This window comes from Xiphophorus hellerii, chromosome 18 (genome assembly GCF_003331165.1).
Source record: "Xiphophorus hellerii strain 12219 chromosome 18, Xiphophorus_hellerii-4.1, whole genome shotgun sequence".
In the NCBI taxonomy this organism is placed as follows: domain Eukaryota; kingdom Metazoa; phylum Chordata; class Actinopteri; order Cyprinodontiformes; family Poeciliidae; genus Xiphophorus; species Xiphophorus hellerii.
The window spans coordinates 14,955,240-15,099,418 of NC_045689.1; the positions used below are offsets into that span (position 1 = coordinate 14,955,240).

Consider the following 144,179-nt stretch of genomic DNA (forward strand, 5'->3'; position numbering starts at 1 on the left):
GATTACAGTGTTATGTTTTTATCACGTGAAGCACTTTGACCTGCCTTGTTGCTGAAATGTGCTATACAAATAAGCATGACTTGACTTACCCCTGTGTATTTTAATGCTGTAATCTTGCTTTTTATATTTCTTTTAAGTTCTTCCTGTTTGAGCTTTTTTCAGCAAATGTCAATGAAGAAATAATTTCCCAATGGATAATGACACTCCTGCAGCCTCCTCAGCAGGTCTTTTGCTGTTGTTCTAGGGTTGATACACACATTAGAATACATACACACATTTTTGAGGTGACGTACATCCTGTACTGTCCAACTGAAATGTGTTCGAGATCTTGTTTGAGTGCCTCAGTTTTACTCAAATGTTGTGAATTAACCTCAGTAGGGTGTCACTGCATTACAAAGCTATGCAATTATCAGCTGCGCTTTTCCAGTTCCTTTTAAGTCACAGTAAGCTTAGTGCATTTAAACTTCTGAATTTCTTAAAAAAAGAAAAACATAATAAAAGATATCTCCTAATATTTGAGTACATCAATAATTTTGATAATCATAACTTCATGGCAGACATTGGAAGAAATGATTTTATTTCTCCATATCTATAGACATACTAGATTTTTAAAAGGGAGGGGGGGTCAGAAAGAGCCCATTAATTTATCTCCAAATACGAAGATTCAAATAACATTTGTGTCATCATTGACAGAGTGCTGCCCTGGGCACTGAGCGTTGCAACATAAGCTTATAATATAGACCAAAATGTATGCAAACTATACCAAATTCAAAAATAATTACAAATGCTGGAAGACTAAGAAAACTCTATATTTCTTGCCCTTGCTCTAAAAAACAATATATTATAATAGTGCCAGATCAGAGCTCTTTGGCTAAAACAATGGAAAAGCACATAATGTTAATTAGCACACTTAATTTCAACATTTTATAATAGTGGATTTAAGAGTGGGCATGTAAAAATACTTAAATGTTTGTACAGTGTGGAACATTCAAACAAACCAAGACCCTATGTGGTGGAGTTTACATCTTCCTGCTCATTTGACCCCGCTCACTTCACTAACTTCATTTCCTTCATACAAGTTGCTCCCCTCATCTTCGAACAAGAGATTCCCCTCCACCGCAACCCCCAAAGGATGTGGGGCAATTTACGGTGGGGAAAGCCGCCCAACCGTGATGTTTTATTGCCTCATCAAGGTCACTGTTTCATACAAAGCAAACCAAAGTGAAACATAGGCTTCTCCTGTGAATTTGCATTGGGTCAGCTGTAAGAAAAACATTATCTGAATGATTTATCTTGAAATTTGGACACATAGAAATTTTATATTTTTTTTAGTGACTATTTGTTCTGTAGTTATATAGGCCTTTTTGGTTCTCTAATAATTATACAACTTTCTATATCTTCCAAATGATGCAGCACAATATGTGTTATGACTACAGAAACATATTTATTTAGGCCTCAGAAGAAATAATATCGGCAACATCCAACTGAACAAAAGAAAATCTTTGAAAGTAAAACTGCACATATGTTTAACAGTGATAGGATCATCAGCTTGAAGATTTGCCTTTCATCAGCGGCTGGACCTTCTGTTTGTTGCACCATTTCCTAATGCAATGATTAGGAACAACAACACTGATAATGGTGTTCCCAGCGAGAAACAATGGACGGAAATCCCAACATCCGTTTTGCAGAAAAATGGCATTCATGTGCCTGCTGTGTTTGCCTTCCTCAGGATGCTGTGGAAGAAGTTTTCTAACACATTTGAGCTGTAACCACTAAACTTCTTGAAATGACAAAGGAATAAAAAAGGGCACAGTATCTGAGCTACAGTCAGTCTTACTCACACCACAAACTTTCTCATTGGCTGGATTGTGACAAAACCCACAATTTTGAACAAATCTACGGAGCAAAGGTTACGATTTTAAATAGGTTTTAAAAATTTCAAAGTTTTGAAAGAGGATGATATTTAGAATGACATTTGTTGTGTGAAGTCCAAAATTCAAAACCATCAATTTTAGAACACAATTTTATGGGGTGAAAAATTGAATCTTAAGAATTGACTAAATCACCAGTGGACACATTAGATTATAATACATGCTAGAACTATCCAGTTGTTGATACCTCTTGCAATAATTTTAAAATAAATCTAACTGAAGAGGGTTTTGTTTATAATTTAGAGTTTAGAATCGTAAACTGTTTAGTTTCTTGCAACACTTTTGTTTATCTAAGTAATAAATAGAATGCAAATGAGAGGGTAATTTATTCTAGTCACTAGCCTATAGACTGGATAAGAACCCTTAATTATCTTACCAACAAACAGGATTGTAGGAAGAGCAAGTCTCCATAGTAAACAGCTATCTATATTTCAACCAAATATTTGGGAAATTAGCCTGGACAAAGCCTTTTCTCCCCTGCCACCTCAGACTTGAAAAACTTGTTAAAGGTCACGTGGAACTTAATGGGAACTGTGCTTTGGTGAAGGAGACTATGACAAAACCTTTGGCAACAAACATTCCAGGTGGACCTGGAGTGAAACAAGGGATGAATATGTGTAATAGCAGCTCTGCCCTCTTTTAACCATGGTGGAGTGACTGTAATGCCGTGGGCCTATTTGTCCTTTTTTGAGACCCAAGGGAATCATATTGGGCTCTTCGAAACACCAAGACTTGATAAAGAAAAATCTTATTGATTCTACCAAACCTTCAACAGGGCAATGACCCACGTTTGACCAAATTAAGTCAAAACTGCATCAACACAAAATCAACCGTTGTCCATGACTACCTCATTTTTCCTGACCCAAATCCTACATAAAAATACAACATTTGTAGTATAAAAATTGGCCCATGAAAAAAAAATTCTAAGCATTTTCTGCCTCTTATGTGACAAATATCCTGTCTAGTTCAGCTGTCAAAGAAAACAATTCTGTTTGGGGAAAAAATGTGCTTTAACTTGGCTACAGACGTTTTCTCACCCACAAAAATGCTTTGTTCGATCATCTTTTGGGTAAAAAAAAACTATTCAGTCTTCTTTGGTAGAATCTCATCAGCATACTACATTTTTACTTGGTAATATTCATCTTTTCTGTGTTGGGAAGGTTTTACAAATATGTCAAAATGTGAGAAAAATTATTGCTAGCAACCCTTTTTGTTGTCTCCAAAGATTGCTAACAGACATCAGAAGTTTCTGGGTCAGACCTTCCTGCCTTTTGAAACTGTTCATGATTTTATTCTTCTCACAAAGGCCTTGTTCCCAAGGAAGAAAATCATTGCACCATGCACAGATTCAAGACACCCTTTGCCAGACACAACAAAAAAACCCCAGAACACAACTAAGCCTTCTCCATGTTTCACAGTAGGGACTGTGTTCTTTTCTTGATATGCTTCATTTCTACATCTGTGACCATTGAACTGATGTGCCTTGCCAAAATACAGCAGTTCTATCTCAGCTATCTAAAGACTATTCTCCCAGGAATTTTGGGAGAAGAGTCACAAAATTCTCCCAAACTTTGCATTGGTACAAATTCCAGTCTTGCTTTTTTATTCTTTGCTTTCCTTGTTAGTCATCTCCCATGAAGTGCACTTGGGCTCAAACAATGACCGATGGTGCAATCTGGCACTGATGTACCTGATAGACCTTTGAGTTGACCTTTAATTTCTTTGGCGACTATTCTGGACTGTTTGGTTGCCATTAATATTATCCCTCTGTTCCATTTCTCATCAGATTTCTTCATAAGGCCGAGAAGGTCGGCTAGCGTCCAGTGGGCTTTAAACATCTGCATAATGTGATTGTAGTCACAGGAGCATCAAGCTGCTTGGAGGTGGTCTGATGGCCTTTACCTTTAACATGCTTGTCTTTAGGTCCATCTCTGGTGCTGTACACACCATGCCATTAGCATAGTGATAACTTCTCACCCTATAAACAGGCAGATTGTCTGACTACAAGCTGGAACATACCTGTAATGCTAATTAGAAAACACAGCTTAGTTTAACATGTACCATCATTTTTGTCCTGGTCTGTTTCTTCAGTTTATTTTTAAGAATAATTCTGTTGAACCACATTTCAAAAGCAATGTCTAATTATCTTTGGTCTTTATACTTACTATTACTTTTGTTAATTTTAACTTATTCCAGTGACATTGGGGGGTTCAGTCATTATCAGAGGGATACACACATTCTCCAGGTGTGAAGATGGACATAGTTTCTTTTAGTCTCTTTTGACACTAACTGAGTTCTTGTTTGAAATATATCCCCTTTTCATTCTCTCTCTTTTGCTTGTCATGTTTTCTTAAGACAGTTGAAGAAGATCTTAAAGAGACTTTAAATCGTCTGTCTGTCTGTTTTATAAAATCCTGCACCATCTGGCAATGGCATTAGGAGAGGAATGTAGCTGTGAGATGATTGTGTCTCCTTCCAGTTTGACATTAGCGCTTCAGTATTGATGTATTCTGACTCTCCTTGTGTGCTTTTATAAAGAAGCTGAAATCCTGATTGGCACTGATGCAAAGTTCTCTGCCAGTTTGGAATCTTGCCCACAAACACCCAGCTGCAAGTTACTATTTGCTGGCATGCTAACATTTACAACATCTCCTCCTGGGATTCCATCGATTGCTCTTGTATTTGAGATGATGTGGGCAACCTGCAGGCTTGTGTGATTACATCGCCTGGAGTAAATGAAGCTCCTTGCTCTCAACTGTAATGAGTTATTTATTTAGTTGAGGGGCTACTGAGAGATGATCTGGAGATGGAGATTGGTCCTACTTCATTCCAGCCCTTTTTCTTTGCTCCACAGGGAGGGAGAAAATCACACTGTGGCACCAGGGAAGGCAGGGCACGAATATCAAATCTTTTCATGCATGCTCTCAAGCACTTATGACCCAGACAAGGAATGGCAAACAACCACAAGCTTCAAGTTTAACAGGCTGAAAGTGCTACTACTTTATATAAATTGTACAGAGTTTTTGTGATGAGGTATTGTGAACATTTTATCAGTAATGTATCCCTGACCTGAAAAAAAGTCACATTGCATGAGTTTGTGGAAAACAACAACAAAAAAATAATCCAAATATTAACTACTAACAGCAATTGAGTTTAACCACATTGTTTGAAAATCTGTTCAGTTTCACTAACTTCACATTGGCTGGATTTCTACCCGGCATGTAGAATCAAAGCATCATTTAAACTTTAACTGTCTCACAAGATAAAATTGGCAAAAATATTGAAAAATTATACATTATACCTCAATTTCAGGAAAATCAAGAACAAACAAGACTGATAGAGTCATTAACCTCTATTGGTATAGAAAGGTTGACAAGACCACTTCCAAGGCTTTGAGAATAAAGGGAACCACAGTGAGAGCCATTATTCACAAATTGGAAATTGACAGAACTGAACCTTCCCTTGAGTGTACAGTTGACAAAAATACCTCCAAAAGCAGATCAACAACTCTTCCAAGGAGGATAACAAAAAAGCCCAGTGCACATTCTAAAGACTCAATTATCTCAATGTCAGAGTTCATGATTGAGAAGGAAAAGATGAGAAAGGATCAAATTGAAAACCACTGCTGACAAAATCAAACAATGAAAAGAAACACAAAGACGCATCTTTTGGACAACATCTCGAAGGCCCCCAAAGTCTTTTGAAAAAACTAATCACAACAAACTTTTTTAGAAACTTTACATCCTGTTACATCTATAGTAAAATTAACAGCTTTTCAGAAAAAAGTACACCATAAAGATAGCAAGAGATGGTGGTCTATATGTGGACATTCCACAACTAATTCTGCTTGTGGTCTGATGGTTTCCTGTATTGATCAAGAGCTGGTCCATAGGTCTACTAAGACAACTTTACAGAAAGCAGAGGGCAGACATCTTCCTACTTGTGTGAAAGGTGGTCATTTGCAAAGAGGAAGTATTAAAGGAAAGCAAAGTGGCCTTTTTATGAGGCCAGCATTTATGAAGGTAAAAGCATACCTATAAATGAAAGGCGTCACCCCAAAACCTCCTGATGTCCCAGTCCTGTGGATGATTTCTGTTTGGTCTTGGTATTTTTGCCCTTGGGGGTAGAGAACAGATGAGAACTGGACGAGCCTGGAAGGACATGTGGTGGCGAGACAAGCAGCATTTTATTATTAACATCCTTTAGAATGCCTCAAATACAAGCCAAAGAGTATACTTGTGTAATTTGGTGTGTCTATGAAATTTCATTTCACAACACCACAATTCACCATGTATTCCTAACAGCGCATACATGGGTCTTCCAGACCACCTATTATAGGTAGATTCATTTGTAAGTGTGGGCACAGCCAGCCAGTCCAGACTCGACATGAGAACCCAGGGTGCTCAATTTACATTTTAAATCATCTCTCACTTGCGGAGTGGAGGTCATCCCTACACAAATAAAATGTGGCCTGGAAAAACCAATGAAAGTGGGTAAAAGGAATCAGGGAGAGGAAAAGTAGGAGGAAGGTAGGACCATTTAAAAAACCTAAATCATCCTCTGAACTATAAATCCACTGACCGCTCATCATTCACAGACATTTAAAAAAGCCCTTAAAGAAAAACACTGAGTGAAATGAATATGCTGTCACCTCTCATTTGAGTCTGGCCCACCAGCTAAATAAGAAGAGTGTTGTTCGTTGGCCTGGGCTGAGCTCTAAGGTTTAGGGTTTACCCTGTCCCACATTCTCAAGGCTTTCACTTTGAGGCCAGAGTCCCCTTCTAACCTCCCCCTAGACATGTCTGACAGCCTGAACTCGATGAGGGCTGCTCACCAGACTACGAAAATCATTCATCTGTGCCTTCAGACGGTCAAATCTGGATCTAATAAAGAGGGCCTGCCTATTGATCCCATTCACAAGAATAGGCAGTACCATCTCCTACCACTTGAGGGCTCTCTGGCTCCAGCTAGAGGTGGCCAGCTGAGGACTTTGTTCCGCTTGTTCTTGGTAACAAACAAGAAAATATATAGAAAACAAATAATAATGTTTCATTTGAACCATCTCAAGTGGAAACATGATTTAAATTAATAAATTGTGATAAACCAAAAGTTACTTCTAATTACAATTAATTAACACTTCTGGATTCCAATGTATAATATTTTACAAAACTTGTGGTATTGAGTCTGAAAATTATTCCACAAGTCAAAAATGAATGTCCTTCTTATACTGGTGCATGTATTTGTAGCATATTAGAAAAAAAATAAATATATATATATATTTTACTAGAAAACCAATAAAACAACCTCAGGGAAAAAAGAAAAAGTGGTCCCACAAAGCAGACTGGACTGCAGTGAAAGATTTTGGGAGTGAAACAGGAGAAAGAGTGAGAATCAGCCTGAGTCACTTTTTTAAGGGTTGTGTTTATGTGTGGGTGAGGGCACTACCCCAAACGCCTGGGCAGACCACAACATTCCACACAGACTCTTAAAGAGACAGACTGACGCTGTCATCATAGCTATCTGGGGAGTAAAGTGTTAACACATGCTGTGGGCTCTTTGACACAGCTGGTGAAATGTACAGAAGCTGCTAGGTGGCTGTGCCAGTCCCCCTCTCTGATGGCCTTAACTACTGCCACCTCACAGTGTGTGTCGGATAAGCTGACCTTAAAGTATGTTTTATGTTTTTCTGTGACCAAAATCACTACAAATAACTCATAAATTTTTTTTTACCTGACCTTTTTTTTTCCTTTTTTTTTTTTGTTAAAGTTATCCAGAATCTCTACAATTTTCAATTATGCTGCAATGTGTACTAAAAGGTAAAAAGTTGTCTTTGCATTTTGGCTGCCCACTGATAGAGGGCACAATTGAGCTTTGAAACAATCACACCATTCATACAGAAATGACGGGCTTCTGCAAAATAACTTTCACATCACAAACATGTAAGTTTATCTTTAGCAGTCACATAGCATATTGTTGTTCAATAAGTTTTCAGTTTTTGCTTAAGGAAAATGTTTCCAATCAAGTCACTTAATCTGGTATGATTTAGTTTAATTGAAAATGACACCACATAAATCAAGTTAAAATCTTTTGTCAAAATGTCATTCTGAAATCATCTCCCACGCACAGACAGGCTCCAAAGAGACCTGACATTCTGAAAGATGACAGATCCAGATTACAGACAGAAGAAGAAAAAAACATACTAAAAGTGAGATTAATGTAATAAGAAGTAAATACCTCAAGCTTCCTATCCCTCCTAATTAAAAAGAGATCAGTTTTAAAATAATAAATAATATCTATTCCTGCAACCAATTCATCAGCTCCAAATTCCGTTTTAACATTGACACGTCACCTGTGTAGGCTGGAAGAAGAATCAACTGAATATTTTATTCAGAACATTACTTTTCGTAAAATAATTCAAATTCAGTTAATAAATAATAGTGGTCTAAATCCATAACTTCTAATGTCCTTCTATCAAAGTTGGTACAATAAGAAAAGACACATTCACTGAAATCATAATTATCGTTTTTACTATTACAATTTTGTTTTTATAAATTAATTTCCAAAAACCTTCACCTCTTGAATTGCATTAAAAAACAAAATTAATTTATTACAATTATCTCTAAAAAATCTACTGAGAGAAAACTTTTTATTTCCCTTTCGGTTAAATTAGATAAACAATATTATATAAGATATTTAAGTCTCTTTTTTATCACTTTTATATGCATATTTCATAACTTTATTCAACAGCTAAGATCCAAATTAGAATACATCTGAAGCATAAATTTTCATCTTTAGACAAATATTTCAATGTGTAAAAAACTCCTTAGTTGTTATTTGTTTTGTTATTTATTATTTAAGTTTCAGAACATTGCCTTCCAGGTTTCTATTTTTTTTCTCTATTTTCTGCTGCAGTTGGTGGAGATGATAATGTATGCTTCATATTGAATGTAGTGTATGTTTCAATTGCAAATAGAAAGATGAGAAAGAAGAAAAACTCTGTGTTGGGAAGAGTGCAAATTAAGATAAAGAGCGAGAACATGAGAGCTGTGGAGGTGTGAGTGCGGTGGTGGTGATAGTGTTGCAATGGCTGTAATGTTGGTTAGAGAAAGAGTTGAGGCATGGTGAAAAAATGAAAGTGTGCTAGTATGAGGTGCTGTTTGGGCAAAATCTCTGAGAGGAAGCAAGGAAGGAAATGAATCGAAGTGAGGGGAGCAAAAAGAGAAACAGCCTGTTTCCTCCCTGAAAATCCAAGGCACAATGTGGACTTAGTATCTTTAAACCATCGACGGAGCTCTAAAAATAACCTCCTTTCTGCTCAGATGGAGCAAATAGTGGGAGTATGGGTTGAGTGAGGTGTATGTGGGTGAGTGGGAGCAGCAGGCTTTTCAGAATGGGACTCAGCAGGAAACTGAAAGTGAGAAGATGGAGAGAAACACAGAAATCCTAAATCAGTCAGACAGCAGTTAAGAGGGCAGGATCAGAAAAAAAAGGAGAGATCAATAAATAGACCACATGAAGGAGAGACCCATAAATAAAAGCATGCAAACACAACTATTGTGATTTTAACCTGCTTCAATCATGAAAAAGTCAATTGTTGGTTTTTTGCACCGTAAACCATAAAAGAAAAAACACAACTTAAGGTACAGCTGCAAAACAGGACAATGAATAAAATTTTCACTCACATATCTTTAACTCTGGACACATAATTTATTTTGGCTATTACACTGTAACTTCCTCCATTTCTAAATTGATGGCTTATCCACCTCTAGTCATTGGGGAAGAGGTGAAGTACACCCCAGATAAGTTGTCAGTACATTACATGGCATGAAGTGATTTTTTTCTGACTGGTTGGCATGAAGATATTTTTAGAAATTTTAAAAAAATCTAAATCTCAAGATAGTATAACATGCATTTGTACAGAAACTCTTTCTTACTCTGAAACCACAAAATAAAATCAAAGAAACAGCCAAGAGAACAAAACTGAAGCTGTGACTGAAGCTGAAGCTGTGACTGAAGGAGCTACATGTAGCTCTTTCAGTCACAGCTTATGTAGGACAAGCTCACGTAGAACAAGACAAGGTGTAGTGAACAACACAATAAATATCAAACTTTAAGCCACACATTTCATTTTCCAAGGAGGAAAAACCTTTGCATGTCCTATTTTAAGCTTAAAATGGGAAGAATGATTTTTAAGCTTAAAATAGGACATGCAAAGGTTTTTCCTCCTTGGAAAATGAAATGTGTGGCTTAAAATTAGCATTGGATATCAACCTATGCTTAGTGTCAAGACAAAAAACAGATTTCACTGAAAACCAGCCACTGACAGCAGTTCCCTCTTCCCTCTCGTCACCCAGAAAAGGTCTTTCTCTGTGGCTTGACCACACCTCCGCGTAGACTGACTGAAGAGAACGAAGCCGACAGGCTTGCTAATGGCAATGCTGTCGGTTATCAGTGTGAACACAAGAGGGATGCAGTAGAGCTAATGATCACTCTGTGTTTTTTGAAGGTCTGAGACCCTCAGGTGGACTTTCAGACTCAAATCCTTAATTACCAGCTACAGGAAAAGTGTGCACAGAAGGATTAACACTGTTAGAGGAGGATACACTTTAAGTTAATCTTTTACTCTTCAAGGACTTAACCATTCTTAAGAGGGAACATGAAAATTAAAGCCATTTCATGGGTTGTTTGTCTGTAATCTCAAGTAAGAGTGACAACTTCACAAAAAACAGTCCCAAACAGGACAAAAGGTTAAAAAGCAGGAAACTGAGTCATATTTGTCCTTGTAAGCCCTGAAATATATTGAATTTTTAATTAACTGTCTTTATTTTCATGCTTTGTGCACGTGTCACATCTACAATTCTTCCAGATTATGTCAACACAAATTTGCTGAGCATTTGCTAAAAATAAAAGCTATGCTCAGAAAATGAGCAATAACTGTTCTTTTTCTGTTACCATTGTTAAGCTTGTACTTATGTTTCAGCTAATTTCTTTCCAATCTAGTTGTTTATTTTCTAAGAATTTCATAATTTATGTGTCAAACATAACTGTACATTTATTTGACCTAAAAATGGTACAGTATACTTAGCAGGTAGAAACTAAAATTGTAACGATAACACCAATGTACAAACAAGAAGTCTCTTCGGGACAACTGTGTTGGCGGTGATACACAACAACTCTAACTCAGTCATTGAGTCCTTGGACAAGACACTTCACTCATCGTGTGTGATAGCCTCGTTTTTGTCAGACTGCCTCAGGGCAGCTGTGGCTACAATGTAGATTCTGAGTTAGCCTGATCGGTTCACAAATAAGGTCAGTTTTGTTTGTGTCTGGACTGGATGAGGTGGTTCAATAAAATGACTTTGTCATCTTCTTCCTTTCGTATCTTGTTTAATGCCTCCTGCTTAAGAGTTATTTGTACACTGTAGTTATTATCTTTGTCACTCTTGATTCTACAGCCCTACATCAACCACTTTCACTCTGAACCCAAAGCCACAATCCTTTGACTAGGTTTAGGTTAGTCCGGTGCATGTGGTCAAGTTTTAGAACTATTTGTTCAAAAGTGGTAGGCAGGTCTGAATCTGGACAGTGTCTCTAGACCTGACATGAGCCCTTCTCGACTCCCCAATTTTGTCCCGTCTACCTTGTTGGGAATAAATATGACTGGTTGGTTTATGTAATTATTAATAGTTATGATTAATAGTATAATAATCAATTTCAGTATCTCTGAAATCATTGGTCAAGCTTGTCAGTTTCTCATGAAGGAATGAATTGATAACCAGAAGAAACTCATCACACAACAAGGAATTATACACCGTTTTTAATTAAGTCTGCAGGTTTATTGACAAAATAGAAAAACTTTATTGCTGAACTAGACAGTAAATAACTGGTGAACAGGTATTGAATATTTAATAATTACTATAATAAATATTTTTTTCTCCAGTGACTGATATGCTTTTAATTATGTAAAAGACAGAAGAAATAAGTATATTTAACAATAAAATGGGAATTAAATCAGATGAATGAAAAAACTGACAAAATTAAATGGAATACTGCAAAATAACAAAATAATAACAAAACTAATTACTAATCAAACAGGATAAAAACAGAAAGAAAGAAAGAAAAAACAAAGATTAGCATAAACCACAAATGCAATGAAAGCATATTATCACAAACACCCACCGGGGTGAGGGGGTTGAGAGGAGTTGATGTCAGATCTGAGGAGACGGTCCAAAATTAGACCCACCCACCACTCTGGAACAAAGAGTCATAAAACTCTTTGTTTTATGACTCTTTGTTTTAAGGTCTAATCCTAAGTTAGACCAAGGATTGTGGCTTTGGGACTCAACACTCTTTGATAATGAAGTGAATGTCTGTAAAGCAAAAAGATAAAAAAACGGGGGAAAGAAAGAGAAAAGAGACAATGCAGAGATGAACACTTCTTTAGACTTTTCTCCTCTAGAAGTAAATCACTTCAACAGATCATAGCATATGATCAGAATCAACAGTGACAAAGACCATAATAATCTTCAGAATATGTCTTCAGTGAGAGGCATTAAACTGATTTGTAAAAGAAAGATGACAAAGTCATTTCATTAAGTACCTTGTGCAGTCCAGACATAATCCAAACTCTGACCTTATTTGTGAGTTGATCAGACTCACTCAGATTTGAAGATGATGCCTTAGCTGACTCCTGTCTCTGTGGTAAGAAGCAGGCCTCTTCGAAAGGCTTCCTCAGTGCACTGAACATGGTCTTCCAGGTCTCAGCTTCAGTTGATATGCAAACTTTAGAGTACCAGATACACATAGAGCTACTCTTTACAAATTCTCTAGGTTACACTTCAAAGATTTTAAAACTCCTTTTTCCATCCAAGAGAACAGGAGGGGAATTGTTTACATGTGTGTGTCTCTGCCTCAAGCTGGGCCTCAAGTTCTTGTCTGTCAAGCTCTGGTTGTATTTGGGGTCAGTTTCTTATCAGTGAAGTCTCTGGTGCAATGAATGGAGAGATGCTGTCTGATCAGTTGATCATACGACAAATATTGAAACAAATTTTGATTCCCAACACTCGGGTAGACGTGAAAAGTATGGCACAGCAAAACTACTCCTATCCTTTTTTAAACTACACAAGTAAATGCTGAGATGTTGAGAGCTCAGATTATGCTGAGATAAATTACACCCAGAAGGACCTATTTACCGATTAGGTGACTTTTGAAGGCAGTTGGTTGTACAAAAATTTGATTAGATATAGCCAACTAGAGGGGGGGGTAAATAATGAGTTCCAGATTTTTCGTTTCTGTCATTGCTCAATGACGCACTAGTTTAGTTGGGTAATCAACATTTGTGACTAAGAGTGACAAAGTTCAGATGGAATTACTTTTTTTGCAAGCAACTGTAAATATACAGAATAGAACCATCTTTCCAGACAAAATATTTATTGACCACACTCCTTGTCATTCTCGGGTCAAAAACCCCTTCAGCATGTCACATTTATTTATTTATTTATTGTTTTTTTTTGTAATACTTTTTTTCTTACATTATCTGTCTTTCTGTCCCTCCCTATTTGCCTCCCCCTCTTGTTCTCCTTTTGCTCTCCCAGGCCTGCTCCTCCACCTCTCCTCTGCAGCTCCAGACGCTGTCTCTCACTCCTCTAATGAGAGTGTGTGTTACACAGGCATTCAGAAGGACCTTCTCTGCTAATTATACTACAAGCATCTCATTCTGGGACACTAATGAAGAGGAATAGGGAGCTGGAGAGACGCCACTGGAGTAAGGGGTGGGGGTAGGGTTAAACTCACAACCGGCCAGGCTGTTTTACTGTATGTCTGTGTGAATGGAAGAGGGGAGAACTGTGGCACTAGGCCAACGCCTTATCAAGGAGGGCGAGTTGGACTCAGCATCTTTACTTCCTGTTCTTCCATGCAAAGTGGCACATTTAGAGTGCCTTGAGAAAGTATTTAGCCCTTGAAGTTTGTCACATTTTGTCACATTACAATCATAAACTGTATTTCAAATAAATATTATGTGATAGTCCAACATAAAGAAAAAGTATAGATGATTTTCTGACTTTAAAATGAATGTTTACAGATACTCAATATACCTAATATACTTACAGACATTCAATATAATTAAGAATGAGCTATTTTGGGAAGAATGATGTGCTAAGCTTTTTTTTTTCTCTAAGAGTGTAAAGCTGGCAGTGAGATAGTCCAACACACTTCAACGCTGCCACTGCAAGAAAAGATGACTCTACAAAGTGCTAACCTTGGTGGGCTAAATATATATTTATACCATATTTGGTTTTATACATATATATATATATATATATATATATATATATATATATATATATATATATATATATATATATATATATAAATATAAAACCAAACATGGTATGGTACGGTACATATTTATATATACACAAATATGTCTTCAGTGTAGCTTACTGACTGAGGTTTGTCTATCAAACACAATCTTACTAAACATAGAGCAATTTTTGATTTTGTAAAATGAAAAAAAAATTGTGAAAAGTTTGGATTCAGTTGGTCATGGGTGAGCTATCAGTTAAATGTGCAGTTTTTGCATAACCTACAAATAAACCCATTCACAGGGAAGCCGAAACACAGAGAGGGAGAAGCAGATCGAGCAACCTCGGCACTGATCCAACGACTCAGCATGTGATTTGGAAGAGCTTTTTCCGTCAAGAGGCAAACTTGAACAGAAGATCGCTGTCCCGTACCATCCCTCGTGAAACGCTTAAGAAACACAAACCATCTGGAGGCTATAGTGCACACTCTCAGCCCGTCAAATATCTAGGATGTTTGTCTGATTTACAGAGCCCATTTAGAACTGTTTGGACAACTTGGCTGAGGGATTGGTGCTTTAATTAAAAATAATATCAAGAGCAAATATTGCCCTCAGGAACTTTGCCTCACAGTCAACAGTGCAACAAAGTCACAGATCTGAGTTTTTTTTGTTTTTTTGTTGGTTTTTTTTTCAGGGAGGTTGGGAGCTTGAGCAACAAACAGCTGTGAATGAACATAGTCAGGCCTGTTACAAAGGCTTCTACAAGGTTGTTGTCCTAACTAACGCCCCAACAATGAGGACTGTGTCAGGCTCATCACTCAATGTACAGTGATACATTGTGAGCATCATAAAATATGACATTCTCACTTTATTCATTAGAGTTGGGCTTTAATCTAAAAATACCATGGGCATGGAATAAAACGGAGTTTTCAGCATCAGAAAGATTAGGCCTGCACCCCTCTTGCTGAGCACAACGGATCGGAAACACTGAGGCCCAAAATAGATGTTCTCCTCATAAAGGGTTTCTTTCTTTGTAGTCGGCATACAGAAACAACATCTGCAGGGCAGTTTCTATGGGGGGAACAGATTCGGGCAGGCTATCAAAGAGAGAGGCGATCTCCTGTGAGAAGTGGTGGGTGGAGGACTTCCATATTCTTTTTTTTCTTCTTTTCTTTTTTTTTTGGCCTCTCTCACTCCTTCTCTCTGTCTAGCGCTTCCAGAAAATCTGCAGCAATCAGGCCGATGCTAATAAAAGATCATTAATATCACCTGTCAGCGCTATCTTTGGAAGATCCAAAATGAGAAAATGAGACAAAAGAACTCACAGTCTGGATATGCTCAGTGGAGTAGGCATATGGGAGTATTGTTGGGTCAGTTTATTTTAATAAAGTAATGGGACAACAGAGAAACAAGCAAGATGGAATGGAAAAAATGATAGGTTTCATTATCAACAAAGATGGATTGTTACATCTATCCAGGCACAGAGTAAATCTGGCAAATTTCTTCATACAGTGTTAAACAAATGGCAATAACATTGGTGTTCTCTTTCTTGAAGGATAAAAGTTACATAGTATTTCCTTCGAATACACAAGTTCAAAGATGGTACACAGAGGACTATCACAAGAAGGGTCAGATTTGCATCATGGTCCCGCAGCCAGGAACTCTCCAAGAACTGTGTGATGCTAATATGTTAATATGGACCAAAATGTCTGAAGAATGTTTCTGACATCTTGTTGAATTGGTGGCATGAAGCATGCCACCAATGCCACCATTGGCAGGAATTATACTGCTGACCTAAAGCAGTATAACTCCTTTAGTCCAGTGTAACTGGAAAACCTCTGTACTAACAGGTTGTAACCGAAAGAGTGGCAGTTAACCGAATATCCTTATACTCTCATGAATATCTAAATAAAAACTCAATGTTATAATGTAGGTAGTGAAGACTACAAAGATTCATCACCCAAAACAACAGTTAAGAAAAAGAGCTTGTAAGCCAACATTATTAGTAAAGGAACTTGCCCTGGTATTCTTCTTCCATTTCCCAAATGTTAATCTCCTCTTTCATTCTTCATGTTTTCCGTACATGTGAAATGACTATAAATTGCTAATCAATGTATGTTTACAAGCCTGGACTAGAAGTCTCTGCTAACTGCTGCTGACCCCTGAGTGGTGGTAGTTTCTACCACTTGCAAAAACATTTGGGGTTTAACTCAAAGATGTTCCAGATCCAGGCAAGACAGTTTAAACTTTGGACCCCCCACTTTCACTTAGCTGTTTGTCAATTGCATGGGTCTGACACACCTAAATAAAATAGTTAAACTGTTGTATAAATAAATAAGTAAAAAATAACCAACACTGTGCATTGCAAAGTCAAGACTTTGTGCTAGAAATTGCACCTATTACCTAATGACAAGTCTTGGCATAAATAATGTTTATTCAAACACGACTTAAAAAGGATGGATTTTGGAAAGTGTGGAATGATGACGCCCACAAAGTCTGGCAGGTCCTTAAACTCTTTCTGCTAGCTTGCAATGGTAATGCTCTCACTATCTTTTTAATATTAAACATGAACGCAGTCAGCAGAAAGACAGAGGCACTGTGCAGAAAAATATGACATCGTAATGGGGAGGTGTAAGACGACAGCCAATGTGATGATAGTGGCTTCATGTGGAGCAGAAGTGTATCGGGGGCCTCGCCTTTGAACCGTTGAGCCAGCTAATTGAAACAGCATTGCTGGGGCATTGGCTTCAAGATCTGGATCACATTGAGCCTTTGCTTTTATTCAATTTGGTCTCATCACAGGGATGCAGCCTGTGCTTTTCTCTCCACATGGCAATAAGTCATGCCCCCGCCTTTTGCCCTCGACGTGTTGCCCAGCTGTGTCCCCTGGGGCCCCACAGTGCAGAGACCCATGGTGCACACAAGGATTCAGACGAGGTCTTGAGAAAATGCAGCCTGCCACTGAGCCCCTTATGGTACTTCTTTACGCCTCTCACCTTGGACTTGACCCTCCGTCTTCTCATGTCTCCTGAGCTCTTCTCTCAGGCACACACACTTCTTTACCCCCAGACTCAAGATTTAATGCTAAGAGCAGTGGTTGTCAGGAGGTTTGGACCGTGCACTTTCTAATTCAAACAAATGCTGCGCTGGGGTCAGAGAATTATCACAGAGCCACAAGGTGTTTCAGATCACCAGCAAGTGTCGAGTGTTAAGTTGATAGAGGGGAGAAAAAAAGGGAGAGGGAAAGACATAATGTTCTCTACTATTGGCTATTGCACTCTACTGGAAAGCCCTGGAAGCTTGGGGCATGGAAATAAAAAATCAAATAAAGCGATAAATAAGCAAACAGACTGATACACATGCTGATCTCTTATCACCAACAGTGATCCCAACAAGTTGAAGAAGATCTTGTGCTCCATTGGAGGAACTTCACTTCTCATTTCACAGAAGGGTGACCAACATTACTACTGTAGCTGCAATCAGCGTCGCAAAAACTCCAGTTGCTTGGTAATGGAGATAATCATTCATGTACAATAAATAAAAAATGCAGACACAGCGGATACATAGTGGTAGAATTTTGAGGTTGAGGTTTCTTGAAGTTTTTGGTTATATTGTCATGTGTAACCTTATGACCGTATGTCGAATAGTTTGCTGAGCCCCGTCAGCCTTCAAAACAAACATGACCCATCAAGACAAGGGATTTTGATTGCTGAAGGTGTGCTAGGATGTCTGGCTCCAAGATATTAGTAGAAGATGCTTTAAGTCCTGTAAAGAAGTTGGGCCTAAATGGATTGGTCTTATTCATCTTACAGATCTCTAATAATGTTCAATTGGATTGGGATATGGGGAATCTGCAGGCCAAGTCAATGCCTAAAACTTGTTGATATTCTCCTCAAACTCTTACTGAATCATTTTCGCTTAGGCTTGGGCTACTGAAAGAGGCTACAGCCATCAGGTAATCTATTTATTATGAAGGGGAATACATGGTAAGTATGTCTAATTTTACTCTGTCTGATGTGTAAAGGATCATGGGTTTGCTTATAAACACCTGGCAGCCTTTTTTTATGAGAATATCACAGGAAGATCAGGCATTGTCACAGTCACACCCTCTACGTGTGATGTTTTCCTGGCTCCTTCCTGCTATTTCCCCAGTTAGATTCCAACAGCAGAGTCATAGTCTAATGCACTTTAGCATAGAATAAAGACAATTGTCAAAGTAAATATTCAATGACTGCTAATTGTTCAATATTTGGATTAGCGGCAACAACTCCAACAAGGGGAATGGGTAGAAGTACATTTGAATGAATTCAGAATTTTAATTTATTTCAGCATGGAGTCTCATTAAATGAGACAATAGTTTAGGTATTTTGAATACACAAATGTTATTTTGTGACAATATTCATATATTACATATATTACCTGTGCAATCATGTGGAAGACTGCTACTATATAAACTGGCTACTGAGCATGGTGTATCCAAACAAAGCAATGGGAAGTTGAGTGGAAGGAAAAACTATGTTAGGAAAAAATTGCAGGGGGCAACTGTTTTGAAACTGTAGTCTTTAGGGGATGGAGGCTGCAGTCAGTAGCAGGTACCACCATGTATCCAGTAAGTGGGTTACAACTGTCATATTCCTCGTGTTAATCCATTCCTTAACCCAAAGCAATGTCAGCAGTGTCATGCCTTAGCTAAAGAAAAAGAAAAAAATCCTTAATCATCTATCTTATTTGTGTACTTAACAGAAATAACACTCACACTGATCAGGAGATATTTCTATAGCACTCAGTACACTTTTGCCTTCCACTTAACTTTACAATTATTATCTTTGTGTGCTTCTCCATTTGAACAGACAGCTTCTTTAGTTGTGACCTTTTGTGGATTATCTTCCTATTAGCCAAATTTCAGTGTTTGCAGCCTTGGGAGGATTGCGGTGCAAGCTCCAGTCCAGAGCTCAGTGGAGATTCATAAAGTGCAAACTAAGGTTGAGGTGCAATTATTACACACCTAGATTCAAGGCAATATCAAAAGCATGATGGGCTGACCGAAAAATAAAGTGTCGTCTTTGTTGCTTGTGTACCCTTTCTGTCCAGAGCTTTTCATAAGCTAAACTTCACTTCAGCTAGTTTTGTTCAAAATTACCTTTTGTGGTTTTCCTCGCTGTCAGACTGTGGGACAACTGTCATGTCAAGTGTCTTGTTTGTGATTGTGTAATCTATGATGATGCCACAACATAAATCTTCTGAAGAGAAATCCTTTCTTTGACCTCATACAATGTTAAAATTTGTATAATCTAGGCAGATTTCTTTTTAATCTGCCTAGATAAAAAAAAAAAACTGAAATGGAAAAGTATGTCTATCAAAAAAAAATAAACAGAAATAAATACTTGTAATGGATCAGACCTGTGTACTGAACATCTGTAATGAATAGGGGTTACTTTTAAAAGAACTGCACATATTGATGGGGGTTTTTTACACAACTTATTTAGATGCACCTGTAAATGTTTTGGAGCTGCAGGGCTGTAGAAATACAGAATAATCTGTAATCTCCCGTCGTCTATCCAAGGCGTTGTGAAAGATTCCACCTGTACTTTGGCTGCATGTAAAGTCCAGAGACTGCTCCACACAGAGGAAAACTAGGATTTGGAGAGAATCACCGTGCGATTGAGGGAGGGACTTGAAACGTGCATTATATTCCTTCCTCTGCGGGACTCGCTGCGAGCAGGTACAGCATCTCTGCAGTCCGCCGCTCAGCTGTCATTCTTAGCTGCCCAGCACTTCTGGCTTCGCAGGAAACTTTGCGCACTACAATCGGTAAGTGAGAAGTTTTGTACTCTTAAACTAAACGTGACTGACTGAATGAGGCTTTTGTCTGGGCGCGACGAAAAGTGCTGCCTGTAAAGTTTTAGTTTCTCCCGACAGGAATTCTGATGTATTGATGTGAAGCGGTTTTTTTTTTTTTTTTGCAACTAAGGTGGTTTACTTTCTGCTTGTTTCATATCTCCGTAGATGTGTTTGTTTTTTGTTTATATATGTGTGTGTGGTGGGAGGGGGTACGTGGGCGTGTGTGTGTGTGAAGAAATACTGTAGATATTGACTGAATTTTCTGTTCAACTTTTTTTTTTCTAATTTCCCATATATAACAACAAATCTACTGTAAACAACAAACCTTCTAACACATATATGTGATTTTTTTTTTTGGAAGACTGCATAGATTTTAAAAAAAGGGAAAAAAAACTTATAAAAAAACAAGGTGAATGGCATAACTGATTTGAGTTTTATTCACTCTGTGTATGGGCATCCCTCCTCCCACCCCTCTCCTCTGAAACAAGCGCATCTGACTCTTTTTGAGCTGCTGAACATCTGCAGACATTGAACACTGAGGAGTCTGTCAGCAGCTGCCACACAGACTAGAAATGCCAAATTGCTTAGCATATGAATGTGAGGAAGATGGGGACCTGTGTTGCAGAATGCTACTGCCCGTATACACCGCTTCCCCTCTAGTGTACTAATCCTGCAGCTTCACATCTAGTTAAGTGAGAAGTAGAATGTGTGGGAGCGGGTTGAGGAGGAGCAGGAGGAGAGGAAAAGGGGAAGAGAGGAGGAGGAGGAGGGGGAAGAGGAGGAGGAAGAAGATTTGAGTTTGATGAAAGGAGGTGAAAGCATAATAGGAAAGGAAAGCGACAGGGGGAAGTGATGGGATTGTCAGATTTGTAGAGGATGGAATCATTTACATCATTTACTGAAATAAAGATCCAGTTATATACATATATGCATGTGTATATGTGTATTTTTTTAAACTTTTGAAGCTTCAGCTAAACAAAGCTGCTCAGCTTTGTTTAGCTGAGGTTGGAGCTGGCTGAGACCTAGTTCAGACTTTTGCTATTCACCCTCCCTTCAAACCCCACTCACAGACACAGCAAATTCTACATAATTGTACACACCAAGTGTAAACAATGTGTGACAGATAGCTCATCCCACCCTGCCTGGGCTGTTTGAATGTTGATCCATTCAGCAGGCCCTGCTTCTTCTGTCCGCAGCGTCCGTGATGAGTTACTACATGGATCCAGTTTCTTCCTACCCACCTCTTCACCCCTGTGACCGTCTGGGCGCAACGGTAGGATCTCCGTCGTAAATTATCTCTGTGTTAGGGCTACCTACCACGCAGCTGGCTTGCAGAAAGTGGGGTTGAAGTCTGGGGGGGTGTGCGTGTGCGTAAGTATGTCAGGAGCTCACGTTGCAAGAATGTGTGCAGAAGTCGCTGTCTGTGTGCTTAGCAATTCTGGATTCCATCAGTACATAAGGTGCACACACTTTCTGAAGAGCTTAATCCATCAACATTGCAATAATACTGTTTCTGTTTGTGCAGATTGTTCCTCAGGATTTCACTTACAATTAGGAAACAGTTGTTGAACAAGACAGCTTTCCTCCCAGGTTGCACAACCACCCTGCAACATGCGCTCCTATTTAGCAAGTAATATTGTAAATCATGAGACCTGCAGGCCTCTGACATTGCCTCTAAACAATCAGACAATCCCTGTCGGCAGACACCTTTCCCCTGCAAAGCCAGCAATCTGTTTGGAAGAGCACTGAGGCTTCTTCCAACCTCCGAAATGAGAGCACTGAACACAGAGTCAGAGACAGTGGTAGGTGGGAACATTTGAATTCCTGTCAGGTGAGCATTTGAAGGGTGAAGGCCAAGGAGCGACAAAATAAATGCCTCCATTTGTATGCAGAGCACCAGCACATTAGGATAATAGACTGAGGTTACATGCAAATGGCAACCCCTCCCTGGTCTGATAGACAATACGGAAGGATGCAGCTACAGAGTTCCTAATTGGCTCAGGTGGTGAGGCTTGCCTTTGAAATTGAGAAGACTGTATACCACAGTTGCTTGGTCGAAAGGTGAAGCCATGTCATTTTGGTAGCTTTGTTCTCTTGAATTTACATAAATTTTAGCAAAAAAAAAAGCACCGGGCCATATGTGTGTTGTAGTTCATGTTTGCAATGAAGTGACTGTTGGATCCCAAAGACCTAGAGACAAACATAAGTTGTGAAAACTCATAGTTTATTTTACTTGTAAAATGCTTAGGCATTTCTTAGCAAAAGTTTATTGTAATAATTTATTGTGTGAATTTTAATTGAGAGAACACATGATCGTTGTGACGTGTGACATGTCAGACACCAATGGTTCTTCCAATATATCAATGACCTTAAGCATTGTACCAGATTTGTAGAAAATTGGTTAAAACACAACAAAATCAATATTGAAGTAGCCATCATACATTCTTCTGAGATATGCATATGCATTGGCACATCTGAAGAGGTGTGTGTAAGTAAGATACCTGACTCAAGTTAAAACAGTTCTGTCAAGAAGAATGGGTCAAAATTGTAATAAAGTATTTTGAGAAGTGTATTTTAAGGAAATGTATGTAAACTTCTAAATTTCAAAACATTTATAAAACATTCCATAATTTAACAGATAAAGATTTAAGTTGCAATGGGACAAATAAAAATTGTTTTGGCAATTCATTTGACCTGAAAGAGGAGAAACTAAGTCGGATTAATGGATTAGTTTGAAACCTTTGTTTAAGAAATTGCAGTCCTAATTGCTGCTCTAAGATAAATACAGTGTTCTTTATGGCAGAATATACTCAGTTTCCACCTGTCTTCTAAGAGAAAAGAGCTTTCAGGAATGTTATTTTGGTAACAAAAACATTTTTTTTAGGATTATTACAAACTATTATATTTTATTTGGCCATTCATGGCATGCTTCCATCCCAATAAAATGGGCCCAAATGCAATGTTTCAAATGGTACATGGCCTACAATTGTATAGCACTTTATCAAGTCCAGAGTACCCCAAAGCGTTTCACACTACATTCAGTCATTTACCCGTTCAGGTACACATTCACACCTTGATGGTGGGAAGTCACTGGATTGTTACAACAGCTGCCCTGGGGGAGTCTGACAGAGGTGAAGCTGCCCTGCACAACATTTATAAACTGTCTCTCACTCTTTCAATGTTTCATTTTTACTACCAAGGACCTAAAATGCTACCACATATAAGTGCTTTAAAGTATGTAAGATGTTTTAAGGTATTGTTAGTGTCTGAGTAGTGTCTTTATTACCCAACCCAGTAAATTTTAAGAATGGCTTCCATAAATATTTGAAATAAGATCCCCAAATACAGATCCAACTAAGTTAAAGCTTAGGCACACATCCACTCATCTAAAACTCATAATAATACCTCAGACTTGCATAAGGCAAATTTGCATAGTGGCACCAACTGGCTCATGAAGAATACTTTGTAACTTGGAATTGTTAACTTGTGTGTTCTTCTCACCTTGAATTTGCAGGGGCAGTAATAATAGCATTAGAGTACACGATGCTCAGTAAATGTGAGTAAATACAGGAAGGTGAGGAACAAATTACTGAGACCATAATAATATAATAAAAATATCAATGAGAACTTGTTGAATAATAAAATGAAACCAAAATGTTGACACCAAATTGCTACATTCAAGCCCCAGAAGTTCTAGGCATTTTCACTAAAGTTCAAGTCAGTCTGGCCTGCTGGAGATGCTACAATGTCAGTTGCATGAATTGGTGATGCTGAAAAGTTACTCTCTCAAAACTGTGTCTCCACAGAGATACACAAGTTTGATTCAAAAAATAGTTTGACAGGGGTAGAACAGTGGGTTGTGAATCACAAGACTTTACAGAAAGACACTGTCTTGAAGTGGACCTGGAACAAGCACAATGCAGTTAATAATTATGAACAAATGTGCTAAATATGTAAGAATTGCTTTGTTAGTGAAAAATCTAGCCAAAGATTTGGCTAGATTTAAAAGAAGAAAAACTTGTGGTACTTTATGGAAATAAAGCAGATAGGAGTAGCAAAACATTCACAAATGTTTTTGTGAATGTTACATACAGTTACATACAGAACTGTGGACTATTCTGTATGTAAATTAAGGTAAAAAAAAATGTTTTCAAACTGACATAAACTGCTGCTTGAAAGCTGATCTACACTCACACTGATCAAGAGATATTTCAGGTTTGATTTTATCATGGCTATCTTTGCATAATCTAGAAATCTCCCATGTAGCTCCTTCCGTGCCTATCTAACTTACCCCACTTGCTGACAATCTCGATAGAAGATAACAGCGCTCCATGCAAATCTCTCAGAGCTGCCCTCCCCGATCCTCTGACCACATTAGCCATCCGTGAACCTGGATGATAAATGCTGCTTGGCCTAAACAGAGGCTGCTTATCAGATCACTCTGTCTGCCAGGCTGTCAGACACATAAATGACAAACAACATTTGGAAGACTTGCATTGTGGTTAGTTTTCTTGCATTGCAAACGTGAAATAAATAAATGTCCCAGTAGTGAGACACGTTATGGAGAAGTTTAAAAATGAAACATGTTTGGTATTATGCCCATATACTAAAAATGGAAACACAGACTACATTAGTCTTCTGCTTATCATTCCAAAATGTAAAAATAATAATAATTAAATAAATAGCTAAAATGGCCTAATGGCTATTTCCCTCCCTGCACTCTCTGTATCCAAACAGAATCCAGTATCTCCTTAGGCTCCTGCGTCAAGTGCTGACTTTAGACTCCCCCTTCATCTGGTTCAGCTTCTTGCATGAATGTTTCCATGATAAGCTGCTGCATAAACAAAATAAAACACACACAGCAAAGATAAACCCGATGAGTCAAATTTAGATGCAAGGCTTATCTGTACATGAAAACAAAGAAAAAATGCTTCTTTCAAAATCTAAGCTTACTTTATAAGTAAAAGCCACCAGACAGATTTCTTTATGTTAAGGTTGACAACTCCAAGATGACACATGGATTGTAAAAAAAACAATGTCAAATATGTTGCCATAAGATACATTCAGAATCAAATTAATAACTATTGTACATTTTGACAGCTGTCAAAACAACAAAATATGCGTGTACACTAGAAAGAGAACATAATTTGTTCTTCAACAACTGTCCTGTGCAGATTAATTATACAGCACTAAACATATATGAATGCAAGTTAACTGTGGAACATGTGTTCTCTGTTTGTCTCCAGAGACAAAGTGGAGGAGTGGCAATGGGCCCTCAAAACCAGCTCCCAGGTGTGGTTCACCCCCAGCAGCAGTTTTACCCCTCACAGCCAATTCATCCACATGAAATAGCCCTTCAGGAGGTCCCAGAAGGGCACAACATGTGTCCCACAGGTAAGAAATAAGGAGACAGCTCCTTCAATCCTTTATGTTTACACTTTGCACATTCTGTCATGTTAGAATGATTAAATTCAATGTATTTTATTGGGATTTAATGTGGTAAACCAATACAAGACAGCAAATAATTGTTAAATGAAAATGATAATGTTTTTAAGACTTCTTTCTGTGCTGTACATTCATAGTCAATCCCCTTACCTAATACTCTTAAATAAAATCCTGTGCAGCCAATTACCTCCAAAGGTAGTCAAAGATGTAGATAGACTCCATCTGTGTAGAGTTTATTCTCAGTATAAATCCAGGTGTTCTGTGAAAGTGGCTTTGGTTTCTTAGAGAAGATAAGTGAACAAATAAAATCATGAAGACCTTAACAGTTTCCTGTAAACTCAGAACTCATCTTAAGCCTAAATTCCATCCTGAATCTAACGTGAAGATTCAGTCCGGCTGAGTTCTGAGGTAAACAGATTTCCTTCTCCACAAAACTAGCTATACAAGCAAACTTTCACTTGAACACACATGTGAAGTCTCAGCTTGGCCTGCTCTTCCTGATCTGCTGCACAAGGGATGATGGTTATGCCGACCCTGAGGGCAATGCCTTTACCAGACGCCCTCCCTCGCCCTTCAATTCCTCTGTTTGTCCTGTCTCCCTCCTGTTGCATTTCTGGGGACAGAGACATTCCCTGAATATTTACTGTCCCCTCTCCTCTCATTCTAGATTTTATTTAATTGTTTTTCAAATCAGTTTTATTTTAAGCTAGAACATTCTTTCCAGTGCATTTCCCTGTGTTTGACTCTGGCCTCTTGTAGTCCTCAAAAGTGATTGATGCTGGTGGACTGGGATGCACGCCATGGAAGGAGGGTGGGGTGCCTGGGGGACACAAGCTTTCTTCCGTCACCTCCCTGTGCTGGATGCAAGGGGGCAAGACAGGGGCCAAAGGGCGGCCATCTTTTTCCCAAGCCTCAAGTTTGGTCCCAGGAGAGGTGGTAGTGAAGGGAGGTTGAGTTCGAGGAAGGAGTTGGGGGGGCTAAGTAACCAAATGTGTGTGTATGCATATTTGTGACTGCATGAGAGGGAGTGAGGATTTGATGGGATTTGCTGATGTTTGTTGCCAGAGACACACTCCTTTGGAGCGTTTGCTTCATTCCTCCCAGCACTAAACTGTTGACGTAAACATTGCAGCTAAGTGGAAAAAAATGGCAGAACGTTGACCTTTTATTTGCTGTCGTCCGCCACTCAAATCAAAGCAGACCACGTTTTAAACATTTTTAGACACCTGGAGATACTCAAGTCATTTACATCTACGCAGGGGTGTCACACAGAGTTAGTGAGGTTTCTGCTACAGGCGCAGGCCGTTATGAGTTGCTGTTAACCTCAAAAGCAGCTAAAAACCTCTGACACAGTCTCCACATGCTGAGCCGTTGCTTTGACTCATTTCTCTCAAACTCTTAAAAAAGCTCTTTCTTTTTCCAAATACAGTGCCAGATAACAGTGTTCATACTGGTTTTAGTTTTTTTTTTTTTTCATGCAACTATAAACTCCAATGTGTGTTATCTTAACGCAAAGAACAGTTTTCAAAAGTAATAAATAAATAAATAAATAAATAGACTGAATGTTTCAATTTTAATTGTATATCAGTCTGGAGTTTGACTACATAATTCTGAAACATGTCTAAACCATTCCAGGCAAAGGAATTGAGTTATAGGGTTCTTGTCCTGCTGAAAGGGGAATCTCTCCCTCAATCTCAAGTCGGCTGCAGTGCCTAGTTTTTACTGAATGTTTATCCCATATGCTTGTTGCTCCATCTTATCACCAACTCTGACCAGCTTCCCTGCACCTGCTGAAGAAAAGTTTGTCTACAGTATGATGCTTCAACCTCTGTTTCACCATGAGGTGGAGTGTATAGGGTGACATTCAGCATTAGTCATCTGCACACGTTGGCCAAAAAGCTGAACTTTAGTCTTATCTGAGCAGAGCATCTTCTTCCACATGTCTTGTTTGTTCCCTATGATCTTTGGCAGGCTTCAAGTAGGACGTCTTACTGCATTCTTTCAGCAATGGCTTTTTTTTTTTTTTTTTTGCACGACTAATAGTTGTCTTATCGACACAAGCTCCAAGCCAAACTGTGGATCATTACTGCTCCTCCAAGTGTCTTGACTTCTCCTTCCCCACCCTGTCACATTACAAACTGTACAAATTGAACCAACAAATTGGTATAACATGTTCAGAGCTTGAGATATTATTTATATACCGGTATATAATGTAACCCTGTTTTAAACCATATCCCTGACCTTCTGTGTTCCTTGGTCTTCATAATGCTATTTGTTCGCATATGTTATTTAACATATATTTTAGGTAACAAAACACCTGCATTCTTAATGAGGTTTAAATTACACACAGGTAGACTAAGTTGCCTATCTAGGTTGACTTGGCAAGACCAATTGATTGCACTGGATATTATTTAATGAGTACCTGAGTAATATGGGGGCTGAATCAAAATGCAGTTTGAAAACTATTCTTTTTCCTTCTGCTTGAATAATTTGATACTGATATGATGCTGATCATTCACACTGAAACCAAATAAAATTTGTTGTAACAGATCAAAATGGGAAGAGGTTCAAAAGGTATGAATAGTTTTGCAAGAAATTAGAGGGGAGACCAAAAGATCTCCAAGCTCACTGTTAAATAAATGCAGCAACAGTGTATTAGAGTTTTGCTCATGTTTTTAGCAGTAATTATGTGCATTGTTGTATGTTTTGTGTAAGGAAACTAATGACTGAAAGGTTCCTCTAAATTTTAGAGGGTGGATGAATTTAGAGTCTAAATTCATCCACCCAATCAAAAATGAAACAGAAGTTAATTAAACTGAATAACTTTAATGTTGCCCTCTCTACCACAAATATTAAAATAAACAGTAAATTATTCTTACAAGTCCCACATGTCGTATTCAAACTAAGCTGAACTGTTTAAATGTAAACATTTAACAGCACTTTGTCTTGCCCAAAGAACATGTCTTCAAGGAGACAAAGTGTTTTTGCAGCTTTCAGCATACGTGCCTCAGAACTGAGACATGTATGCATGAATAGTTTTGATTCCACATAACATGTTGGTCTTTTACTTAAAAGGTTTAACATTTTGGATCTAATATTATTTTTCTCGTTGCAAATAGATTAAGTGTTTGTAAAATGAAATGTGACAGTGTGAGAAAGAAGCAGTTCATAACAGATGGGAAAAGGGGGGGGCGGAGTTGGAAGTTGAAAAAAGAAGAAAAAAGAAACTTTGTATGTTTGGCCCTGAGCCCAATGTCACACACACTCCTTCCTGACGACAGCCATGCCATAGTGTTGTTTATACAGCTCCACTCTTCAACCATCCAACACTTACACCAAGGGAACCTGCTGTAACTTCCCACTTTGGAAATTATTTATATGTGTCTGCAAGGGAAGACAAGAATGAAAGAAAAGAAGATGAAGTGTGTTTGTCTGTGCAGTCTCACTGAAATCCAGGCGCAGATATATCCTACATATATGCGTACATCCTGCTAACATCATCCAGTGATGCACACTCTATGTATTCATTCATTAAATTCACACCCTGCACTCTGGCAAGTATTGTATTACAGCATCCTTCCATTCAGTAAAGCAGAAACACACACACACGCCCGCACACCCCCACACACAGATAGTACATGCATCCACTCCCAGGCACTTGTGAGTTCAGTGTACATTTAAACATGCACTCACATTTAGTGCATGGAGCCACAGCTGTGATCTGCCTCTCAGGGACCATTGGCCTGCGTTTTATTTGATATGATTTGACAGCTGGACAGTCGGAATAGGAGGGGACTTGTGGGGGATCGAGCAAAAGGGAGAGGGAGGAATACAGTTTTAGGAGCGAGGATGGATAAGGAAATGGGATAAGACACAGGACTGTAACAGTGACAGTTGGAGGAGAATTGAAGAGGAGGAGGATCTGAGATGTGGAGCTCTGGCGGTGGTGATGGTGGGGAGAGGAGTGGAGGGAAAGAGGGAGGAAAGGGGGGCCCCGTCTCTGATGAGGGGCACGTCCTCACGGGCGCAGGCCCATTTTTTATTTCTAAAAGTAAACAGGCAGCCTGCTGGGGTCCGGGGGGTTATGGGAAAGGAGGAAACAGTGATGCTAATCAGACCAGTGCACACTTCCCCCTCTAACAATGTAACAAAACAAGAGTGGAAACGCGGAAAACCAACAGACAACTGTGGAGGAATGGGTTGGATAGCTCCTTGGTCCTATATTTGAACCACACAGTGTGATGTAAACACCCAGGCTAGTCAATTAACAGAGGAAAGAGACAATCTGTTTCTACCAGCTGGAACATTTGTAGATTTTAGCTTTAGGCTTTGCTGAGTGAGAAGTGGAATTTAGTAAAGCAGCATTACACTGGATCCTTATCCTCCTTGAAACAGGCTCAGAGAAGTAACACATCAAAGAAAGCCTTTGCTCATTTTCCTTTTACAACACATTTCCTGTGATTTTGTTAATAATAAGTCATGAGCTAATCATATTTTTCTGTTTGCTTTTGCTAATGATTAGCGACTGTGTTAGTCATGAACGCTGCCTGAAAGACTGACCTACCTCTTTAAGTCTGATTTGATTTTTTTCTTTAAAACTTGTGCAATGAAAAATAAGAATACAGCAATACAACCAGTTCCTGATTCAGATGAACAATATTTTGTAAAAAAGTACAAATATGAGATTTGTTTTTGTTTTGACAAAAACGTTTTAATGAATTTTTTTATGACACACCTTTTTCTCCGCCACTTACTGTGATCCCAATACTGTATAAACAACAATATGAAACAACTCAGCTTAAATTGTGAGCGCTTCACCTGCTGGGGTCTGAACTCCAAGCCTCACAACGTTCTCCTGATCCATATCTGAAGCAGAAATCTGTGATAAGGATTTGATTTTACTTTAAAAAATCCAACCCAATTCAGACCAAACACAGGCATTGTGTTCAAGCTCGATCCAACCCAACTGATTAATTCTAATTGGAGGCTCGAGGCTGAACTAAATCAGACACATTATTTTCATTACGATTTTACTGCTTTCATTAAAAGTTGCTAGCAGTTACTATCTAACATCTAGTTTGCAAAAAGTCACAGTAAAACACAAACTGTTTGCTATGGCTGACAGCAAGGATGGGATCAGCCTATATTGGCTTTAATTATGAGCAAACTACAACTAGTTTTAAGGTGATGTAATTGACTGCAGTTGAGAGAGAAAACCTCAACATAGGGAAGCAACACAGAAGAAGTCATTCAATAACAATATGAGTCTCCAAATGATTAAAACAGTCACAATATTTGTCAACAGTTGCTTCTTTGAAATTGTTTTCTTTACCTGAAGAAGCAAATGCAAGTGGGTGAGGCTTTGCTAGACTGACTTCAGTTTTACAAAATGTATAGTGGTGTGTTAAATATATACTCTTTCTGTAAAATCATCCAAACAGGCCATATTCTGTCTTCCCTTTTCCAGAGTACCGCAAGTTTTATTTCTAGGAAGTATTGTGTGGTAAGTTCCCTCTGCTAATGCAATGACTCATTGCAGAGCTTAGCTAGAGAACACACAGTTCCAAAAGCTACGCAATCATTGATGGGACATGATGCAACAGATGCCAGCTCATCAGGAAAGGTGGTACTTTAATAAGGCCTTAGAGAGATTCCCCCTTTGTTTGAATGAATCGTAAGGCATGATGATATTCTCTACTATGTGTAATGAGGGTGACTTAAAAATTGTTTCTGTGAATATGTGTGAATTCGTGTGAATACAAATTTGTTCCATAAAAGACTCCAGATTAGTCCCTGGTAGCTTGAGGTCATCTATCAAATGGAATAAGACAGTTTATCAAAAACAACATCAGCTGCCTCTATTCTGCTACTGTATGCCTGATTTATAGTACCATTTCTTTGAGAGTTACTGTTGACTGTAATGCACAATAAATTAAAAACAAATACTTCCCAAATAACCCTCTAGCTCTGAGGTAGAAGAGGCTCTTCTCAAAGTGTGCTTCTAAAAGTGAGGAGGGAGGGGAAGACAGAGAGAGGGAAGTCTGGGAGGCAAAGAGCCTCAGAGGGGGGTGGGGATAATTGAATTATCAGCACAATGGAGTGATGGGGGGCACGTGGTGCCACTAATGGAGGAAGAGATGTCCTTTTTAGCGAAGCTAATTGTTCAGAAAAGAGCTGAGCCTTTGTTCAGGGAGGCCCCCGCTACTTTCCCAGTGCACTTACATGCACATTATTCAGTAGCAGACGCGCTCACCCTCGCATGCTATCGGAAGATAGTTTGGAATGTGAGGTCTAGGGAAGAGATGTACACGAGCACAGCCACACGCTCACATGTGTAGGGTTCTTTTCTCAACTGAGTGTCTGATCTCAGCAGGAGTGCATCCAGCCTGTGGCACCTTCACACAGCGGCCCACTACAGATAGAGCTGTGACTGAGCTGCCAGACAGCGGCCACAAGGACCCCACTGTTTTACTGTTTGACTGTCTGCCCTCTTTCTCTTTGTCCCTATGAGTGTGTGTCGGGGTGTGTGTGTCCATCACCCGTCTGTGTGCATGCTTGAGTGGTTATAAATGAGTGGCTGATTGATGACATGCTAAATGGTGTCTATTCACATGCCATACCGAACACATCACGTCATACTCTATCTTTTGTCTGAGACATGTTTCAGTTTAATCCTATATATGGATCACCATTTAGCAGTCTTACAGACATGAAGGGGGGGGGGGGGGAGAACTCAAAAGACTTTTAGCAGAACTAACCCTTGCAACCTGCTAGGAGGGTGCCAACATCAAACACAAATATCACTTGACAGCTGTACGGATTGCTCTAAATCGAATAACCTTTCCGTTAACTCTGTGAAAAGCAGCAGGTGCAACGGTTACATCTAAGGATTACAGACAGGCAGGCAACGCAGATGTGCCAATGAGAGACAGCCAGTAGCGGCAGAAAGCAGCAAGGAGAGAGAGAGAACTGCTTTAGCCGGTGGCTGCTGCGCTGCAGCACAAATGAGTGAAGCCTGCTAACTGTCAAAACCATGGAAACAGCATTTGCCAGGTGAAGATAGGAAATGCTGAAACCAAACTTCTTTGATCGGAGACAGGTCTAGTAGACACACTGGATGTCTGTTTTCTAACTGGAAGACAATTAACAATCACATTGACTAGACAGGAAAAGACACAGTTTGTTTTAACAATAGTTGCTTAGAACAAAAACTTCCTAGACTAATATAAAATTGGCTGTTGTGTGTTTAACCAGTGTTGATTGTGCTCCTTATTTCCCCCCTCATAATAAAGAGCATATTTCCCTTTTGCTATTCATTGGGAATAACAAAAGATGAGGGGTTTATAGTGTCATTGGATCTGAGATTATTGCATGAAACAGGTTCTGTTTAAAGAATACAATCACTTAATATTTCACTTGCCCTAGATAACCAACTTGGTGTCTTCGTTCAATCTAAATCCAGATTGATTACTCCGCAGGATGACGCTTAGGGCTAGTCAAGAATAATTTATGAGATCTCAAAATCATCATTGCAGTTTATAATGCAATACTGTTGTATTAAACTTCAAATTGTCACTTACCCAAAAAGACGTTCATAGCTGGTGAGGCACTGACTTAATTACAATCAGATATGTAGACCACCTGCACGTTATTGTTTACATAAGGAAATTTCGCGCATGCGGACAAAAAGACTGTCATGCACAGCAGCGCTGCCGCCATAGAACAATTCCGTTAACTCAATCAAACTTGGACATGTAGATATTATTAATTCCGTGCTGTGCTCCACAGCAAAGGGTAAAAACCATTAAAGTACAACTCAAAACCACTTCTTTCTCCCTCTGTATCAGCGCAGGTGTGCGCAGACTCGTTGCCATAGCAACTAATAACGCCACAAAAAAAACAAAACACTGAAATATTTCCCACACAAATACGTGATTACTGTGGTATGAGGAGAAACTATAAATATATCACTGCACTTGACTTCACTGTATGCCTGGCTTGCTGTTACTGTCTCTTACTCTGCAGTTGTGGAATCACAATGTCTGGGATCATGAGCGTCCCCTGCCATGAGGCAAGAGAACTGCCTGCCTCACCTCGAATCGGTCCTCTGCCGTTTCTGATCGCTCCTCAGCACACAATTGGTGACAAAAAACACTGTACATTATATACATAAGCTAAATTATGGAAAATCAGTTCATACATTAAATGTCTTTTAGCCATTTTATTGGTGACGTACAGAAAGGAGGATCATGCTCCCATAGAATGGCAGCCAGTGCAGTTAGCGAGAGGTTGCGCAATCCCAGGTGAGGCTCAGCTCGCTGCTGCCTCACCGGCTGCGCTTCTGAGCATTTGAATGGGAAAATGCGAAAATTCAGCGATTTTGAAGAAAAAATTATCAGAATTTGTTAAGCTAGATGAAAAATAGGTACTTTATAGTACAAACCACAGGGTGAAAATAGCAATATAAATTATTTTATCATATTATTTTTCCATGATGACAGGTGAGGCTCTGCCTCATCTGCCTCCTCTGACCGCACGTTCCTGTTGTTCAGATAACATGAAGAGAAATAAATTGCAAGGGGTTTGCATTGCTAATACTAGTTGGAAACTAAACAACTGCAGACTCTCATTGGTTTTTTAACTCAACTTGAACACACTTGGTACAACATAATTTTCAACTATGATTTTAAGGACAAATCCAACGCAGGATAACTCCCAGATGGATGAGTAAATCAGTCGAATAATCATCTAAATGACATTCACATTTACTGCTATAAAGGTTACTACTTTACCCCTAACTACAAATGAATTAGTTGTTTAATTCTATGCAAAGGTGGCAAAGTGTTAAAGGTTCATTAAATAGAATTAGAATAAACTTGAGAATTTTGGGTTTGAAAGTGTTTTAAGATGGTAAAACTCTGTTTTAGTTTTGGCTCCTCTTGGACTAGTCTTTCATCCTTTAGACGGCAAATAATTTGGTTTTATAAATAAAAACTGCTTTTGGTACACTGTTAACTGCTTTTGACCCTCCTGTTATGTTCCGGGTCAAATTGACCCGTTTTAAAGTTTAAAACAATTTTTTAAAATATTGAAAGTATTTTTTTTGCAATAAACTTTTTCTATTTGTCTTAATAGGTGCACTCTACATATAAATTTTACACATTTGTACCAACCCCTAGGTCTACTTTTTACATAGATACTGTTCGGGTCAATTTGACCCGGCAGTCAGGTTAAAGTGCAGAAAAAGATTTTAAAATTTCCAATTCTATATGTTTCCTTGCAGCAATGAACCATATTTCACCACACACACAAACACACACCTACATGCACACCCCGACACACACAAGCCCACTTTCTCACTATTTTCTTTACTTCACTAGGAAACTGCGAGAAAGCAGGTGTTCATGCAACTTTTGACGGGAATCTTTTCTGTTCCCATAGACAAACTCCTCCCACACTGAGTGGACACTCAGCAGAAGTGGATGAAAACATAAATACTCTCTGCATGACTCATTTATCTTGATTTTAATCAGCGGGTCAATTTGACCCTGAACAGTATGTGTCTCAAATTCAAGATCACCCATTAAAAAAAATAAAAGTGTAATATAAAATTTTTTACCAAAGATCAATTTCAAGGAAATTATAGTTTTTTTGTGTCTAGGTTTTTTTCAATGGACATTAAAAATGTAAATTAAATTTTTTATGTCCAAATGAGTAAATGAGTAAGTTGTCGTCATTGATCCTTTATTTGTGAGAAATAAAAAAAACATCATTGCACAAATATTGATTGAAATGATTAGTATTGGAGTTAATAATCAGATACAAAAATGTTTTGGAGGAATTTTTTGGTTTCTGACACTATTGCATGATTAAACACTCCCCGGGTCAAATTGACCCACGAACATATTTGCTGTACCCTAGAAACGAACATAACAGGAGGGTTAACCTTTTGCCAGTACCTCACCTCAAATTTCCTGAAATATCTCATTAATAACATCAATTATGGTCTAAAGAATGGATTTGTGATAAAATGAGTTTACTTTTATACTGTTATATTTTATGCTGAATCAGTTGTTATAACCTTTTGCAAAAGGAGAAAATGAGCAAAATGGATAATGAAATTAAATTGGCTTTTTGCTGCAGTTAAACTGATTTCGGTAAGTAAAACCAAAAGAACGCCCAAAGTAAAATGTCCTACAGTGACTCCAGACTCAATGTTAGTCAGCAATGCCATTAAACCTTAAATGGCTGCCCTCAGGCACAAAGGAACCCAGGATGTCCTTCTAAGAACAGAAATGAAGGGAGTTCATTAACAGAAAACAAAGAGGTTCAGTCAGAAAGAGCAAGCGAGTGATGGTCAGGCTAGCTGATGTGAATTGAGAGGTACTGTTCCATTCTTTTTCACCCTCAGCCCCTCTGGTGAGGCAGCTCTTCTCAATACAGAATCCACTAGTGCTCCTCTCAGATGAGACTGCTATCATGCCAATGAAACCTGATACGGGGCGGCTAATGGAGCCAGTGAAGTACCACCGGTTTAAAAATCCATATGTGATCAATAATCCTGGCTCCCCTGTCTCTTTCCAGATCATCCCATTTAGAAATACATGCATAAGGCACATGCACAGGTATTGTAATAATGGGGAAGCTGTCAGTCACAATGAGGTTGGTTGCTTAGAAAATAGGAACCTTATGTAGAAACCATGTAGATTATTTCAGTAATGAACGTTAGATAGATAGTACTTGCATCATTCCTCGTCTATCCTGTACATTCAATTTTCTTGTTGTTGTTAAAAGCAATAATATTAGAATCTGTTATTAGAGTTTCTGTTGCCATGGGAGATAGCCCCTAATGGCAGAGCCTTGTGCACAGACTTACTGTGGCTGGAGAGCCCAATCTTTCTCTTGTCATTGTTCATTTTCAGTGGCAGAACAAGATTTTGATTCAATTTCCAGCAAGACATGACCATTGTTCCTGATTACTGTCAATATGAAAGCACAAAACTTCATAAAAAGGGGCTAAATTAGAACTAGAGCACCCAGTTTACCTTAGGAAACTGGATTTTCATTGATGATCATGGTGACAGCAGCCCTGTTTTGGCAGATTTTATTGTTAGATTAAAATTAAAGTTAGAAAGACTAGACTATTTTTAAACTTTACCTAGATGGATGTGTGCATCTATTTGTGAAGTTGCATTTTAGGCACTTTTAACTGATTCAGTAATGTGAAGTAAATAGACATGGCAGGTTTTATTGATCCATAAGAGGTGAACAGGAAATACTCTGAAGTGTTTATGGGGGTGAGTTATGGGGAAGGCTGGGCCTGCCCAAGACTTTAAAGAGATGTTTTGAATGAAAGAAACTATACCTTAACATGAATTCTTTTTCTATTTTACCCATGTAAATTATTTCAGTCCCAATTATAGCAAGAATAAAGCTTACAACACAGTGGAGAGTAATTACATTGTGGCCATTTACTGTGTTATTTTTGCTCCCATTTAGAGACAAAGTGTCGGTTTTTAATATGAGTAATAATGTTGTCTCCTCAGAGTTGCAAGACCTGTGGGCGGCGAAACAACGCTCTAAAACAGTTTTCTGCAAGAAGAAGTACTAGTATGCACTTTGGGTGACCAATGACGATAAAGTAAAGAACTATTTTGATGTTATTTTGATAAACATTATTTGTGATGAGGTGCAAGTTGTTAACAATTTTACAATCGGCCTTACCTATATTTGACTGCAATGTCAGTCCTGCCATAGTAATGTCAGTTACTATGGCATTTTTGCCATAGTAATGTCAGAAATGTAATGTCAGGACTGACATTACATTTGTACATTTACGTTGCATTTGTATATTTGCTTTCTTTTGTAAGCAAATGTAGCATTTGCAAGAACCACATACTTGCAGAGTTGTACAACCATTCACAACATGCATGCAATGATTTCCCAACAATGAAAGTTGTGGTTCTTATTTTAAATTGGAATTCAATCAAGTGCAATGGATAAATGAATTATAAATTTCAATAAATAAAGGACAAAATTAAGCTTTTCTTTCTTTCTTTCTTTTTTACAATACAACTGACATGTTAGTTCACATGGTCTCAGCGGCCCCAGGGCCTTCAGCAGTTGCAAAGTTTGTTTCTACTGAAGTCAGACTCCAAACATCATGGCTCAAAATACCAAGCATTAAAGCCTTTTAATAAACTCTGTGTACTGTCGTTTAAAAATCATTTGCCTAAATAATGAATAACTTATTCAAGGCACTCAACATGGAGCCCCACGTTTTAAACTGTTTTCATATTCTTGGAAAAAGAGGAATTTTCGGGAACGAGTAATACATTTAATTACGTTCTGTGGTCTTGGCAAGAGTATTTTCACACTACAAAATGAGGAGGTGTGATTGGGTCTTTGTGTGTGTGTGTGTGGGAGGGTGGGATGGTAAGAGTGGGACATAGTAATTGAATTGTGAATCAACTGGCAAGTCAACCCCTCAAACACCGCCCCCTTCGACAGTCGTAGCGCTCCGGGTCTGTGCAATATGTAACGCCCATGGCTAGAGATAGAGAGGAAGGAGTGAGTGAGTGAGTAAGAAAGAACGAGGAAAAGAGGGAGTGTGTGTGTATGCATCGGTGAGAGAGACAACGAGATAAGTTAGAGTAAAAGAATCTTAATCGTGTTGCAGTGTGAGGAGAATAGAATTAGATTCGCCAAAGGAGGAGAAGATTTTACCCACTTATTGAGTTTTTCCACCCTCTTTTGGAGCTGTTAAAATAAAAAAAGGAACGCGGCATTTTTTTTTTTTTTGTTTCAAGCCACGCTGATCTGATGATCATGACGGCAGCTGTCGATATGAAACCGACGTTAACGATCATAAAGGCTGAAAAGATGGACGGTGAGTAAGACAACTCTTCCTCCTATTAAGCGCTTTGACAGTCAACACGGGACTAACATCACTCCTTAGACGTTTTTCTCGTAGCTAAGGCGACCCGGCCGGTGACAGATTACGTCGATGAGTAAACCACAGCGTTCATTCTTACCAATTAGACGCGCTAAAAGTGGGGGGACAAAACGTCCTGAACGCCTTTAATGTACCAAGACTGTTTTGTTGCTCAATATTGGAGAACACGCAAAGAAAAATGCTGTCACGCCTGAGGCTTCACAGTCATGCAATAGGCTGTACCGTACTGTATGCGTGTTTCACGTCATTGTTATTGAATGCATTGGGCTATGAACTTTACATTAGCCTAAACGTGCATTCCCTATTATCTTAAAGTTTTACAAACACTTTGCATCAGTTACTTATGATTAAAATAAGTTTAAACGTGATAACAAATCTCCTGGGATATGTTAATGAAACATGGCATTTTTGTGTATCTTACTTTTTTCCATTCTGAATTCTTAGAGCTCTAATTGAGACATTGCTCATATTTAGTTCATAGTTATGTACTTTTAGATTATGTTGTGCAACTTATTCCCTTCTTCTCCTATCCATCTCTACATATCCCATGTCGCGCAGGGAAGAGCTTTGACTTTTCACCTTGGAGACAATCAGTGGTCCCTAATAACCCCCCTCTCCATTGCCTCCCTTTCTTCTGTCCTCCCTACCTTCACCTCCTCCTCCTTCACCTAAGAGGCTGAAACAGAGTATCCAGACGAAAGGAGAGGCAGGCTGAGGTGATGAATCTGCACTGCTGAGGCTTGCCTCTCCAGCTCTTGGCTCACTGGAGGGATTATACAAGCAGTAGTGATGAGTTTGGCCACAGTTTTGAGCTGTTTTGGATTTTAAAACATTGTATGGTTTCACTTCTTAAAGTTTTTGTTTGACTGATTTGCATTTTTCACTTTTTTTCTACATCAGTTTTCCTGCCCGTTCACACCTCAGGTGGCATTTTGAGTCCTGTTAGCTGAGCAGCAAGCTAGTAACGATGCAATATGGAAATCTGACACTAATTGCCAGAGTTGACCGACTAAAGGAGCAGTGATTCACCGCAATAACCAGCTTCTCCCTGCTGTCAATACCTGCCGAGCAAAGCCTAAAAACACATATACGTTGCAAACACAAAAAATGTGCTGACAGGCGTGGTTATGTTGCCAGAGCGTAGCACTATCTTGCAAAACCATTTCACAATGCTCGGCCCCTCTTACTCTCACTTCGGTGCACTCGGGTCATAGCAAGCCTGCGAAGGAGGAGTTCAAAACCCAAGTGAAACTGCTCCAACTGCCTCCACATATACAGTTGTGTTTACTTTTTGGTGTTACTATGCTTACAAGATAAATGTACTCCCAGTGTCTACAGCTACATAGTTGAAGGCAAGTTCAGCCTTAAGCTTCTAAAAAATGTAAGGATGAGTTCAAATGGCAGAATTTAAATTTTTTATTTTTTTTTTAAAGGGTGTGCTGGACTGCCACTGAGAAGCAGTGGAAGTTTCTGCTGAACTTTTTGTTGCTCTGTTAGAACTGCAGCAGTCACCTTTTCTCCGAAACACCTGCATCAACATAGTTTACAGTATATGTGTTTATGTTTGTACCCTGCTATCATGCTTAGGCTGTTTCCAGCCCACCTTACTATACTATTTGTTTTCTTTTGTGACGGAAGTGCTGCCAGTGTCGGCTTTCGTGGGGCTGTCCTCACCCTCCAGCTGAGGTAATTTCTTTCAAAGCGCTCACACAACGTCAGGGTCAGAGGTACAACCAAACACAGCTTCTAATGTTTCCCCAAGCTCTTATGCTGTCCCTCACCCCTCCTCCCTAGCTCTACAGTGAGTAATTCCCAGCAAAGTACACCTTTTTTTTCATGGTTACTCAGACCATGATATTTTGCTACTGACAGCTTTGTGTAGCCATAACAAAACTTAGCTTTCCAGAGATGGCGTTGAAAAGATGGTCTGTATTCTGTAGGAGTACAGCACAATCAAGCAAAATTTCATACAGTTGCTAATGAAAAGACTTGCCAATCATTTACAGGATGAGACATACTTTTCAGCTTTCTCCCACTTGATTGCTTGGTTTCATAAGACCTGAAATTCGGGGTTCAGTGGCTGACTGGAATGCTTCCGAGCATGCCCTGCTGGGTGGCATGCATGGACGCATGGAGAGACCTTGAAGGGAGGCTCACTTTTATCTGATCAACGCAGTGCAGCACTGATGCTCATGTAGCAAGGCCTTATATGGCATCTACTTCCATGCCAGCCACATGCAGTACAAGCACATACAAGCCATGCCACAGAGATGATTTCCAGAACTACGTCAGACTTTCTTTTCTGTGGAGATTCCCATTTTGCGGCTTTATGGAGCAAGGACAGAGAGTTGCATAAGGTTCCATTTTTATTATCATGTATTGTGTCAACGCTACTACAGTGGCACAGTGTAATATATGGCAATATTTGAGTGTGTGTGGCTTGTTAGCAGCTGTGTAAACACTGTTTGGGTGATCCTAACCCTTCTTCATGTGTTCTGTCTGTGAATCTCACCAAGCAGTGCAAATAATTTCCTTTTTTTTTAAGTGAAGCTGAGGCTGATGTGGTTGCAAGAATCAAACCTTAGTTCTTCAAATCAGTTCATTACACCACCAAAATTGTATCAGACAGTCTTTGACCAGACTGTGTTTTGACCTTCTGTTTTGAATGTGCTAACTTTGACAATTGGCCTCCCTGTGCCGGCCAGCATGAAGTGGAGGTCTGTGCTTTTCCACAATGACCTTGTCTTTCTTTACTTACCATGCTGTACATTAAATCTATGAAATAGGTTATTCCCTCTATTTAGTCAGTGCTTCATTCATTGCTTCTTGACTGAGTCTGTTATCTGTCATAAAACCGTGTGCTGCGTAGGTCCTTTCACAATGCTTCTCTAGTGACTACACGCCTTAATTTTTGCTTATAAAGCTTAGTCATAAAGAAAGGCGTGTCAGTAGCAGATACAGCACTCTACTAAATAATAAACATATGTAGAGTCAGGATCTTAAGGTTTAAAGAACAACCAAGGTGTGGTCAGTTTGATAGCAGTAAATGGTCTGAATGAACAGTAATCCAAATATAGTGCATCTCCTGGAAGCCTTCTGCCTACACCATCTTATTGACTCACTTTTCACAAAAAAATAAAAAACCAAACCAAATAAAAAATATATTACTTGGGTAGGGGAAGTCTAGCACAAACGAGTTTTTTTGTAACTCTATAGTCAATTACCCACCCACTAGTCCTCAAGCGATCCGCCCCCTCTCCCCCCTCCCCCCTCCCCCCAATGTTTCCATTTCTTTCTGTTGGCCACATGAGTTTTTCTCACGACTCCTTGATGTGGGATACTGTGAGTTCCTAGTGAGCGTACTTCGTCCCATCCCCAGTCATTCCTAGCGTGTAATCCCTGAGTCATGGCACTAGACGCCTGCTGCACCACACGCCACTGGCTCTCCGATGGTGAGTCTGTTTGTCTGTGTTTGAACAGTTTTTGCTACCCCCTCATGCCTCTTTACATTACCAGCCTTACCGAACCCATTCTGGCATAGTCCGATACAAAATTTAAAGTCTAGACATTGGCTTGAGTGCTTTCTACTTTGCCCCCTTCTTTGTTTTACACTATGTGTGTCTTATGCATCCCCTTTCTGGAACAATGTTTCCCCAGTGAAAAAAAAAAAAATAATAATAATAAAAAGAGATCCAAAATAAATAAATGGATCCAAAATAAATGGAACAAACCTAAAATGTTTGTTTCAACACAGATGTTTAACTGTCCACAATGAGGCCATATCACAAATTTTTTTTAAAACCATATGCTCCAGATTTTCTTAACTTTTTTTTTACTGCACGCCAGCTGTTTTTTGTGTCTGTGTCTGGTTCTGTAATTAGCTGAATAAATGGGGTACAGCCACAGACTATGTGTATTAGGCTTACAGCATGAAAGGTATATTAATTGAATGACTGACCCAATCAAAACGATATGGAAAGGTTGTGTTTTTTAGGCTGGTGCACTCTTCAATATTGGTACATTTCTCATTCCTTATGATAACCTGGACTTTAATAATTCTATGGAACTGGAAATTGGGTACAGGTTTAAAGTCTTCATTTGAGACACTGCAGCATAAACTGGAGTTATTGCTTAATTTTTACCAATCTGTCTTTTTTCATTGTCAAATCAGCATTTGTTTTTCTTATATAAAATAAATCACTTTTATTTGACTATTTGTATCCTGATTTACACAAACTCCATGTGCTATTGCACAGCTTTTGATTTTTTTATACAAGGTTACAAGGTAGTGCTGGGCAAATTGTGAGTCACTGCATGGAATTTTACAAGATATGGTCACTGCTATTCTCATGACCAGTCACATAGTCTAATGAAGCAGCACGCTATCCCCTGAAGTCCAGTCAGTCTTTGATGAAATGAGTCACAACCCATCTGTGTGTCTGTGTGTTTTGATTTGTGGTGTTAAGAGAAAGGCAGAGAACTGGAGAGTGGCAGATAAAGAAGTCAGTTTGTGTGAGAGTTTACATAACTACACTGTTACCCACATGCTGGAAATCAATTCCATCTCATCTTGCAAAACACTAACATTTCATGATATCAAATTCTGGTTTACGTCTTCTTAATCAGTGAAGCTTGAGGTGTTGCGCATTCCTTTATCTTATTAAGATAAAGGGACGTGACAACTTTTTTTGTACATGTTTTACGCTCCTATTAGCCATGGAGGCGACACTGAGCTTAAAATAGAAGAGTAGTTCATCATCCAGAGCTGAAACCATTTTGCCACTTAGACCACAAGTCATTTTTGGTCACATTAGAGGAAAACAAGAAAGCTGTGAGAAGCACATTAGCGATTGTAAAACAGAGGTGGAATGTGAGGCATGCAACATGAAAACAGTGTGGTCTAGTGGGAATTTATTTATCAAGTGTCCATCTGCAGACCATACAACCTCTAATGTATGCATGGTGTATAATTAGATCCAGGCTTTTTGAAATGTATATGCACCAAAAGAATGGTTGATTGTAAAGGCATCAGTGAGCATGAATTCAGAGCTTTATAGTGTTTTACATGATTCACTCTTGTATCAGAAACCTGGCTGTGGAATGCATTGCTCTGGACTAAAAATGGGACAGGCACTGTTTTGTTGGAAAAAATTAAACGTGGAGAGTAAACTGTTTGTCAGATATGTCGTATGTTTGGGTTAATGCCTAAACAGTTCCTCCAGAGCATCCCATGTCTGTTTATAACAGGGACGGACACAGCCAATGAGGGATGTCGGTCCTGGGGTAGTTTGCCTATATAGGACTGCACTAACACCACCTACCATTTCCATTATTGTGCTTGTCTGGCAGTTTTATTTTTCCTAGAAACCTGGACCAGGGCAATATATTATCAAAGTCAGTTTTGTTAAGTCACTTTTAAGATCTTTTCCATATTGACTATCATTTTTCTCCTAGAACTAAAGGAGAACTTACGACTTTTGCAATAGGTTTTTGCAATAGATTCATAACTATTGCTTAATCCTGAATACTTGACGCATATCTAAAGTTCTGCTGTTTTTGCAAGGCAGTTCAATATGGATCTGGGAGATGCACTCTGTTTAAAGCAAATTTCTAATTAAGCAATGTGTAGCTCCTATACATGATTGCATGCATCACAATTTCAATTATTAATGTCTGCTTCAGTTGCCAATGTGTCTGTGGCAGCGATGGTCCTGGGCAGCTCTTACTATGATGGCCAAAGACAGATGTCGGCAATAGCAGTCCTATCTCTCACAGCTCCCTAACATCACAGCAGGCTTGTGTTTCAGGGAGGGCAGCCAGAAGCCAGTGGTTATGATGTTAGAATAAAAGTAGTGTTTCAGTGCTGGTGCCTACAATGGTGGGATTTTCCTGGTTTGGATTGCCTTAGCCTATCATTGTCCTGCTTTGAAGCAAGTTTTAGTCTGGGTCTGGGCTGGCTTCTTCACATTGCCTACATGTCTATTCCTGGTCTTTTAGTTTTGAAATAGAAAATCCAAAACAGCTTGGCTAACTGAACAAAAAGCCCTGTTAAAATCAGACAGCCGGCCCTTACTCCCCCTCTTACTTGGCTGCAGCCCTCAGTAGCCACTTTATCACCCTGCACTGGTGAATGGACCCTCTTCATACTAGTAGGGTCTATGACCTCTTGTTCCCAGATTGGTGTTCTAGATATGGATCTTCATCAAAGGCACTCTTGGTTAGCACTTTCCAGGCCTGTTCAATTGAAGGTAGAGTAGACCGCCTCAGAAAACCAATTGCAGTATAAGGTCTTGTCTGATCGACTCAAACCTCTGTCTTTTTTTTCTGCACCTTTATGTGTTGCTGTTGCGGCTTCCTGCATGTTGGGATATCCAGGAAATCCTTGGCAGTGACTGTAAAATGACCCTCACCTGAACTCACAACTCACCCCAATCCCCACAGGAAGTTGCAGCTTAACCACAGAAAATGGACTCTTTCACATTATAGAGATCCCTTTGAATAGCCTTTTAGACACCGTTCTCACGTTTTTTTCACTGTCCACTTTCTATTTCCCACCCTGACACATACCCACTTAACTCTCTTAGGCTATATATAGCTCAGTCACATGATAGTAAGCATATTGTCCCTTATTTATAGGGTCTGGTTGCCTGCTCTCTATGTATCATTGCATCATTGTGAGTGGAGGCAGCAGCACAGGCTTCATGAATGAACTGATCCTCTGCCAGAGGCTGGGAGATGGCTCCGGTCCCACTGTGATGTCACCCGAGAGATGAAGAGAAGAGCGAGGGGATCTTTATGAATCCTCCCATTCAATTGTTTGACTCTTTCTCAATTGCTTTTAGCCCACCACTGGTTCCCTTATCCCATGGTGGGCTCATTTTACAAGCTGGTGAGTCATTCTCCCCCAGCTCAGCTTCCCCTCAGCCATTCAAGATGCAATCTTTCTATCTTCCTCAGTCCTGCCCTGCCCTACCTGGCCATGCCTATCGACGCCTTATCAACTTCAGTCTGAGCCACAACAATCCTAAATTCTCATCCATAACCCAGAATACAGACAAAGATGGCTGGTAATTTAGTGTATCCATGTCTGCTAAAAGGTGTCAGGCAGATTTGATGTTTTAGTGTGGTAATGTAACAGGAGCGTACGGGCCCATGGAAGTTGTCCCAGTCATAATGACATGAGTAGCAAATCAATACCTTTTACTGCATGTCTATATAAAACACCACTCTCATTTGGTGATTCTTAGAATAGATTAACTTATTATTCATCATGCATCATTAGTAGAAATTGCCTCCAGTTCATTTTTCCACTGTAGGCACCCTTTCTTTCTAAGCCTTGTTGGTGAAATGTGAATGCCTTAATGTTGGCTCATGATTTACACCCTCTCCCACAATTCGTGAGCTAAGTGGATGGGACTCATTTTGCGGACAAACCCACACTGTCTAATGTGGAAAGTGATGACTTGTGGATGCTTTAAGGCTCTGCGCGCACTGACCATGTTGCATCTAATGGGACTCGCAGGCATTGAAATTGTATCAGAACTTCATCATTTACTAGAGATCGTCTAGGTCCGAGCTCGCCTCTTTCCTACTAATGGATGCGTATTATACATTAGCGCTGCCATGGATAACTTTCGTATGGATCATTCGCCATGCAGACTGCTCTATTATCACTTTACTTTTGCATTTAGAGTTTGTCTTTCAATATTGTTCTGCCCTCCTTTTCATGCTTTATACACAAATAAAACAGAACTGTACATTTTCTAAATATGCACGAAGCATATTTTCTTGATGTACATATGTATTTACAGTTTAAGCTTTTAAAAATAATAAAGCTAATTCTTCAAATGTATGTAAACAAAAAGAACATGTTATAAAAAAACAACAAAACTTGCATTTCACAGTTTAATTTTGTTTGTATTCATGATTCTCACACTTCTCTCATACTTTTCTTCCTTATAAACCCAACATCACTTATACTCTATGGTGTTTAGTGTCTTTTGATGGAGGATTTAGTGCTAAAGTAGGTTTCATTTTGCGTGGGCGAGCACGCACAGCAGCCGGGCTGATAAAAGCGACCGGGAGGGAGGGGACTCAAACGGTTCGAAAGTGCAGACAAACTCCACTCCATCCAGCTCAAATAAACTGCCACATTTTGCCTCTGCCTTCACATCAAAGCGCAGACTGTCTGAGCCGTTTGCAACGTGAGAGTATCTGCTCTGCTAAGGCCTCTTAAAAGGAAAATATGTTTGGTAGAAGGCTAGTTGACACGAATTATCCAGAACTTGCTAAGGTCTTATTTTTATTATGGAACTGTGAAGTTGAATTGTATGTGCAATGATGTACTTTAAACATTATTTTTGCGTTATTTTAAGACTTTATTGGCTGGTAATGGATTCTTGCACAGTGGAGGTTCTTGCATGAATGGTACCCTACCTGGTTCTCTTCCATGTCTCTTCCACTGTTTTTTGTCCACAAATCGTAAAAGCAAAAAAAAGTTGTTTTTTTTGTTCTCAATAAATGTTTTAAAGACTTCCTGCAGAGTATGGAATACTCCAGTAAGGTTTGAAAACTGCAATTATTCATACTTGCAGTTTTCAACACATTGATTTTTACACTTATTGTAAGGCTGTTTGTCTTACTAATCCTTACAACACAAGTATAACTAGTATTACTTTGCAATTTGGATGCGTTGCTCAGATAAGCAAGAAAAATACAGAAACCTTCTTTCCCTCATCCCTCAAGATGTTCAGCAACAAGAAGAGGAAGGACAAAACTACCATACACTTTGCTCCATTCAGCCGAGGAAAACCTTGACTACTTTGGCTCCTTTTTTTTGCATCCCAATAATAAATCATGGTATACATTGATACCAGGTTCCAGTCCATTCCTATTTATTTATTTTTTCCTATGAAACTTTTTATTTCTATAAAAGAGAGAAACATATTAAGACTGGCATAGTTGGATTTAAGTGAACAACCAAAAAAACCATCCTTTGTCCCAGGTCACTTTTGAACAGGGACAAGAACAACAGAGTGAGCCCTACTTTTTACTAACAGCCAGACAGACACTGATTACATGGGTGAAAGAGGGACAGCTGCTGTGCATTCCAGACAAGGTCGAGACGTCAGTGAGTGGTGAAAACAAGCATGAGCTGAGCTCTGCTTGGCAGATAAAACCACCCGACGGTGGAGATGCCAAGACATCTGGGCTCAACGAACGGTGGTTCTATGCTGGCTAATGACACAGTTTTCTCTCATACCAATTTGCCTGAAGTGATGAGATGAGTGATTTTTAACAGAATAGAAAGATGAAATGAGGAGATAAAAGTCACAAAAGTTGAGATCTGAAAACCCTTTGCTGTGAATATACTACACCCTAGACACTGCATTATGGTCTGTAAATTCAGCGTTATCTAATATACTGCACGCTAAAGATTATGCTAGATGTGGGCTTATTTTGTAAATGCCTGTGGGCTCTTTGCAGATTGAATGATTAGTTAGAGGGTTGCACTGTCTGCTAAAAAAGTTTTGAGTTTGTTTTTTTTTTTAGGTCTTTTTCCAGTGCTTTTAGCCTTGAGGTCTTTTTGCCTTTCTTTGCTCATCACATCCCCTGCTTCACCCCCTTTTATCCCACACTTCTGCAGCTTGGTCAATCTAATTAGATGAGTGCAAGTCATCAGGCTCTGTTTAAAGCCATCAAAGGCAGCTCTGTTCCCTGCTGGGTGCCCACTGGCAGTGAGCGGAGAACAGTAAACGCAGTGTTGTCACTGCAACCCTCGAGACAGCCCAGCCCCTCTGCTTTCCGAGCCACCCACCAGCAGCCTCTGTGACATCATCACCCCATCCTGTGACCCTTGACCTGTCAGAATGTTTGACCCCATGCTTCGTCTCGCGACAGTAGTCTCACTATGTCAGGGCGATGTGGTAGGGGTCACAGTGTCGCTGATGGGCACCAGGCATCGAGCTCCCACCCAGGGTGTGCAAGCAGGGGAGAAGTTTGGGTGTGAGGAGTTTGTAAATAAATTTGTCTCAATTTCAAAAGTTCTTTTGTACAAATCAGGGTCTGTTGTGGCAGAATATTGTTAATCCACACCACAACATATAAAACTTGTTTCTCAGTGATTTCTTGCTTTTTTTCCTGGAAACAGCCATAGCCTCCTCTTTTAATCTAATTTAAATTTTTCTGTTCGATCAAGTTTCTTTCCATAAAGTATAGCGATTCACTCCATTTCTTGTGTTGGTTGTATTAAGTTGTTTGTGCATCACTTTTTCAAATAAAAGCATATTTTATGTATTGTGTTTTGCAGATCCAGAGTGTGGAGACGTCCCCCTTTTGACTCCAGGAAGTAAAGAGATGATGTCCCAGGCTCTGAAAGCCACCTTCAGCGGCTTCACAAAAGAACAGCAAAGGCTGGGTATTCCCAAAGGTAAAGACTGTCAGTTGCTCATTTGTGGAAATTTAATTTTCTAACTTGGGTCTTAGACTATGAAAATCACTTCAAACACATGTTTTTTTCACCCCTGAAACTTAATTTAATGCATTCCTCAAAAATGACAAAAAAAGAAGAAAAATCTATTCCTACTCCACGCATTATTGTGTAAGCAGACTTTTCTTCTTGAACGGGTGGAAAATGATGTGTTTGCCTATAAACCCAGGCAACCACAAACAGAATTCATGCTGTTTGCAATCAGCCTTGCTGACAGTATTGCAATGTAATCCCACAATAACTGGACAACTTTTTTTTTTTTTTCAAATTTTCATTACCACTGTTGTTTATGTTCCTTTCCTCCTCTACGTTCTTTGTGACACTGTGCAGTTAGTAAGCACAAAACCAGAAAGTATAAGTCCACTCTATTGAATCAATCACTGGTTTAGATGAATGTCTGTATTTGCACTTTGAATGAGTTTCACAGCAAATATACCAATCATCAGCTATTTATTGCTCTGCAGATCCCAGACAGTGGACAGAAAACCATGTGGCTGAATGGCTTGCATGGACCGTAAATGAGTTCAGCCTGAAGAACGTCGACTTTGAGAAATTTGGTATGAATGGTGCCAACCTGTGTGCGATGGGGAAGGAGCGCTTCTTGGACTTAGCACCTGACTTTGTAGGCGACATCCTTTGGGAACATTTAGAAATGCTCCAGAAAGGTAATGCTACAGTAATCTAAATGAAAAAACGAATTTTTTTTTCTGTATTTGCTGTATGAAAAAAAAAAAAAAAACAGGCTGATTTTATTTTTTCTGACTGAGGATTTTTGTGGCAATTACTTTAGTAACAGGAGCCAAACAGGAAGGCACGTTTTGGCTCAAGACATAAATTTTTGATCATGCTGGATGCAGTTACACGATAGAAAAAAAAAAAGACAAAAAAATCAATGATGAGGTCACTGATGCTTATTCTCTATCCATTTTTTATGAAGAGGATACAAAGCATTTCCCCATCAATGGACTGACCTCCAACTTCCAGGAATCCCGTTATACCTCAGACTATTTTGTCAGTAAGTACTCATCACAATCATTGTCAGTTGTGCTCTCTAACTGCCAAATATGCATGCGTAAGAAATGATTGAAAGTGAATCAGCTTTGTGAATGCAAACAATTCAGTAATGCATTCATCCACATTAACATTGTAAATAACTCTAAATTTAGGTTCTGCATAGGGTTAGGGTTTGTGCATTAAGTGATTCAGAAAATGTATAATTTGAGCATTTTTTGTATCATTTCAACACGAGAGGAATGCTGACTGTACTACCCTTTGCTTCTTTTATCCTTCTGTTTTATGTTTTGCTCTTGCTATCCCCATTAACTTGCCTCTGTGTTTTCAGGCTATGGTATTGAGCATGCTCAGTGTGTCCCTCCTTCTGAATACTCAGAACCGGGCTTCATCACGGAGTCATATCAGACGCTTCATCCCATCAGCTCTGAGGAACTGCTCACACTCAAGTATGAAAGTGAATACCCCGGGATCATCCTACGAGACACAGCCCTCAACTCCATGCAGGGCGACTATTTCTCTGTCAAGCAGGAAGTGGTGTCCCCCGACAATATGTGTGTGGGACGCCTCAGTCGAGGTGAGGAGCCATATATGATATAGTGCTTTGCAAAAGTATTCATACCCTTTACGCATTTCCTCATTTTGCGACGTTACAAGCACAAACTTTATTGTATGTTACTAAGATTTTTTTAGATAGAGCAGCACATAATAGTGTGTAGCTCTGAAGCGGAAAGAACATAGTAAAATGTTTCCAACATATTTGCTCAAAATAAAAAAATATGAAGTGTGACATACACTTGTATTCAACCTCTTTTACTGTGATACTTTGAAATAAAATCTAATTCAAATGCCTTCAGATTCAAGATAGGATGTTCCTTTATTGATCTCCAAGCCAGGCATTACAGCAATAAAACCACAAATAAATTGCAAAGTAATGCTGTCTCAGAATAAACCCAACTGTTCTATAAATGCCTCAAACACTTGTTACAAATATTAGTGAACAAACAGCATCATAAAAACCAAACAACACAGCAGACAGGTTAAGCATACAGTTCCAAAGTAGTTTAGAGCAGAGTTCTATTCTAATACATGCAAAACCATATCTGTAGCAAATGCCTAACACTGAACATAATCCTGAAATCACCATTACCATATCCAAAAACTTATGAGAAGTAAGTTTTCAGATCCTAAAAATTTTAAAAACCACTATTAATCTTCCACTTTCTAATTTGACACAGTTTTATGTTGGTCTGTCAAACAAAATTGATTAGTTTGTGTAACAGGAAAATATGTGAAAAAGTTCAAATGTTTTGAATGGCTTTGCAAAACATTTCCCTTATCCCAGGTAAATTCTTTCAGTCATTGAAAGTAGCAAACATTCATGCCAAACTGAATATTTATTTTAAACTGAGTTACTAAATCTACCCATAGGTGCATGCATGTGTTTGTGTGGGTGTGTGCAAACGTTGGAGGTGTCTGTGGGTGTCGGCCTGCGTGTGATTGTGCTGAAGCTACCAGAATCTTGTCATGCCACATCAGTGTGTACGCATTAGAAGAGAAGAAAAGCAGGCCCTCTGGTTGGTTTGTGGTTCATGCAAACCTGCCTCACATACTCTAGACTAGGTTGGGAAAAAAAGAAAAGCCTATTGTTTTTGTCAGAGTGATACACGAACCAAAGCCACAATGTGTTCTCTGCTTACCGCTTGTCCCTTATGTAAAGCAGTTCAAGTGGTGTAACCTTAAAGAAGGACGTTTTTTTCTGTCTTGTTTTTCTTGGCCTCTTTTCCTCGATTCAGTCTCTATGTTCTGCGTAAGGAGATAGAAGTGTCATCCTCGGTTAGCAAGCAAGGGGTTTTCTCATGAAACGGTTTGCTTTTTTTAAAATGTGCAGGCTTGTTTTCTCTCCCAAGTGATAGTTTACAGAGGACTTAGCATCGTGGTTTACATTTTAAGCCATGAAGAGAGAGGCTTTTCTTCTCACAAATCCCCAGCTGTATAAATGAATAGCATCTGCCATGTACACCATTGAACGCCCTCCCACCTCCCTTTTAGTCGTTTAAGCGTTTGCCTGCAAGATTTAAGGTTCAATCTTCACGCAACACACATACTGCACTCTCAAGCATTGTGCTGTGCTTGCTCGACGTGGGAAAGTGCTTTGTATCCCGGCTGATATCCACATCTGGCTTCAATTTTACCAGCTGAAGATCTCTGCATTGGTTGAGGCATTGCATTATCTGTCATTTGTTAATGACTTACCATTCAAAGACGCCGCTTATCTTTCCACGGGCCAAAAATAGCAAGACAGTTTGTGGGATTGTCTTACATTTAGAATCAAATCCAAATGGTGGTTGTAAAAGCGAAATGGGGTGTGAAATGGAGAGAGTGGCATAACACAGAACTGTATGGCTTAGTGGCACACAAAGTTTCTACTTCTAGAGTGTTTTATTTGTCCCTTTTATAATTTTTGCTCATAAGTTGGCTATTTTCCAGTTATTGCATTAAAACATTGAAATCAGAAATTATTTTATGCAAAAGTATTCTTTCACCTTGAACTTCTTTACATTTTAACCTTCGGTGTCATTCATGTAATACACCAACACAAAAGTAGTACATCATTGGGGAAATGCATGATTTTCAATTTTAAATAAAATACACTGTAGCCAATTTTCTGCTGAAGGCAAGTTGCATCCTAACTAATAAACAGGTGTATAATTTAATCCCAGTGCAGATATAGCTGTGGATGGAATGGACATTAGTAAATTACCAAGATACACATGAGAGTAAAGTCAGGAGTAAAGTTGTGGAGATGCTTAAATCACAGTTGTGGGATAAGACAATATTCCAAACATCTTACAGAGCACTGCTGCAAAGCAGAAAAGTCGGAATAAGAATGACCCTGAACATGCAGCCAGAGCTAATGTAATGGTTTAAATTATTGTATATTTAGTTGTTAGTTTGGATCAAAATCCAACTGAGAATCTGTTTCCAGATTTTGAAATTGCTCTTCACACATGCTGTCCAAGAAATCTGACATTTATTTTGCTTTTATTAAGCCTTTTTCAAAGACTGCATACAAGAAAAAATACAAATGTATATTATATTGCTTTAAAGTCTCCCAATGTAGTAAAGTTAACGGTCGTCCTTAATAACAAATCTTTTTTTCCCCATTGTTCCAATGTCCTTCCAGGTAAGCTCGGTGGCCAGGACTCCTTCGAGAGCATCGATAGCTTTGAAAGCTGCGACCGACTGACCCAGTCGTGGAGCAGCCAGTCCTCATTCAGCAGCCTGCAGCGGGTACCATCCTATGACAGCTTTGACTCGGAAGACTACCCCACTGCCTTGCATGGCCACAAGCCCAAGGGCACCTTCAAAGACTACGTGAGGGAGCGCTCTGACCTCAGCAAGGATAAGCCCGTCATCCCAGCGGCAGCGCTGGCAGGATACACAGGTAAGGCGACCAGAAGTCAAACATCAAATGGGACAATTTCATTGCTTGAAAAAATTTTCGGGGACACTTGGAAAGTGAAGCTTCAAACTAGAGTGTTTAGAAAATGACACAAAAATAATTAAATTTTTCAATTAAAATTATAGCTTTATAGGTAGTGCCTTTATGCCATCTCCAGACTTCAAGTGAGAAAAGCTGTTGCTCCTTTTAGTTTCACTGCACAGCTGTAACACACTTGTTGATGCTCTGCAAAAGTCCCACGTGTGGGAGTTTTGTATTTGCACCACTTTTAGAATAGAAAAAGAGAAACAGCTTTTACCCAAGTTGCCCAAGTTACGCAGATCAAAGAAAACAAAATAGATTTTGCTCCTGCCTCCTCCTCCTTCTTCTTTGCTCTCTATTTTTCTTTCTCACCCTCTTGTTCTGCCTTCACTTCTCATCTACCTGATTGGTATCTGCAGCCCGCATCTAAACCTATTTTTCCAGGTCGTCCTAGCAACGGTGGTGAAAAAAAAAAAGAAATTATGCCTGCCCTTGCTCGTAGCACTACAGCAAAATTATCTCTTCATCTTATTGAGGCATCTTCGCACTCATACATGCTCGAAAAAGCTGCTTGACGTACGCTCTTCAGGTTCACCAAGATGTTGAGATACTCGCAAACCTCTAAAGCAAATGCACTATTTCTGCATCTGTTTCAGGTTTTGGTTTAAATTCTGCTGCTGTTGCCTTGAATTGTTAACCTGATGTGTGTGGCAAGATAAATGTTTTATCATTGTTTTTGTTTGGAGCTGTCATTGGGTTGATTTAATCTCAATGTTGATTTCATAATACCTGAGGAGAAGTCTTGAACCGGTTTTCTCATTTGTTCCTCTGTAAAGCAAAATTTTGAAGACTGTTGATAGCTTGCAGTGCCGACACTGCACCGGGACTTTTTCAGTCTTGCTTAAAATTATAGTCACAAGAGTGCACCACTGTTTGTAATAAAAAAAGGGAAAATCCCAGCAAATTTTTCTAACGTCACAAACAATACATACATGAGATCTCATTAGACGGACCCAAAGTCGGTATGCACAAGTTAATTCTTCATGTGCATGGTTATTAGTTCAAAAGCCACTTGTGGAACAATGAGTCATTCATTTGTAATGATGCTGGAAAGATCTTCTAATGGATTTATAATCAAATAACAAAGAGAAGATGCAGCTCCTCTAGAACCATTAGAGTCCCACGTTGCTCCCTGCACCCTTTTTGACTAAAATGGCAAACTGCTAAAAAAAAAAAAACCTTTGCAAAAGGGTTTGGCTTTTTTGGCATAATCACTTGTCTTTACAAAAAGTACAATTAACAAAATAATTGTTGCTAAAATATTTGTCATGCAGGTTCTGTTTCAGGTGCAATGTGTAGTAGTGTCATTTCAACCTGAAGAAAAAAGCTTTCATCAGCTTTATAGTAGAATGCAAGGTGAAAGTACATTCAACAATCAACTGCTTTAGAGATGCCTGCTCAGCAATTTTCTGGCAGCAACCAAGTTAGTTTAGAAATCTCCACTTGCTGAAGTTCAAATAAGGTGTCAGAAATGAGATTTAGTCAATTTGAATTTGACAGAGTTGTTTGTCTCAGAGAACCTGGTCTGAGAATTTTACAAACTACTGATTTACTGAAATTTTCATGCAGAATCATCTCTGATTTGCAGAGCACGGTCCAAAAAAGGGGACATTTTAACTGAACTGAAATTGTGTGGAATGCATTGTTTTTGCCAGAGCTGAACATTATTTAAAAACCACAAGCTACCTGAGTATTGATGATGATCATCTCCATCCCTTTCTGACCACAATGCACACATAATCCTGTCGCAATAAGAAGTAAATCAATTTAACGCATGATAAATTAAAACTCAATAATTTCCATTTGCATGATTTATTGTTTTTCTCTTTCTCTCTCTCTATCTACTAGCTCTTTTTTCAACGATACTTTTGTTTACAGACTTCATGATTTCTTTTATTTGTTGCTTCTGTTGTTTTGTTTATTTATTTTTGATATTAAAAATGTCTTCCAGTGTTAAATGTTCATTAGAATTTAAAGTTTATTGATCTTTGGGAATATGTCCTTGCATTATTATGCCATTACCATTATATGACTTGAAAATTGTTAATTGTTTACCACAATAACTTCCGGGACAATTTATCGTCCAGTAAATTTTGTTTATCATTACAGGCCTATGCACACGTCATTGAATGAATGATTCTAACTCCAGCAGGACAACACACCTTGTCTAAAATCTCAGATCATTTTTAAAATAGTTACTTGAACCTTGCAATGACTTCACCATAATCAGATTACCTAGACGAGAGGTTTTCAAATCTGGTGTCCCTGGTCCAACACACCTGAATCAAATAGCTGAATCAACTCCTCAATGTGCAGTCAAGTTCTCCAGAGTTCTGTTAATGTCCTTAAAGCAGAGACACGTCTAAAAGTTGCAGGACACCAGACGTTGAGGCCCAGATTTGAAGACCCCATCTATTACAGCATCTTTGAGATGTGGTGGAACAAGATATTTGCATCATGAATGTGCAGAGGGCAAATATGCAGTAACTGCATGATGCTGTCATGTCCATATGATTTTTACCTATTAAAGTCACTTTGTGTATAATATTCATGGTGCAGTAGATCATCTTCTTCTGTAAAGAAATAGGAAGAAATATTACCATGGCATGCTTTGGAGATGGATGAAGTTAAATCTACCAATGTGGAATGTATGTTTGCGTGTAGATCTGTGTGCGTATCCAGGCAAGATGGAGGATGTAAAAAAACAAAAAGCAAGGCAGATGAGTTAGAAAAAATAGAAAATATAAAGAAAATTGAAGCTTAAATTTAGATTAAACAAGCTTAGAAACATTTCCAAAACAGCGTTTATGATAACTCGACAAGTTGCTCTGCATGGTTTCCTGTCCCGATGTGACAGGTGACACTTAAAGCGAGGACAGGGAGTCAGATAAGGCGGCTGAGTGATAAGTGAAGCTCCAGTTGTCATCTTTGCAGGTTTCCTGTGAGAGCTTGTTATTTACACCTCTGTCTACTCTAACACCAGGCAGCTTTAAAAACTGCTAAACCCTCAAAATTGTAATACTGATAATATGTGGATCTTTTTCTTTCTCTGCTGAAAGACACTTTTTTTTCTTGCAATAAATTAATAGGACATTTAATTAAACAATGAATTAGTCTTGCTAATAGTTTTACTAATAACCAAAAATGACATTAGTAAAAAGCTCCATTCGTCTATCAGTGTTCCTGTTTCTGTCTTAGCTGCAAAAATTTAACCCCTTAACTGTCGGCCGCAAAACGCTTTCATGTTTGTTACTGGGTCCATGAGGACACTGGCGTCCTCATGACATTTAAGAGGGTTTCAAGGCATATGTGGTATACCATGAATTGCATGCTAAAGATTGCTGCAAATGAAAGCCTATACCCTTTTGCCACAGTGTATGCTTTTTCAATGAAGCTCTTTGTACATGAAGAGAGCAACATATTTTTGGAAACTTTTTTTTTTTTTAAATGGATCGCCTCTGAAAGCACAGCAGGCTTGTATCACCCATGTATGTGGGCTGACTTTAGCTCAATTTTGAACATTTTGGGCCTGAAAGACAGAGACTGTTGCAAAGAAGCCACTTTCTAAAACCAAAGTGGCTGTTTGTTCTGCACCCTCTTCAGTCCCAGCAGGAGTTTTATAAAAAGCTCCACGAAATGCCATTTCAAGCTTTCGGCCCACGCGTCTGTTTCACTGAAAGCTTTGGTTTTGTGTTGTGTAAGGGCACATACGGTTTTTTTTCTTAGGCACTCGCGAGTCACAGAGAGTGAGACAGATAGGTGAGTATAGCTAAACTGCTGAGGACGGCGCATGCTGCACAGGCAGGTGTGATTTCAACATGCGAGCCTCAAAAGTGGGCGCGTTCTTCTATGTGAAGAAAACCACACGATCAAAGTGTAGCGCAGTGAATCTAGTTCATAGACAAAACCTTTTTTTTATCCTCTTTGATCTGCCTTTCCACCTTTTTCCATCAAGTGATACAAACTTTTGTATTAGTGTTTAAAATATGTTTTATTGGGTTACTATTTTAGTCCTTTTTCTTAAAAAATACAACCATATTGTAGTATACATGAGGCTTTGGAGCTGTTCTCTTCTTGAGGCACTGGTTGTAAGTCGTTAGATGTGCTGCAGAAGCCCAGAGGCAGCGCCTCTTTTTTAAAATGATGATTTCATCAGTAAGGAACTCATACAGACACAGACTCTAGATTCACATACTGTACGCTGTACTGGCAGACAAGGGAATACATGATGAATGAGACTGTTGTATTTAGGAGGACATTTGGTTCCACTGCTTTCCTTCAGCCTGACCCAGATCAGAAGGTTTACTTTGTCCCTCTTCAGACCTAAGTGAATAATTGGCATGAATATTTAACAGTTTCATATTTAGGACTGGACCGTGTTACGTGTGGCATTCTGGTTGACCTTAAAATCTGTTTTTTTTTTCTTTCCTGGTGAGTGTATCTTGTACTGCAGTAAGTTGCGAAATCTCTGAAAGCAAGTTATACCTACAACTGTTCCTTAAGACCTTGGTTTGTATGCAGCATTACCATTCTATGGATGCAGGGCATTATTATCTATACTGCAGAGTTTTAATAACTTAAACCAGTTGGTAAACTTCAGAACTTGGCAATGTTCCCTTAAGCCAGATCTCCTTTGGCCTGAGCTAACACTTACCTCAGTAATTCCTCACACCAGCCAGCATCAGCACAAACAATGCCTTCTCTCCAAGTAAGCTGCCTAAACAAAACGCCTCCTTCAAACATGCTCTCACATCTGTTCCACAGGCAGTGGCCCCATCCAGCTGTGGCAGTTTCTCCTGGAGTTGCTGACCGACAAGTCCTGCCAGTCCTTCATCAGCTGGACAGGCGACGGCTGGGAGTTTAAGCTCTCTGACCCAGATGAGGTGAGAGGCTGTGACCCTGTTGGTCACTGGCACACGAGATGGGAGGTCCTAAGTGTTTGGCCAGATGAAAAAGATATCTTCTTTGTGAAAACAGTTCCCTATTGTTTCTGACTTCAGTAATTATGTAGCATGGTATTTAGGCTGGTCTACCATGAGTATATACTATTTAAATACAGTATATACTGTACTTTATAGTACCTGGCAAAAGTTCTTTTTCATGTTTTGTCACATGACAATTCCAGTTAAATCAACTGGATTTAACTGGGATTTTATGACAGACCTACACAAAACTCTACATATTTGTAAACTGGAAGGGATCATGCATAGTTTTCAAAATTATTAACAAAAACCCAATCCCAAGACATTATGTGATATATCTGCCTGTAAGCTAGACTTTTTGCAGCCAGTCTATTTTCCCTTAGTTCTGCCAATCTTCCCATTAACTCCAACCAGCTTCCTCTCTCACGTTAGAAAAAATGACACCCTTAGGATTATGCTACCACTCCACAAGATACCCAACAGGGTGGTTTCTTTAGGGCTATGCAGTATTGTTTTTCTGTAACTTACTGCATTTCTAACTTTGGTTTTATGTGACCAGAGAGAGTTTTTCCATATTTTGCTATTCTGGACAACTGATAAGTGCTCTACCAGCTTTTCTCTAATTAATGTTTCCTTTCCTTTGCCAGCTTAGATAGACAGCCATGTTAAATTACATACAACTGGGCTGTACTGTATGTACTAGGGAGTTTACTAGTTAAGGTCGTTATTTACCCTGTAACATATTTATGGTTATCACAATAAAAAATACAGCTCTGGAAAAAATTAATAGACCACTTTAAATGATCAGTTTTTATGATTTTACTTTTTATAAGTATATTTCTGAGTAAAATTGACCTTGTTCTTTTATTCTGTGAACCACTGACAACATGTCTCTGAAATTCCAAGCAAAAATTTAGTATTTATTTGCAGAAAAAATTAAATGGTTATAATGATGAAAAGATGCAGTGCCACAAATAATGTAAAAACAAAACAAGTTTATATTAATTTAGCGCCAACAATACTAAGGAAGAGTTCAGAAATCAATACTTGGTGGAATAACCATAAGGTTTTCAATGGGGTTCAGTGCAATGATCTCTTTTTTTTTCCAGCTTCTAGTAATTTTACTGGTAAAAAGCAATTGAGAACAGTATGTAGTTTTTCTTCCATTTTACAATGATGTGCTACATTGTGTTGATCTATCATATAAAATCTTTATCAAATACAGAGACTTGTGATTGTAAGGTAGCAAAATCTGAACTTTTTTTTACATAAGTCATTTTAATTTTTATTTTTATTTTGATGTGCTCTTTCGTTCTCTCTGTGCAGGTTGCCCGGAGGTGGGGCAAAAGGAAAAACAAACCCAAGATGAATTATGAGAAACTGAGCCGTGGCCTGCGCTATTATTATGACAAGAATATCATCCACAAGACATCTGGGAAGCGCTATGTCTACCGCTTTGTCTGTGACTTGAAAAGCTTGCTGGGCTACACACCCGAAGAGCTGCACACAATGTTGGACGTAAAGCCTGATACAGACGAGTGAAAGCAGAACTGGTGAAAAGAGCAAAAACAAACTTAGGACAAAAGTTGAGCTACTGGGACTGAGGCTCATAAAGTTGTCTTAACTGTTTGATAAGAGTTGGTTATCCATTTTTCTGGGGGGACCGAAAAGTTTTTAATGACTCGGTGTGGTCTTTGTTGGATTTGAGCTCCAGTCTTTGAGACCACGTTTCAAAAGGAAGGCAGAAGCCAAAAAAAACCTGTATTCACAACCTGTTGGAATTGACGAGTGTGCATGAATGTGTGAGTGAGTGTGGGATTGTGCGCGCATCTGACATAATACTGGTATTATTTAGCAGCTCAAGGTAAATGAGATGCTACTGGGTAGAATTATCAGGTTATCTTGTGTTCTGTTTAAGTAGCAAAGAGGGGGAGGCGAGAGCTCTGCGATACAAGGTGTGAATGAACGAAGTCGAGAAGGAGCCTTTTTAAAGTAACTTGTTTCATTTTTGAGGTAAGCAACAAGCAGGTGAAAGGTTTCTGCTGAGATAACAGTTGCCAAAATGTCAAAACTGAACTGATATTTACAACCATTATCACTGTTTCTCTCCTGCAAGGAGAGTGTTTTCAGCAAGGACCAAAAAAGTGTAATGTAGGATTTGATGTTTGAGGACCATATGCTTGTGCCAGTATTATATTGTTAGAGCACCCAATTTAAGTCCACCAGTCCGATTACTGGGCAGAGTATTTTTGTCTTTAAGTGTTTCAAATTAGACTTCATCATTGAATGCCAAGTTACACTGTTCTGTTCTCATGGAGCCCATAGCAGAAATGTGCCGATTTGAGTCAGACAACACTATAGACACACTGGCCCTGTGCTCTGTCAGGTTTGAAGAGCCTGTTGAAGATTACTCATACCCAAAGAGGTCTGCAAGACAACCGAAAGAAGCCGTTACTTTTGAAACTGACGCTTTCACCTTTATGTACATGTCGACATCTTGTTAGGGACACATTCTGTGACTGAAACGTATGCATTTTTGCATAATGCCTCCAGTATTAGCAAACTGTAGACAATCTATGTGGGGAGAATCAGTAGACGTTGGTGCAAATTAGATGAACAATCTTGTCAGTTCACTGTCCACATCAACCAATCATTTTAATGATGTTTTAATGGTCCTGTCTGTCTGTCCTGTAAAAGTTATTATAGTGATTGGCGGGTTTTTACATAACCATAAGAATGTCAAATGTGGGTCAATTTTTTTGTTATGCAGAACATTTTGTCCATAAGAAAGTAACTAGGGTAGTGTGATGGTATAATGAAAGAAAACAGAAAGGTAATAGACAAATGTGGACTTTAGAGAAAGGGAACCTGTTTGTTATGAATGAAGGTCATGGAAAGAAGTATATGGATAGTGCAGGTGAATTATCACTTAGACAACAGAAAGGACACAAGCTGATTTGTGTGGCTCTTGCATGGCTGATGGCAGACTATTCAGATTGTAGTTTATGTGCGTTTTTATCAATGATCAAAATAATATATGTCTCAGAGAGTGTCGTATTCTAAGAGCACATTTATAACAATTCACTGGTTACATTTTAGGCAAATTGGCAGCGGTTTCCTCCCCAAACAATGGGAACAGTGTCGGTACACTGGGAAATGCCAAAGTTGAATATTATCCTAAAATACTATGTTATTGTTTACAGTGGCTGAATGTTACCCATATGGATGAAAATAGCTTTAGAGATGTCTATTTGTACAGATTGTATTTCATAATGCTTTACTGAGACCCGGATTACACAAATAATCAGGAGACAAAGCAGGAATAATAACCAAAACTCATGTGAGGTCTTTTGGCTACGGTGCTTTGGGTGTCTACAACGTTTGACACAGAGCAGAAATTTCTCATGTATTTGGAAAGTGTTGTCTTTTATCTTTATTTTTTATTATTTTTATATTTGTTAAGCAGACAGTTTTTGGACAAAGTCTTTGCCATTCCGGGTTTCCCCACTGAGTGCAGAGAAGAGATGCTGTATTTGTTCTTCTTGTCTAACTGGTAAAAAGCTCCATCGATATCAAGCACTGACTCTCAAACCTGTGTTGCTTTTACAACAGAGAATTGGATCCTAAAAATGTATTAAACTGCACTGTATGTTATTTTCTTTCTACATGTCGTTTCAAAACAGTGTTTATTATTTTGTGTTTTTTTTTTTGTTTTTTTTTTTTGCCATGATGTTCATAACAAAGGACAACTTTAATGCCTATAATGTTAATATTTTTTTAAAAATGTGTTTTGTCAGGAACCATTCTGTTGTTCAATGTGGGAGACTACAATCTACTGCAGGACTTGTGTTAGCAGTGACAAGAACATACACACCAATATTTTGTGGACATATGCATATCTCAAAATGGATTTTAGAAGGAAAGCCTTATTGTTTTTTAATGGATGTTATTCTTTTCTGTATATTTTATAGTGTCTTTGTATTTTTGTTATGAGATCATTTTTATTGTATTTAGTTCACAAACATTTGAATATTTTTCAATAATTTATATTTTATAAAAGACGAGAGACGCAGACAGCTGGTGCTTTCATGGGAATTTAAAGGTAGCGCAGGACAAAAATAATGTAGCGGATTTTATTTCCAATTGTCTGTTTTGTTTTTTTGTTCTTTTTTATATCGAAAATAGTCCTGTCTGCTTGAGGAAAAAAAGGCTGATGCTGGCCCATCAATGATTTCTGCTGGAAAGGTTTTATAAACTGTAGCTTCTATTTCTAAAATGTACTTAATGTACTTCAAAATGTTATAAAATATATGTGAAGAAAGACTTTAGCATTCTGTGTGGTGTGTTATTTAATTTATTCATCATTCATCTTGCATAGGCAAGGTTTGGAACTTTGCGATCAGGTATTTTTTGGGGAATGAGATTATTTTGACATATGCTGTATCTACATTATCTTACATATAGTATGTAAGTGTGTGTATTTGAAAACGATCTTGTAAGTTTTAGTTTTGAATCAATTTATGGTGCATCAACTTTAAGATAATATCAAATAGGGCCCTGGGCAACTCAGTTGATGAAGTCATGTGCAGAGGCTGTAGTCCTTGATGTGATTGTTATTCCTGGCTTCAGGCCATTTAATGCACGTCTCACCCTTCTTTCTCCTCCTGATTTACTGACTACTGGCCAGTCCAAAGGTAGACTTCCAGGCTGAACAACAGCTGTTGTTCCCCATCAGTAATATCCAAGGCACCTGCTAAGATCCAATTTATTTTCTTTGAGAGAGGTGGCACAACAATATGATTATGGATGAAAATAAGGAGACCTCATCAATTTTATTATACTGGTTTAGTGGGGACAAGCTGATGGACCAAAGGTCCCTTTAACTGGTGTTTCTTTTTTTTAAATTGTATAGTTTCACATCAGTGTCTCTAAAAATCTTAAATAAGATGAAGTTGTTAGCTTTGTTGCTTGTTACCTTTTTTGAAAAGTGTTTGAAAACTCACTAAATATACAGACTTTGTCACTAAGTTGGCAATTCTTCACTTTGTGCTACCCACAAATCTGGCAGTTGTGTTCGATGGGTTTGGTGTCTTCATGACATTAAAAATGCCTTTTCTTAAGCTATTCTTGTTCAAACTCATTAGTATTTTAGAAATATATTCACTTTTTCTTCTCTATCCATTTCAATTTATTTTGTGATGGTTGTACTTGTTTGCAGATACAGTATATCAGATATCTGTCAGATATATCCATTATAAATTTTAACATTCGAGGTTCCAACTAGAACATATCATTGTAACAAGAAGCACAACAGTAATAACTTGAACCAGCTGAAGCTGTGGCTCCAGAGTTCTGTAGGACGATTTTGAAACATAAGCCGACCACAGAGTGTCCCAGTTTTAACAAGTGTTTCTTACGTGTTGATAAGGTCATGTAAAAAATGAAACCGACACATTGGGACTCATTCATGTTCTAGCAACCCCTCATATAAATTCCACCAAAGATAGAAAACATGCAGAGCCATGGTCTGCTGCCTCAGACTGCACAGATGTTTTGGCCCTTCTGCAGCCGAGTAGAAACACATTAGAATAGTCGAGATTCAGATCACCGTATCTTTATTATGAATGAAAAAGACAAAGCAGAGTCAATATTTTAAAGACTAAGATATGTGTTTAGTTAAAGACAAGTTCACATACTTCAGAAAATATATTAATTAATTCAGTATTCTATGTGTGTATGTATATTAGAACAACAGTGTTGCCTTCATTCCCAATATTCTCTTCTCAGTTCTTTTCTTGGCTGAGGGCACGCTGAGGTTACCAGGTGGTTCTTCTCCTATTCCACCTCCTCGCTCTGACTGGGCTGATGATTGAAACCAGACATAACTGTTGGGCAGGTTTTAAAATACCCTTCCAGACAGTGCAAGCTCTAACAGTCCATTGTGATACCACTCATGCCCACCAGCTCCACATCCAAACACAGATTCAAAGCTGGGTCATGAAGAATCCACATCCCCACCCTGTCTGCTTTTGTAACCGCGCTTAAATCTTCCACCAATTTAACAAGAGCTTTAAGACGGAGGGCTGCAAAGAGCAGAGGAAGTCTAAGCAGAAAGTGAGAACAGTCACAACTGACAGTCACAGAAAAATTACAGATAACACCTTGAGCTCCGTCCAAAAGGATCCTCCTCCATGTTCATCCATCCACAGACCTCCGGATGGCTGACTGCATCTTGTTTGTCAGATTTCAAAGTTAAATATTTAGTGAAAGGGTCTTCCCAAGTTATGTATGTTTTCTGTATGTATAGCACCACTGGAACAGACAAAACCTACTGTAACCATATTGTAAAGGAATACAGGTTAAAATTCAGGGCCTTACACTCTTATTCAGGGAACAGGAGTACATCTATTTTCACTGCCTTAAATTACTATCCTACTCATCAAAAGACTATCTTTGTGACGCACAAGAGACAAAGTCTGTGGTTCCATTACGCAGACATGTTGTGAAATATGGACAACGTGTCTCAGAAGGCCCTTAAGGAGGGTAGGGTCAATGTAGACTCCAGTGATGTCAGGGGATTAAGAGTTTGGTTTAGCATTACTCTCAAATATGTACAGAGTTTGAAAGGAGCAAATAATCTGTTTTTTTTTCTTCATGTTTATTAACTAGACACATTTCTGTAATCTGACTTCAAAACCTACATCCATTGAGTTTTCATACACTCCATTAGCACTTTTTTATTCACCAAATAAAATAGAATTTGAGTGAAGAAAAACGTATTGGATTGAATTGAATTGAATTGAACTGAATTGAAAAAATGCACTTTATACCATGTTAACTGAAAACTCCTTGGTTAGGAAACCGGCATATTTAACAAAATAGCAGTTCCCTTAATAAAACTAATGTATAATGGTGTTGTTGACTTGCCCCAATTTCTGTCAAACCAAATATTATGTCTGGAATTAAGGTATGCATCAGAGGTGTTTTGCTCTCATTGAAATTGAGGTCAGGTTTGAAAATAATAAATGTTTAATGAGGAGCTGGTTTCAATGTTTTTGTGGCAATCCATCATATAACGTTATAATTATAGTTTTTTTTTTTATTATTCTAACTGGAAATAATAGTAGCATATTAAATGCAAATCTGACCCACTTGTTTGGGTTCCTAGGTCAGAAGTGGGCAATCTACACACCCAATTCAAATAATTTAATAATTTCTCAAAATAACATTTATCATTGTTAAGCTACTTTAAGTGGTGTTTTAAAGTATCTGTTACTTATTAAAAAGCACAAACATATTTAAGTATGCAGTATACTTAAGATTCTATGAAGAATTCACAAGATCTAATCATTTTTAGAATAAAGCATTCACTTCATTAGTAATCATTGTAAGGTCTACTTTTAGTGTTTAATTCGGTAAAAGATACACACATAAATGGTCTTTTCAGTTTTGGAAATTTGGAACTGTTTTTTATAGGGACTAGTCCAACAAGGACTTTGCAAACTGACCCGTAGGAAAATGGATCTTATTGGGGAACTCTAGAATCTGAGTTGTCCTCATGCACTAGTCAGGTGTGTGTATATAGCATCTGAAACAAGCAGGACACTGACCCACTAAGGACTAGAATTGGCCATAGCTGTCCTAAAGAGTCCTAAAGTGCATGAAAAAACTCATAAGAGATTTAATGAACCCATTCTTCTACATAAGACTCAAGGATTTTCCTGTTGAACCCACTACAAACTAAACAGACTATTTACAAGCTCATCAGTAATTTGTAAAATGTGTTATTTCAAAGCACGGTCTCTGTATAGTCATACCCACTCTTTCTCTTTTTCTGTGGCATTTATGGTATTGTTGTGTCTGCAAAGTGTTGAACTACTTGTCTTGGCAGGTGTGGTGGTTGTATTATCCAGGTTTATAGAGGGCAGATTCAGGGCATCTCCTGCTTTGGCTGCTAATTTGCATTTTTATTGCCGCTGTCACATCCTCACTTAATACACCATTGACTTCCTGAGCCACCCCTGGACCACACTGCATCACCTTACTATCCCACCCGAAATGAGAGTGCCTGCTGGCCCCTGGATCTACATTGGCTGGAGTTCGGGTACCATTCGACCTGGCATTCTTGGGCGGAAATGGAGTGTCCTCTCATGTTAATGTGGACTTTCCATTAGGAAAAGATGATTGATTTGTGTTGTACTGTTTCTGTGAATAGGAAATAGAACCATAGAATAGAGGAGAGTGATGATGCTTTGTGAGCAGGTGAGGCCACATGCAAACTAGAGTGAGACTGAATCAGAGAGCAGATGATGGGGGCGGGGGCGCGAGCAAGAATTTTGGAGACAAAGAGAGATGAGAGATGGAATAGAAAGCTGAATGTGGGAGGGTGAAGGTTAGGAGGTGAAAAGGAGCAAAGGAGCAGTGGAGGGTTTCGAGGTGTGAAGGGATGGGGAGACGAGTGGTGAGAGATGGCAAAGGTGTTGAGGTGTTGAAAGACTTTCATTTCAAACACTGTCTCCAAGTGAGATGACAGACGACAGCAGAAAAGAGAAGAATCTTTAAGTGAGCTTGTAATATTCTTGGGTTTTGTAAAGAAGCCAAAAAACTCTTTAAAAGCCAATTCATTCAAGATGTAATTCAATATCCACAGCTGCAGCATTCAGACGCAACCTCGTTTTGAACAGGCATGGCAGCATAAGGGAGAAACAGTGTGAGCTGGATTAAAACAGCCTTTGGTTACTGTCCAGTTAAACAAGTCGATGTTTTCACTTTTATTTCACTATGAGTCAAGTGGGATTCAACAACTTTCCCAGGACATCTGCTCCTAACGCCCACGTTTTTGTCCTTGTCCAATGGAAGAGCTTCATTTACAACTAAGACCTGTGGGGGCTGTGCCGTGATTGGCCCACCCGGACCAGAACCCAGAAAAGGACGGCTGAGCCCTGAGAATTTTCCGAAACATTTTCTTCTTCGTCTTGGCTTTCAGCAGCATCTGCTTTCAATCAACGAGAGTCACTGCTTTGCCTTTTTTTTTCCTGCTGTGTGACCTAGACTTACATGAAAATCAGATGTACAGGTTTATATTGTGAGTGAGCAAAATAAAGCAATGAATAGTTGTGAAGTGGATAGAATATGATTAAAATATTTAGCAAAAAAAAATTCTCAAAAGTGTGACCTTAATTTATACTCAAACTTAAATAAATGATACTTTGTAGAAGCACCTTTCAGATGTGCCAAACTAGGAAGGGTTACAGATCTTTTCAAGCTTGGCACATCTAGAGATGTACATTTTCTTGAATTCCTCCTTTCGAATAATCTAATATTGGATGAGAAGTTTTTGTGAATTGGACTTTGAGTGAACCCATTCTTGCAAATGAATGTGGTTTGATCAAAGCCATATCATTGTATAGGTTGTCCTGCTAGTCTCCTCAGTCTCTAAGAATTTCTTCCAGAAGTGCAATTTTCAAATCTGACTACTTTCCTTTTCCCTAATAATGGATAACATCCTCACATGATTCAATTGAATTCAAAAATGCTCTTTATTCCAAAGGGAAATTAAATGTTGTAACTCACGTCATCCAAGTATCTTCAAAGAGTTGCTGTGGAGAATAGATCTTTGTTGTAATGGGAAGAATAGATCTTCAATAAGAGTCTTGTAACAAATCTTTAGAAACGTCTGACTGTAGACTGTAGAATCTCATGACTAACATGACATGCTAACAGCTCAATATGCAGGAAACAGAAATACAATTCCACAGTCATATGCAATGACACCATCAGTTGTTAGCAAGCACTGCTAATCTTCCTCCTTTCGACAAGTAACTGTTGATTCTTCGGCCTGAACTGTGGATCTCTGCAGCTCCTCCAGAGAGGTTAAATTAAACCCAAGTGGACTCTGTTTATGACTCGGTTGGTTTCAAAGCAATTGCTTGCAATTTTATTCAGGGGTACAATGGGCTGAAAACATATGAATGCCACACTTTTTGGATTTGTATTCATTTGAAATGGTTGAAAGAAAGAATCATTGTTCTTCCTCTTCACAGTTCTGTACTACTTTTTTTGTCTGTTGAAGCTGCTGTAGGTAACTTTTACAACGATATGGCTTTTACATATTTCTTAAAACTGTCTCTATTTCCTAATATGAGGCATATAATCTGTGAAAAACAATCATATTTCTCTATATTCTCCCTCTGGTCCTATGCCGACTGCAGAAATACAAAACCAAAAGATTAAATCCGAAAGGTGTGTCTTTGCACTGTCAATTATGCTCATATACAGTGTATGTCCTGCTCACAATCTGCCCAGGAATAAAGAGTGGTAATAACTATGTCACCTTGCAGCACGGGTTACAAAAATTCACAGTGAAATCTATTAATGTTTGAGTTTTGTACAGGACAAAATGTGAAAAACTTGAAGGGGTATAAATACTTTGTCAGGATAACTGTTTTACAAACTTTTGACCTGTAAATGACAATTAAATGTGCCATGGTGAAATTAGCGTTAGCAGTATCACAAAACATGTTTCACTGTTATTTAGTTTCTGAATGAAATCTGACTGGAGTGAATGTCAGCAAAGTCAGTAGGCGAAAGATTAAACAGTGTACGTGCTTTAACTGCTGCTCTCAGCACTTCAAGCCACCATGTTCATGAGAAACTATTACAAAAGGTCAACATGCTTTACCACAAGTGCCTGTGCAAGTTGCACTTGTGTGTTTTACTTTTTTTCGCTAACCATTTTGCCCACCTATTTTGGTCATGCTATTTGGTCATTACTGTTGTTATTAATGACTTTCAGTATAGCAGGTCCTGTCTACAGACATTGGGAAATGAGCACAATTTTGCACTGCAACCAAAGTAAATCTCATAATGTAAGTGATAGCAACTACAGCTTTTGCCTTGCAATTAGTTATGGTGCCTGTGTTGTTTCTGCCAGTAAATTGTTCCAGAGGTTTTGGCCCCCATGGCAAAACAATTATGGGAGAAATAACTTGGAGAGTACAGTGCTGGTTGAATTTAGGAGTTAGTGTGTTGAGTTCTGTGGAAAAAAAACTGGGTCTATGTGTGAATGTTTGCCACAAACAAATTTAAACCCAGATAGAAATAAAACAGAGCCAGCAAGCACACAATAATACAAATAATTCAAAATATTTTGTAGACCTTGTCTCACGGGCGCTCATCAACAGAGTCAAAATTATTTCGGAAAATTGCTTTTCATACAAGAACGCCTGAACCCAAAGCAGATATAGTTATTATTGGTGGCTGCCTGTTTTCAAGCTGCCTCCCTTTGACCTTTGACTTCATGGTCCAGCTCCAGCTGGGCACATCCTAATTTACAGAGCAGTAGAGCCTTCTGGCCTTAAAACACAAATGTGGGTCAAACTTCACCAATAAATCTGTCTTGTGCCCCTCCAGAAGAAAGTTCTTGTGTTTCATTGTACTGCCTCTGTAATCCTTTCCTAAATTCTGATCTTAATTGATTGTGTTTGTTTGAGAAAAACAGTGCTAATAAATACTGTACATTTCTTTTCTTTACACACTTTTTTCAGATATTGAGTAAAGGATTTTGTTAATACAAAAAGTTGTATTAACCAACTTTTTAGTTGGTTAATACATACAATCCTAAGACATTAAAGCCTGTTTGAAACATGTTGAAATGTGAAAAATATCTTAGCAAAGCACTGTAATAACTATTACAGAGTGTAAATGTTTTTCTTTCTAATACATTCTGTTGCAAATGATCATGGGAATGTTTTTCCACTCAATTAAATGTTAAGAATTTTCTATTTTTCACATGTTGTGTGTATTATTGAAGTGACAGTGCTGTGACAGAAAGCAAACCTTTTGATATCCAGCATAATCATGGAAAATGTTTGCAAAATTATACCCTAAAGAGAAGAACAGCAAAAGAAAAGAAAAAAAAAACTTGGGAAGAGGTGATTTCATATCAAAGCCTGGCAGTTGTGGTCAATTGCATAGATTAAAATCATGAGACAAATTATAATAATTTTCAGCTTTTATGTAGCTGTCTGCTCAGTTTCCATTAAATCCCTGGCACAGCTAAGTTTTCCTTGCACAAAGTGTTTAAAGAGTAAATGGAAAGAAATAGAATAATAAATAAAGAATGGTGTTTCAATCTGCACTTATTTTTGACTTATATTTGTAACGTGAGTTACTTTGTGATATTTTAAACTTCCATTTCTTTATTCTTCCTCACTCAGGTCAAAGTTTTTGAAGTATGTTTTAGTTGCATTAAAGAGGTGATTTAATTCCATGTAGAAAACAGAATCAGCTCCAGCTGTCGCATTGTTTGCACTGAGTCATGAGAACTGCCTGATGATGCCTCATCACATGCATGCCATGTTTTTGCTTATTTATAATAGATTTCGGGTAACTGTTTTAAACCACTAATTGTGATTTTGACCAAATAAACTGAAAACAAAAATGAAAGGAAAAATATGTTATTATCATACTGAAACTAGAAAAATATGATTATTTCTCCACACAGGCCACCAGTGAGTATTATTGTTTCAACCTGTGGTACTTGTGAAAAAGAGTTTTCGAGGAAAGAACAGAAACTTAAAATCCATGCAGAAACCTGTGTGTGACGTTAATGAACTATTCTTGTTGATGTATGTCAGTGCCTTTACTCTTTCCAAACATTTCCTAAAAACCATGACCCATGAGAGCTAGCTCAAGAAAAGAGAAGAGCAGATCCACTCTGTACTCATGCAGAAAGTGGCTCTAGAAAAAAAAGAAAGAGAAGATAACACGACAAATCACAAGAAATATTGAAACCATTGTGGATAGAGGGAGGAGATTAGCGACTTGAAAAAACTTCGACCTTAGGGTGAGAGTGCAAGAAAAAGATCAAATTCATCCTCAATGTTTGACAACACATGATTTTTGAGAACAGAGGAGCTTAAGAGATTAAAAAAGCAGAAGTTCCACTTTTTCATCATCATCACACAGTAGGTTATAAACAATGAATTCAAGCAATATGTACAGGCCTGAATTACACATCTTTTGTAAAGATGTTCATCATTTCTATATTAACTGTCTGTTCCATAACATTCATATCATGCACCAAGTGGCTTAGTTTGTTCAGCCCCCGATTGCCAGTATTTCTCTTGTTCCTTTTAACCTACTATGGAATAAAACAAAATGTTAGGAGGAGTGATCATTAAGTTTGGTTTCTTTACATAAGATAAATGGCATGTCATGACAGCGTTGGGTGTGTTTTGAAGGTCAAACATCTGTTCTGCTAAAAAAAGGGGGGAGACATATTGTCCATTTTAGCTAGAGTAAGCCAACGGTAAAGTCTTTGCATGTATATATACTGTATATCAGAGGTTAATGGAATATTTTTCGTATTTGACCGGTTATTTTTTTAAAGGACGGGAAAGTTTGAAGCTGTCGGTCATTTGACAGGATCTAATTCACACCCTTGACTGGTGCACAGAGGCAGACATTATAGACTTTACGCCAAGAGTTCATCGCAGTGGCAACTAAAATCAGTCAATAAAAAAAATCCTTTCTGAATATCATCTCATGAACATGGAACTAAATGCGACTTTCTGACCGGAAGCTGACAGCGTGTTGAAGAGTTATGGACCGGACGCTTTGGAGCGTCTGGTTCAGAAATGCATTCCAAACCTTTGGTTGAAATGGCGCGTTTAATTTCAATCTCCATTACATACAGAACAGAGAAAACTAAAAAGAATGCAACGTTGAACTTATTCATTTATAGTCTAAACAGAGGACCCGGTAGTTTATATTGAGGAAATAAATAAAGGTGCAGAAGTTGATTAGACCGTAACATGCTCAGTGCGCTGCACAACCAATGCTGACGCGGCTCCTCCGCCCTCTGCGCAAGAAGCAGCGCGGCAGGCTTAACATCTGTCCGTTTCGGGAAAGCGAAACCACGCAAATAAATAAATAAATTATCGTAAGAGCGCATGCCCGGACCGCGCACAGGGTAAAAAAACAGCTTAACTGATCGGTTTGGATCAGACAGATCCAACTGACCGATGAACTAGAGCAGATTTTTTTGTAGATGCGACCAGGAGGAATTTGTGAGGCTGTGCGTTCAGACCCCAGCGGGAGAAGTGCTGGTAATTTAAGTGAAGTCGTTTAATTTAATTTATTATGAGTTATTTCGGTCACAGTCAGCGGTTTTTGTCACGGAGAAAAGGTTAGATGCGTTCATTTGCTTTATGTGTTATGGGATCTGGATTCACGGTTCAACTAGGTTAATATTAACTAAACTAAAAAATGTGGCTAAATGTTAATGTGATTATAACTTTATGAGTAAAAATAGTAAATGACCGATTTTTTTAATGCTGTCGGTCGAGAATACAGAGAATAAAAAAGTCTAGCACGACCTCTGAGATATACAGTACAGACCAAAAGTTTGGACACATGTGTCCAAACCTTTGGTCTGTACTGTATATATATATATATATATATATATATATATATATATATATATATATATATATAAGTTCTGTCACGTTACAACAACCACAAACCATGATGTACATTGTTATACACTGCCTGGCCAAAAAAAAAGTCGCCACCAAAAAATGGTCACACTCTCTAATATTTTGTTGGACCGCCGTTAGCTTTGATTACAGCCGGCATTCGCTGTGGCATTGTTTCAGTAAGCTTCTGCAGTGTCACAAGATTTATTTCCATCCAGTGTTGCATTAATCTTTCACCAAGATATTGTATTGATGATGGGAGAGTCTGACCACTGCGCAAAGCCTTCTCCAGCACATCCCAAAGATTCTCAATGGGGTTAAGGTCTGGACTCTGTGGTGGCCAATCCATGTGTGAAAAAGATATCTCATGCTCCCTGAACCACTCTTTCACAATGTGAGCCCGATGAATCCTGGCATTGTCATCTTGGAATATGCCCGTTCCATTTGGGAAGACAAAATCCATTGATGGAATAATCTGGTCATTCAGTATATTCAGGTAGTCAGCTGACCTCATTCTTTGGGCACACAATGTTGCTGAACCTAGACCTGACCAACTGCAGCAACCCCAGATCATAGCACTGCCCCCACAGGCTTGTACAGTAGGCACTAGGCATGATGGGTGCATCACTTCACCTGCCTCTCTTCTTACCCTGATGCGCCCATCACTCTGGAACAGGGTAAATCTGGACTCATCAGACCACATGACCCTCTTCCATTCCTCCAGAGTCCAATCTTTATGCTCCCTAGCAAACTGAAGCCTTTTTTTCTGGTTAGCCTTACTGATTAGAGGTTTTCTTACGGCTACACAGCTGTTCAATCCCAACCCCTTGAGTCCCCTTCGCATTGTGCGTGTGGAAATGCTTTTGCGTTCACAATTAAACATACTCCTGAGTTCTGCTGTTGTTTTTCTTCGATTTGATTTGACCAAACGTTTAAGTAATCGCCGATCACGATCATTCAGGATTTTTTTCCGACCACATTTCTTCCTGGAAGACGATGGTTCCCCACCATCCTTCCAGTTTTTAATGATGCGTTGGACAGTTCTTAACCCAATTCTAGTAGTTTCTGCAATCTCCTTAGATGTTTTCTCTGCTTGATGCATGCCAATGATTTGACCCTTCTTAAACAGACTAACGTCTTTTCCACGACCACAGGATGTGTCTTTTGCCATGGTTGTTTAAGAAATGAGGAATTACTCATTGCATCAGCTGGGGTTAAATAACTTGTTGCCAGCTGAAAGATAATCGCCTATGCAGTACTTATCCAATAGGAGGCTTGTACCTATTTGCTTAGTTAAATCCAGGTGGCGACTTTTTTTTTGGCCAGGCAGTGTATATATATATATATATATGTACGTACATACGTACATACATAACAATGTACATCATGGTTTGTGGTTGTTGTAATGTGACAGAATTTAAATGAGTTTCATGTGTATAAATGATGTTGCAATGCACATTACTTCTGCTTTAATCATACCCAAAGAACAACATCAGCTCAGCAATTTTAAACAAGCAGCGAATCTTCTGGAAACCACCAGTTATTTACATCTCACTCATATTTACATATGGCTAAAAATGGTCTGTGGTTGCCTTGTGATCATATGTTTACTGTGACTCTGCAACAGTAATACTTTACCATTACAAAACACTTGGTGTTCCTTTTTTCCCCTTACTTTGCGTGTTCCTGGTATGGTCATGTGACAGTGTACCAAAAAATATCTTGTTCACTTAACCACAAACCAACTCCCATTGCCATATTACACACTGCCTGTCTCACTCCTTGCTTATGTTGCTGCCCTTGATATGCTGCTTTTGCATAAGGAACATGAGAGTCAAATTTCACGTGGACGTTTTCCAAAGCATCCTTTTCTCTGTCACAGTCCTCAGGGCTCTGTTGATGACCAAGAACAAGGTGGCTTAACAGCAGTCATTTCTTTACTGAAACAATAAAGCTGAAAGATCATGAGAGAAAAAACATAATGTCACATTTGGCAGAGATGCAAAGGAGGGTGTAGGGAAAATGAAGGAGTGATGGTGGTTGTTCACACGCTGCAGGAGGCAAGCATGCCTCAGGTCACAGAGTTTCCCATGCAAAGATCTCTTCCTTCACAAATGGAAGTTGAATCAGTGCAACAGGCTGGTTGGAAGAGCACAAAACTCGGTGAGAGGTGGTGCATTGTCCTTCATACGGCCATGGCAAGAACATGGAGCATAGACATGTCCTAGAATAATTACACATAGTTTTTGCATCCCTAGCAAGTAACTTTCGTTTCCCTCCTGCTTTGGACAACTTATCTTTGGAGTTGTGCAAAGTTGCTTTATCAGTGTATGCGTGTGCATGTGCTTGTGCCTGTGTTTGGATTGTTATAGGGTTTGACACTTCACAGACCCTTCTGCTCTTTATCACTGATACAAGAGAACTAGCCTGAGTCTAGCTGCTTTTGCTCCCTCTGGACATCTAATTCTTAAATCTTAGCCATGAGGTTACATCATAAAGCAGCAGGAGTTTTACAATCACAGAAGTGAAAAGAGATGCAACATAGCAACATATTTATGACAGGAACACACAATTATTTTCTTTTTAAAGCAAGAAGTCCTGTCTGACTAGTGCAGCTCAACCTCACTGATTCCCAGTGCTACTTGTGTGGCATTTCTGTTTGGTCTAAGGCAAGGTGAAACAACATGGCAAATGCTCACAAGGCAAGCTATCTTTAACAACCTTGGCTTGGCCTGACTAATGCTGCCGCTGACAGGACTGCAGTGATAGGTTTGGAGCCATGGGACAGCCACCTCAGCACACTCAGCGGGACACCCTCCCGGCCTTTTCCCACATCACTGGGGGCCGGTGGGGGGCTGAGGCGAGAGGTGGGCTCCTTGCTCCAATCTTCTGGGTTGTGGCTGGGAAAGACTGCAGCCCACTGTTCTCACCATCTCCCCCTGTAGTCACAGACTCAGCAGTGGAAGTAAGAATGGGGGTCAAAGGAGAAATTCTTAAAGTGGCAAGGCTCATGACTTTTAGTTAAATTTTCACTGTGAAATCGCATGGAGGTTTGGTGAAATACATTTGTGTAGATGCTTTTTTTTGTTTTGTTTTTTGCAGAGTTTACGCCTTGAGAGCAATGTGAGCTGAAGTCAACAATTTCTAATAATTCATCAGATGAGTGCGTAACATTAACAACTGAACATGCCTGTGCAGCATGTGGACCTCATGCTTACATTTTAGCATCACAGCCTGCGTCCTAAGAGAGGTGTTGTTTAACTGAAGATTTTGCACTGTTTACTTCAGCTTATTACAAGTGGAAAACTATAGCAATGTTTTGTTTTGCATGTAAACTATCATAGGAATACCCCTAATTTAACCACTAAACTCCAGTCCATATATTAAAGGGCTTCTTTTAGTTTTATTTTGCAGATCAAGTATCTTCTTCACTTTTTTTCAATTAGTTTTCCCTTACAGTTAGATTAATTTTAAAAAAGCACAGAGAAACAGTTATGGGTAGATCACAGTTTAGTACAACCTAAAGGTCATTTGAATTTGTTTTAGGGTTTCATTACTGAGCTTTATTCTTTATAGATAATAATTTAACATTTCTTCAAAATCATTGTTATGTATAGTCTAATGTAACTATGGCTCTTAATGCTATTAAAACAAATAGTGCAAATAGGAGAAATCTGGGAATTCTTGAGACTCCCTTTAAAACACTTCTGCCTTTTTTGAATTTTATTTTAACAGAAAATATGCTGTAATATGCATTAATACACACAGTGAACACTGTCTTGCACTAGTGAAGAAGAACATCCACAGTTTTCCTTATCTATGCTCTTTTGGGTACAGCCAATTAGTGATAAAAATATGAATGGAACTCCTGGATTGGCTGCTTTGCAAAGACCAAATAGCGCTGCATCTAGGTCAGACCTTCCCAAGCTAGATTTTCTTTTTAATATTTTAAATATGGTCCATGAAAAACTCTGCTAATAATTTGGATTTACATTCTACAGAATAGGTGAATGTGTGAATACTGAACTACAAATAGGCAGGGGTACACTGTATTCATATTGACATACAAGAAAGGAAACTTAAATTGACCTTTTACATTCAGGCGCACCAGCATTTTTTGATTGTGTTACAAACACTCTTAACCCAGTCAAAATATGCTTTATTTTTACATCAGATGGTCTGATTTCTCCTTTATTGGGATAAAATATACTGGTAGATTCTCATTTATAAAACTGTTCTTGGTCTTCTTTTATATCAAACCTTAGTCTTACAAAAAGTAAAGATTATTTTTGATCACTTTCCACTCATGTTTTTACCCATAATAATGATGTGTAAACATTTAATCTATTACCCCTGTTTTGCACACTCTTCACTGGCTTCATGGAGTGCAGTGCATGTGGCACTTTTCTGTCCTTTGTTGAGTTTACTTTGGGTTTTGGCCTCTGATACGAGTTTATTCATGTGGCATCAGGTTTGGACACATTTTCTATGGACTCGAGCCTGTTGGGATTTTTTAAACCTCCAGAACCTTCCCAGGAGTTACCAAGGTTGGTAGAGATTAGCCCCCCTCATGACTATTGCAAGAATAGTCATGGACGAACGGAGTTCTGAGGCCAAAACCATGAGTGACTGACTAGGGAGAACAGAAAAGTTATGTTGACTAGAAACCTTTATGTTATCCGAGGAGCAGAATGTATATAAGAAGACCAAGGACTATAGTGATCTCAAAAGGTTGTGCAAAAGGGAATCATCAAACATTTCTCTATTTTTTTGCTCCAACTCTTTGAACTGAAGAAATGTGCAATTACACTGGCAAATAAAGAATTACAAACCAATAACAGTTGTACAAACCAACCAGGAACAACATGTATCCAATACTTTGTGCATATCTGAAACAACATTGCCATTAGCTTAAGGAGCTAATTCTCTACTGCAATCAACAAAACCTCACTTAATCATGTACCCACATAGTTTGAAACCAGTGTTTTATCATGAGTACATCATTGTTCCAAAGCAAAAAAATACTTTTTCATTGCTAACTGGCTCCTAGCATGCACAGTCAAATCAAATCACTTCAATGTTATAAATGTGAAACAAACAATGATCATTGGAGGTAGTTTCAAAATTGACTTATTGCATTAGATGAAGACAGTGTTACCTCTGAAATTGTTGTGAAATGGAAGCAGAAATGTGTGTTTCTTGTCACATTTTCAGCTTCTGCACACTCAGTCTTCCCCCCCACTATCGCTGATGAGAAAGAGTGGGTGGCAGAGGCAACAGCGATAAGCCTTGGTGAGCAGAAGGGGATGGAGGAAACCGGTTTGCTTTGAGGGTCATTGACCAGGCAAAAATTAGCAACTTGCTGTATGGTCGCAAACACAAAGCACTGACGGTGGAGTGGTCGCACAATTATATCAGCTTGCACATGTACTCCCATTTATGGCCAGGCCAACATACACACACACACACACACCCACACACACCCACACACCCCTATATAAGCATGCACAGACTGGAATGACCAAGAAGATACTTCATACTTTGCTGATTTGACAATTCTTTCCACTCTGTGTTTAGCTTGGGCTGCTTTTTTTTAAATAGATCTCTCTCTCTCTCTCGCTCTCTCTCTCTCTCACACACACACACACACACACACGCCCACACTAAAAGAAGCATATACAGGAAACCACCTTTATCAGAAACTCCACCCCAGAAGTAATTTTTTGCTGCACCCGCAAGGCTCGAACGCCTTCAGCTAGTTTGAACTAAAATATCAGCACTGTAACGGCTATGTACCACAAACCTCCTTGAAACAACTGCTCAGATGAAAACAGCACATTGCATGTTTAAATGAACCTTAGTGAATTAAAAAAGAAACTTACATCAAAGAGGTGAAATGTTATTTTAACTAAATAGCGGTAGTAGTTTATTTTTTGATTGATGGATATACAGGCTGAATAAAAGGCTTAAGGGTTTCTTTCCTCAAAAGTAATTTATAAAAGAACTTTCATAATTAATTTTGTTAGATTATGCTTTTCGTGCAGCTGCATTTTTTAAATCCTAGCTAGCAAATTAAGTGCTTATTTTCATGGCAGACATCCATAAGGTTAAAAAGATTCATCGAACTTTTGTTGCAGATATATACTAATTAATTTGGTCAGACTAGCTGTGACCAGAAGACTAGGTTAAAGACGAGCTTAAAATTTGCAAAATAAAAATGCAAATGTGCATCAGCCTTGTTCAGCTGCAACAATGGTTTCTACACAATTTATAATAAACAGAATCATTGTTGCACACACAGATTGCAGTTAGATTTGGGTTACCTGACTTAGAACATCTTTCAGTTTTTCTGTCCTAACCACATTGAAATTCCCCTTGACCTAATTATATCAGAATACCACATTATAAATGCATAAATTGTTCTATGTTTTGTATACAAAGAAATTTGGTAAAGTTAGCTTTAACATTTTATTTTGTTTTCAACTCTGAACTTATTTCTTTTTTAACACAATACATTTTACTTAATGAGGCATTAATTACAGTTTTGCAAGCATCCCAATTCTATCGTGAAAGTTGTTTTTCCTTGTAATACCCTAAATATTGCTAAATACACCTAGTTCTTTGTACTTTTTCACACAATTGTTTTTCTTGAAACCAATATTTGTGTCAACAGATCAAAGAAAAAACAAAAAGACATCTTCCCGAATAGAATGAGTTTTATACCAAAATATATTTATTTTGTCCTTAGAGTAAATTCTAAAGAATAAATGACAGATAATTCTCTTCAACCCAATGTTTTGCAGTCCTTCTCTTGTCTTGATGGTTTGTATGTAAATCCAAATCAGATTTTGACAATCAGTTTGTCAAATATTTCTTAATATCTATTTTTTTATTTACATATTTATTTTTTAATTTTTAAAGATCACACTGGGGTAAATAAAGATAGATAAAACAGAAAATTGAAAGCATATGCACAAAAGCAGTTAGAGGACTTTGCAATGCTCTGCTAATTTACATGTATTGCAAACAAATTCAGAAGCTGTCATGAATCGGTGCGGTGTATGAGGTGGTGAGGCAGATGCTGTAGACCCAGGTAAGATGAATAAGTGATTTTAATAAAGAAAAACACAGTCCAGCAACGGGCAGCACGGCCGAGCGGAAGCCAGGGCTCGACGCCGGTAGCAACCGTTAAAACGACTGGATAACACGGAGGACTGAACGCACATTAGACGACGACCCGACAGAGACGCTGAGACACAGGTGACATTAAATACACGGGAGGGTAATCACAGAAACGAGACACACCTGGGAAACAATCAAGGGGAAGACAGGACAACACGAAGACTCGGGGACACAGAAAACTCTAAATAAATACACAGAAAACACAGAACATGACAGAAGCAGTGCTATAGTACTAGCTCACAAACATATTCTGTCTGAATTTGCTTTTTGTTTTAGACCATTAAGCAAATTTTGAAAGGTAAAGATGCATGTATAAGTCTATGGCTACCTAACTGTGATTTAAAAAAAATCCCCCCAAATTAACTAGCACTGAGAAGGAGAATCCAATACGACTGCCTGAGATCATATAAATGCAAAATTAGGCGCCTACTGATGATGAATGCTGGCCAGTATCTCTATGATCTATGAGATGGTCTAAAAGAACAATAAACATCTTCAAAGAGCACGTTTCCACCTACACCACAAACCTGCCCGTTGGCATGCTTTTGAGAAAAGGACGCCTTTCTCAAAAGCATCTTTAGATATTCGCTGCTTAATATCAGCAACAGTCATTAGACACCTTTAAACACAGCATTGGTTTGCCGCTCACCATATAGGTCAGGTGGCAGAGCTTACTTACATATAACATAACAATCTGACTGGAAGAGAATTAAAACTTTCTACTTTCTAAAAGCTAAATAGTGAGATGTTTACAAGGCTGCTTAGTAGAAGACTGATTACCATCGTCTTGTCTCAGCAAGAAACTTATTTGTTTACTTTTTCAGAAATAACTGTTTAGAAATAACAAACTATGCTTAAGATACTTTGTAATCAATGCAGAATTAAGCCAGTACCTCAAATGTTGCAACATATACAATTTAAAAATTGATGGAGATCAACTCCCTTGACTTAACAGGACAGCTCCAGAACCATTCCTGCCTATTTCTAAAGAGGATTTTCAAACATGCAGTCACTGTGTAAACTTTAAAGCACCTTCAAAACAAGGCTGTCACAATACACTTACTTTACAAGACAGTTGTCAATACATCAACTGGATAGGACTTTGGAAGGATAACTGCACTTTAAAGAAAAGTATTGTGTTTTCTTATTTTTCTGTAAGATCTTGTGTTACAGTTTCCGCTACAGTCAGTTTCAGATAAAGTCATCATTACAAAAGCCACCCCTGACTACAACATAGGTCTGTCACCCACCATAAAAATCAGGAAGTAGCACGTTTTGTTTTTTTTTTTATCAAGGAGCTACATTTCTGCTTGAGTACATCCAGATGACAAGGTAATGCAAGATGGTGTGGCTCATTAAAACCAATAAGAACTAACCTGCATAATGTGTGGTGTGAAATACAGCTCTGTCACAGCAAAATGTTCTCTGGTTTTCTCAGGGTACTCCACCATCCTCCACCAATCCAAATGTTTTCATTTTTCCTTTGTGTCTCTACATTGACCCTGATATTTACTAGAAGTCTGTCTAGGATTTGTTCATTGACAACACAACTGGGCATGAATATACAATGTAATTGCTACCTTGTGTTTTACTTCCTATACAAAGTTTAGTGAGGAAGCTGGAAAACAAACTAAATGTTTTATTTGTTTTTATTTTGTTAATGGTTCTTCTTTTATCTATTTTTTCTTTCCTATTTATTTATTTATTTTTCTTTGAAAAATCACCAAATTGGAGAGAAAGATAAATAAAAGTTAACTGCAATTTTTGCTAGGTGTTTCTAATTGCCTACAACTTACAGCAACATGAATCTTTATTATTCAAGCATTTCATGCCTTGTTATAAATAACTGACACAACCTTCACAGCAACAAAATTGCACAAAAGGCTTTCATTACAGTCACACATTAGGTTGAAATAATGAGTAATAATCAGAGCGTCAACTGGAGTTGGAAAAGCAGAATTATGAATCTAGAATAGAAAATAATGACAGGAACTGTAAAAGTATTTGTTGTTTCGTCTTTCAATAGTGTCTAGTGGATTTCTTAACAAGGGGTGTAGGGCGGCATTATGTAAAATTTATTTTTGGGCTTTATATGATATTATGATGTCTTTTTCTAATTAAAAACATAGGAGAGTTGTTTTGATTATTGCTCCATGCATGTTTGAGAAATCCTTGAATTTCCTTTGGCAGCTATTTGGGGGTAGAGATTCCCTGATCAGATCTTTTTTTTTTGTCTGAGTCCGTTGAATTTGAGAAATTTTGGAAAGTACAGAGTCCTATTCTGATACTTCAAAATACATTTAAAACATGAAGAGCAAAAAAACATATCCAGGATGTCCCTTAAATATTATTTTATCCACCTTATTTATCATTAAATAGGACACTGAGGCTGTATAATCAAACAGGTATTTTATCCTTGTACAACAGTTTTGGCAAAAAAAAAACATTGAACAACATAAAAAACTACATTTGCATAATATTTAATCCAGAACTGAACCACCAGCATCTTTGCTTATGTTTGATTCCATTGCAAAGTGCAAATGGAATGGAGTGGGTCTCCCCTGCTAAACTGCAGGCTGCTGAGGGTAATATAGTTACTAAAATGTGCTATAAAATGACACCATGTGCCTAAAAGTACATAATACTTTCCCTCTTAACATATTTGTGTGATGACATTCTCTAATAGTAAAGATTAAAGAAAAATCTGTTTTCAATTTCATAAAGCATCAGTGACCCTGAATAAGTTTAAAATTCATACACTCTGTATAAGTAATATTTGTGTTTCAGGTTAGTAGCCATGTACAAATTACCTCCGATATTTTTAAAAAACTGTTTTATTTGTTTGTTTGTTTTGTTTAGATGATGCTGTTAGCATGTATTCAGACAGCAAATAAAACAAAATGAGTATCCCTAGAGTCATCCCATGAATTTGCACGTAGGAGCTGTTAATAAATTAGTGGCACAAAGAGGTGAGCAAGAGATTATTGTAGAGCATCTGTGAATGTCATAAGGTCAATGCTTGTATTTGTTGGCACAGTGTGTGTTTCTTTCAGATGTATTTATTTACATACGAATGAACAACAAGATGATTTATTTGTTCACCTTTTATATTTCCCACTCTCTTGGGCTCACCCTCTATTGTGGAGAATTAATCATTTGTCTGACACATGCAGCGCGGCAGACAGGGAGGCAGACATAGGGAGATAGGGAGAAACATGATGGGGGAGGAGGCTGAAAGGGATGGCACAAGTCAAATTGGAAACATCCTTTCAACATGTCCTATCTGAGCATTTTATCTGGAAAAAGGCACCAAAGAGAGTTGAGGGATGCAGACGGGGGGTTGCGTTTTTGAGTTCAAAGGCCTAGAACCAATGCTTTGACAACCATACAAACAGTAATAGCCTCAGAAAATCAAAAAGTCAGTCCATGGACACTTTCCAAAGAATTGTTCAAATTAACAGAAGCTTGTAAGTTTACATCAAAGCTATGTTTAGTCCCACATATCACTTAATCCTATTTGAAGAATCGGTGGTGAGTAGTTTTATCTCCCTTTCTCATGTGAATTGGACTTTCTTTGCTTCCAGTTTAGTGTAGCATCTTTCACTGTTGGAACCCTGACTGGGGTAGCTGTAGCTGTACGCACTACAACTGCCAGAGGCTTCAGTGAGTCTGTCCAGCACAACCAATACTGGTTTGCTGCCAAATGATGAGCAGTGTAAGGAGTTTAATTTCGTCCCCAGTGTTAGATTAAGAAGTTTACCTGAAATGCAGCAATGTTGAGTCAAAACAGTTATACCACTAAGAAATAATGATCTATACAACCATATCTGATCTATTGTTATGACATAGATATCACATGATATCTATGTAATATGGTTATGATATACTGTAGGTGCTGTGTACATAAGACAAATGATTAACATAAAAAGATTAACAGACAAGGAAACACAGAGAATCTTTACTTCTTCTATTTTACAGCTGAAAGCTTGAATTTCAGATATGACTCTGTGCCTTGAAAGCCTCGTATTGTTTTTAGGAGAAAAACTTCTCAAAGCAGGAAAATGATAGGAAAACTGACCTAATAAAGTGATGAAACACTAAGCTATTAATCTGTGACTGAGTGAAACCAGCAGCTCACCAATGAAAAAAAAAGATGAAAGTCTTCTCTGTGAATTAAATTAAATGTTTTTCTATGTAGTTATTTTTTACTGTAGAATACTAAGTTTGTGTACATTGGTTGGATTTTTTTGCTGGAATAGAATTTATGGATTTCAAAGATGTTAGAACATTACATAGTATTAGTTATACACCTCTTGGATTATGAGTAAGATATTTCTATTTCTGACAAATTGCACAGTACGTTATGATATTATAATCGTATACATTTTATTATTATTATTGTTAATCTAGTTTTATATACTACGATAGACTGGTGACCTGTCCAGGGTGTACCCCGCCTCTCGCCCGAAAAGTTTGCTGGAGATAGGCACCAGCACCCCTCTTCACCCCACAAGGGACAAGGGTGTACAGAAAATGGATGGATAGATGGATGGATAGTTTTATATATGCGTTCTAATACTTTTCGATTTTTTGTATGAACCTACATCTCAATGCTACTGTTACACCAGAATGTACCCAGTGTGGGACAACAAAGAATATTTCTGTTCTATTCTATTACCTCATTCATTTCAAACAGTGACGTAACAGGGGGTCAAATTATCTGCTGGCAATGTAGAATACCCTAGACCCAATAGGTTAACCTAACAGGAAACCTGGAGGATACACCCTTTAAGGCCTCTTCTTCCTGTTACTTTGAGGAATGTATAATTTATGAGGACAGAGATATGGTGTGCACCACTACAGATCTGATGCATTTCCTTTTCCCTTTTTTTCTTTTTTTTAAAGACTAAGCCAAAGAATTTTATGAAAGAAAAATACAAGAAATTTAAAAAGACAGATAAGGTGAATAAAAACCCCATCTGTAGGGCACTTCACAAAACCTTGTGCCAAACGGTCTGGAAAGAATCAGACATTTTGGCAGTACAACCCATAAATAAGCTCAGATCTTCATATTTCAAATGAAATGTAGGAGGATATTAAATGGATCTTGTTTTCTTAAAACCAATAAATATCTGCCAAAATTTTCAACATAGTAACACATCCGGTGTTGGTGTGCATTCATAATAAATCTGAACTGATAATGGGTCTATTTCTTTCTTCTTTGTTGTTTGTGTGGTCAAAGTGTTACATCCCCTCAGATCTTTGCACACTGAACAGGTACATTCAGGGTATTTCTCTAGTGACTGCAAAGTTCTCTTTCTTTTGAAACTGATTCAAATGAGTACACTGGAAAATGTGACATAAGGTAACTTGGTATCACAGCAACGCAAGTAAGAAAAACCACAAAACCCAAGAAGAGAAGAGCTATGCAAAACTTTCACACCCATGACTTAAAAGTGAAAACATCTACACCAACCTTATAACAAATTTCTATAGATTTTTCACTCTAAAATATGTTTTCACTTGAAATCAATTGCAAATCTTGAAGTCAAAAGTAGGGAAGTATGTGCACATACCACAATGTTTAAACTGGGTTTGTTTGTATCTGAGGATGGAGAACAGTGACACATATATCAAACTATCAAACAATGTATCTGCAATGTTTGTTGCATAATATATAATGTAATGGTTTTCCTAAAAGGAAATTTTGCATCACCTTGCAAGGATCTTGCAATGCAGGTGTTGTTTTTATGCTCAGAATTAGTAGTTAGGTTTGCTAAGGGTGATACAGTCAAAAAACGTGTTATTAAATAAGAAGACCAGTTAGATAAGAACAGGCTTCTTGCACGTATCCTTCTTGTGTAAGACAAGAAGCATATAAAGAAGGAAGAAATCTTTAAGGAATGGGATTATGACCAGTTTTAGGATGATTTAATTTGATGTAGGGCTTGATGGAGAGTTGGGAAAAGAAATATATCAGGAATTACGAGGATGAGACAGAAGATAAGCAGCCAGTCTCCACTGCTGTCAGAGATGACGGAGCTACTTGACTGCTTGCAGGAGTCTGTCTCCTACTGTTATCTAACAGTAGAAAACAACTGGTCTCTGCATTGTTGAGATACAATCCTTTCATATTTCTTTCTTCTGCCACCAATGTTATCAATGAAATTCAAAGCTGAATTTGCAGATGCATTTTATTCAGTTAAATGATGTGCAAAAGCACATCAGTGTTGACAGCACAAACTATGTCAACAAATATTGCTGTTAAATTATGTTATGCCTAAGTTTCACTTTCCTTACTTAGGTAATTAGTACTTTTTGTGTGGTTCTATCAAATGTTATATGAACTGTGTGATAGGTAGCAAAAGTCCAAATTTGTCAGGCTGTGGCAGTCAATACCACAATAAGTGTCAATACAAAAACTTTCAGTGTAGAAAACCACAATGTACTAGTATTTTCACAAACATTTACTGCAATCTTGTAAAAACAATCTCTAGGGTATAATGAAATTGTCTAAAACATTTACTAATTAATATTTATATTCTGATACATGAACATGTTAATGGTGGGGCGAGGGTGGAGGGAGAGAGAGACTGATGAGTGTGTTAATGATACTGGTGTTTTTCATGGTCTCATTACATTATTGCTAACATTAGTGCACTCCCCTTCTGTTTAGATGTGTTTTAGTCATATTGGTTATTTATATTTTAACAATGTATGTCAAGCAAGCAAAGTGAGGATCATTTGGATCACAATACTGCATTTCAGCTTAAATGCAGTATTGTGGTACTTAGCTTTGTTGAAACTTATACTCCAATACTGAACTTACCTTCAGAGCAAAAAAAAAAACTCTTGGTCTGAACCTTTCAAGCTGGAATGCAGCTTAGCTATGCATCTGTTCACTGGATAACCCAAGGGACAGATTTGAGTTCCTCCCATGTAAAGTCCAAGATGTTATGAACTAAGTAATGGCTGAGGTTTGGGCAGACATGGTAAATCCTCTATATGTGGACAATCTTGTGGATGAAGTTCAGTCTCTTTCAAGATACTTTAATGGCAAATTTTAGAGATCTGTCTCACCGAAAGTTAAACTTTTTTTTATGTAAGAAACCTCGAGATATCAGCTTCCACATCTTGTATTTTAAAACTTGTCTTGAAGTATCTGGCAGCAATACACTGACTTGTGTCTAAGAAACATATCAACTAACCTGGTATGTGAAGTAAAGTTTATTAGTGCCAACTAGCTTAGAAAATGACAGCATAAAAAAATCAACTTTGTGGGTTGTATACCGTAGGTGAGATACTTTACTGGTTTTTAAATGGGTTTTTAAAAAACAATAAAATTATATAATTTTATTTTTTTAGCTATATATCATGTCATAATTGTATTCCCTCATCAAAAACAAACCTTGAGTGTTGCTTTGATTCTTTTATTCTTGTTTGAGAAATCCTTGAGTCTCGCGTGGCAGCCACTCAGGGTTGCCTAAGCACTTGCTACCACAAAGCGCCCACAATTTACACAAAAAGTTCCATGGAGCTGCAATCCTTAGCTAAACTTCTATATATCATTTTAGTAATAACTAACAGTAACAGCTGTAAATGGAATATAATACTGCCCTTTTACGATTTTTAGAATCAAGTCAGATTTCAGGTTGAGGCTGCTTCCATAGCATGGGTTCAATAGTGCTGATGATGCTACTTTGAAGCACAATAACCAGCCCTGCGTACGTGTCTGGGCTCCGGTGTTTTTTTCTGTAATATTACAACAATATAGCGATGAAGTAATTTTCCAGAGTTCAGTCTGGACTTGCACTTAGAACAACGATGATTTAGGCAGTCAGCCAAATTACCCGTTAAACAGAACAAAGACAATTACATGCGCTTCTGAATTAGCAGTGGGAAAAGTCACGTAGGCTTTACTGACCAAACATTAATTGTCTGATTGTCACATTTTTCTCATTTGTACAAAACACGGCAATAAAGTGAAAATAATAACTTTTGGCAAAGAGATTTCTCAGACAAAAAACAAATATCCCCCATTTGTACTTTTTGAAGGTCAAACCACTTGCCCTGCATTAAAAATAACTGGCCTCTCCCACAGATGATGACATTTGTAGCATGATTTAGCCTTGTCGCCAAGTTACTATCAGTGTGGGGCCTTAGGTAAGCACATTTAATGGGACCCAAAGGTCTAGCAGCAGCACTTAGCTGGGAGGACAGGCAAGTGCACAAGCCCTTGGCTCTACTAAGAATCAGCAGAAGCCAAGCAGGAAACATCTGGAAGACCTAGTGCAAACAGATGTCGGAATGAGATAAGAGCCCAAAAGTTAGAGTTCAGCCTCCCATCTCTGTATGATGAGTCTTTGTAATATCCAGGTGGGCTGTAGTCATTCCCCAACAGCTTAAAGGTCTAAATAATCAAACTCCAACAGCCCTTTTCTCACACTAGCATCTGGCTGATGCTGTGAATGTTGTTGGTAACTTTTGTTCCATTGTTCTTAGGCTCATTTTGATCCATTGTCAACCAGACTCTCATGAGACTCCCTCTTTACAATGTTTTTGCCTCTCCAGGTCACCTTTTACATCACATCCTCCCATAGATTTAACAAAATGAGGTAAGCATAAATGGCCACCCATTCATTTGTAATGCCCATAGTTGTGGAGATTGTTTGCATGTTAGTGTGAAAATGCATTGTAAATTTTCAATCGCTCATCCAAATATGGATGGCCACAGTTTTTGAAAACAAACAACATGGTACCGAATTGTAAGAGCTGTGTATGGACGGAATTTTACAGAAGAATTCAACATGGAAAGTATCATTGTGTTCTAGTTTTCAAGTCTTTGCCTAACCATCGTCTCAAAAAGAGCCCACTCCCCCTCCTTCTGGCCACTGATTACTCTGCGTGAGGAACATAAAACAGAGAGAGAAAATAACAGAGATAAATTATGAAGAAAACTGTGTCATTCGCACAGATGAATGCAATACACAAGGGAGGCTTGGTTCCTGTTAAACTATAAAAAGGTCCCTCTTGGGAGAAGATCAGAAGAGGAACTCACAGATTGTTCTGCAATCAGAAGCAAATGCACATCACCAGCCCGGATCTTTATAAACTGATAAATAATGGGCCCTGGGTGACATGAAAAAGTTAGAGAAAAGTTATTCAGAAAGAAAATGGAAACATGCCTTTTCAGGTGGTTTTAGAATTTAGCATAGGATTATTTATTTATTTGTATGCATTACTAATCAAAGACATTTACGACATTTGCTGAACAAAAGAAAATAATTAAAAGTTGAGATCAATGATCATTTAAAGGTATAGATTAAGGTATACTTATGTAAAAATCAAAGAGAGAAGATGAATTGCAAGGTTTAGTTATTTATTCTGTTTTGTCAGTTTTTCCATCTGTCACTCTTGAAATGTCCCCAAACCCACGTTGTCTAACACCAGAACAAGAAAACATTTGAAACTCTGTCTAGATTTCAGTATCCCTGTGCCATAACAGGATTTTAAGTAGCCCATCGCAGGTCAGATTTTAAAACCCCTTTGAAAAAATCCTCCAAATGAAGAACATGCATTGTTCTGCAGTCTATAAAAGAGTCAGACTTGGATAATGATACAAACATGACTCAGATTTTATCCACTCCACACTGCTGACGGAACACTGTTTTTCATGAGTAATTAGGTGAATTTACGAAGCTACCCTTGGGATGACCACCAACCCACCACACAAACAGGAAGCAGAGAAGAGGTCGACGAATGAAAGGAGGAAGTGCTGGCAAACAGCAACAATACAGGAGGAGGAAACCCCCTCATTATAAATAGGAACAGACCCCTGTCATGAGTTGTTTGGGGTCATGACTACAAGGATAGCAGACAATAGGGGAACAAGGCCACTTGCTGACCAGTTTAGGTGTGATATGTCTGCAAGGCAGAGATAATACAACAACAAGGGTCAGTGTAGACATTGGAAAATAGTAAAATAAATATGACCTGAGTACACAGTTCAAAACTTTAGTGATTGTGAAAGTTATCTCTAACCATTGATTTTATACTTTACAAATGCAGAAATTGGTTTCTTAGTCTGTTAGTGTGTGTGGTCCCCTGTGGATGGGAGAGGATCATCCAATTATTCACCTAAAACAGCATATAAAGCTGTTAAGAGGTGGACCCCCACCCATTTTCAGTGAAGCGTCATCACAACTGAAGCCAGACACTTCCCAGAGGAAATCCTCTGCCAGGCCAGACACAACAGCATAATTATTATCACAGTGTACCATCTGCTTGTACTTTGCACAAGCTGAGTCAGAATGAGTGTATATGTATAATTACAAAAAGAATCAAAAATTCTGGAAATGGCAACATAATGAGTTTTACTTTTGTTAGCATATTTGCTGTGATTTTCTTCCTAACAAGTCGGCATGAAAGTGAATGTAAGTCTTAACTTTCTGCTCAGATAAACAGGCAGGTCACATGAAAAAGATTGAACATCTCAAAGTGGCACAGATTTCCAGAGAATTTTAGCAATGTGATTGATCTAAGTTATGGTTTGGAGGAAACGCAAGTGATATCTTTAGAACAAAATTTGATTAACTCAGAAAGAGGAAACTGATGGGTGAAATGAAACTGACAGAAGAGACAAATCACACCTGTGGAAGAAGAACAACAGTTATCTTGAGAGGCAAGTCCTCAGATAGAAAATGACAAGTGTAATTCTGACAAAAAGAGCAGAGGGTCTGTGGGCCTGCAATGGATCACACATCAATTAGCACATTCAGAGTGAACCTGACAGGTTCAACTGTGGTACATAAGCAGATAATGGTTTGAGAGATAATGGAAATTTCACAAGCAGAACGCTGACATGCTGTCAAAAAGACAAATTGTCAGGTCAGGAAAAGGGTTAAAAAAAAAGCTGAGCATGTAGTTGACAAGTATGCATGCATATAAATTAGTCTAGGTTCCACTCCTCAACTGTAATCAATCATTTTATGATAGAAAACAATGATAATAATGGCCAAGTGACTTACTTGACACATCATTTTCAAGTAAGCACAGGCGATAACCCCTGACATTTGAACAAGTGAAAGTTAATTGGTAAAAGACATTGAAATTCATTTCTTCTTCATTCTTATGGTATGTAGAAAAACATTTTCTCCAAGCAGAAGCAGTTATGTAACACAATGGTGTCCCTATAGGCACAAACTAGGCCATGTTCACAAGTAATAACACACCTAAGGAGGATATTCAAGTTTCCATGCTAGCTTTGGAAACCTCTAGTCTGATGTGCTAGGACTAAATTCACCATGCTTAAAAAAAATGGCAAATTTAGGCCAACGTTCAAGGCCTTTCACCTAAGAACTGTTAACATTCAGGCCTGTGATCCTAAGACCCCATTTAAAGACCCCCTTGAGCATTAGGACTGTAACCAGAGAGTTGAAATAACAGAGGGGAGAAGCATCATGCTGGGGAGCCTCACATAGTGCAGTGGGCTCAACTCACTGCTCTCCTGCTCTGGCCCTGAAGAGAGGTCATAGAGTAAAAATTTCTTTTTCCACTCATTTCACTCCTCTCCATCCTTCTCTCTCTTTCTAAAGTATGGGCCAGTCAAGCTGGAGGTCAGGGAGAGGTGGATTCCCCGGGGTCTATGGAGGGTGAACTCCGAGTCGAAGGTTAAAAGAATCCTCCTCTTCAGTACAGGCCGTTTAATGGATTGTGGATCTGGAAATGTAATGTGTGCTTGTCTACAGCAGTATACTTGTATGGATGTTTGCACATCTGTTTATTATGAGTTTGTCTTCTCAGGTGGAACTGTTCTGTAGAGGAGGCATCGGGCAGGGATGCTTTGTGGCATGGGAGGTCGGCTCAATACTAAAGCCTCCGGGTGGAGATTTGTGTAAATAGGAGGTGCATTGTATAAGCAGGCATTAAAGCACCCCTGAATAGTTATAATGGGAGATCCAAGGACTCCTCCAACATGCAAAAATGAATCAAAGCAATAAAGTATGTGTTTGATGAGGGAATGACATCATAACATGACATAAAGCTAAGAAAAATCAATTTTGCAAAACACCTCCCCTTTAAGATGGGTTGCACTGACCAGACAAATCTGTTGACAAAACGGTGAAGTCATATTCAATGAAATAGAACATTATAGAAAACCTCATTTATTTCAGTAATTTTAAGGGAAACACATTATATGGATCTCATACTCATTTTTAATCTAAAAATGACATTTAAGATGAGAAAATTAGATCTGAACAATATAATTATATTTTAAATTCAGAAATGTGGGCTTAATGAAAAGTATGCTTTACATTGTTTTTTTTATTCACATCCAGTCACTACCTATTGCCATTATTTAAATACATTATTGTCATCATCTATTATGATGATGTATTTATTGTTTAGTATATTAAATATTGGGTGTTATTTTCAGAAAGGTATTTCCAATCATACAGACAAGCCTCAAAATGCATTCTGATTTGTTGAATGTGACTACATGGCTACATTTAACAGCAAGCCTTTTGGTATTTTCTGCAATTGTCATGAAGTGCGGTGCGGTGTTGGTGGTGAGGCAGACGCTGTAGATCCAGGATGTGAAAAATAAATGATTTTAATGATGAATGTCCAGAATAAGTCCACACAACCAGGCAGCACGACTGAGCAGAAGCCAGGGCTCAACGCCGGTAGCAACTGGTAAATTCAATGGACAAGACGAAGGACTAAACGCACAGTCGACACTGACAAGGACCCGACGAGGAACAAGGAACACAGGTGGAGTTAAATACACTGGAGGGTAATCACAGAAACGAGACACACCTGGGAACAATCAAGGGGAGGACAGGACAACGAAGAGGCTCAAGGACAACGAAAACTCTAAATAAATACACAGAAAAACACGGAACATGACAGCAATAGAAGTTAGGACAGAGGTATTTCACAATGAAGTCCATACAAATATAATGCTGACTTTTCAAAGAACCATGTTGTCTTTAAAAAAGGAAAACTGTTCTTAAATCCTATATTTGGAGAGCATGTAATGTATTTTGCAACCAGAGAACCTCCAAATTTATTAAACATAAATAAATTATACTTGGCCTTTTCAAAGGCTTTTCATTTAAAAAAAGTTATTTTAAAATGTACTTGTATGAAACAACAGGAGGGTTTTTTAGACAACCCTATTAAAACAGGAAGGTGCTAACCCAAATCTGTTTGTAAGACATTTCTTAAGGTAACCAGGAAGGACTGTCAGAAAATCTTATTTTAATGTAACACAGTGAAGGGACATTTTGAGCAATCATAAAACAAAGATTTTATGCAGAAAATGTGGATGAGCTAAATGGAAGTAAACATAGGGAGGGAAGACAGATTTTTCATTTTTTTTCCATACAAAAGCTTCTTCTTTGATATAGGAAGATGAAACAACTATAATGTTGTATTTGTAGAGAGAAACAACCAAAAGTTGAGAAATGAAAACACAACACAGATTTTGGCATTTCTAAGACTGACTGTACAGCCAGACCAGGCTGTAGGTATTGTGGTTATGAGCATTAAAATGATGAGGTAAGAAGATTTTTCCCTTAGCAACTATTAACTGTAGCAGTATTGTTTGCTGTCTGTGTCAGTCTAATAAGTGAAATGAGGAAGATTGGTATGGACTGCAAAGGCTGTTAGAGTATTAATAATGTAGAAACACCCTGAAAAAAAAAAGAAAAAGAAAATGCTTTGATTTCTAAACATTGGCACTGTCATTGGCGATCACAAAACTAATCAATCAAGTTAGGCCTTTTTGAAAAAAAATGTCAGCTGTTTTGTGTAGCTCATAAGACTAGCAGAGTGGTGTAAGCTTATAATACAGACTTTCTTTAAGTTTTGCTGCTTTAAATATTTGAATTAGTTTTAATTGATACATATGTCATGCTTTATTATGCCTGGTTAAAATAACTATATATTTTATGTAGATATGTATTTTATTTTATTTTTTATTTTTTTGCAGGCATTATGACAACAATACTACATGTCATGAAGGGCAAAGTCAAAATATATGTGAAGTCTGTGAGTGGGCTCAATTATAAAGGCAAAGCTCTTACTGTGGTCACAAAAATCCACCACAACATCTACTTGAGATGATTAACATTTGACACAGTTGCTTAAAAAGCATTTGAACTCTCTGTTACATTATTCTGGCCTGCACTCTTATCCTCAAAACATAATCGGCATTGTCAGGTTTCAGTTATATTTAAAAACAAGTTGCTGAATTGGAGTTGAGCAAAACAAATCCAGATATGGCTTAATATTTGTCACTTAAAATACAAGCACAGACTACTTTCAGTTTTGTATCAAAGACATAGAGGTTGGTGTGGGTTAACCAACAGTAACAGTTTGTCTCAGCTCAAACCCTTATGCTACTGCTCCGTTTAACAGCGGAATGGAAAAATTGAAAGGTCAAGTTGTGAGGCGGTTGACACAGTGTAAACTTTTGCAACCTGATTTTTTTTTTTTCTTCTTACTTGATTTGTTTGCTTGAACTGATGTGACGTTGAAATAACCTTTTTTTTTAATCTAACACCTTCGAGAGGGTTGGTAAACAAATGCTAAGCATCCCATGGGTGTGGATCTTGGCGAACCGCAGAGCCTTATTTGCTTCTGCTTGTCTCAGCTTGCGGGTGTGTATTTCTGTCCTTCTGAAGATGCAAAGGTAGCACGGTAGGACACACATCAGCACACACACACACACACAATTTTATGCATACACTATTGCAGAAACACAAACAGAGATACTTAAACACACACAGGGCCTTTCAACAAAGCAGCCAAAAATATCAAGCACCTGTTGCTCAAACCACATTGTCTACAATAAAGCCAAATTAGAGCATTTCCCTAGCAACGGTAATTTTAATCACAAGCTGCAACAACAACCGAGAAAACAACTGCACCTACATATCGCTGCTGTGTAAGTCCTCATTTATGTATCTACCTTATAACTGCAATTTGAATTGTGCAAAAATTTTAATGAAATGTAATTACAGAATACAGCGCTCTGCACTATTACTATGGATTAACAGTTAAGAAAAATATTTTATTAAAATATTTAAAAAACAAAGCCCTCCCTAATGCTCTGTTCAAGATGAGGAGATGAATTGCCCTACAGTTAAGGGTAATGCTGTGATCATGTGTCGAAGGGGCTCCTCTAGTGGTAACAGCTAAAACTTCACCACTTGAATTAGTTTTTAACATCCATTGTCATCTAAAGACAACAATGGTTACACCTAAGAAAGTCATGAAAATGTGTAATTACTATAAGCAGGGTTGTTTTTTTTTTTTACCTTGTCAAGCTATGCACTTTGTAATAATGTCAGAAAAATCCTGTTAGTAAGAATGTGAAAAATTGAGTTGGTTATAAAGAGTGCAATAATATAAATATTTGATTTAACAAATAAAGCTTTAAACAAAATGGGTGCAGATACACAAAGCTGCAGTTTATTATCCATCCAACCTTTGTCACAGCACATGTTCATTTTAATAAAAGAGGCATATGTACATATGGGGTAGGTAAGGGGCGTGAATCCAAGAAAGAGGTGGTGGTCTTGGGAGTCTTGTGTCTTTACAAAAGAAAGCCTAATTGGAAGCACATGTGTTGCACTGTGCAGAAGTTTAGTGTGATGGAGTGGGTTTGGGGGTAGCGGGGTAGGTTCCTATTGTGAATGAGAGTGTTACTGATGAGAGAAAGAAACAGAGAGCAGGGCAGGAAAGAAATCTGTTTGTAGGGGGTGGGAGTAAGGATCTGGTGGTTGCAAGGGCATGAGAATGTAAACTTCGACGTAAGTGGGGCGAGTTGCTCAAGCCTGGGAATTTGACGTGGGCGCAGAGTTGGGGGCGCGGTGTTAGTGGACTGGATTTAAACCATATTGTCCCTAAAAGTGAGCGCTAACAGGAATAAAACACGGCCTACTTGAATTTCTTCTTTTAATCTTATCTACCACACAGCATTTTTCTCAAGCGTAAAGATTCCAACACCAGTAAAAAACACCCAGTATAACAAGTAGCATCTTATAGTGTCCCAGAAAAAAGTTTAATACCTCTTGAACTTTTTCTCTTCCATTTATTTTACAAATACAAATGTAAAAGCTGCGGTGGGTATTGTCTTTAACCCCCTTGTGACCATGCAATGCAGAATCACCAATTGTAGCAATTGCAGCTGGAAGCATTTGTTTTTTCTGAGTTAGCTTTTAAAATCTACACTGTAACAAAATGCTATTCAAAAGGGTGAAAATCATACATCAGCGTAATGTTTTTCATTAAAACGGTACCATACTGTATAATCCAATGCATTCTCTGAGATATGTGCTCTTTCTCTTAAAGTACTCACATAAGCTGTAAATACCACAGCTTCCAGGAATGATGTCGGACTTGATGGTTAGAAGGCTCTTCTGTAACAGAATATTACTTCTCTGCCACACATTGCATCATGTGAAAGCAAAAGTTTATCCAGCTCAATCTGCACTTTCTGAGCAGGTGAGGTTTTTTTTTTCTCTGGATAGGTTAAAAGTCATTTTATCAGTCTTGCAAAGTACTTGGTACATGCCCTTTAAATTAACTTTTTTAAAAGTCAAACGTTATCTGTCACCATCAGATTTGTAATTGTCCTCGAGAATTTTTTAAATTTAGTAAAATTTCTGATAAGTTAAGAAAAATAGCTAACTCTGCTACAAATAAGAATCTGAATATGACCCATGACTTTGTACGTTGGTTTTAACATGCACAACAGATGAGCTCATCCAATTATTTGTATTTTATCTAACTAATAGTTATTTTCAAGATACTTAGTTAAGTCAGGACACATTTTGAGGCAGAATGGTTACTTAGTTGGGTACTGAATGTTGCTCAGTTGTTAGAGTAGTTGTCTTGCAGTTGCAAGATTGTGGGTTTGATTCCAGCTCTACATCTTGATGTACTTCTTGGCGAGGTACTCTACCTGAAGCTTCCTACCTATTAGTGTATAAATGTGTGTGTGTGTGTGTGGGGGTGTGTGTGGGCGTGTATGCATGAGTGTAGAATTGTCAGTATGACTGGAAACAAGCTATATAAGTTCAATCCTTTTACCTTTCACCAGCAGCACATGAACTAGCTTGTTCACATGTGATTTTAATTTCACTTCTTATTTAATGGAAACACCGCAATTGCAAAATTGTGTTCTTTCGACATTTGAAGAATGGCAACAAAGATTTGGACACATTTGTAATGGAAACACGGCTACTGTTCCATCACATCTTGAATATCTCTTGTTCAAATCTTGGCTTGGATCTTTTTATCTGGAATACATTCTGTTCCAGCATCTGTTCGCATTTAGTAAACTGGCCTCCCACCACAGATAGATAATTTAACACATAGATGGTAAATTATTAACATTTTTCAGGTGGAAATAGCTCAACTGCTTGATACTGGATGGACATTTACATCATATATGAGGAAATTCAGTCAATCTTTGCTATAGGTCTTGTCACACTGTTTTTTTTATCAAACTACATCTTTCACCTATAGTATCAAGAAAGCATTGTGTGTTCACTTAAATTCACTCAGAGGTAAGATCTGTATTGTGAAGTTATGTTTGAATGATTGAATGAATCAGTTTTCTTCAAGTACCAATCCTTTATTTCAGTCAAAATGCTAATCTCACGATACGGTTTTTTGTAAAGACAGTTTATTGGGATACACCCAGAAAGATGAATCCCAGCTACCTTGGGCGAGGTCATCTTCTTGAAGACAAGGAAAGTCATTCAGAAGACGGCAGTCACAGGCAACTCCTGTGACAGCATAGATAGTAAAATGCCTTGCAAAAATATTTTTCACATTTTGCCATGTTACAACCACACACTGCAATAGACAGTATTTTATTCGTTTTTAATGTGATAGCAAAACACTAATTTTGATACAAATGTGACATGGAAGTAGAATGATACATGGTCCTCAAATTTTTTTAGGAATAAAAATCTATGATGTGTGACATGAATTTGTTTTCAAAAATTTCAAGCCTCCTTTTCTTTGAAATGTCTTAAAATCCCTTGCAAACACCCATCTTGCGAAGACACTTAATTGGATAGAAATTGGTTTATGAAAGAATATAACTTTTATGAAAGAATATAAGAATGTCTCTTTTAAAATTCCACAGAGATTTATTAGAGAGCACCTTCTATAACTTGAATAATGTCACAAAATAGCGTGTGATTTTCTTTGGATTTTAAAAAAAATAAATCTAATTTATCTCCATAAAATTTCTATGAATGTTTGGTTTGTTTATAGATAATGAGTATTACTGTAACCATCATGCCAGTCCCCACCTTCTATGCTACAATAAGACCCGATGGCCATAGGGCTGGACATATATGTTTCTCCTGTGCGACTTACTCAGATTTATACACTCTCTTACAAACTGGCCCAAAACATCTGGCATATGGTCTGAAATCTAATGCCCAGAGTTTCAATTGCAGCCAGAACAATATTATCCAGACCAAAAAAATGCATCACTTTCAACTGCAGAGATCAAACAACTGGAAGAACAAGAGGATGAAGGTAGCAGAAACTGAGCAATGTGAACACTGGGAAAAAGGGATCAAAGTTAAGAAACAAAAGTGCAAGAGAAAGATGGTGTTATAGAGGAACAGGAACATATTGAAGTTTTTCATGGAATCCAAATATGGTCTGAAAACATGGATTTATTTGTCTGAATCTTCAGGTTGCTCCCATCCCATCGCTCACTACCTGGTTGCTGTGTCTCATCAGAACTACCTGCCAAGTATTAAGCAGAACCTGTTGCCGGTCTGTGTCAGATGACTTAGCTCTCTAGCTCCCTTTTTTTTTTTCTCACACTAACACACACACGCACACACCCGTTGAAAAAGCCTGTAATAGGAAGCAGCTGGGATTTCAAGGCCCTGCAGTGGGCCAGACAGGCCCATTCATAACCCTCTAGTGAGCTTTAATGAAGGTGGGTTCTGGGGCAGCAGCAGCAGCAGCATGAAGGGAGTGGGGAAATGATGAAAGAGGGGGAACGATGCCTGACTCCTTCTTCCTCACTTTCTGTACCTTCCATTCATGGAATGTACTGTACCTAAATTTGAATGGGTCAGAAGTTCACTTTTAATTCCTTCACTTAGCACATCTATAAGAGCAGTATTAGTCCATTTTGCACAAATATGAAAGGAAACTCACTGAGCTGTTAATATAAATAGTACTTTTAAGTATATTAATAACACATCACACACAGTTTTACCTTAGTTGTCTCTTCCGTCACCTTAAGGTTGATCCTCATAGTCACCTATATTTTGCCCTGTCTTTAGGTGATCTGGCTGGGGGTTGTGTAACCTGAGCTGATGAAGTAACAGCCCTTTACACCCCAGGGTCAGGCTTATGTGAACACCAATAAAACAGGCAGTGCGACAAATTCCTTCAATCCACAGAAAAACTGAGGAGTTATGGAGAAACAAAAACCTGGAAAACCTTTGAAATAAAAGCCTTATCGTATTAGAGAATCCTTTAGTAAGTTATTCTATCATTTTGTTAAAAGCTGAAAATTATAATGAGATCATAGAGATCTCATTAACTTAGCAATTATTTTCACTTCTAAAACATTCCTATTTTATATTTAAGAACTGAGATGAACTGGGTTGTAATGTTAAACTAATTTAGGTAGAAAGGAAAGAAACGGTTTGATATATTTAGGCCCTTTAAGCTTTTTATCATTTTACCTCAATATACTTTATTAAGGTTTTATGTAATTTACCAACTGAAGGGAAAAAGATATGTGATTTTTTTAAATGTGATTTCCATTGGTATTCTACCTCCTTTTTCTACCTCATAAAGTGGTGGAAATGCTTAAAGTTGCTTTAGGTTAGAAAGCAAAATCTTAAGTGATCCATAGACACTGTGTTGTGGAGGATAGTGGGGGGAGGCTGTGCAGGGGCTCATCTCCAAAAATCAATTGTCATCTTCACAGTCCGACACTATTACCGGGGTGAAATTCTGGTGGAGGAAATCTGGGTGGACGGTGTTGAAGACTGAGCTGAAGTCCACAAATAGGATTCTGGGTGTTCAAGGTCATGTAGGATGAAGTGTAGCCCCGAGCTGACTGTATCATCTCCCGATCTGTTTGCTTGGAAGGCAATCTGCAGGGATCCACCTAGGGGCCTATGATGTTCATCAGATGCTTCAACACGAGTCTCTCAAAAGATTTCATAACCACAGACGTTAGGGCAATATAAGTAGTAAGTACTTCATTTTTTTATTGTGGGATTCTTGGGAACCAGGATGATGGTGGACTCCTTGAAAAAGGGAAAAATCACACACAGCTCTAGAGACATGTTGAAGATCTGAGTGAAGACGGGAGCCAGTTAGTTGGCACAGGCTTTCAGTAAGAAGAGGGTGGATACTATCAGGTCCTAGAGGTCTCCTAGTCTTCTGATGCTGACAGACACTATCAGCATCTTCTGCAGTGATATTTAGTGCAGGTGGGGAGTCAAGGAAGAGCGGGGATGGGTTGTATAGTTGATGGTGTGGGAGTGCTGGTAGTCCTTTTGTGTGGGAGTGGGGTGTGGGTGAATGGGTTGAAGGTGTGAATGGTTGGTTTTTAAATTTGCAGGAGAAACTGTTGAGGTTGTCAGATAGTGGGGAGGGAGGGTCATCACCTAAAGGCATTGTTGAAAGAAAACCAAAATAACTTCAGTTTCGTAGTTTTCAAACAAGTCATCTAGGGAACTTCTCAATAATGTTGAAAAATGTTCTCTCATCAAATTACACTAAAGGATATCTCATGTCTACTGACATTTGTGGCACTTACTTTTACACACCGTCCTCCCTGTGAAACACAGAGGATGACGCATCATACAGTGGGGATTCTTTTTTTTAGACAGGATACCATCTTGACATGCAAAGGAAGATGAATACAGAATAATTCTGAAAAAAATAATACAATCCACCGGAGGCTCAAAAACTTTTGAGACTAGGGCAAAGGTTCTCATGCCATCAGGACTATAAACCTAAACAAATGACCAGCACATTCATATGTGTGAATGTATCCACTTTACAAACTTACAAGGCTTTACTTAGATCTATCACAAGAATTGCAAATAAAAAACTTTGCAACTTTGCTGGTTATAACATGGCAAAATGTGAGAAAGAGCAAACAAGGCAATTTATATATGAAAATATAACATCATATCTTGTACGAACTTGGCAACCTATGCTTGTTTGGGTGGGGTCATAAATGTTTGTGCCAGAGTTAACTATTTGGGGGAATTTAGGATCTTAGTCATGAGGTGGTCAATTTAAGCTGAGAGGAAGATGACTCTTGTTCTGCTGGGTTTTCCTTTCTCGTCATCATCTGAATGGAGTACAGTACATGTCTGGATGAGGGCCAAAACCTGAGAGCTGCTTGGTAGCATGCTGGGTGATTTCCTGTCTGAGGGGTCCTGTCGTTGTTGTAATGTAATCTGCCCTTGATACAAAAATAGCCAGTATGCCTGAATGAAATAATGGTGCAGATTCACTAGATCTTGTAAACCAACCTCCTATATTTTTTTCCTCGTTGGATTCTGAGCAGAACTGATAACATTTAAAATGCTGTCAGCAGCTGGCAAATAAGAGACAAGGCCATCCTTTCTGTACAAAGCAGGTGATTCTTTTCAAAGGCACCAGTCATATTCAAGTAACAATCTTTAGTTCAGTGGCAATGAGTATTTACTTTTGGCCCCACCACAACTTACTGCTGTTATCTGTATGTCCCAGAGCAGAGTTTCAAAAAGGAAAGGGAGTGAAAATCAAAATCAGCACAATCTCCTAAGGCTTTAAATGAAACTGTGAAAACCTCTGTGCTTGTTTTCACAAGAATGTAAGATTTGGGTGATGTGGTTTCACAGTTTCTCTGTCATGTGACCCCGACATGCACCAGCATTGCAAACTGAGGCTGATAACAAATCAACAGTTTTATCCTCTTTTGCTCCAGACTCAGAAAAAAGGGAGGCAGAGAATTAGTGAGGGAGGGGCTTTTTATCTCAACTGCTGGAAAACTGGTATGGGAATTAGACTACAAAGACAAGAACTGATGGTAAAGAGGGAGAAGAGATAGCACACTTTGAAAGGTCTCACCCCCGTGGCCCTTTGCTTTTCCACATGCAGAGCAGCATTTCTGTGCAGGTCTTCCTCTGCAGCGCTTTGACTCTTCTGGCTGAGGATATTTCTCTTGATCTTGATTTTTTTAACTGCATCTTACTCCACTTTCCTTTGACGAACATCCATAACAAAATGACTAAAACAAGCACATCTACAAGGTTAAAAGTGAATTACTGTGTATTAGTTAAAAGATGAAGATAGAGGGGGAAAAGAACTAACATAAAAACACCCAATAAGGCCACAAATCTGCACACAGCTTTTTTGTTTAATGAATATGGAGCTGATTTTATTTTCCGTCTGTGTCTGCAGATTTTTCTGGGCTCAGAACAGTGTGTGCTCTGTTCTGAGTGCCACGCTCAGCGACCAGGTGCAGGACAGACGGCCTAAAACAGTTAAAAGTAAACTGAGCACAGTGTGGATTTTGCTTTAAATTTTTGCAGACCCCTTTTCATTTAGTTTTTATTGGTTTGCCAAGGGAGGAGAAGATTTGGCACAAACGGTGTACTTGCTATATTCATAACCAAAGTTTTTAGACTTTGTCATTGTCACTTGCAACCGCAAACGTCATCATTACTACTGCGAGTCTTTATGGAGTCTGTGTCCACTAGCTTCTAGAGGAAGAAAATGTCCATTCTTATTAGCAAAGCATCTTAAACTCTGTTTTGGTTTTTTTTTTTCAGACTGGGCATCACATTTAGACAGCATTTTTTATGAATGGTCAGTCACAAATTCTTGATTGAATTTGGATCTTCAGACTAGGCCATTCTAACACATGACAATGCTTTTATTTAAACCTCTCCATTGGAGCTCTGACTTTATGTTTACAGTCCTTTCATGCTGGAAAGCAGGCTCTATTTTTTTTCTGCTCTGTTTAATTCCATCCATTTTCCTATTAATTCTGACTGGCTTTCCTGTCCCTGTTAAAGTTGCTTGATACATTGTGAAGATGGCCTGTGCTGGGGATGATATGTGTTTTGTCTCAAAGACAAGGATGTACGCAGGTAGAACTTTGGCTCAACTGACCATAACATCTTTGTCCATATGTTTACTGTGTCTCCTGCATGAATTGTAGAAAACTGCAAGTGGGACTTCTTACGGCTTTCTTCTCCATTTTTCCAAACAGTTCAGATTTCAGTGCATGACTTTAGCTGTCATGCTAACATATTCCCCTATGTTAGCAGTGAATTTCTGCAGCCCAACTGACAGAATGTGAAAAAGGGTCAGTAGATTTGAATACTTTTGAATGTCACTATTTATTTATTTTTTTTGGTCAGGTCTCCTGTCAGGATAAGTGGACAATCCAAATCCATGTTTCTATGCATTTAAACAATGTTCTTTTGCCAGTAAACAATCGGGGGCATATGATGGGTTACATGTATCATCATGCTGATTAATTAGTGAGAATTGTGATGAAGCATCTCTTAAATGATTAATTTATTAACCAAGCATTCTCAATAATGATTACAGAAGACAAAGATAATGGGAGCAAGAAAATTAAGATAGTAAATGGAGGAGAATGAGCCTTGGCTGAGAAGAAAGAACCACAAACAAACAGTTATGGGAAGGACTATCATAAACACATCTACTGAGGCGATCCAAGCAACGCAAATATGAAAGATGCCAAGCTCAAGTTCATGAACCATTTCAGGAATGAGAGCCTTCTTTATGCCAAAGTAACCTCTGCCTATACAGACAAGCAAATATGGCCCTCAAAGAGGTCTTTGGGGGATTCTCAATCTTTTTTTTTTTTTTTTTTTACTTTTGATGACCCAACCTCCCTTAGTCTGTCTTGCCCAACAAGCAGCACAGAATCCATCTTAATCTGGAACATAATTAGCCACAGAACAGGTCAGTGGTCTTGAACTAGAGTAAAATGTTGATGGAAGACAATTTCCCGCAATCCAAATGTTACAGATATCATACCAGGGTTTCTGTTATCTGCTCTTCTGTGCTGTTTGTGTTACACTTTCTCAGAGGTTGATGCATGTCATGTTTCAGTTGAGATCAAATGTCTTCCAGAGTAAAACTGAAACTATACACGTTTAAACTAGACAGACTTCTGTGAAAAGTGTTTTCACAGAAGTGACTAGAGGCAGAAAACAACATATTGCATCTAGTCCCAGAGAAAATGGGACTAGATGCATTTTCTCTTGGAAAATGCATTTAGCAATGTGGTGTAAAGCTTACAAAAGGTCTTGTGATGACTGTCACACTCTCTTATGGGGGATGTAATGACAGGACCTCTGAAGGCCAAGATAATAACCCAAAAGATGTGACAGAAAACAAAGCAATTATGACAAAAAGCTGATGGAGTTTTATAACCCTGTTACTCCCTTTGTCATCAACTTTGTGTTGATAACACCAACATTGAGATCACAAGCATACCTCCCAATTGCTCAAATTAAGTCATGCTCCAAACTGACATATTGTTTCAATAGAGTAATTCGCATGCAACCCCAAATATGGTTGGCAGCCTTTCAACTATGCTTTGAGATGGAGCAAATGGTGGCTTGGCTCTCCTCAGACAGAACATTTTTTTTGTAACCAAAGAATCAAACAATCCTAAATTGGACAAATTAGACAGAGTGTGATCAACTTAAGTTCATGGCTTGTCTTTGGCGTGTGCCTCCGGTTTGACACCAGCATGAAACGTTTGGTTTTTTATGGCTTACTGCTGCCATCTGTCAAAAACTAAAGGGTACTGCAGCAAAACTATAAAAATAACAGTAGCAAAGTGTCCAAGTTCCCCTGATGGAAAATAAAATTCAAACAATAAAATGTCCATCAAATAATTCCCAGAATCCTGTTTCTCTTGTGACAGTCTTGCTCAGTTTGGGAGCCTGTGAGCCCGGTTACAGGAATGCGACTGCAGACACAGCACTTCTGCCTCCCAACGTGTTTCATTTGGGCTCTCACTGTCTTGAACACACATGTGGCTCAAATATGTGGCCCAGCGCTCCAACAGAAACAGGCTGTGATCCAGCACAGCCCTAATGTGTACCTCGCTGGAACGTGCCACACTGACATTAAACTCAGTCAGACAGGGCCACGTGTTAGAAAATTTTATGCACATTCTTTAGAAGCTCTGTCACAGCCCTCAATGGGTGACTGTGCTCTGAGTCAGAGGTGTCTGACAGGAACCATCGCCTCATTATCAAACAGTTTAAGATTGTAAATGCACATATGTAAACTCTGCTTGATGAAAGCTTCGCAAAATAAAACTCAAACATCAGGGGTCACTATGAAATTGGAAAAATAGACATATAATTAGAACACACCTATTACACAATGAAGTACAATTAAATTTGCTTCATTTTACACTTTAACTATATAACTATAAGCCTACACAACAGTAAATTGAATATTTTTATGATTTGTATTGCTTAAACCTGAGGTTTTTTGACTTTGTATTGTAGGTACATATTATTTGTGTGTATTAGTTTAACTTATTGAGTGAAAATTTCTATCAAAAAGTATCATTTGTTGCAATAGTAATATCTCTAGATAACAATTTTGTTTGAAGTCATAGCTAGAAACTTGAAAAACATTTATTTTACATGAATGTATATGTAACACCCCTTAAAATAACAGAGACAGAAACAAGCAAATGATTGTCAGGGCGTCTCTCATGCAGGACTTTAATGCAATTCAGAAATGACCATTATGGCAGGGTGATCATATCTGGATTTCCAAAAAAAGAGGACCGTTGGCCAAATCCTGAAACACTTCTATGAAACAATCAACATTGGTTGATTGTTACTGTGTCCGATAAGTAAATATGGATCACAACAAACAAACAAGGCTTCTCTCCGTCTTGTTGCCATTTGTTTATGTGTTTCAGGAGGAAGAGGGAAGGTGTTTAATAGAAGCAGAAAATAAATGTAGGTTGTGCAGTTGCTTTCACATGGAGTAAAAAATGTATAGGCGAAATATACATATTACATAAATTACATTGTAAGCGTTGATAAATACTGCCATAACAGACGTATTAATGTCGGATTTTGATTTTGTCGCTAATTTTCTTATTGCAGTCCCAATAATTACTCTTCTGTATCTTAAAAGATTAACCTGTACCAACAATAGCTCATTTTCTAAGAGAGCTATTCTTTGGACAAAAATTACATTATAGAAGCTACATCTGGTCTGACATTCTGTTTGGTTGTGCTGCTTTCCCAGAGGTGGGCATCGACTGAGATAATGCTGCCATCAACTAATCGCTCTCCCTTGCCGCTCATGTTAAGCCAGGCTCTGCGTGAGGATTCTTTTTGTTAAAGAGGACATTTTTCCTCTCTACTATTGCTGATATTGCTATTGCTGCTTGATATGAGGGATTGCTGTAAAGTAAACAACACAAAGTCATCTCCTGCTTACCATCACTACATTTTTGTCCAAAAGAAATGAATGCAACAATTCAATGACTCAATGCCTTCTACTGCGTTTCATTAGGTAGAAAACTTTTGAAAATAATAATAATAATAATTTAAATGAAGAACTGAACTTCTTGCACTTGTTTGGTAACTATAGGATGAATTGAACTATGTGTGTGATTGAATTGAAAAGACTTGTTTGTAAAAAGTGCACTTTAAAAATTGTGAATTTGTTCTAGATAAATAAAATTAATTGAACCGAAATCTCATTTCTCAGACATTTTTAAAATGATAAACTATGAAACAAAATAAAAAGCAAAACAATCACTACTCATATGGCACAAGAACTATGATTTAATAGTAAAGTTATTCCTGCATAAGCAAAGGAAAGGAATCTAGGCACTTAGCATGGCCTTTGTATCTCTGCATCTCTTTGAGGACTATAGTTTGTCATAGATCATGCAAGCCCATTGCCACGCATTTAAGACTGAACAATGTGTAAATTTGCATGCCCTTGTAGTCACTGTAGTCATTTGGGAGTCATTGTGAAAGTTCAACCTTGAAATGTACACCAGAACCAAGACATGTGGGAATCCTTCTTTGGCCTGAAATTTCATTTTGAGAAGCTGTATTCCATAAAAATCGGATGGCCTGAAAAAGGCTTCCAAAAATAAGTCATTCAATGGCTGTGTAATTTACAACTTGGACACAGAGAATTTTAAAGGCTATTCAGATTTTATGTTCTCATGACAGGAAATATATGGGAATCTGAATATACTTAGTATGTTCTGATTGAAGATAAGAGACCATATGAAAAAAAGAACCAAGTATAAAATATGCTTTGTTGGGCTTTGATGGTGGTGGTTTGTTTTTCACTTCTGGACTGATTGCAGCATCGTGCATGCATTCATTGTTCAGTCAAGCCTACAAGCACACTAGCACAGTATCTGGCCAAACTTCACCTTGTTCCAAATCCCTTGCAGATAAACTACACACGCAGAGACTTGGAGTAAAATGTCAGAGTGGGAATGAAAAGTAAGTTTTCCAAGCTATAGCAGGGCTCCTTGCCAATTAAACTCTCAACAGCTGGAGAGCAGATATAATGATATCTTAGATTGTTCTATAAATACCAAGAACAACTGCTTCCAGTTAATGTCAGATGATTAGTGAAACCATTACAAATTAACTGGTTGTTGTAATTTTATCAGCCATAATGTTTCTTTATTTTAGAAGCCCTATGGAGGACCCTAAGGTGAACTGCAAATTCATGAGCTAGGCAACATATTTCATCCAGCATTCATTTACAGGGAGTCCTACAAGCAATAATATGTGGAACAATAATGATATGAAATGTAATATGTTTGGAATATTGCAGAATAATATGTGAATGTGATGTGAGCACTGACAACATCTTTCAATAGTCTCTCTCTCAAGGTTATTCTAGAGTCTCAGTGTTGGGGAAGAGGGAGTATGGGGGGTCAGAATTGCTTCTCTGGTTACCTGTTAATGCCTCCCAGTCTTTCTGCAGAATAAATATAACCTTTGTAAATAATTTACATTGCGAATATATGCTATTTGTGTAACAGGATGTGCTTCAGAGGGAAAATACTAGAAAAAGACACCCTCAAAGATGAATATTTCTCTTAAGTCAAGTCATCATTCAAAGTAACATTTTCAATAAACTGCACCAGCTGAGATATTTTTTTTTTTTTTATATTGTATTGTTACTGGATCAGGTAGATGCTGTATTTGCCTTCAGGCTCAATAGAAGTGTCACGTTTCACCTTTACCTGACAAAGCTGACAGCATGCCCTTGGGACCTGCATACCCAAAATGCCACTGTTTTGGCAGAGACTACCTACAGGTAGAAATGTCGAGAAAACACAAGAATATAAATGAAATTCGCCTCAGGCTCACCCTCCGGGAGGGAATGGTGGGTGTCTGTGTCAATGTTTTATAAATATCAGCGTTGTTGACATCCTGCACACACACACGCCTACACGCACATGCCCGCATTCACACAGATATATAGAGCAGTGCAACTCATGATATATTGGTTAACATTTGAAAGAACATGTCAACTCTCAGTGACAAAAATACACTTAAAAGTCATGCGGGTGAGTGAGGTGATGTGGTCACCTAAGCTTAAGAGGTTGATTAATTTAGCCAAAAAAAATGACACGTCTTTGTTTCTGTCTTTTCTGTTTTTGATTCTAACCATGCTGGCTGTGCTTCAATGTCTCTGTCAGTCTGATATCTTAAAAATCTAAATAATTTCTGTGTCTTGCAGAAAAAATATTCAGAACTTTGTATTTTTTACAAAAATTTAACTTTCTGGCCTAAGTGCAAAATGCTATGTGTCTACCAAACAAAACCTGGCAATCATCTGAAAAATATGATCTCCACAGTGAAACATTATGCTGAAAGCATCATGCGGTAGGGATGCCTTTTGTAAGCTGACACAGGGCAATCCAGACAAAAAATCTGTGCAGCAAAAGACTGGACATGGAGGATAGCAGCCCAAAGCACTCAGATTACCTATGGATGCCCATCTGTCCATTATCTAACACATTTATTCCTAGTGGGGTGGCAAAGGGTGCTGGTGCTTCTCTCCAGCGGTCAACAGGCGAGAGGCTGGGTACACCCTGGACAGGTCACCAGTCCATCACAGGGCAACACATAGACAAACTGGACAGTCAATCATGTATGCACACACTCACACCTAAGGAGAATAAAGAAAGACCAATCAACCTGACAGTCATGTTTTTGGACTGTGGGAGGAAGCCGGAGTACCCAGAGAGAACCAACGCATGCACAGGGAGAACATGCAAACTTCATGCAGAAAGACCAGCATTTGACACCTATGAATGTATTAGTCAAAATAGAACCCAAATGCTTTCCACCATTTTGGACTTTTATTTTGTAAAACCACCTTAAGATATCACTTGCATTCCAATTAGCATTTAAGAGCTATTTTCTGTTCGTCTATCAACCAGTACTCTACCAAATCCATCAAAGTTTGTGCTTGTAAAATGTAAAAATGTAAAAACGCTTCAAGGTGTTTCAAGACTTTTCATGGTCCATCATTACTGACAGTCCAGTGAGGCTTGTGTCTGTGTGCAAAGTGTTAACTTAATGAGGTTTTCTCAGCTAGTGAAAGCTTAGCTTTGTGTATTTTGATTGATGTTGGCTCACAGTGCACCGTAACCCTCGAATAGCTGCGCGCAGACTAGCTCTGCCCTGCTCTCCACAGCTGTTTCCTGCCCCAAACTGCTGAAACAGTGCTGTAGAAGTAACAGAGGTGGGCCAATACAAACCAAAGGCTGTCTGCGGCATACAAACACACTCATGCTCTTTAGGGACTTTCTGCTAATATAAAGCATTTACTTGTCTCTAACATCCCCATTTCAATAAAGCCTACCCCTTACTGTCTGACAAAGTTTATATGTTAAACATAAAATCAGCTTTTTACATTAAACTCACATCTAGCAGTTTTCTCTTTGGTAAGTTGTCCTAGTTGTATGTCAAGCTTACCCGTGTCCACAACCACAGAAACAATCCCTACCTCCCTGCAGATGGCTACTGGTCACCTCACAGAACTTCCTGTTTGAGTGGGGTCATTTCCTCTTTCATTCTGCTGAGGGAGGCTTTGGAGTTTGCTGAGGCTGAAACTCGGGAGGAATGAGGGGCGAACAAGGTCATGGTTTCCCACCTATTAATCACATCCAACCTGACTTGCACTCAGACTTGCATGTGGAAGAAATGTGTAACGAAAGTTTTTTTATTATTATTATTATTATTATTGGGTTTTTTTGTTCCTTTCTACTTATAGAAGTCACCAGTTGTTTCTTTGAAAGCTGTACTAGTCCCTCAATCATAGCACACTTGTCTGTTTTCCCATCTTGGCTGAATGATGTCTTGCAATGATGTGGGACTCATATAAATCTAAATAGGGGATCGTAGAGGTATAAAATCTTGAAAACAGACTTATGACTGGAAGTTTCAAGTTCAGGCTGTGTCCAGGAAAGAATTTTTGAGCTTTGGCAGTGTACCTCTCACCCAAATTCTGGGGGTAAGAAGTGTATATTAGACTGTGTCTTAAAGAGGACTTTGGAAATCTAGCCATTTATTTAGGGACTGGAAAAATCCTTTTTTATATTAGAAATGTACAATAAATACATGCTAGAAACCACATTATATGGTGTTAGCTACAATAACAAAGTTCTCCACCATGGGTAACTTGTCCAAAAACCATTTCACACTCAAATGTGTCCATGTACTTGATTCATTGTGTTTCGATTTATTTCTCTCAGTACCTAAGTATTTTTGCATAACTCATGAAGAAAGGTTGTCATAAAAATGTTCAAAACAGAATTATAATTTCACTGTTAATTATTAAATATATCTTCACTTGTTCTGTTTATTTTGGATTTGATCACCATCTATGCTGACTGACTTTATGAAATAATTTCCATCCATCCATCCATCATTCAACACTTTTACCCTTAATGGAATTATGAGGGGTGCTGGTGCTGGCTGTGAACAGGCGAGAGGCGGGGTAAACCCTAGACAGGTAACCAGGCCATTGGAGGGCATATGAAATAACTTTTAAACTAAAATAACTCAGAATGAAAACCTGTGGGCAGATTATGTTTATTGAATCCATAAAAGTGCATTTCCTTACAGCAGACCATTATTAAAATACTGAAAACTACTTTAAATCATTTGTTTTCAAAAGTGGTATTAAATGTCTTCCTGGTTCATATGAATTGATGTCTGTTCGGTGTAAAACAGTCAGGGATAAAGCAACTAAAACTGCAAAAGTGTGAAATGGCAAAACAGTGAAACAACCAGCACCTAAAATGCTTACATATAAAGACCTCACCAAAGATGACAAATTTGATCTTACTCCCTAAATATTTTCCCCTCCGTCTCAGATGACGAACCAAAACAAACCTAAATAGGGGTCTGTTTATAGCCTCAGACTACAGCAACTGTTTAGAGACAATCCCAAAACGCACATTGTGGAGGAGAGGGAAGAAAAATTCTTGTGAAACACCAGAGAACACTTCAAAGTAGTCCCAAATGAGCAGACTCACAAACGGTTTGCCCCTTAAGTGTGTTCACTGCAATCACCTTCTGGTAGCAAGGGGTAGAGAAATGAGGCAAATTGTTTGCGACAATTAGGCTGATGCCAGATACTGCCTTCTATTGCCTTCACAATCATTTGTTCCCATCAGCCAACTCTGTTTATCAGTAATTGCAATTTGGAAAGAACTCTGTGGTGATTAGGCCAAGGGAGTGGTCAGACATAGTGCCTGCCCAGCCCTAAACAAGAGAGCAGTGTTTGGGTAGAGTCGGCACGCGGTCCCACTGAGGGAGAGTAAAGGGTTTAAAAAGAAAATCGGAGGGAAAGAAAATAAAGAAAGTAGGAGAGAAATAGGAAAGGAAGGCAGGAAGGAAACAATAGTTCTTCTCAATCTTTTTCCCGTTTCTGTTTTAGAGGGGGAAAAAAATCCTGTTCCCTTTCAATTAGTTTTTCAGGGCAATAAGTTTTTAGTTATTGTTCCTACAAACACGTTTACATGAGAAGCGATTTTCAAAAGCATATATTTCACGCATGTCTGCCTCGCTGGAATGAAATTTTTGTTGTCTTGTTTTTCCCATTTTGAATAGCAGTTAAGAAAAAATAAGCTTCCGTGTCATGTCGTGTTTATACGCAAAGGGAGAAAGAAGTAATAAATTAATTACATTTACCTTGTATAAATTGGTAGGGATGCTACAAACTGTTGTATCAGTTGTTTCCCCCCTTGGCCAGATGTACTTAAATTAAACATTTGGCAATAAAAGCTTTCCAGAGTGAGATTGTTCGACTGCAATAAAAGAGCAATTAATTGTAAGGCTTTTAGCACATGTTCAACAAGGCTACATTTAACAGGATGAATATTTACTGTGGATTAAAGTGCCTCTGTTTGTATGTCATCAAACATGGTTTGTTAAGTGCATCACTCTGATTGTAAAGAATCATTCAAAAGTAATGCACTAAAATGAAATAATACCACGGGTGGCAGGAGTAATTGTATATTTTTGGGTTGGTTGTGATTCCTTGTGAGAATTGGATCATCTTTGAACCATATGTTTTCCAGGCCGTTTTCTCACTACATTTTAAATTTCAACTTCATCAGCGGGATTTAATTTGCACACAAATGCCTTCAGGGCCTCAGATGTTTCAGCAGACATCTGAAACCCTCCTGCAAGATGGAGCAGGAGGGTTCTCTTTTTTCATAAAGAAAGAAAGAAATGAAAGGAAAAATATGCAAAGCATGCTGGTATTACCATAAAACAAACAAAAAGAAAACATTAAACTCTTTAATAAACTGTACTCTGTTTATTGCTGTTCATGTATTGCTTTGATTTTGTTCCTTTTCTGCAAAGATCACCTTTGTGCTAAAACAATTGGAATTGCAATTGGTCTTTCATCATTTAAAAAAAAAAAAAAGGTATAATGACTAAACCATAAAAAACAAATTAAAACAGCCATGACCTAGTAACATCACTGGTTTTACATTTCAAATAACAGAAAAGTCAGGGTTTCTTTAAAGAATGCATGTTTTTCATTTCTAATGGGATTCACTTACCTTTTAACAGTACTTTTCTGTCAAGGACAGCATGGAATTATTTATATGAGGAACTGGAGTGACATCTACTGGATATATATGGTAGTTACAAACATAGTGTTAGATACAAATGTTAAAATGTAGGAGTTCTTACATTATTTTTCATAACATATTCAGTGTATCAGAAATGTTACAAACATTCAGACTTAGAGAAAGTGTAGCAGAAAAAAGACGTGTTGGCCAGTTGAGCTGACTTTGTGTATTCATTAAAGTTTGAAATGATTTTCACTGATATTTAAATTGAAATGACTGTAAGTAAAAGCAAGACTTCCCTAACATCTCTCAACCCAGCTTTTCAAGTGTACAACATTATGTATTTGTCAGCTTTTTGTTGTAAATTGTTATTTTAAATCAAGATAATGAATCCTCCTGAAGATAAGTTTCCGTGGACACATCGCTGATGACATTACACAAATACATGTGTATTTGTATTTTCCTTGTTTTTTCTCGTTTTTATGCAATGGGTACACAAAGAGTGCACCCAGAACATATTTACACTGCTTAACTTTTTCCACAATTTACCTTGTTACAACTTTATTTTAAATTGTATTAAGTTAATCTCTTTCCTCAAACTTTTACCCACAGATCCCCCATCTGGACAATTTTGGGAAAAAAATAGATTTTGGCAAATTTATTAAAAAGAGAAAATTATATTTAGCGTTCAATTATTGATTCCTTAACCATGATTTCTAACTGTCACGAACAGAGGATTTCAAATGATTCTATGTTAACCTATTTTGTCAGTACTTCATTGTTCAGTTACTACACTGTGTCAGGTCCAAGAACATATTTAAATGACTTGAGGACTGTGAGGTGTTCAAATAAGAATATACCATTGCTGCCTTAAATTAATTTCTTCATAAACTGAGGCAGATAATATTGCTCATTGTTTCTCCATCATTCTTTATGCCAGATGAAAGTATCATTTAAAATTATTAACAAATAACAAAGAAAGACTCAAATTTACTTGGAAGTGACTTTGTGACATGTATCATGTCATTATAGACTGGTTTACCAGTACCAAAACCAATGTGAATTTAAGAAGGATATTGAATCCAAATTATTTCTGGTAAAGGATGAGGTTGACTTCCTGTTTTTGCTACTTAATCAAAACAGGAAGGGAAACAGGACACAATCCACAGTCTGTAGAGAGGTCCCACCACAATTCATTCTCCAAGCCTTTGCCAAGAACATAAGATGCAGAAGACAATGAGTGAGTCTTGAATTCAACAGTGCCAGCTCTCTCTTGGTAATTGTCCTGAAAACTTTAAATAAACAATCCTACTCAGAAGGATTTCTCTATAAAACTAAACAGAGACCTTGCTAATAACAAGAAAAACTTAAATCAACAACTAGAGAGCAATTTTGTATCCTTTTCAAAACCAACTGTTCCTCAAGTAATGCTCGCCTGAGGAGGCAAACCTGAGATTTTCAATGAAAATTATGAAATTGAGTGAATCATCCTTATCAAGTCATTAATGCTGTTTTGTTTTCAAACAGAATAGCCATCCAACTAGTTAATTTATTTTAGAGCTTTTGATTATGATATTCTTTTTAAATATTTTTAAAAATATTTCTCAAACCCCTTATACTTTCCCACTACCATCTTATAATCTTTGCCCTTCCCAGTCTGTCCACCTTCAGCTCACCAGCAGCCCCCCTCTCTTCATCCTGTTTGCAGGCTGCCGGGCATAGATAAGGTGTCTTGGCAAGGAGCTGGAATGCTGTCCTTCGCCTCACTGTGTGAGAATCCAGGAATCTTTGTTCACACTAAGTGGCTGGAACAATAGAAACGGCTAAAGCAGTTCGGATGGAAATCAAACAGACACATGAAGAGTAGAAAATTGAATCAAGTACTATCACAGATTTATTGTCAGAAGTGAATGCCATGATTTCCTCTCTGATTTTATTGTATTTGAGGATGTTTGTTTAAAGTCTTTCCTTATGGGAAATTCTTAACCTTTAAATCACACTTTTTAGATGTTATTTTTTTCATATTTCGTTTTTACCTTTTGTGATTAATATATTTTTGGTTGTTTTTATCTACCGTGGAGGCATTTGCATTTACTATTGTATACATAATAACTTTCTCAAGGTAAGAAGTAAATACAAAACAATACTATTAAAATACAAAAAAAAAAAAAATTAGATGTGTATAAACAAAGATCAAAAGTGTTGTGCAATTATAAGATAGTGTACAACTTTCTGTCAAACAGGATGCTCCTGATTTCTTGATTAAAGCATGTAACATTTGAATTCTGCTTCAATCTGTCAATGTTCATGTAAACAAACTGTTTTTAGCAGATTAATATAAACATATATGTCCTCTTATTTTTCAAACATATGGGGAAATGGAATCTACCAAAGAGGATTGGGACCACTTAAGCTCAGAATTTTGACTTTAAGACAAATTGGCATCTGGAAACAAACACCTTCAATGACATACATGTGAGTTATGCAGGAGGATAAGCAACTTTCTGGAGAAACATATTAGATTTAAGCTATGTTTTATATGCCCAAGAAGTTCCTGGAGATGCAATTTCATTAATGGATAAGCAGAAAAAGAGCAGAAAAAAGGGGTACAGTTATAAATGAGTGGTTAATTGTTTACCCTGTAAACATGGTGCCGTAAACAACCCCAAAGCATTTAATACTATATTCAGTCATTCACCAATTCAGGCACACATTTACAGGTTAATACCGATAAGCTACTGGATTGTAGCCACAGCAGATCTGGGACAACTTGAAAGGAACAAGGCTGCTATTCATTGGAACCACTGGGCCCTCTGACCACCACCAGGTGACTCATTCATGCATGTTTGAGAAATTCTTGAATCACTTGTGGCAGCCATTCGAGTGGTGCCTGCTCATACACTGTGCAGAGCTCCGGTTAGAGCTTCTGTCTCCAGCCAAGCTCCTGCCCCATAAACACGCCTCATCCACACAGGTTCACCAGACTAAAAGCAGCAGCAATTAGCACACACCTGCTGGAACTGTGCTTCTGCAGAACTCTTAAGAACGGTTGTAAACTGCATCAATGCACAGCATGTTGTGATGATTATTTTTTTTCTCAGTGACCCTTATCCTCTTGCGTATGAATCTGATTACGCAGACCTGCATGTTAATCTGCTTTGTCAAATCCAATACTGCAAGTAAAAAACTAAATGGCAAATAAATCGTAAATAGCCTGTACTTGTAAAGCGGTTTATCAAAATACAGTTTGTTATTATATCATACTTTAAAACTACTGCAAGGCATAAGCAAAGCATTGATTTTTATTAACTTTATTGTGGCAAGGCTCAATATCAGTAAAGGCCAAAGGCTAAATGATTTAGTTCAATATTAGTCACAAATAAACTCAACACTTTTCACAAACCCACAGTCCATTAAAATAACGTGTTATATTACAAAACATTAATTACATGATAGCCTGATTTGTAAGGTGTGGAGTGTGGCATTGAGGGTGTCTGCATAACAAGGAAGATTACAGGTTACACTTATTCTTTCTATAACCTCTTACAGTAAAATATACATTCTTAACCATCGACTCTGTTGTATACAGTTGCTCTCTGGTTGTGCATAATTAGTTTTACTTTTCAAAAGTGACAAAATTAAGCATGAAAAACATGCTTATTAGAGTGCACAGCTGGTCTAAAAATAGACCATAGAAATGTTTACCAACTATTAAAACAACCTCCTTCTGCAAATAACAAAAATGGGGTGGAGGTGAACAAAATATTGTAATTTTTCTCTGCCGTGCAAAGTTCTACAATCATTTGTGTCTAAATTATTGGGATGAATGAAATCCCTTTTGTTGATCTTTTGGTATTTATGCAAATAAAATTTGCTGAAGCATTCAGTTAAGGACAGATGTGTGCTCAGTGGCTTGAGAAGAAAATGTGCCAGATTGATGATCACTGCTTTAGTGAATTCTTTTTTTTTTTAAACAAAGTTTTTCCTATATATCTTAGTTGCTGTACCAGTCACACATGGGTGGAACTATTAAAGAGAAATAATTGGAAAAAAAGAAAAAAAACACATTATTTCCACATATATCACATAAGCAACTGTCTTTGTCTGCAGTTGCTTTTTAAATTAAATTATACCTTTGTCATTTAAAAAATGACATGACTTAATCGTCTGCATGAAGGGATTAAAAGCTGTAGATTCAGCCAAGAAGTAAACATCTCGACTGAATCCTGAAGGCTTTTACTCAAAGGATATTTTAGTCTCAAAAACAACTTGTGGCCTATGGCTAATTTTGAGGGTTCTGAATGTGTTTTTAAAGACCGTCCCTTTTCACATGTTGAGCGTCATAAATATGCTTCAAGTGATCTTCCCAGGCGACTCACTTATGTCGACCTGTTGTGTGAATTGGCAAAACGCACCCCAGTTCCATCTCAGAAACTCTTTCTTAGCCTTGTGCCAGACACAAAGACGATGACTGCTTGCCCATTGCTGCAGCATGTGAGTGGGATTCTGCATGCAATGCCCATGTTCCTGCCTGGTATAGGAATTTCCCCCTAACAAATGTGGCTCAGTAATGAGCCACAAATGTGCGCAGGGATCCAGCACAACTTGCACATGGATGCAGAAGGCTATTTGGGTGTCTCCTCAGTGTCCTTCTGTCCCTTATCCAGTGGTGTATGACAAGGGGAATTCCACTGAGCTCTCCATTGTCTATGCTGATGCATCCATCACAGATTGGTCACTGCAACAGGGAGGGGAGCACATCAATGGCTTGCAGTTGAGGACTGGGTATTTGGCACTGTTCCCCTTTCTCCCAGGAGGGCAGGAAAGGAAGGTCCTAGTATGGTTTGACGACCCTTCGGTGGTGTTTCATATCAATCACCTGGGCAGGACCCAGTGGCTGACATAGTTACAGCTGAACTAGAAGCTTTTGATCAAGGCAGTTCACCACTTTGCCAGGAAGCCATGGCTGATTTTCTGTCTTTGGGTTAGAAAATTTGCAGATTGATATATTTTTGTATCCCCCAGGAGGGCCATCAACTAACTATAGGATGTAACATTATTCTACCAGAAACCTCAGCATCTTTTTGGCAACAATAAATGTAGTGTTGTTGGAGGCTGTTTGTGCTACTGCCACCTGGACATCTCCTGAGGTCTTTGCAACATTCTACAGAGAGAATGTGGCTGCTCCTCATCCATTGAAGGGGATCTTGTTGCAGCACCCTTTTCCATCTCAGTGACGTGGGCACAGTTTTTATTTTTCTCTCTTTTCTAGTTTGATCCCTCAGGATTCTGTTGATATTCATCTTTCAGTGCTATGAGAAACCACTTCTGGTGGTCAGCAGGGAAGAAACAACAAATGTTATGATTGTAACTATGGTCCTATGAATCTCTGATGACTGCCAGAGCAATTGGTCTCTCAGTATCATTGTGTTTTCACAAAGAGATTAAGGGACTGAGCTACTAGTGTCATGTGTTTAGACTCACTGGTATAACCAGTGAATGACTATTGATATAAAATACTGGACCTATGAATGTGCAAGAATGCTTTAAGCACCAGGTTTCAGAGAACCAAACCCACAGTCATGACTTTCATTTTTTAATATACCTACAAAATTTATTTTTCTTCTCAGGATAATTACATAGCTTCACAACCCTAATCTATCAATTAGGATTCAATAAATATAGATAAACCAGCCAAAGTTTCATTTGGCTGATTTTGGCTTTAGTCATGCCGACCGTCTCAGGAAGACACTATCAACATAACTGTAAAATTTTGGCAGGCATGTCTTCGTGCAAGTCCAACAGTTATCAGCGATCAATCATGCATTATTTTCAAAGTAAACACCTTGCTTGCAATGGATCCAAAAATGTCTTTTTTATGTTCATTTGATCCTTTACTGCCTCTCTTTGAACTAGGTGGGAAACTGGAGCACCTGCAGAAAATCCACACAGTTCTAAAGCAGTACATGAAAACTTCACACAAGGAGGTTATTGTAGTTTTGAAATTAAAGCCCACAGCAGCTATTGATCAAACAGATGAAAACCAGAATACTTTAGTCCAGTTGAATGCACTCCAGAGGAAGGAATGGTCAGTCTGTGAATTTTCTTTTTTTTTTTGCTGTTCAGCTTCTTTTCTATCAGAAGTTGAAGAAACATAAAGAAGGGAAAAAAGGAAAAGTATGTGAGTGCTGCATTCCATGAACCGTACCAAGGAGGCAGTAAATCATAATCCCTGAGCAGAAACTAAATTCACCACACCTACCAAACCCCATTTAGGTCTAGAGGCCAGAGGTCCAACCTTTTACTATTTGTGAGCTCCCCCTTTTTTTCCCCTCTAATCCTTTTTTCTTTCAGGGCAAAAAAAACGAAAGCCAAATAGACATGGATAATCCTCAGCGTCTTTCCGAAAAGGAAATTATTATATTTGAAGTTATGAAAGTGCATCCTGCAGCTAAGGTAATGCACAAAGTCTTTTAAGCCTTGTGTCTTGATCTAAGAAAAACACAAAGCAGGGACGGGTTGCCAGAAAGATTCCTGCACAGTGCTCCTATGGTTTTACCAGCACATCTGCTCTATATGTATTGTGATTTACAGCACAACACAAAGTTGGGGGGTTTTTTTCAACTTAACGGTAAAGCAAAAGCAGTATAAAACTAGAAAGGTCCCTTTGGCTGTAAATGGAGGAAATTGCTCTTATTTTGTTTTGTTGGTGCTCTACTGGATACACTCTCTATCATACACTGTTTTTCTTTCTCTCTCAATAAATCTATAGTAAGCTAATAATTATAACTTAAAATCTCTTCATTGGCTTCCTGTTATTTTCACATTAATTTCAAAAAATGATTGCTCCCTTTTAAAGTTTTAAATGGACTTATCTATATGAACTCCTTGATGTGCACACTTTTGAGAGCACTCCGATCAACTCATCAAAATGAAAACCCATAAAACATCAAACTGGAATAATGCCATTACCTTGTTGGTTATTTTAAAAAGTTTATTGTTCCTCCATACTTTTCTAAGCAAATATTTGTCAGGATGTAGCAGTATAAATATGTTTGTATGTATAGCTTTGGACCTGTGTGTATTAGAGAAAATACAATATAAATTCAAGATTGTATTTTGATTTATTTTAAGTATTCTTCTTCAACATAGGAATGGTTAAAATAAGTCAATATTTGCTCAAAATTATTGTATAGACACTTATGATTTTCATATTTATGTTCATAATGGGTATATTTAAACTTCTGACTGGAACTTTATTTAACGTTTGTTGTAAAAATCTACTCATTCAAATATCCTTAATTTGTTTTGTGTCAGATTCAAATTAAGATGAAACTGAATGATATCTAAACTTTTCTGGCTCATGTTGCTCTACAAGAAACATGAGCCTTTATACCTACCTGGTTTACTCCAGGTAGGTATAAAGCATAGTTTCTTAGAACATATGCAAATAACATTTTCATAACAACATGCATTTTGCATCTTGATTAAATCAGAGGTGCCACGGGGAATTGGTTCGTGTAATATTCATGAGCTTGCAGGCTCTAATAGTAGCTTTATTTCAATGACAGGTTGAATTGTTTGCAAAGGTATTTAGTATTTAACTGCCTCTTGTCGGTGAGTCTTTGTGTTGTGCTTACTTGAGAAGAAAATATCTGTAACCGGTAGGAAGTTGGTAGATAGTTAAGCTTAGATTTCTATATTTTTAGCCTTTCCTCTATAACTTTTTAAAATTGCAATTCCTGCTATATCTTCATGGCATCTAGATGTTATGTATTCCTGCAGGTCCATGATTCCATGTTAGAGATAGGGTTCTGTGTGGGATGATTGATGGCCGCCTCCCTGCTGAGTTTACATAGCAATGGCTCACTTCTTCAAGGAACCCCAAGCTAATCACCTCATTTCCCTGTGGCGTAAAACCTGTCATTTGCAGTGGTAAAGTGCCACAAACCAAGAGAGGTCTAATTGTGCTTATTTCAAAAAATCCAGCAGGTCTCCCACTCAAAATCATTGCTTCCTCTTGTGCCTCTCTTTTGTTCCTACACCTTGAATATGTTATTCAAAGACAACAAATGTGAATATTAGCTAGAAGGTTTAAAAACTGCTGCAATGGTTTAACAGCATGTTAAATACAGACACATGTGCAAAGAGTTGTAAATTGGTTTAATTATCTCTCGACATGCTAAACACAATACATTGAGAATCTAACTTTTAGTCTAGAGCTCAACCTGACTGTGATTTTACAGCAGGACTTGAAAGTTGCTCTTCACAGACTGTTTAACCAATTTGACTGAGCTTGATCTACTTTGCAGAGAAAAACTAGCAAAAAGTTTAGTCTTAAGATGTACAAAGCTACTGGGACATACCACAAAGACTGGTAGTCAAAAGTGCTGCGAAAAAGGTTTTTGGAGACTAACGACAAATGGTCACATTTAATGTAAACCATGTACAATTTCCTCTTGCTTTAAAATTATGATCTTCTTTGTGTTGAATAAATAGAAAAAATACCTTTAAGTTGTTTTTTGTTATGACAAAATGTGAAGAGGCTATTAACATTGTCACAATGGACTTTTGCTCTAAACCAATCTGTTTCTTGTTGTGTTTTGTGATATGATAAAAATGTCAGTATCTCAAAAGAAGCAGACTAGATTTAACTTAAAGGATATTAGGAAAAAAAAGGTCCTTGACTTTGTGGTGGTACTGATATTGATATGTTATGTAATTAGCGCAAGGAAGCAAATAAGAGGTGAAATTTAAAGAACAGTTATGGCATCTAGTTAGTGTGGTGATTACGTAGAGGCTCTGGGGCCCCTTTAAGGTTTCTCCTGCCTTGTGTTTTAAGCTCTCAAAGTAGAGCATCATTGTGAGAGCCATGCAAGCCGGTAGAGACTCAAAGACCCTGACAATTGGTTTTATACCAAGCCAGCTGTACTTTCCCAGCCTAACTCCTACAGCTGTGTATCCGCCTTCCAGCTATTTATTTTCTCTGTAGATCCATTCTACTTCCTGGCATGTCACACTGCTCAGGGCTGAGCTTAGGTCCCAGTCATCTTTGCTATTTCTCTTCCATTGACTCATGATGTTAATTTCTAGTATTAACAGAGGAAAAAAGAAATGACCCTCTTTCTTACAACTCTTGTCTATTGTCTTTGTGTGACTGAATTTTCTACTGTACTTATGTCTCCCTGCAGACTAGATTTCCATTCCTTGGGTTGTTATAGTTAGACTGTGAAATCACGCCTTGCTCCACATACCCCTTTTCATACTCATATCCTTCACTCCACTTCCCAATCACAATCCTCTCCCTCCTCTGGTCATCTTACCGCCTCTTACTATTCGTAGCCAATCTTTAATATTTATGACCTCAAAGCTTGAATATTGTCAAGGAACCTGAAAAATAATGCAACTTGGATAAAGCTGAGAAGCTGCAGCAATGTGGTGTGTAATGGGGTGCTGCCCAGACTTTCCAAACCCCCATGCTGAAGTGATTGGGCCACAGGAACCTGAACCTGATGTGCTGACAAGGGCCCCCCCAACCGCTTCCTGCCTCAAGATCCACCCATACCACTCGACACCACGACTCTGACACCAGGCTCACAGTGGCAACCGTTGGCTGATTTACATCTTCTGATCCAGCTTCAGAGGATGGAGGGGGGAAAGAAGAAGAAAAAAATTACCCTTCTGTTTCAATGTCTTTTCCTATTGTAAAAATGCCTATAGTTTCTGTCAAAAGACGAGGACAAACAAATTCCAAACACTTCCATTATCCACAACTGGAGGAAATATGAGACAACAGTGACATTGCAAGAGGTTAGCTGAGAATTTCAAGAGGCTTGCAGCAACACTGAAAAGTGCTGTAGTTGCTGAATAAAGCAGATGGCAATTTGCTGAATTCCCAACATGTCTCACAGATAGAGACCTACAAATTCAAATGGAAAAAATAATCCAGTTCAGCAAGAATCTCCCAAAACCTTGCAGAAGAAGGGGATGTTGAAACCAAACTTTTATAAACTTTCCACAGAAAAACAATTCTAGGCATCATCAAAATAAGTCCATCCATAGAGAGAGGAAAAAGGTCATGAAAGCATCATGTCAGTTTGATCCTTCTGAGGTTTTCTCAAAATCTCTACAGTTACAAATGGTTGTCAGATATGATGAAAAATTTTGTAGCATCTGCTAAAAATCTAAAACCTAATATGGATTTCACTTTTTTAGTATCAAAGTAAGTCTAAGTTAATCTAATCCACAAAAAATGACTTCAATGGAGAAAAATAAACATTTTGGAACAGCTTCCCCAGAGGCCAGAACTAAATTGAAAGGAGAATCTTTTAAGAAATCTTGCCACGCAGAACATCAAATACTGTTAAATCAAGAAATGGGGTACTGTTAGACATAAACTGACTACTCCATTTGACTCAAAAGGAAGCTCCAACAAAGTATCCGCTTAAGCTTGTGCAGACTTATACGAGCATCAAACTTGCTCAGGATATGCAGTGGATAGAACAAGAAATAATACAAAATATATCTAAAAACATTAAATATATTTATAATACTTATACTGAAATAAAATGTACACTTGATGTGTCCAACAACCAATATAGTACACATATAAAGAAATCAAAGCAAAAATAATCAAATAATTAGATAATATGAAGTGGAGTAGTACAGGTGACACATATTGAACACATAAAGAAACAGATGTGCAAATAAGGCCAAGAAAGGAGTTGAAATCTTTCAAAAAAATCAACCGGACATATATTTGAAGGATGGATGAATGTAGATCTTTTCCAGGACATTTTTGATAATCTGAAGATAAAAGGAGTATGGATTTCCATGCAAGCTAATCGTCTAATGCAAGCAGGCCAGAAAAGCCTTGCTGGTGTTAGAGGAAGAGAAAAAAACAATGGTCCAGTTTCAAACTGACTAGTTTTGTTCATACAACTTGAACTTAAGCTTATTTTTCGAAATAAAACAGCATAATGAATTTTACATTATATGTGGGGGGAAAAAAAATCATTATGGTCCAGTTTTACATTACAACAACCTGGGCCAGGTTGTTTTAATTAAATAGGACTCATTTTTACCAAATGTTACCCATTTTTTTTAAAAAAAGAGAGTGTAAAATTATTTAAGCTGCAAAATTAATTTGTTAAACAGGACATATTACAATGGCATATTTGGCTTTAATTCCCATGATCATGGACATAATGTTGTCCTCATTTAGCTCTGTATTTGGATACATCACATATAGTGTCAAGTGTATTTAATGATTAATATAATCTTCAATGGAGAAAACTACTGCCCTCTTGTGTTTTAGGTTGTAGTGTGTTTCAGCTCTATGACACACACTTGTATCTGTCATAAAGTAGTTACCCAAATTTGTGTGATGCACAACCAACTATTTATAAAAGATGTAATGGATATTATGCACACCATGAAGCATTGTGACAAAATAATTCATGAATATTATTTAGTGTAAAATCAATGACATGCCAGTGGTTGGAATTAATATCTGATAAATCCCTTGTTATTTCTTATTAGTGCAGATCAGTTATAAACTTTCACCTTGAGACTCTTTCAGTTGGATCTTTATCATGAATCCCACAAAAACATGTAGACTAAAATTTGGAGGACTAATTAGTTCTCGTCAAGGCCATAAACACTCAACCACTTACCCTTTTCACTGTTATTTTTCTTTTCCTTTTTGTTCATTAACACTGCAGAGCCTTATTTCTTTTTCTTTTAATATCATCTTGAAGTGTTTTGTGAGGTTTTTGTCACACAAGAGGAGCAATGGGTACTTTTAATTGTAGGGATAAGTTTTAACAAATAACTAAAATGTTGAAATTATGGTCAAGATACAAAAAAAAAAAAAAAAAAAAAGAACAAAAACACACAAACAAATCTCAGAATTTTTTAGATGAATATAACCCATCCTTAAGTTTGGGGAGTCAATGGCTTTACAAAGCAGAATGAAACATTTATCTTCACCTGTCTGAATGTTTGTCATCTGCAAACGTTCTAGTTTATTGAGACTCCTGCCTGACCTCATCTGTTATCCTGTCCATGTACACCATCATGTCAACTGTGCATGCTTACTGTGGTACCAGTTGATCAAATGTCTTTACTTTTATGGAGAAAAAAAAACACGAGAAATACAGAGTAATATTAATTGCCCTCACTATTCTCTAGTGAAAATTATTAATACAAGTTCTGTTTTCATCATTAAATTTTAGTGCATAAAATTGCCCTTCTTACTCACTCATTCACTTTGAAATCAAAGGCAAAATATATATTTTTTTTAGTTCTTGCTTTATTTGCTTCAAACACCAACAGCAGCTGACAGCTAAAGTGCACACAGCACAAAATCTATTCACACATCAAAAGATAGTTGTTTGTATTCTACATTAAATATATAAGCACAAAACAGCAGAAACTGAAATGGTTGATTCCCTGAACATTTAAACACAACAAAATGTCTTCACATATGTCTTTTATAAATTTGATGACATCAGTCACATTTAGTTGTAGAAGAGTATCACAGCTTTCTTTAGCTATACTGGTTAGTTAATTTATAGCCATTTATTTTCATGATTATATTTTTGAGCGATAGAGAGACAAAGAGAGAGAGAGAGAGAGAGAGAGAGTGAGAGAGAATGCTATTTGTAACTCTCTTCTTCAGCAAAATCGGTACATTTTCTTATGCAGAAGTGAAACATACTCCATTTAACAAGGGAGGCACACTGAATACTCCAGGGGCCACGAGTATAATCAAAGCACTGCAAGAGCCAGCAAGGAATACCAACTCTAGTTAAGAACAAAGGAAATGGAAATCAATAGCGGGATATGTAGATTTTTTTGACAGCTCGACATACAAATGGTCTTTTGGGAGTTAGTCTTCTTTTGCCTGTGCCAGGTTAAAATAACAACTGAGATAGAAAAAAAATCTAAAAATGCAACACATGGTTACGAAAGGGCACAGCATTACACCTACTTATTTTTGTGTGAAGGTGTTCCAAAACAATCAATAAGAAATGTGCTGCATTACAAGCGAGGCTAAAGCGCCCAAGGCATGGTCATATCTTTAAGTGCACACTAACAACCTAAGAAATTCATTTAAAGCCAAATACTGCATTATTTAAAAGCTCCACTTCATGTTTTATGCACAGTTGTATTTATCAGTTTGACGACACTTGAGTAGCTTGAGGAAAGTCTCCATCTTATGGGCATCTTTCTTGAAGCAACTGAGCAGGGTATAGTCCCTCATAACAGATTCCAGCACCTCCGGCTGCACATCATTCTGGACTACACCTTGTTCACTGTAACCTGTGGCCAGTGTGTTCTCATCCAGCATCTGAGGCATGTTAGAAAACATGTCAAAGCATGCAGAAAAATACACAAGACATTAAATGTAGAGCAATTCGCAGCGGTATATATACATATTGAACAAATATTACAATTAAAAGTTCTATGTGGTAGAGTTTATGTGATTGACCAACATGAGGTTGTGCATAATTGTGAAATGGAAAGTATACATTAATTATTCTTGAAAGTATTCTAGGATGAAATTCAGGTTTGAATTCAGCGCCTCTGAAGTCAATCATTTATAAAAGTATATTTTAATTGTCTGCAACGTGAAGTTATGTCTGTAACATGTTTGCAGATCTGACCCTAAAGCATTTGCCCATTTTTATGTGTAACATGCTCTCTGCTTAATCAGATTAAACAGAGAGCACATGAAAAAATATTTTCAAGATTCTTAGTTCTAACATATGTTTGGATTAAATTATTTTATTGTTGGCTAAATATTTTGGGCTATTTTGGTGTTGTAAACTGAATCTTTGTCTGTTGCAGCTTCTATCAGGTTTTCTTCTATATTTTCCTTGAAGGTTGCCCATCAACTCTGGTCAGCTTTTAAAAGAAAATTGCTGTCACCACAACCTTTCACAAAGGGAATTATGTGACTAGAGTGGTGTTCTCTGTTACTTATCCACAACACATCTTGTTTTGCGCTTGACATGTGTGTCTTTGAATAATTATTCCCTTCCTGTGAGTTAATGTGTCTTTTTCAGTTATATCCACTGGTCAGTTCTTTGTGAAATCTTCAAAGCATAGAATAATTTTCTATTATTTCAGCAACTTGATTTTTTTTCCATAACTTCATCTGACCAGTTTGGTGTGTTTTTTTTTATTTCAATGATGGCGTTTCCTTAGTAATGTTCTCTAACAAAACTCTAAGCTCTTTACTGAATAGTTTTATTTTCAGTTGAACGTCTGAAGTTAATTGGTGACATAAGACTTAAATTTTGGCTATCAGAGTAAATGCGGTTATAAAAATCTTTGCCACACATTTGAGATGTTTACAGTTTTACTTGGAAAAAACTTTCTTTCATGTTGCCTGACTTTCTGTCAATCTATCACATAAAACCCCACTAAAATGTATAAGAAAACTGTTGTAATTTACCACAATGTTAAAAAATTCAAGGGATATAAATACTTGTGTAAGGCTCTGTAAACATCTTTGTTTCACTGTGTGAGTTGTTTAGCGTAAAATAACAGAATGTAAAAAATAGCCCACCTTTTTAATGAGAACCACAACTCCTTGCTCCAGGCTACTAAGTTTCTCAGACACCCACTTTGTCTTGTTGAGCAGCATGTCAGGGGCGTGATCGTAGCGTTCCATTGTCATCTGTAGGTAGACCAAGGGCTCAATCCAAGACTGGACGAGCATCAGCACGGAATGAAGCAGCCATTTGTCCTGCAAGAGCAAATAACTCAGATAAACACCAAATAAGGACCATAAACTCGTCCATCGCCATTATTTAATGTAAATATTAAGAATAGTACATATGACAAAAAACAGATTTTGTTGACTATTGATAATTTTTCCTCCTTCCTGTTTGGTAGCATTATCATTTTTGACTATTTCAAACCTGTGATTTTAGGGGGTGGGGGGTTAATCAAAACTATTTTGGTTTTATGAGGTATCAGTCACAGTTCATATACAGAGCACATTTACAACAACCTCAGCTGACCAAAGTGCTTCAAAACAATCATAACATCAAAGGTAGATAAATGATAAAACAAGAAATAAACCTGACCATCATAATTTTACACATTTATTAATAACTGGCATAAACAAAAATTACAATCACTAGAAATGTGCCTTTAGAAAACAAAATAGTATGAAATTTTAACTAATTTGTGATTGTATTTTTTTCTGTAGATTGTTGGCATACGGAGGAGGCAATTCAGCCATTCAGGACACTGGCCCTTGAGGACCGAATTTGAGTACCCCTAATTTAATCAATAAATGTTGCTTAAGATAATCTGCCCTAAACATAACTGTACAAGCTGGAAAATGACATTTGCAAATCACCTTTTACAGACCTTTTGTTGACTCAGTTTTGGTTCAGTTTTATTTCCACCCTACTGACTAAGCTGACCTTTCTTCTTTTTTTCTAAAAGGTCATGCTCTGTTGGATTGAAGACAAAATGTTTTTCAGCATACTGACATACCAGCTTCTCAAGGCTTTTATGCATTATATATTATTATTTCACAGTAGACCATGGCATACTTCAGGCTGCAAATTACAAATTTTACCCACGTTTTTCTTACACTCAGAATTGGCTTTTACACATTACAACATCAGCTGCTGATGGCCTCATAGTTCTGTGAATGGCAGGAGTTGATGCAAACTCAAATACATTAGCACAGTGTGCTGTATATGGACCACAAAGAACCAATAACACTCCTCAAATCTTCAGATGACTTGCACAGTATGTAAGTCTACCTATGGAGAAACTGCTTTTATGCACCTCTCAATTATGTTGTACCTTCCACATACAGAAAACTCTTCTTTCACAAAGGATACTTCAAAGCATAGAATCCTTTGGTAAGTGATAACTATATGCTTACAGATATTTGCTGGACTTCACTTTTGGAACTGGGGATGGGCAGGGCTTTGGTGATGCATGAATAGGCAGCCTGATTACTCTGCAGCCTAAAAGGAAATGGGATGAACAACTCCTCCTGCAAAAGAATGACAAGCAACAAGAAGAAATGTTTAGATTAGTTAAGCACTGAACATCAGTTTGCAGTATGCCAGTGACTTGATTTTGTCAGCTTTGTTAACTTCTACTACTGAATATGACTGCGTACAATAAAAAGGAGCAACAATTTCACTGACTTTCCTACCTGATCTGAAATAAATAAAAGACACACTACTAAAACAGTGACAAGAGTTTTATCTCGCTTTACCATGGGAGACACAGCGGATCCACATTTTTTCCTTCGGCATGGACTCATCTGCAGACTCCACGCAGCATATTCCTTGTAACAACCCATGAGTCATTTCATTTCAAAGGGCCATTCCTGATTCTCTAGTCACAAACTGAAGGGGATTCAACAAGGTGCAAAAACCTGAGCTTTCAGTGTTGCCGTATATCATTATCACATTCACATGACCCCGCTGTGGGCTTGCTTCTTCAATAAAACATCTTCGCCTCAGAAGGGAGGAGGAAGATTACTTTGAAGCCCCCGAAGTGAGGCGGTGATCATGTCAAAATCAAAAGCAAATAGCAGTGTGCATCTATCGGAGAGAGCCACATGCTTCTGGTCTGGCATAATGTTTGAAAAAGTTCTACAAAAATGTAATTTCTATATTTTGGGAAGTGATAGTTTGGTTTAAAGGCTGTTGCTAGACCTTATCTTGTTAGCCAAGAGATGTCTCATATTTCACGTGGCAGAATATTAAACAATAAAATTACTTGATTTTTTTTCGATAACTTCCATATGGTTTGATGATTAAATCCTTAAAGCTAAAAACACAGAAGTAATAATGACTGCACAGGGAGATAATATCACATGATGACATTTTGTGTCTTGCCAGGGGTCTTTTGAAGACTATCTAAACACAACTGAGACAACTCATTACAAGAACTGGTCTTATCTTTTAAAAAGTGCAAAAATGTGCAATGACTTATTTTATAATAATATCAGTATTGACTCACAAACAAAGAGGACAGTTCTTCTGAGACACGGTAGATGAGTTCAGCATGATGAATGACTCGGTCCAGAAGCTTCTCCTGGGAGATGGAGGTGCAGCGGCTCAGGTTGCCCTGATCGTCTCTACAGTCTAGTGGGATGCTTGCAGCAAGATGTTGGGGCCACAGTAACAGGGCCCATAAACCCCACTGAACGACTGAAGTTGTAGTCATACATGCAAAGAGTTTGTTCAAAAAACAAACATTATTGTACAAATATAGACATCCAGGTGTCTTTTAATTGTTGCCATTGCTCATAAATTCATACTATTAAAATCTCAGAACTAATTTTGATACATTACCTGTCTTCTGCATCTTGTCTGTGTTCTTCAGGTTTCATTGCTGTAGCTTTGTGCTGGCAACTTTATAAAGCGTAAGCAGCCCATGAATAAAGGAAAAAGGTCTTGCGTAGGTCCTTGTAAAAAGATACTGCTCTCCACACACTAATGTAGTTCTTTTCTAATACATAATTACAAGGGATAGGACCACAGCTGTTTGTGTGGCCAAAATATATTTAAGTTTAAGTTTTTTTTTCTTTCTTATCACACCACATCTAAAAATATACTATTTCTGTTGCTACATAAAAAAAAAATAAAATAAAATAACATTCAGCATCTCTATGCTACTTTACCTTAATCTAGTAAGTAAAAGCTCAAAATTAAATTTATTTTCACTAAGGTAAACATGCATGTCAAAATGGCTGCTGCAAAGAAGAAACTTTTTTGCACTAGTTCCATTCAGACAACCAACTGTCCAACTGCTGTTCTGAAAAACTCATGGTTGTGTGACAGAAACTGTAACCAGAAACTATGGTTTACCAGTTGTAATAACTGTGTTCAACTGCCTCAGGAGAAAGCAAATATAGGATACTAATCAAAGCCTTTTCAAACAGTGCCAGTCTAGGTAGTCATACAGAGATGAAGCATGTGCTTCATTTTAGGGTTTCTTCCATTGCCTGCAACATTTGACTGAACTGGAAATGTCCTTTTATTCTTTAATATACCCATATTATGATAGTAATTACATGAAAGTATTATGGAGATTGAGTTGGAACCAAAAACGGGAGTACAAAAGAAATCCAGTGCTTATATGAACAAAAGTAAATGGCCAAAGGTGCATTTATTTTTCAACCACTGCATGAACTGAAATTCTGTTAACAAAAATAAATAAATGTACGATTGTGCTAAAATAAAATAAAACAAAACTGAAACTTAGAAAAAAAATAAGTAACATGAGAACAGTAATAAAAAACATTAAGCTGGATGAGCAATCGTAAACAGATTGCAGATTAGATTTTAAAAACTTCATTCTTTCAGGCAAATCTTTGCCCAGATAAATACATCTCATATGGACATTAATATGACAAAGAACAGTCAGACCCAACATTTAAGCTGCAAGTTATGTGTAACTGGAGTTGAACAAATTGTAAAGCACAGTGTGGCCAGTAAGTTTAAATAATCATTGCATTTTTAATTAGAGAGTAATCTATTACTCTCTAATAAATTATATAAATAATAAATACTCTCTAATTATTATTAGAGTAATATATTTTAATTTTTACACCCTTCACAAATAATGTCTAAAATAAATCCTTCAAACGTCACTTTTTTTTTTTTCATGTCCATGATGACTGTATGTAAATGTCTGACCAGACTTACTTATCTTTACTAACTACCATGGCCATGTCACCAAGTCCAAATCACAGACAATTTAATTTTAAAGTGCACCTAATCAAGAGAGATTTCCTTGGACCTTCGTCTGCATCAATAAGTAATGGACAGCTCTTAAGATACTTCAGTGGTTTTTTTTTCCTTCAGCAAAGAGACAGGGGATTATGATTCATCCTTTGAGGGGTGTTCAGTTACTGAACTTAACACCAAAGAGGTAGCTGCTATTTAAGAAACATGGAGGCTCCTTTCACATCTGCCAGCATATTATATGAATCATTTCCCTCCTTGTCACCTTTCTTTTACCCCTTCACTTTTTCCACTGACAAAGCTTTCCTCCAGAATGCCATATTTATTCTCACCTTTAAAAATGAAAAACAACACACATCTCATTGTCATTTATGAACTACCTGTGTTACATCTACTTAAAACCACAGGAAATCTTAGAGTTTAATTTAGAAAGCAGGTTGACTAATGTGAATAAATATAAGTCACATTTCAAACTTTAATCAAATTTGGTTATTGGCTAAAATGTATTTGTAGCTTTGGTCAAACAGAACCTCATTCATGTTCACCTTATTAGTTTACTAGAATCAATGAAACCACAAATCAGTTCTTTGCTATAAAAGAATTGCTTGAATAATCAGAGTTTTCAGCGACCACCTGTAACATCCTCTGGGACGTTCTCAGAGTCAGCCTGTTTAACCCAGAGCACTCACTGCTGCTACTTACTGGCCAGAGGTTTATTCATCGATCAATCATGAATAAAGGCAAAAATAAAGTCCTAATGCCTCTTGTGTTTACATTACTGGAAAGCTGTCTGTGTCAAGGAGAGCTACCCAGTAGAGATGGGTCGAGCGTGAATGTTTCGGTTCTTAGAGATGGCTCTTTTAAGTGTACTTTGGAAAATGTGAATGTTTGCTGTCTCATTTATACTATTTTCATTCCCACAGCTGAGGCTTAGATTAGATGAATAGCCAACAGCCAACCTGCCAAACAATCTTTTTATTATTATTATTATTTTTAAAAAAAGCTTTCAGAGAAAAACATATTGCAGTTCCATATGTCCATATGTCAATCCTATAACACCTTTTTTGTTTCTTTCATTTGTTTGCACCTATGCATGTTCACCAGAGGTTGGAGCTGTATTTCTATTTTGGACCCTTATCTAATTTCATAGGCAATTTCTGGGCTGCAGAATGCAAAGTGAAAATTGCATTCACCAATGTGCAAAGATCTGCATAATAAAAAGACATGAAAAGTAAAAAAAAAAAAAAAAACTGTGTTAGATTATATATCAACAGCAAACCTTTGTTCCTATTTGCAGAAACATTTGCCTTTGCAATATTATGTCTGGCACCTGCAGTTTGTAGCGCATCATCCTATTTTCAAAGCAGTCTATCTGGGGAAAGGTAAAAATAAGGATATCAACTTCAGACAACAGTAAGATGCTCTCTTCAGAGCGACAATTTACTTACAAGGTCTGATTGCATGCCCTGCAGCATGGCCTTCATCGGATTAGAAGGAGTCCTTGGCATTGGATTCAGCAGGAGTTTCAGGCTCTGGCGATTGGTTTGGACTTATTGCGGCCTGCCTTAGAGATGTTGGGACATCGCCAAATGTCCCGTATAAGCTGTGATGTCCAGTATTCCTGAATGGACCAGCGCTATTTCCCATATTAACTATTTATCTATCTTGATTTGATGTTGTCAATATTATCAATTGTCTTCTCAATAAAAATCTAAAATAACGGGCATAGCTAACTTTATTATATCTGATCAATACAGTTTTAGCAGCAACAATATAAGAGAATGTTACTTTTTGTTGTAAAGGTAATTAAATAATGTCATACATTTTTTTTTATTTTACAGTTATTCAAGGCTATTATAACAAAAAATCACGCTAAATATGGGTCAGAGCATTGAAAGATGAATGGTTCATCTTTCAACCAGTGTCTTTAGACAACCGCCCATTCACATCTTCATTCAAACACAATAATGTAAAGCATAATTTTGTTATTCAATTTTGGCTTCACATGTAGACAAGATAATTACTCTAATCCACTAAGGACAGCCCATGCATGACCTCACATTTGGCAACAATGGCTTTGCGGATAAGGACCACATGGCCCAAGATTTACTGGAGCTATAATTTACATTGTTTTATTGTCAGAATAAAACAATGTAAATTGTTTGAAATAGATGTTTCATACGGGGAAGAGCCTAGATTGATTAAATGATCATTGCTTTATGATTGTCAAATTTGTATTTATAATGTACTGAGCAAAATGTCTGTAAACATAGTGGAAAAGTGCATAAGGGCAAAGGAAGAAAGTGATACATTTAAATGGCACTCCGGCTCATGTTCACAAATGTGTAAAAGGAAAAAATATTTAAATCAGTACTGACAACACTATATATTTTTCACATGAAATGTCTCTTTTCATGATCTCGGCTCATTTTAGCTTTCATGTTTGGAATTCATTATATTTAGTTCCAGGGCAACTATAGCAAAGTTCAAAATCGTACTGATGGTTACACAGAAGTTATAAAAGATGTTGAAATGAGTTTTGACAATTTTCCTTTAAATAACTTTTCCTCTACATTACAGGCTTTTGACATGAACCAAACTAACAGCAGTAGTTCTGGTTTATTTTTCTCAGGGTCGACAGAAAACTGCTCTCTCGTCAGAGGCATGGCACTGGAGAGTTGCAGATGACAGTTCTAGGCTGATCCATTATCACTTTGCCCCAGGCTTAATTACCATCTCCCTCCAGTAGCATGCAATACTCTCTGTTTCAATGCAACCTTGCTTTAACTTCTCAGTCTGATTGCGGCAAGACCAACACTTTTTTCTCTTCTCTTCACCACTCCAAACCCATGGGGTTTTACTAGGGGAGCCAACCTGCAAGAGAGAAACAAACTATTAAAATGAAATCCTGATGATGATTGGTGATGAATTGAGCTTTTGAGCTTATTTCCCCCAGGGCATTTGGTGGAAAGCAGTGGCAGAAGCATTACTGTTTTTCTTGATGTCTCGTGTCATTTTTGACAGGTCTCGGGGATAAAGAAAGCAGGCATAAAGCTCAAAATCAAATTGGTCACACAGCCTTGCCAGTCACTTTTTGAACAACATATGCGGGCAGCACAACCAAGGTGAGACTCCTGTTACGTGTTTAGATGGTGAGCAATCTCTCTGTGCTCTAAATTTGAAATAAAACTGTTACACACCCACAGATATAGACGAAAGGATTTGTGTGGGCTGAGGTACAACTACACTCGATCGCCACTGTGGGAGAAGCTTTAGCTTAGCGCTTCTTTAAAGTGAGATTTACTAAAAGGAAATGCATGGGTTGGTTTATTCAAAAGGAGGAAAGACAAAAGGTACTTCACACTCTCCTCCCTGGGGCACATGTACTCCAAAGCTCCTCTTCTCTGCTTTACTCCTTATTCAAAGTGCATGTTGCCCCCCAGAGTGCATTGCGTTCTCTCCTGTTCCATCTCATACCTTTTTTTTTTTCTAGAATCCCTTGCTACCCATATTTCTCCCACTTAATTTCACCTGCCGTCTCACATGCTGCTGCGTCTCGTGCTCTGCTTCTATATTTCCTTCCCCTGCTTTTCTTATTCTCACCTTTAACTTTACCATATTTTAACCTTTTCTTTTCTTTGTTATCCCTGAGTCTGGTTGTCTGCAGACCTGTGTTGTCAAGTACACCACAACCATTTATTATTAACACAAGTTGAGACTCAGAGATGGATCATAAACTCTGAGGCCCCCTGTGCAGTTAAGATATTGTATTACTTTAATGTCATCTCGCTGGAACAATGGAAACAACCATCCACTCATTACAGATAAAATGCCTTGCACAAATATTCAGTCATTTATTTATTTATTTTTTACGTTTTGTCACATTACAATAAAAGTTTATGTATTTCCTCTGGATGTTATTTGATAGATCAACACAATGTTGTGCATCCTGTAATTTTGAATTGGAAGGAAAAGAACCCAAAGTTTTCAAAATATCTTAACAGACATTTGAGAAATGTGCCATGTGAATAGAATACAATAGTCTCTTATGAGCCATTACTTTGTTGAACACACCTTTGAATGCAAGTAGAGCTGGCGAGACTTTAGGACTACATCTCAACCACCTTTGTACATTTATAGACTAAAAGGCCACCTTTAAACATTAATATGTCATATCTTATCATAGACGCCCAATTAGATTTACAGATGGAACAAAAACTATTTAATCCCCACTGCAAATGGGCTTTATTGACAAAATATTCAAAATATAAGCTGTTTGCAATAAACATGTTGAACAAGAACAATTAACGTAGAGTAATATAGCATTTAATTTCATTAAACACAAAACAGCTTGTTTAATGACATTTGAATATATTCCCAAAATGATTCTTTCAGGCACTTTTACTTTTAGGTGTCAGGCTGTCAAATTTCTGGTAAGCACACAGATTTAAAATCCCTCTGGGACAATATTTGTTCCCAAAGGGAAGCTGTTACTGTAAATGAGAGTTGAGAAATGTTTGGTAATCCAAAGAGAAGTAAAACAGGTAATATATATCCATGGGGAGAAACACCAGCAGTTTGTTTAATGAGGCATGTCTACACAACACAATTTGGTCAGTTCAGGAGATGAGCATGAAATTCCCCATTAAATAATGTGAATCTCACATTAAGAGGCCCTCCTGAGGCAAATTGTCTGTAGTAGGGATGACTAACTCAATTAGTCCTCACTCCCTCCAGAAATGTCTTTCCAAGTTAAGAACTCATTTTGAGGTTGTATATGTCAAAAGGCCTGTTTTTCCTTTCTTTCAGATTTGTGACCCAGTATCAGCAATGTGATCAAGACTATCTGACTCAGAAGCTTTGGCCTTCCCCCACCACCAAAACAAGTCATCCGCTTTCAGTTTGCAGAAACACACCATTGCCCACTGCTCACTTGTGATTGTCAGTAACATTTAGAAACCCTCAATCCCCCCCCCCCCCTTCTACTCTTTTCCCACTAAAGCTTCACTCTTGTCATTTTTTCCCCTTCTCTTATCCGTTTTTTGCCACAGAAAAACAAGTTCATTGTGATTCAGAATGCAGTTCTACGGCTCAATGGGTTCTATTTGAAATGAGATTTGGGGAAGAGAGTATGAGAGAGAAAGACAGAGAACCTCCAGCCGCTTTGAGTTTTGATGAATAAAAGATGGAGGTACTGGTATCTTATAAACAACAACAGAGTAGAATTAGCTCAGTTCTTTTTATTTTCGGAACACTTCATGTGACATTTCCTTTGTTTGGTGGCTGTCGTCATGCTCATCTCGTCTACTTCATGGGTGCAGGGATCCAGCTACCCTTCAACTAGTTCACAATATAGACACATAATTTGCTGTTATTGTCAGGTGCAATAAAAAAAAACATCTGGTTTGGGTGATCAGATGATCAGCTTTTAGCCCAATGTCAAAACACACAAAAATGTAACCATTTGTATTATCATATGTGTTTTTGACATTTCTGCTATAAACAGCTAGACTGAGTACAGCACATACAGTACATCCCTGGGCTGTATTATTCCAGCCCAGGGATAATACAAATAAATATGTGGCACTCCATTTCCAAAAGATGGTGGAGGCATGCTGTACAATATGATCCAAACTGACAGCTTTAGGTTAGTATCACATACACATAATTCAGTTTAGTCAAATAGCTCAGAAATTAGATGTAAGAATTACCACCATGATATCTTGAAGTTTAGATATCTAACAGTTTTTGTGAACAGTTTTTGATATAAGTAATTTTTCTGTATGATCGAGAATTGTAAAAAAGTACTGATATGTTTTAAGTATAGAAAATGAACATAAATTGATTGTGTCTGTTCTAAATGCTAATCAAAATTTGTATCCTCATTTTATACTGGCATATTTGCATGTTACAATAGCCGTCTTCCATTTAGCATTTGTACTTATTCTCACCCACATAATAACCCGTAACATGAAAAAAGTTTCAAGGTGGGCTAACACATTTTTCAGTTTGCTTTATTTGTTGTTGCAAGAGGGAGAACAGCTTCATACAAATTACTTACCACTGCATATATTAGAACACAGACATGTTTTGTTCACTTTCATGCATAAGCAACCGTGTTTCCATGAGAGGGAAAAAAAAGTTATTCACCATGGCAAAGTCCTGGACTGCTTTTTCTTGCTGTTGTTACCATGGCACCAACATAATTTGTTCATTAAGAGGCCATACTTTCATGTATTTCTTGGAGAGCAGGTTATTCTTCAGAGTTCTTAATGATAATGGCTTCTTCTCCGAAGTTCTTAATTATCTTATTTCTTGTTTTTTTCGCTAAATGCATCAGTAATTTCAGAACAAATTGTTTGTCGTGTCTTAAATGGCAGATTTCAAATGCTTCCTTAAAAAGTGACATGAATAGGCTGATGGCGAGATTTCTTTTTTCACACTTTTTCACACTTTATCACACTTTCGTAAATGGCTTTTTGTTATGTGTGTGATTGCACTTATATCTGGGTTCCTTTCCAGTGGCTTTTACATAATCCTGTTGTTTATTATATAATTTATACATGTTCCTGTTAACAGGTAACCTGGACTCACATAGCGTTATCTAAAATATAAAGCTCTTTATGTCTTAAACATAGATATAGCATGCAAAATTCTAAAAGTGACAAATCTGTTTGAATAAGGTCTGTGTCACTGTTATCTTCTGATGCTTTGTCTGTATTCCCTTCACATATTGTCTGCTCTGCTGCATGTGGTCCAATCTAATGGCATCTGTGATATCCCTGGAGCATCCTAAGTGAGACTCATGACAGTCTGTGTTTGCCTTTCCTCCTCGAGCTCTCCAATAGATGCACAAGCTCGTGAATAGACAAGCACACCCAGCTGAAGTGCCTTAATCTTCACTTCGGCTCCCCCCGCACCCACTGCTGCTGCTTCAGTCAGAGCCCTGTAAAGTCTTTAGCCCCAGGTGTTGCCTCAGGGTCTGAGCAATGTTAAGGGCAGGCAAGGGGTAGCTGAATCAAAGAATGGTTGGCGTGAACATATGTGTGTTACTGCGTGTTTGCAGGGAATGCATGTCAATTATCCGTGCTCACCTGCTTTCCCTAAAGTCTTTAAATATCCAATATTTCAGGGCCTGCTCCTTCCTCACCAGACAATAAAAACAATGCAATGTGTGGATTGCATTAACTTGATAGCTTAGGCCACCATGTGTGTTTTACATCTCACAAAGACCAACCCATACTTGACACTTTTTAAAAAGAAAATGATTCATTCAGATAATTATACATTGTCAGTGTAAAAGCACTGTTTCCGTTGGGTAATTTACACATGACCAGAAAAAAAATATTTTGGAAACTGAGTGCTTTGTATTTACAAATGAGCTGAATCAGTTATATTACAGATTTCATTAATCTTTCCCCCAAGTTATGAATAAACACCATGTCTACGTTGCCTGCTCAAAGGTGAATGAGCTGTAACCCAAGTTCTAACACAGGATAAACACGTGTGGAATGTTTTTATCAGCTTTTCATGTGAAGGTAAAAAAGCTGACAGTACAAATAATGACAGTTCTTTAGAGTGTGAAACATTTCTTTGACATTTGCTTTTGAAAGAAGCAAATTTAGTAAGAGTGACAAAGTTGTATTTTTTTCTTTTAAGAGACCACAAACATCTTCAAAAGTTGGTAAAGTTTAGGAAATGATATGTGACAGAAGGAAAATGTATTATCTTTATTAAACCACATTGTTGGAGACATATTCTATGCTAGTCATACCTTTTAAATCTCATTTTATATTCTTACTCACTGAAGAAAAGAAGTCAAAGATGAAAAGTCCCTATTAAATATAATTTTGATTGTGAGAAACACAAAATAATGCACCCCACCATGTTTACTGAATCTCAGCATCGGTCCTTAGGGTGCTACAGACTGCAACTACACTCCACAGTGTTTATTTTATTTTTATTTTATTCCCCTGCAAGAGAGACATAGTCAAGTTGCTGATATTTTTGCTGTAACTGTCCATCAAGAATGTTGCTGACCGACTGCCTTGTTGCACACAGCCCCATTTGCAGCCCCTTTGTGTTAAAACCTTTGAACACATCTGACAACTTGTTTACAGTTTGTTTTTGGCAGAAAACTCTTGCTTTGGAAAAAAAAAACAAACACAAAAAAGCCCCATCTTACTTAAATAATTTTAAGACATGGTTTTGCTTTGTTCAGTAAGGAGGACTTTTTTTGTAAGGTGACAGGCATGGGACTGGAACAGATGGGGCAAAACAGGAGGAAAGGATTTTGAAAAGGATGGATGAACAAGGATAAGGACAAGATTCCATCTCTCCCCTTCTTATATTACCTAACAAAATGCAAGTTATTATTACAAGTGACCAAAAATAAGGGCTCCAGATAATTAAAGGTGGAGATTTGAAGCTTTACTTAAATAATTAATCAAGTTTACCTAGTTTTGGCCATTGGTTTTCCAAAGCCATCAATTGATGGCATTTATTTAGTAATATAAATGCAGTTTAACATATTTAAAAACAAACCAAAAAAACAGAACACGACCCACGAGATAAAGGAAGTCAGGATTAATGTTAACTGAATACCCAAAAATAAGAATAAAACATATTACTATTCACTGGTGCAATATTTTCTCAAACCCAAAGATTTTATAGTACCATTACATGTTTTGTAACATTTTTACAGAATTAAAAGTTGAAATTCATAAAACAATGTACAAATTTTGTCATTTTCAAACAGTTTTAAAATGACTTTACCAGGGGCTGCTTCTCACTAATATTCTACCTTCTGAAAGTTAATCCTTAACCTTCTTGCAACTAACCCTCTTTGACACACGAATCAGTGTACTTTTTCTTGCCCAGAATTGAAAATGTAGGCACATTAGAAGAACAATTATGCAGAATCCTCGCCAGCGCTGTCTTTGACCTTCCCTGTTCACATTTTCTCCACCTCCTCAGGTATAAATAAACACATAAAACAAGATAAGAGTACATTTGCCAAACATAGACAAACATTAAATTACACAAAGCAACATGCTTTGAAAATAAACAAATTACCGTACTGATTGCTTTTTAAGAGGTTGGAGAAATTAAAAACTATTATTTCTAACTGATTGTATTTACAAAGCCAGAGTCTTATTGTAGTTCATTAATAGGGTTCAAGCTAGGTTTATAACATGCTCAGTCCAGTTGTTGCGTCTTTAGATGGAGCAAAATATGCCTGATTTTATCTCCATTAACAACAATGCCCCAGCTTTAAAAGGTTCAACTGAAGGTTGGGGTATCTCAAATGGAGTCTCCTGCACTTTCTCTGGAACTGAATCCCACAGAAAACCTGTAGAATCAAATTAGTCATTGTGTAAAGTGTCATCACCCTGCACCGTGGCCTGAATGTCAATGACTTGAACCTTCCTTTAAAGGTAGAATGATATAACACAACAGATGGTAAGTTGACTTGTCGATAACATAAAGGCCATTGTCAAACTGTAATATATACTCAAGAACACAGAATAAAGTATTGAGTAATTGATTTGTGTTTTATCTATCACTGTTGTCAAAATATGTTTCAGTAAAACATTGAAGACAATACTTATGTTGCATATGGTTCAATTCCCTACTTTCAAGAATTCCATAAATTCCATTGTAGAATTCCATGAATTCCAGTCCAAAGACAAAAATCCGTTATGTTTTAGCGTTTGTGTAAATGTACTGATATTGGTTATAGGGCCCTAGGATTCCTTAATGCCAAGGGATAGCACAAATGCTTGAAAAAAAGAGAGTTCATGTAGCTAAGAGTCCATTCTTCCTTATACAGACTTATCCATTGACTCTGCCGCTCATTACTGCCCTACATCTTTTTTTAAAGTGACTTATCTTTATTAAAATAAATTATTGCAAATTTTGTTGGTCTATCTTAAAACTCTGTCCACAATCCCTGCAGTTATTTATTAGGTACACCACTCGGGTGCCACATACAGGTTAAATTACCCAACAGTTCAGACGTTTGGACCACAAAAATACTTGCAACAGTACTTTATTATTTTCACAGGTGGTCTGATGTTATTGCTGCAGACTGGAATTCATTCATTTTGGTTTAAACTGGTAGAAGGAGGGAAAGAAATGAGCTTAAGACTGGAATTCATTGAACTCATGAGAGCGACATCTAGGGGCTTCAATCTGTACACCTTTGTCAGTGGATATGATTTGAACTCTCGGATTGCATGGAATTAGTGGGTGAATCAGTACGTTTGTTAGAGTCTATATATATTTAAGGGGCTTGCCCAAAGTTACACTTGTGCTTTGACCACCACTGCATCCATAGACAGCCATGACACATGATAGCTTTGAAGTAGCCAAGGCTTTGTTTGTCCTGCAAGGCACACATTCTGCTCAATCTATCCAACCCTTTTACACCCTGTCTCCATCTATCCATACTTTATTCCCTTTTCTTCCTACCTTGCTCTCTTCATTTCTCACCTGACATCAACAAGTGATCTCTCTATAATCAAGGCAAGGTCATAATGAATAGGTAGAGCAGTGCCACCAGGTTGAGAAACCCTTATTATTTCTGCTAGCAAGAGACATACCTTACTGACAAAAAGACAATGGAGACAAAAGAAAAGAGCCTACCCCTGGATGAACTGGTAGAAGGAAAGAAAGAAATGAGCTTAAGGAAGGTGTGAAAAAATACAGAGGCAGAGAATAGATGGATGGGCACAATTTCTCAAGGATACTATATGTTTGAGAGTTATTGTATGTGTGGTGCATGTGGTGTTCTGCTCCCTAATTAATAATTTAAACAATAGTCACATTTAAGGCAAATTTAAAAACCAGAACAAGTTGGAAATGCAAGCACTATCCTGCAAGCATTGCCCTCACTCGTGTGGTTTCAAGACCCTGATCCGCAGCACGGACAGAAAGAGTACAGATCTTTAAGGCGGCAAGAGACTTTGTCTGAATCTGGCTACTTCTGTCAAAACATATCCTTTAATCTCCTCTCCCAATGCCCAGCCCCCTTCTTTTTGAAAATCTAGGACATTCTTTTTCATCATCAGTGTGTTCTCCAGTCTCAGCGGTATGCTGAGCTTTAATACCAAAATGAAACTCTGTAGTTAAGGAGTCTCTTTCTTTTCACCAGTGTGTTCAGCAGCAGGCTCTTTCCTGTGGTCAGTAGTTTGGCATTAGTTCCCTTTTTACTTTGCATTTCTAAAATAAATGCAAAGCAGATGATAAGCAATTTCCCAGAGTTATTTGAAGGTTGTACATTAGCATACCTAGAAGATCTAAGTCAACAACAAAGTGAGATTGGTGTGCTTGTTTGCGTGTGTGTGTGAAAAGTAAATTATCAGAACATGATCAAGAGAAATTTTTACGACAATTCCAAACAAGTATAAAACTGCATTTGCCTTCAAATAGATAGCAATCCTCAGGTGTGTATGAGAAATAATTTAAACAAAAATGAAGAATTATTGGGATGAGAATTTCTGACTTGAAAATATGCCCTGGGGCAAACTAATAGATGTGCTACAATGCCATATTTTGTTTCTGCTGTTTTCCATTGCCCATTGGATGTTCTCTGACATTTCCATAATACACTATTTGGCTTATGAACCACTAAACTGTTTCCTTGATGAATTTCCAAATAAAACTTGATGAAAAAAAGCTCCCTTCTATTTTTCAGGCTATTAGTTTCTTCCTGCTTTTTCAAGAAGAGAACTCAAGATTTAAGACAATATTAGTTCACTACCTAGATCCTGAGGTGACATTATAAGAACAACTGCCTGAGATTAACTCACTTGCTTCTAATTCAGATTTTAAAATCTGTGTAGGGTCCGTTTAAAGTAGTATTTGTTTCAAAAACAACCACTAGGTGGTGCTGAAATTCTGTCTTCATTGTAATATTGAATCCTATAGAGCTTCCTTAACAGTGACTGAATCTTGTGGATAAATGACTCAAGCAGGCACATGGCAAGACTTACAGTCTTAGGTCTAATTGTGTTTTAAAGAAAAGAAAAGCTGTAATTACATAGGGAGTACAATAAAGCTTTGATGGGCTATGATTTCAAGTGAAGAGTGAACTACAGAGCGTTTACCAACCCACTGTTTTCCACCAGCAGTGATGTGAATATCA

At 37.9% G+C, this 144,179-nt stretch overlaps 2 protein-coding genes across 7 annotated transcripts; one reads left to right on the forward strand and one right to left on the reverse strand.

Moving 5' to 3' along the window:
- Positions 1-19,890: 19,890 nt before the first annotated feature.
- On the forward strand, positions 19,891-62,773 carry ets1 (v-ets avian erythroblastosis virus E26 oncogene homolog 1). 5 transcript variants are annotated; one of them, XM_032545150.1, is made up of 10 exons: positions 19,891-20,046; positions 21,248-21,349; positions 25,323-25,470; positions 48,786-48,905; positions 49,430-49,630; positions 49,903-49,980; positions 50,356-50,553; positions 53,164-53,424; positions 58,288-58,406; positions 59,772-62,773. In XM_032545150.1, exons 2-10 carry the CDS (start codon positions 21,281-21,283, stop codon positions 59,985-59,987), a joined length of 1,410 nt encoding a protein of 469 aa, XP_032401041.1. In that variant the 5' UTR covers positions 19,891-20,046; positions 21,248-21,280; the 3' UTR covers positions 59,988-62,773. The 5 variants fall into 5 exon arrangements, with proteins under 5 accessions (XP_032401041.1, XP_032401039.1, XP_032401038.1 ...); XM_032545148.1 differs by having other exon boundaries at positions 19,932-20,046; positions 21,273-21,349; positions 50,308-50,553; positions 59,772-59,987; XM_032545147.1 differs by having other exon boundaries at positions 19,933-20,046; positions 50,308-50,553; positions 59,772-59,987.
- A 62,806-nt stretch (positions 62,774-125,579) lies between these two features.
- On the reverse strand, positions 125,580-130,743 carry smtla (somatolactin alpha). Of its 2 annotated transcripts, XM_032590290.1 has the most exons (5): positions 130,637-130,743; positions 130,302-130,492; positions 129,208-129,321; positions 127,867-128,046; positions 125,580-126,642 (listed from the first exon to the last, which is right to left on the reverse strand). In XM_032590290.1, the coding sequence occupies exons 1-5, from the start codon at positions 130,647-130,649 to the stop codon at positions 126,448-126,450; spliced, it is 693 nt and encodes a 230-aa protein (XP_032446181.1). In that variant the 5' UTR covers positions 130,650-130,743; the 3' UTR covers positions 125,580-126,447. The 2 variants fall into 2 exon arrangements, with proteins under 2 accessions (XP_032446181.1, XP_032446180.1); XM_032590289.1 differs by lacking the exon at positions 130,637-130,743 and having other exon boundaries at positions 130,302-130,508.
- Between the last annotated feature and the right edge of the window lie 13,436 nt (positions 130,744-144,179).

Bases quoted from the DNA above. Each gene is read 5' to 3' on its own strand.
- ets1 (XM_032545148.1), top strand. From the start codon at position 21,281: ATGAGTTACTACATGGATCCAGTTTCTTCCTACCCACCTCTTCACCCC. The intron at 48,906-49,429 runs GTAAAGACTGTC...ATTGCTCTGCAG, and splicing joins AAGGCTGGGTATTCCCAAAG to ATCCCAGACAGTGGACAGAA. The intron at 49,981-50,307 runs GTAAGTACTCAT...CTGTGTTTTCAG, and splicing joins TACCTCAGACTATTTTGTCA to GCTATGGTATTGAGCATGCT.
- smtla (XM_032590289.1), bottom strand. From the start codon at position 130,508: ATGACTACAACTTCAGTCGTTCAGTGGGGTTTATGGGCCCTGTTACTG. The intron at 129,322-130,301 runs GTGAGTCAATAC...ATTCTTTTGCAG, and splicing joins AAGAACTGTCCTCTTTGTTT to GAGGAGTTGTTCATCCCATT. The intron at 128,047-129,207 runs GTAAGCATATAG...TTGCTCTTGCAG, and splicing joins GTGAAGTCCAGCAAATATCT to GACAAATGGCTGCTTCATTC.